At 43.9% G+C, this 144,179-nt stretch overlaps 1 protein-coding gene across 1 annotated transcript; it reads left to right on the forward strand.

Annotated features, from left to right (window-relative positions):
* Positions 1 to 52,917: 52,917 nt before the first annotated feature.
* SPARCL1 (SPARC like 1) lies at positions 52,918 to 115,044 on the forward strand. Its single transcript, XM_063425293.1, has 11 exons — positions 52,918 to 52,989; positions 53,950 to 54,011; positions 67,730 to 67,774; positions 70,409 to 71,428; positions 71,584 to 71,641; positions 86,031 to 86,149; positions 87,051 to 87,171; positions 105,351 to 105,487; positions 111,891 to 112,039; positions 112,767 to 112,915; positions 114,439 to 115,044. Exons 2-11 carry the CDS (start codon positions 53,961 to 53,963, stop codon positions 114,465 to 114,467), a joined length of 1,878 nt encoding a protein of 625 aa, XP_063281363.1. The 5' UTR covers positions 52,918 to 52,989; positions 53,950 to 53,960; the 3' UTR covers positions 114,468 to 115,044.
* The last annotated feature ends 29,135 nt before the right edge of the window (positions 115,045 to 144,179 follow it).

The raw sequence follows: 144,179 nt of genomic DNA on the forward strand, positions 1-144,179 counted from the left end.
AAAGTCTTTTGTTCATTCTCTATTTTTTCCAGCTAAAATGCAAAATATAGAAATAAAAAAACAATGTTAGCATTCTTCCTTAAATATCTAGCCTATTGTAAATGTAGAAGAAAAAATGATTTTACAGTGACAATGAGCAATGTGTTCTGCTGAGTCTCACCTTTCTCTCTAGAAGCCGATCTTCCCTCAGATTTAGCTTTATCGCCCTGGTCTCACTAGTTCTGAAGGCTATGTTAAATATGGATGAGTCTGTACTAAAAATGAAAGAAGGCACCATCAGCAGCAGAGAAATTATGAATGCAGCCGTATAAAGTTTTCACAGTGAAATATATTAAAGCAGGTACATTTGCATCTCACACACTACATACAAATACTAGTTTCAGTGGGAACCTGACCTAGTTGTTCCCGAGTTTCAGGCTATGTGATATCTAGTCCTGAGCAACTTTTGAAAACACGGACATTTAAAAATGAAGATACTGCTTGCAACAAGAGACCACTTTTAATTTACAGCACTTGGATCAGATAATAATGAAATTTAAAAACTTAAAGGAACACTATTGTGTCAGGAATACAAACATGTAATATTAACACTATAGTCCTAATGTGACATTTTTAGGTTACCTGCCCCAGTGGTGGATCCAGAGCCTGATCTTGGGAGGGGCACTTGTAGATTATTTAAAGAAATAATCCAGACACAATAACCACTTCAGCTCAGTGTAGTGGTTATGGTGTCAATAGTGCCGGGACCCCCTCCCAGAGTAAGTAGTCAAACCGTTTAAAAACAGTTTGACAACTTACCTGAGGTCTGCTGGGAAATGGGTCTGTAGTAGGGCATAGGAGCAGTGGTGTGTGTGAGTGGTGCAATGTGTAAGGGGTGCAGTGTGTGTGTGTGTGTGTGTGTGAGGGGGACAGTGTGTGAGCAGTGTGTGTGTGTGTGAAGGTTGTAGTGTGTGAGTGAGGGCGGCAGTGTATGTCAGGGATGCAGTGTATGGGTGGGACAGTATGTGTGTGTGTAACAGTTGCAGTGTGTGTGTGTGTATGGGGTGGCAGTGTATGGGGCAGTGTGTGTGTATGGGGCAGTGTATGTGTGTAGAGTGTGTGTGTGTATGGGGCAGTATGTGTGTATGGGGAGCAGTATGTGTGTATGGGGGAGCAGTATGTGTGTATGGGGGCAGTATGTGTGTATGGGGGGCATTATGTGTATGGGGAGCAGTATGTGTATGGGGGCAGTATGTGTATGGGGGCAGTATGTGTGTATGGGGGGTATGTGTATGGGGCAGTGTGTGTGTATGGGGCAGTGTGTGTATGGGGGGCAGTATGTGTATGGGGCAGTGTGTGTGTATGGGGGCAGTATGTGTGTATGGGGGCAGTATGTGTATGGGGCAGTATGTGTGTATGGGGGGCAGTGTGTGTGTATGGGGGGCAGTATGTGTGTGTATGGGGGCAGTATGTGTATGGGGGCAGTGTGTGTGTATGGGGGCAGTATGTGTATCGGGGCAGTGTGTGTGTATGGGGGGCAGTATGTGTGTATGGGGCAGTATGTGTGTATGGGGCAGTATGTGTGTATGGGGGCAGTATGTGTGTGTATGGGGGCAGTATGTGTGTATGGGGGCAGTATGTGTGTATGGGGGCAGTGTGTGTGTGTATGGGGGCAGTGTGTGTGTGTGTATGGGGGCAGTGTGTGTGTATGGGGCAGTATGTGTGTATGGGGGGCAGTATGTGTGTATGGGGGCAGTATATCCCCCTCCCTTCTTACCTTTACTGGGAGGAGGGGGCACACTTCTTAGTCCCAGGTGGTCCGGTGGGGAATCCATGGTGGTCCCAGTGGGATTCCCTGGTGGCCAAGTGGGGAGAGTAAACTCTAGCCCGCGTTCCAGGGCTAGAGTTCACTCTCGCGAGATTTGGAGCATTGCCGTGGTAACCGCGGCAACGCTCCGTGCTCGCAAGAGTAGGACCCGGAGGAGCTGCAGGCAAAGCTCCCGGGTCCTCTCTCCCTCCCCTGCCGGCTGTCAGCACAGTGCCTGCGGACTGGGGAGGGAGATCTCTGATCTCCCCTCCGGTCCACAGGCACATTGCAGGGCTAGTACCTGCATGTGCTGGCATTGGAGAGGGAGACCGATTGTTTTCTCGGATCCGCCCGGATCCGCCACTGACCTGCCCTGAAAAGGTGATTTTACTTACCTTTTCTCCCATGCAGCACCAGTCTCACTGCTGCTGGCCCCGCCTCCATGGTTGAGATTATCAATCTTAAAGATCTCAGCCAATCTAATGCTTTCCCATAGGAAAGCATTGGAAGGCTACTGGGCACACAAGAAAATACTGTGCTGCACCAATCAGCATCTTTATGGTCAACACTCATTTTCTCTGAAAAGGCTGCAGTGATAGGCTATAGACACCAGGATTCTGGTAACTATAGTGTCCCTTTAACTGAGCAATACAACCTCATTATTGATTCTAATAGGTACTCAACTGCAGCCTGACAGCATGCATCAATATTACTAACCTATAACCACGCTCTTTATCCTCTATGTTCATTTTTCGAGTAAATACATTTTTCTTGTTCATCGGCACCTGAATTTGAGGCATCTTTATAAAATAGCAGTTACCAGGCTTACAGACACAGGTCAATGTAAATGTCGAGGAGCAGTTACTCACTTCTATTGTGATGTCATCAGTGCTTTAATTGACCTACGCTGGTTTTAGTTGGCTACTATGCAAATATTAGGGATTGCAATGATGCACTGTTTCTATATTGTACAGAGTGGTAGAGATATTGCTTCATCTTTAGTAATGTATACTGATTAATTGTTTCCAAAGCCCATATTGAATCCCTGCCAGTGGACCCCTGAGTGTCAGGCTCAAAAATTTATTTTTTTTGCAATTTTTTAAAATGTTTTTACATTATGTATTATTTTATATCCCATTATTTATTTACAATTTTTAATAAAATAAATAATTTTAACACTAATACTTTTATTACTACTGTGTGGAAATTGAGTCCAGGCAAGTTAATTGGGGGAAAAACACTCCTGACTGCATATTACTGAAGTGACTTAAAAAACTGTAGAATTTTTGGATGATATTTCGAATGTTTGTTTGTTCAATTTTTTTTATTACCTGTATTATAGCTTAATTTACACAGATGGGAAGCACATGAAAAATGCTGCCCTGACAATAATATTGTTTTTCCTATATGGGGCAGCAGCATATTTTTTGTGTATTTATGGTATAAAATATGCTTTTCTTTTTTTAGAAAATAAGCAATTTTGTTGAAAAAAAAAAAAACACTGTCAGGCTTCCCATCTGTTTTAAGTTCAGTGGTCATTTTAAGCTCATGTTCTGCTATCCCAATATTGTTTCCTGATGCTCCACATCTGTCGACACCAGGAAACTGTTCATGAGTGCATCATTAGACATGCTCGCTTGTACGTTGGGGACACGGACCAAGCTGGAGTAGGCATAGGAGGGGCTAACCTGCACTGTTTAAAGCACTATTTAAAGCACTTTGTGTTCCCACTTACCGCCCTCTTGTCTATAGGAGTAGGCATAGAGGCTGTCTACATCAGCTTGGCATGCTTGATGCCAGGCAGGGCCGGTGCAAGGATTTTTGCCGCCCTAGGCAAAATAAAAATTTGCCGCCCCCCTATATGCGCTGCCCACCGCGTGACATCACAATGCCCCACCCATAAGATCTGCAATATGAACTGTGATGGACCGTCTGGCACCCCGACCGGGTACCTCCATCAATCGCTGCTTCCTAGTACTTGCGAGCACCATAAGCACTGCACTGGAACACCATAACCTCCGTAAACCCCACAAACTGCCGCAGCTTGGTTGGGGTCTTGCTGTCCTCCACCCACCCTGGACCCAAGACCAGGATCCAGCTTCCAGTGGGTAGACTTCTCCAAAGAGTGAAGCAGGCTGCTCTTATAAGAGCAAGTGTTGTGATCCAACTAAATATAGTGATTATATCAAGTCCCAGAGTGTGAATATAGCTCTCCAATCCCCCCAAACATAAGCCTAGACTTCATGAAGGGTAAAACGAATCTCAGTTTAATAGTAGCCACACTGGCCTTTTATGACAGTCCCCATGCAAGGGGCATTAATTTTGACCGACCGCCCGCAAGGTCTCATGCCCCAAAAAGTTCCAGAGAATCAGGGCTTGCGGTCGGTCTAGTTCGGTAGTTTAAAAACAAACAAACTACCGAACAGAGTCAATAGTCTTACACTGGAGCTTCATCCCCTTGTTCGTGGGAACGTATCCACCAAACAGCGCTTTTCCAAGTGTTGTGGAACCGACCGCAGGTGATGCTGGAAGTCCAGCGGTGTTCAGGAGTTTCTGTGTCCGTTTTCAGTTCCATGAGATTCATGCCCAAACACTGCTGCCTGCTTTCATGAGAACAAGATGGCCGCCACCTCCTGGTCGTCTATAGGAATTGGGACCACCCAGAGGAACACTTAGAACACTGCGGTGGAAATTACTACAAAGTAGCAATTGGGCTTAACAAGCTCCAGAGTGGTCTCCGGTTCATGTGGCTGTTCAGTTCCAGAACCAAATATAAAATCCCACGAACCAAGTCTGTTCACATAGTTTTATAAATGGCCCATAGTCTTTTGGTAAGAGGCTGGCCAGCAGGCTTCTCCGAAAACACATGAGGAAGCTCAGTTCGTCACATTTCTTCACCCTCAAGGGAAGACTAACCAGGTACCTGACCTTCTGTCAGTCGGTACCTGAGTTAGTCGAGTAGCCCACACATAAACAAACACTTGACCTGATGGCCTCTGGTGCCCAGCTCTGTCCTGTATGTCCCAGGTTGCTGAGTGGGTGTCCGTCACCCCCGATATACCTTGTGCTCCAAGGCATGGAGTTATGGGTATTTGGTGGGCAGAGGCGGCTCTAGACTTTATGAGGTCTTAGGCGAAATGCAAACATGAGGCCCCACTAACAAAAAAAGTGTCACATATACACATTGATGCACTGTCTACCTGTGTATGTGCCTGAGAGTGTGTCTGACAGAGAGTATCCTTGTGTGTGTGAATGTATGTCTCTGAACATGTTTGCGTTTTTGTCTGAGACCCTATGTGTATGGGGTAGCTGCTTGAAGTGTGTTGTGTGTATGGGGGGGGTGATGGTGAGAGGGAGAGGCGGGTGATGGTGATAGGAGGGGTGGGGGTGAGAGGGAGAGGAGGGGTGATGATGAGAGGGAGGGTGATGGTGAGAGGGAGAGGGGGGTGAGAGGGAGAGGGGGGTGAGAGGGAGAGGGGGTTGATGGTGAGAGGGAGGGGGGTGATAGGGAGAGGGGGGTGATGGTGAGATGGAGAGGGGGGGATGGTGAGAGGGAGCGGGGGGTGATGGTGAGAGGGAGAGGGGGGGTTGATGAGAGGGAGCGGGGGGTTGATGAGAGGGAGCGGGGGGTAATGGTAATGTGAGAGTGAGAGGGGGGTAATGTGAGAGTGAGAGGGGGGTGAGGCTGAGGGTGGTGACGGAGGGTTATGCTGAGGGTGGTGGGAGGGTTAAGCTGAGGGTGGTGACGGAGGGTTATGCTGAGGGTGGTGACGGAGGGTTATGCTGAGGGTGGTGGGAGGGTTATGCTGAGGGTGGTGGGGGGGGGTGATGCTGAGGGTGGTGGGGGGGTGATGCTGAGGGTGGTGGGGGGTGATGCTGAGGATGGTGGGGGGGTGACGCTGAGGGTGGGGGGGGGGGTGATGCTGAGGGTGGTGAGGCTGAGGGTGGTGGGGGGAGGTGAGGCTGAGGGGTGTGATGCTGAGGGTGGTGATGCTGAGGGTGGTGATGGATGATGCTGAGGGGGGTGATGCTGAGTGTGGTGAGGGGGTGATGCTGAAGGTGGTGGGGGTGAGGCTGAGGTTGGTGGGGGTGTGATGGGGGTGATGGTGAGGGTGGTGGGGGAGGTGAGGCTGAGGGGTGTGATGCTGAGGGTGGTGATGCTGAGGGTGGTGGGGGTGATGCTGAGGGTGGTGGGAGGGTGATGCTGAGGGTGGTGGGTGGTGGGGGTGATGCTGAGGGTGGTGATGCTGAGGGTGGTGAGGGGGGTGATGCTGAGGGTGGTGGGGGGTGATGGTGAGAGGGTGAGGTTGGTGGGGGGTGGTGAGGCTGAGGGTGGTGGGGGGTGATGGTAAGGGTGGTGGGGGTGAGGCTGAGGGTGGTGGGGGGGTAAGGCTGAGGGTGGTGATGCTGAGGGTGGAGGGAGGTGATGGTGAGGGTGGTGGGAGGTGATGGGGTGGTGAGGCTGAGGGTGGTGAGGGTGGTGGGGGGATGATGAGGCTGGGGGTGAGGCTGAGTGTGGTGGGGGTGATGGTGAGCCTACCTTGATTTCCCTGGTGGTCCAGTGGGCTCCCTAGTGGTCCGGTGGCCACTGCTCACGGTCTGCAGCTCCTCAGAGCTGCAGACCGGGTAATCTCGCGAGATTTCAGAGCGTTGCCGTGGTAACCCGCGGCAACGCTCTGACTGGCCAATTCTCGCGAGTCACATGGTCTGCAGCTCTGCACACTGCGGAGCTGCAGACCAGTGTCTGCGATGGTGGCCGGGCAGCCAGGAGGGGCCTCACACCCGGCGGCATACCGGGCAAGCCGCCGGGCCCCCTCCTGGTGTCAGGTCCTCGGTCACTGACCGAGGACCTGACACACTCTGCCCACAGGCGGTTTAGGCGTCCGCGAGGCCCCAGCCAGCGCGAGGCCTTAGGCGGCCGCCTAAACCGCCTAGAGAGCCGCCTCTGTTGGTGGGCAGAGGCCAGCGGCGCTCTGCCCCGTAGCCAGCGTTACAGCTGGGTTGTACAGTGGGTCGTCCGGTCCCTAAGAAGCCAGCTGCGCTCTACCCTGATGCCAGCTATGCTGCTGGGATGGCATGTGAGTATTCCGGCCCTGGACAAAGGAAAAGGGGAGGGCAGAGGCCAGCTGCTCTCTGCCTGGATTCCAGCGCTTCTGCTGGGGAGACCTGGGGACAGTCCATCGCTGTAATAAGGGGACTGGTAGGGCAGAGGCATGCTGCGCTCTGCCCTGATGCCAGCTCTTCCACTAGGATGGGGTCAGTGAGTATTGCCGTCTCCTCCACTAGCCCCAGGACCCAGTTGGGCTGCTGCTGAGAGAAGGAATCGTCCACCTCCTCCCGGTATTCCTCTTGTAGTGGGGAAGAGGGGGCATCTGTCTCTACTTCTGGTACCTTCGGCTGCCGCTGGGGAGCGGGACCGATTTTCCCCTCTCCTTGTAAAGAAGAACACAATTATGTATACTATAGTTCTTTTTAACCTAAAACGAATTTGGTTTTATTTCTTTTAGAACTGATCAGATATATCTGGATTTGTCTGTGATCTGACATGCATATGTCTTTAAAAAGAATCATATACAAGTATATACTTCTATATAAAGAATTATGCTTGTAAATATCTCTATAAAGTGACTTATACTACTGTTTGCCTCTACATATTTTCACATATAAACATATGCCTCTGTATCAGGGTGACCAGATGTCCCACTTTTACCGGGATAGTCATGGTTTTTACTTCTGTGTCCAAGCCTCCCGAGAAGGTTTCTTGCGACGCATAAATGTCCCCGTTTTGAAAACTATAGGACCCTCTGTTTGTAAGATGAATCCATGATGCATCCCCTACTACTGATGCTGAGCAGCAGGCAATGTGCTACTCTGCATTATGTTGCTACGCGGATTGTGCCGATTGCCAGCCAATTAAAGAGCACGCTGCTGCAGTGATGTTACGCTGCAACGTCACCTCTCCCTTAAATCCCCCGCCTGCGGTGCCGAGCCGAGAAAGAACTGAATGCAAAACAAGAGTAAGGAGCAGAAAGAAGCAAGCAAAAGGAGCAGAAAGCAAAAGCTGGAGCGGAAAGGTAAAGCAGCAAAAAGATAAAGGAGCAGAAAGCTAAAGAATCAAACACACAAGGAAGCAAGAAGATAAGAGAACAAAAAGTTGAGAGAGCAAAAAGGTAAGGCAATAAAAAGATAAGGGAGCAGAAATGGAAGCGAGCATAAAGACAAGGGAGCATTTTTAAAGGAACACTCTGTTCACCATAAGAACGTCATATAAAGGAAGTTGTTATGGTGCCATTAGGCTATCGGGTGAATCTTAAGTTGTTATCGTGTGCATCTTAAGTGGTTTAAATGTTTTTGAACACCCAACACTGCTAGATTTTCAGGCCCTTGTGAGCTTCAGGAAGTGCAGAGTGCCGCCAGGTAGGGGTGCCGCTGATTGGCTAGAGCGGTCAGTTAGCACTCTAAGCCAATCAGCAGCTTCTCATTCATAAAAAAAGTTACATTTGTTTAGGAATTAGGAGCTACCAATTGACTTAGAGCATCAGCTGACATGGGCGTCCGCAGGAAATTTTCCAGGGGGTGATGGGGGGCATAATTGTAATGACATTCATACTCTACCCCTTTTTGACAGTGTCATGAAAGGGAGGGGCATGGTCATTGTGACGGACCGCTGGCACTCCGACCGAGTACCTGTGTCAATCGATGCTCCTAGCGCTTGCCGAGGACTCCGAGCACTCCAACCGACACCATCAGCACTGCAAACCCCACTTCCAGCGATGCAGCTGCACCGGGGTCTTGCCGCCTCTCACCCACCCTGGATCCAAGGCCAGGATCCAGCTTCCAGTGGGTGAACCTCTCCTAAATCCAGAGAGCAGGAACCAGGAACAAAACAAGCTCTTGCAAGAGCTGACTCTGGGGAGTATGTGATTATAGCAATCCCCAGACTGTAGTTATCCTTTCCCCCAAGCATGAGTGAAGGCTTCAAGAAAGGTGCAAGTAGGTCTGGTTTATTGAGGGCTACCTGCCTGGTATTTATGCAAGTGTCCACCAGGTGGACACTCCCCTAGGGGACCTGATGGAACAATGGGACACATATTGGATATCAGCCATCCACAGACAATACAAACAAAACACTCCCACAGTGACATCACAACCCCTCCTCTCTATCCTGGAGATAATTGGGAAGTAATCAAATTATCTCCCAGGACAGAGGCAAGACTCCATTAACCACATAGTTGCAAAAAGACCTAAAATTATACAAAGTTACAATTACTACATAAAACATAGACATGCAACATATCCCAAGATAGCTTAGATCTGAGTGCACATTATTAGAAGGGGCCTTACATTATATATGCATTAGTGTTGTCGCGAACCCGAAATTTTCGGTTCGCGAACGGCGAACGCGAACTTCCGCAAATGTTCGCGAACCGGCGAACCGCGCGAACCGCCATTGACTTCAATGGGCAGGCGAATTTTAAAACCAACAGGGACTCTTTCTGGCCACAAAGTGATGGAAAAGTTGTTTCAAGGGGACTAACACCTGGACTGTGGCATGCCGGAGGGGGATCCATGGCAAAACTCCCATGGAAAATTGCACAGTTGATGCAGAGTCTGCTTTTAATCCATAAAGGGCAGAAATCACCTAACATTGACACCTGTCCTCAAAGCCCTGCCCTGATACACACTGACACAGAGCAGAATAGAGACTGTTCCCCGTCCTCAGAGACCATGATACACACTGACACAGAGCAGAATAGAGACTGTTACCCCTACATAGGGTCACTTGGCAGATATGGCGGGGTCGTGGGAGGGGGAGGATGACTTTCACCTCTTCCCCTGTTAGATTCCCGTTGTGCTGTGACATCACCCTTATACGCTGTGTAAAGCATACTATTTAATTTGATCAGCATGGCCACTTGAGTTTTTATAGTTTTCACGCTGCTTGTAGTTTATATATGGTTCACAAAAATCAAACAAACGATAAAGTAAACGTGTAAGGATTCAGAATATTCTTTCAAACCCTTACACATTGTGTGTACGTATTTTTTGTCTTAAGTTTGTGGCTTTAAAGAGGTTTACATTGTTTCTATGATGTGCATAACATGTTCTTGTAAATGTTTGTTACATTTTTCCTGGAATTGTAATTTTTCAATCTGAATAAAGTCAAATCCCTGATACACACTGACACAGAGCAGAATAGGGACTGTTCCCCCTACATAGGGTCACTTGGCAGATATGGATTGACACCTATCCTAATCATCCCTGATACACACTGACACAGAGCAGAATAGAGACTGTTCCCCATACATAGGTTCACTTGTGTCAGGGTACCTGAGGTCTCTACCTCCGAAAGAGGTAGAGACTTAGCCGTTCATCCATCTGGACGGTCTGATTTCCCCCTTCCTCGCGGTTTATCCGGTCATGCAAAGCCGGCCGCGAGGGAGTGACTCCCTTTTATAGCATGACGTCCGGAAGTCGACGTCAGGACGCCAACCCGGAACGACCTGTCACTCAATTGCTTCAGGACCAATCAGGACGCCTCGGAGGCGTGTTTACTTATCTGAACAGGGCATTTAACAGTGCTTCTTTCATTAGCTCATTGCCCTGTCGTGGTTCTAGCTTGTTCTAGTCACTCAGTGCTCGTGTATTCTAGTTATCCCTTTTGGTTTTGACCCGGCTTGTTTGCTCTACTCTGCTTATCTTTGTTACCCTTGATTCGGCTTGTCTCTCGCTTACCTGTCTTCTGTTACCCTCGACCTCGGCTTGTCTTTGACCATTCTCTACTGTACTACTTACGTTAGTCCGGCCATTCTAAGGTCCGGTATACGTATCTGGCTACTGTTTGTACTCTGCGTGTTGGATCCCTGTCCCGATCCTGACATTACGACAGGGCCAATGGATCCTGCAAGTACAAACAGTCAGCTTGCTTCTCCTGATCCTAGGTTTGAAGCCATGGATCACAGAATGGATCAGATGGCGCTAGCGCTACAGGCATTATTATCTCGTGCCAATAACCCACCAGAGGAGATACGTACTACTCCTATCTCTCCTGTAAGTTCAGGCCTAGAGGTAGCCACAGTAGGTGCTTCTTCTCGCATTACCCCACCAGTACGTTATGGTGGGGCTCCTGAGAAGTGTCGTGGTTTTTTAAACCAAATTAGCATCCACTTTGAATTGCAACCTCGCTCATATCCTACAGATAGGGCAAAGGTAGGATTTATTATCACCTCACTCATTGAGAAGGCTCTGAGATGGGCCAACCCACTATGGGAGAACGATAACCCGTTAGTATATAACTATAACGCATTTGTAGCTGCTTTTAGAAGAACGTTTGACCCTCCAGGTAGAAAGGTTAATGCAGCCAGATCACTGTTGCGCCTGAGACAGGAGAACCGAACACTTGTGGATTATGCACTAGAGTTCAGGTCTCTGGCGTCAGAGGTCAAGTGGAATGAGCAGTCGTATATGGATGTATTTTTGAATGGGCTATCAGATGTAATCCTTGACGAGGTTGTTACTAGAGAACTTCCTGAAAATCTAGAGGATTTAATTTTTTTCATTTCTCGTATAGATGAACGTTTAAGAGAGAGACAGAACACTCGAGAGAGGAACCGGAGACCTTCCTTTAGGTTAACCCCCGCATTTCCCAGCCCTGACTCCACGGTCTCTCTGCTTCCTGAACCTATGCAGATAGGCTATACCCGCCTCTCTGAGGAGGAGAGACAGCACAGGAGAAGGGAGGGGTTATGTATGTATTGTGGAGCCAGAGGTAATTTACTCTCGAACTGTTCTAACCGCCCGGGAAACGCTCGCACCTAAGTTTCTCTAGAGGACAGGCCTTGGGTGTTTCTATTTTGTCCTCTACTCCTAATTATAAAGATCACAGGCTTCTGCTACCAGTTTCCTTAACTTGGGAGAAGGAAGTAGTAAAGGCTATGGCGTTGATAGACTCCGGAGCTGCTGAGAATTTTATCGACCAAGCCTTTGCCACTAAACACAATTTCCCATCCCAGTTAAGGGAGACACCCTTGGCCGTTGAGGCCATAGATGGTAGACCACTACTGGACCCTGTTATCTTTCATGAGACCATACCCATTAACTTAAATGTTGGTATCCTACATGTGGAGAATTTATCTCTTATGCTCATTTCGTCCCCTTCTGTTCCCATAGTTCTGGGGTATCCATGGTCGAAGAGACATAACCCTATTATCGATTGGGAATTAGGGGAGATACTCTCGTGGGGCCAGAACTGCCAGGAGAGGTGTTTACGCAAGGTTTCTCCATTGGCTAATATTACACACATGGTAGTCCTACTCTGTCCACAGAAAAGCAGATACCGTTCCTGTACCAAGACTTAAAGGCAGTATTCGACAAGAAGAATGCCAATTCTTTACCTCCACACAGGTCATTTGATTGTAAAATTAAGCTTCTACCAGGGACTATGCCCCCGAGGGGTAATTGTGTATCCTTTATCTGTTCAGGAGAACTCTGTTCTAGAGGAATATATTCGTGAGAATTTAGAGAAGGGATTCATTAGGAGGTCTTCTTCCCCTGCCGGGGCTGGGTTCTTTTTCGTTAAGAAAAAGGATGGCACGCTGAGACCTTGTATTGATTACCGAGGCTTGAATAAAATAACTATCAGAAATGCGTATCCTATCCCATTGATTACCGAGTTGTTTGATCGTCTTAAGGGCTCCAAAATCTTCACCAAGTTAGATCTCAGAGGGGCATATAATTTGGTGAGAATCCAGCATGGACACGAGTGGATGACGGCCTTCAATACCCGGTATGGCCACTATGAATACACGGTTATGCCGTTTGGACTTTGCAATGCTCCTGCAGTATTTCAAGATTTGATTAATGAGGTACTTAGGGAGTTTCAACATGATTGTGTTATTGTCTACCTGGATGATATACTAATACACTCTAAAGAGCCTGAGGTTCATCACAAACAAGTCAGAAGGGTATTGCACAAACTCCTACAGCATGGGTTGTATTGCAAATTGGAGAAGTGTAGCTTCGACCAATCTCAGGTAAACTTTCTTGGTTACGTTATTTCTGGTGAGGGGTTTAAGATGGATCCTGTTAAACTCCAATCTATCTTGGATTGGCCATTGCCCAAGGGACTCAAGGCCATTCAGAGGTTTATCGGATTCTCGAATTACTACAGGCGCTTCATTAAGGGGTACTCGTCTATTATTGCTCCTATTACCAACATGACTAAACAGGGTGCTGATACTAAGTCCTGGTCTACGGAGGCTCTTGTTGCTTTCAAGACTCTCAAAGAACGTTTTGCTTCTGCGCCCATTCTAGTCCACCCTGATACGACTCTGCCGTTCCTACTCGAGGTCGATGCTTCTGAGACGGGAGTTGGGGCTGTTCTGTCTCAAAGGTTAGGGGTGGACAAACCGTTACACCCTTGTGGGTTCTTCTCTAAGAAATTATCTGGGCCTGAAAGCAGATATGACATAGGCGACAGGGAACTGTTAGCGGTCATTAAGGCTTTAAAGGAGTGGAGACATTTCCTAGAAGGGACATTACACCCTGTTACTATTTTAACGGATCATAAGAACTTGTCCTATATTGGGGAGGCTAAGCGCTTATCCGCCAGGCAGGCTCGTTGGTCCTTGTTCCTCACTCACTTTAATTATGTACTTACTTATAGACCTGGTTCTAAGAACTCTAAAGCCGATGCTTTGTCTCGTCAATATGAACCGTTCACTATAACTGAGCCAGTCCTTTCCTCCATAGTTCCTAAGGGCAATATCATCGCTAACACGAATCTCAGGATTCACTCTCCCTTGCTTGCCGAGATCATGAAATTTCAGCATCTTGCGCCCAAACAGACTCCTGGGGATCGACACTTCGTTCCTGCCACTCTCCAACTAGAAGTATTACGCTGTTACCACAACAGCAAGGTGGCTGGACATCCTGGCATTCCCAAGACGTATGCTCTGATCTCTAAAGATTTCTGGTGGCCTGAGTTACGTAAAGATATTAAAGAATTCATCGGGGCATGTGAGGTTTGTACCAAGACCAAGCAACCTCATTCACTTCCATGCGGATTTCTGCACCCTTTAGAGGTTCCTGAAAAGCCATGGTCCTGTTTGGCTATGGACTTCATTGTTGATTTGCCTGTCTCTAAAAAGCAGACTGTTATCCTCACTGTGGTGGACAGATTTACTAAGATGGCTCAGTTCATTCCCTTACCTAAACTCCCATCTTCGCCCGAATTAGCGGAGATATTCCTAGGGAGATTTTCCGTTTACATGGGATACCTTCTCAAATTGTATCTGACAGAGGTTCCCAATTTGTTTCTCGTTTTTGGAGATCCTTCTGCTCTCAACTAGGCATCAAATTGAATTTCTCTTCTGCCTACCATCCTCAGTCCAATGGAGCTGCTGAACGCACCAACCAAAAGGTTGAACAATATTTACGTTGTTTCGTTTCTGAACACCAGGACGATTGGGTCGGTTTGATTCCTTGGGCGGAGTTTGCTCACAACAATCTCGTCTGTGATTCTACGCATTCTAGCCCCTTCTTCATGAATTATGGCTTTCATCCTTCCATTCTTCCTTCGGAGCCCTCTTCCCAAGGGGTACCGTCGGTGGATGTCCATAATGCCAATTTAAGGAAGTTATGGGACCAGACTCGACAAATTCTTCTGCACAATTCTATGCTGGTTAAAAAACACGCTGACAAACGTAGAAGGGCAGCACCGGTGTTTGTTCCAGGCGATAGAGTATGGTTAAGTACTAGAAACATTCGGTTAAAAGTGCCTTCCATGAAGTTCGCTCCTCGCTATATTGGACCTTACAGGGTACTGACTCGAATTAACCCAGTTGCGTATCGTCTAGCTTTGCCTAATGCCTTACGCATTCCTAACTCATTTCATGTTTCCTTGCTAAAACCACTAGTATGTAACAGATTCTCCTCCACGATCGCCCCTCCTCGCTCTGTTCAGGTGGAGGGTCAGGAGGAGTATGAAGTCAATTCCATCGTCGATTCTCGAATCTCCCGGGGGAGAGTACAATATCTGGTCGATTGGAAAGGATATGGTCCTGAGGAGAGAAGTTGGGTACCTCAGGAGGAGGTTCATGCTCCCCGTCTTCACAGGGCATTTCACTCTCGCTTCCCTTCTCGTCCTGGTGCCTTCCGCCCGGTGGGCGTATCTGAGAGGGGGGGTACTGTCAGGGTACCTGAGGTCTCTACCTCCGAAAGAGGTAGAGACTTAGCCGTTCATCCATCCGGACGGTCTGATTTCCCCCTTCCTCGCGGTTTATCCGGTCATGCAAAGCCGGCCGCGAGGGAGTGACTCCCTTTTATAGCATGACGTCCGGAAGTCGACGTCAGGACGCCAACCCGGAACGACCTGTCACTCAATTGCTTCAGGACCAATCAGGACGCCTCGGAGGCGTGTTTACTTATCTGAACAGGGCATTTAACAGTGCTTCTTTCATTAGCTCATTGCCCTGTCGTGGTTCTAGCTTGTTCTAGTCACTCAGTGCTCGTGTATTCTAGTTATCCCTTTTGGTTTTGACCCGGCTTGTTTGCTCTACTCTGCTTATCTCTGTTACCCTTGATTCGGCTTGTCTCTCGCTTACCTGTCTTCTGTTACCCTCGACCTCGCCTTGTCTTTGACCATTCTCTACTGTACTACTTACGTTAGTCCGGCCATTCTAAGGTCCGGTATACGTATCTGGCTACTGTTTGTACTCTGCGTGTTGGATCCCTGTCCCGATCCTGACAACTTGGCAGATATGGATTGACACCTGTCCTCAAAACCCCTGATACACACTGACACAGAGCAGAATAGAGACTGTTCCCTGTCCACAGAGACCATGATACACACTGACACAGAGCAGAATAGAGACTGTTCACCATCCACAGAGACCATGATACACACTGACACAGAGCAGAATAGGGACTGTTCCCCCTACATAGGGTCACTTGGCAGATATGGATTGACACCTGTCCTCAAAACCCCTGATACACACTGACACAGAGCAGAATAGGGACTGTTCCCCCTACATAGGGTCACTTGGCAGATATGGATTGACACCTGTCCTCAAAACCCCTGATACACACTGACACAGAGCAGAATAGGGACTGTTCCCCCTACATAGGGTCACTTGGCAGATATGGATTGACACCTGTCCTCAAAACCCCTGATACACACTGACACAGAGCAGAATAGGGACTGTTCCCCCTACATAGGGTCACTTGGCAGATATGGATTGACACCTGTCCTCAAAACCCCTGATACACACTGACACAGAGCAGAATAGGGACTGTTCCCCCTACATAGGGTCACTTGGCAGATATGGATTGACACCTGTCCTCAAAACCCCTGATACACACTGACACAGAGCAGAATAGGGACTGTTCCCCCTACATAGGGTCACTTGGCAGATATGGATTGACACCTGTCCTCAAAACCCCTGATACACACTGACACAGAGCAGAATAGAGACTGTTCCCTGTCCACAGAGACCATGATACACACTGACACAGAGCAGAATAGAGACTGTTCCCTGTCCACAGAGACCATGATACACACTGACACAGAGTGTCCGCGTGAAATAGGGCCGTGAGTAATGACGTCACGGGTAGCCTGCCCATAGTATCGCATAGGGTGGAAGAGCTGATAGGACATCTGAAACGTATTGGGATGGAGATGTTTAATTGTTCTCCAAAATGCTTGACACCACCCCATAGTGAATCTCTGCAAACTTTAATACCATCAGAGGAGGAAGAATGTGGCAGCCCACTGGGATTATTCGAAAAATATCAAATTGATGATTTTCCAGACCCTGGGGTTGACATTAGTCCAGATTTACATCTAGTGACCCATGAGGATGTTCCAGGCACTACTTGTGAAATAAAGACAGATAATAAAGTGAATGATCCTTCTCCTTGGGACTTGCACCCTGTCGTTGAAGGTGGAGTAGGCAATGGCAAGAGCATGCTGTGGGTAGTCAGTGCAAACACTCTCTTCCCGGTGAATAATGAGGACACTAACTATGATGACGTTATTTGCGTTGAAAGTAATGATGCCAGAGATCTTTTGAAACCATATGGAAGGAACAAATTGGTTAAAAGAAAGGCAAGAGACCACCTGCATATAGACAAGAATACGCATAAGAGAAAGAAGAGAACAGGTGAAAAAGAGAAGCTGCAGACTGCCTATCTGCAAATAGTTGAGTTATGTCCTGAAGATGTCCGTGTTACCACAGTGCAGACTCTGTTTGATACACTACTGAGGAGAGTCAGAGAAACCCCAGATCTTCACGTATTGGATGAGTCGGTGCGTGGAGTTGCAGAGAACGTAGAACAAGAAATATTTAAACTTTTCCTGTGTACTGACAGCAGATATAAGAATAAATACCGGATCCTCCTTTTCAATTTGAAGGACCCTAAAAATCAGATCCTGTTCCGTCGTGTGGTCCTTGGTGAAATCACCCCACAGTGTTTGGTTCTAATGAGTGCAACGTAAATGGCTGCACAGGAGCTGGCCAACTGGAGAATTCAAAAGAGAAAACATGCACTGGAACTAATCGAGAAAGAGGAAAGACAGCCATACCAGATTCAGATGACAAAGCTGACACACAAGGGGTTAATTGAAATGGATACCGTGCCCGATCAGAACTTGACCCTAGAGGATCTGTCTGATTCTGTGTGGCAGCCTCAGGATTCTCAGCAGGATTGCATCTCAGAGAAAAGGGACACAACATCCCAACACAAGAGCCACCTTTTAGATCAGGACTGCCTTATATGCAAAGGGCTGATAAACCCCCCAGGTGATGCTGACTTAAGCCAATGGGTAATTACCAAGAAACCAGAGAAAATATGGAAACACCATATAACTAATGGCAATCAACATTCTTCATGCATTGAAAAGAAGAACAAGAAATTGTATGATCCAGATACTAGACTCACAGATCCAGCAGACTCAAGTGTGTGGAAGGGATTCCTTCACATGTTCTCTATAAAGCAGTTTAAAGTTACAGCCACGCCAGAGTCTGGTTATAGCAGTCATCTTTGCCAGGATTTACCAAAAGTGTTAACATCCGAAGGATGCATTTTGCAAGAGTCTGTTTGGGAATATGTGGATCGTATCTGGCCAGAGTGCACCAAGGACATGTGTGTGATCCGACTGAATCAAAGAACGTCAAGTGATGCAGTTTCATATGCTCGGCTGTATTCTTATCTTAATCGGAAGCTGAGATATGCAATCATCAGAAGTCATGGCATGGAGGTGTTCCTAGTGCCATGCAGACAACCATCCTATTCTGCTTCTGATCTTGCTTCTTCCAAGCCATCCTTCCTGGACAGCTTATCCCAAAAAATCTTCCAAGAAACATAAAGAAGGTTTGGATATCCCAGATGATATTTTCTCTGACATATTAGCAGATGTTGAACGAGAGGAGAGACAAATGGCCGAGCAAGGGCTCCCTCCTCCAGGTTTCCCAAATTTTGAGCAGTGGAATCAGAATTCTGAGGATACAGGAGAGGAAGTTGGCATGCCTGAGATCATGAATATGCTCCAAAATTTGAGCAATGGCCTTCAGTTCCCAGGAGAATTCTCTGTAATTATAGGAGAGAGTCAGGGTGCTAATATTATGCCACCTCTCCATGTGCCAAATACTGTTCCAGCAGGTCTCCCATATCCATTTTTTTCCATTGTATCCAGAAGCAGCCTACCCTGGCTGGCATGGTATGTTGCCCCCTACTCATGCAGTAAATCCATTGTCCATTGACCCAGCCAATCTCTTCTCTTATGCGCTTTCACAAATAATACCACCTAACTTCTTATCTGATCAACATTTTACTGCAGGACCTCAACCTTTTGCATAAATGTTGTAGTTTTGTTATATTTACGTTTTTTGTTTTTTTTTAACTGTTATGTTTTAGCGAAATATTGAAAAAAATACATGTAATGTGCTGAACATCAAAGCTGAAATTTTAATTTGTCTCAGTAAGTTGAAAGCCATACTTTCTATGGGAGTTTCAAATGTTCAATAATTGTTTTCTGAAGAAAGCATAACTGTCTGTTTTTAGCAAGCAACAACCCCATATTAAGCTGTTTATTCACTGAACATCTATTTGTACTGAATTGAAAACTGAATGACAAAATGGAGGCAGAAAACGAATGATTTGAATATATTCTTCAAATACCAGAATTTTTTAATTTGTTTTTTAGTTCACTACTATTCTGTGTTTAGTAATGTATAAGTGTGCCAGATGTGACAAGTTTACATACCGTATATACTCGAGTATAAGCCGACCCGAATATAAGCCGAGGCCCCTAATTTTACCCCAAAAAACTGGGAAAACGTATTGACTCGAGTATAAGACTAGGGTGGGAAATGCAGCAGCTACTGGTACATTTCTAAATAAAATTAGATCCTAAAAAAATTATATTAACTGAATATTTATTTACAGTGTGTGTATATAATTAATGCAGTGTGTATATGAATGCAGTGTGTGTGTATGCAGTGTGTGTATGAGTGCAGTGTGTATATAATGAATGGAGTGCAGTGTGTGTGTATGAGTGCAGTGTGTGTATAATGAATGCAGTGCAGTGTGTATGTATGAGTGCAGTGTGTGTGTATGAGTGCAGTGTGTGTGTGTGAGTGCAGTGTGTGTGTGTGTATGAATGCAGTGTGTGTATGAATGCAGTGTGTATATAATGAATGCAGTGCAGTGTGTGTATGAGTGCAGTGTGTATGCAGTGTGTGTATGAATGCAGTGCAGTGTGTGTATGAGTGCAGTGTGTATGCAGTGTGTGTATGAGTGCAGTGTGTGTGTGTATGAATGCAGTGTGTGTATAATGAATGCAGTGCAGTGTGTATATGAGTGCAGTGTGTATGAATGCAGTGTGTTTATAATGAATGCAGTGCAGTGTGTGTATGAATGCAGTGTGTGTATGTGCAGTGTGTGTGTGTGTGAGTGCAGAGCATTGGTGGGGGGTGGGCATTTTATTAATTATTATTTAATTATTATTTTAATATTTTTTTTAATGTTATTTTTTTTAGGTAACTATTTTTTTTTATTTTATTATTATTTGTATTATTATTTTTATGTTATTATTTTAATTATTTTTTCCTTATTATTATTTGTTTTATTATTAATATTTTTATTTTTTCGTCCCCCCTCCCTGCTTGTTAGCTGGCCAGGGAGGGGGGCTCTCACTCCCTGGTGGTCCAGTGGATGGGCTGTAGGAGGGGGCTGTCAGGAAGCTGTAACTTACCTTCACAGCAGCTCCTGTCAGCTCCCTTCTCTCTTCTCCGGTGCGTGCAGCTCCCAGGTCAGCTCCCTCTGCAACTCTCGCGGCCGCGCGGAGCGTTGCCACGGTAATCCGTGGCAACGCTCTGACCCCGCGGCTCTCGCGAGAGTTGCAGAGGAAGCTGACCTGGGAGCTGCACGCACCGGAGAAGAGAGAAGGGAGCTGACAGGAGCTGCTGTGAAGGTAAGTTACAGCTTCCTGACAGCCCCCGGTCCATGTCTGTATTATGGCAATGAAAATTGCCATAATACAGACAACTGACTCGAGTATAAGACGAGTGGGGGTTTTTCAGCACAAAAAATGTGCTGAAAAACTTGTCTTATACTCGAGTATATACGGTAGGTTAATTATAGCCACTGTTATATCTGGGCTACAAATACATGCATTTTGGCAAACACCTCAAAGCCCATGTAAGCTTTGTGTTGTTGAATTTCAGTGATTTCTTTTCTGTTGCATGTGTACAGTTGTACTGTAAAATGGGTAAAGCATGGGATATGTTTTTACATTTGTATACTAAAAATTTTAATATACGTTGAAAAAAAAAAAAAAGGACGCATGAGCCTACAGGCATTGCGCATGAGCGTCCAGTAACGTGGCAAAAAAATTCCAAGCTCCCCAGAGGCTGTCCTAGCACCCCGGTCATACAAATATTCATTAACAGCTTTTTCTTGTTGGAGCAGGCGGTCGAACATTAGGAGTGTTGAATTCCAACGTGTAGGGCTGTCGCAAATCAAGCGCCTCACTGGCATGTTGTTTCGCCGCTGGATATCGGCAAAGTGAGCCATGGCCGTGTAGGAACGCCTGAAATGGCCACACACCTTCCTGGCCTGCTTCAGGACGTCCTGTAAGCCTGTGTACTTATGCACAAAGCGTTGTACGATCAGATTACACACATGTGCCATGCACGGCACATGTGTCAACTTGGCCAACTTCAATGCCGCTATCAATTTTTTTCCGTTGTCACACACCACTTTGCCGATATCCAGTTGCTGCGGAGTCAGCCACTTTTCCACCTGTGCGTTCAGGGCGGACAGGAGTGCTTGTCCGGTGTGACTCTCTGCTTTTAAGCAAGTCAAACCCAAGACGGCGTGACACTGCCGTATCCGGGATGTGGAATAGTACCTGGGGAGCTGGGGGGGTGCCGTTGATGTGGAGCAAGATGCAGCAGCACAAGAGGACTCAGCCGAGGAGGTTATGGAAGAGGATGGAGAGGAGGTGGCAGCAGGACTGCCTGCAATTCGTGACGGTGTCACCAACTCCTCTGCAATGCCACGCATTCCTTGCTTGTCAGCCGTCAGCAGGTTTACCCAATGCGCAGTGTAGGTGATATACCTGCCCTGACCATGCTTTGCAGACCAGGTATCAGTGGTCAGATGGACCCTTGCCCCAACACTGTGTGCCAGACATGCCATGACTTCCTTTTGCACAATCGAGTACAAGTTGGGGATTGCCTTTTGTGAAAATAAATTCCGGCCGGGTACCTTCCACTGCGGTGTCCCAATAGCTACAAATTTTTTGAACGCCTCAGACTCAACCAGATTGTATGGTAAAAGCTGGCGGGCTAATAGTTCGGACAAGCCAGCTGTCAGACGCTGGGCAAGGGGGTGACTTGGTGACATTGGCTTCTTACGCTCAAACATGTCCTTGACAGACACATGACTGTGGGCAGATGAGCGGGAACTGCTCAAGGCGGGAGACGGAGTGGCGGATGGTTGAGAGGGGGCAAGAAGGACAGCAGTGGTTGACGTGGCTGAAGATGCTAGACCAGGAGGAGGATGGCGACTTAGAGTAGGCGTGCTGCTTGTACTCATGTGTTGATCCCATAGGCGTTTGTGATGTGAGATCATGTGCCTACGCAAAGCAGTTGTACCTAGGTGGGTGTTGGACCTCCCACGACTCAGTTTCCTTTGGCACAGGTTGCAAATGGCATCGCTGTTGTCCGAGGCAGACACACAAAAAAAAATGCCACACTGCTGAGCTCTGCAATGACGGAATTCTGGTGGTGGACACAGCATGCGTTGATTGGCGTGCTGTCGGGCTGACCCCGGGTGCCAATGCATGCTGTCTGACTGTGCCACTAGCTCCTTGCGACGACCCCCCCCTGCTTCCAACTCGTCTCCTCCTCCTCTCTGTCTCCCCATCTGAACTTTCGCCCTGTTCTTCTTCTTGCCGAGCGGGCACCCACGTGACATCCATGGACGCATCGTCATCATCAACCGCTTCGCTTGTATCTGACAACTCACAAAAGGAAGCAGCAGCGGGTACAACATCATCATCATCACACCGTACCTCCATGTGTTTAATGCTGCCTGCCTGAGACATATCCCTGTTATCTACATCCTCTAGCAATAATGGTTGCGCATCACCGCTTGAAGACAAGTAACTGCTATTCAATCTATAACAGTGAAAAATAAATTTTGGTTTTAAAAGCACGCTATAGAGACACCAGATATGATTGGCAATGTGCACTGGAACAGTTCTGCAGAGCACACGCTGAAGGAAGGACTGACACACCCGCTTGAAGACAAGTAACTGCTATTCAATCTATAACAGTGAAAAATAAATTTTTGTTTTAAAAGCACGCTATAGAGACACCAGATATGATTGGCAATGTGCACTGGAACAGTTCTGCAGAGCACACGCTGAAGGAAGGACTGACACACCCGCTTGAAGATAAGTAACTGCTATTCAATCTATAACAGTGAAAAAAAAATTTTGGTTTTAAAAGCACGCTATAGAGACACCAGATATGATTGGCAATGTGCACTGGAACAGTTCTGCAGAGCACACGCTGAAGGAAGGACTGACACACCCGCTTGAAGACAAGTAACTGCTATTCAATCTATAACAGTGAAAAATAAATTTTGGTTTTAAAAGCACGCTATAGAGACACCAGATATGATTGGCAATGTGCACTGGAACAGTTCTGCAGAGCACACGCTGAAGGAAGGACTGACACACCCGCTTGAAGACAAGTAACTGCTATTCAATCTATAACAGTGAAAAATAAATTTTGGTTTTAAAAGCACGCTAAAGAGACACCAAATATGATTGGCAACTGTCAAAGCACGCTGGAACAGGTCTACAGAGCACACGCTGAAGTAGGCCTGACACCCAGACGCTTGCAGACAACTAACTGCTCTTCTATTACAGTGAAAAAAAAATATTTCTTTTAAATCTAAAGCTTAAGCTATTGTAAAAACAGATATGAGTGGTGGCACTGGGCAAGAGGGCACAGTATCCACTGTGAACCTCACACAGAAGCTGGCAGGCAGGCAACTGCTCTTCTATCACAGTGAAAAAAAATGATTTCTTTAAAATCTAAAGCTTAAGCTATTGTTAAAACAGATATGAGTGTTGGCACTGGGCAAGTAGGCACAGTATTCAATGTGAACCTCACACAGAAGCTGGCAGGCAGGCAACTGCTCTTCTATTACAATGAAAACAAATTATTTATTTAAAATCTAAAGCTTAACCAATTGTTAAAACAGATATGAGTGGTGGCACTGACTGTGCAAATGGGCAAGGCATCCAACCTTACACAGAAGCTGGCAGGCAGGCAACTGCTCTTCTATTACAGTGAAAACAAATTATTTATTTTAAATCTAAAGCTTAACCAATTGTTAAAACAGATATGAGTGGTGGCACTGGGCAAGTAGGCACAGTATCCAATGTGAACCTCACACAGAAGCTGGCAGGCAGGCAACTGCTCTTCTATTACAGTGGAAACAAAATTTTGGTTGTAAAAGCACGCTATAGAGACACCAGATATGAGTGGCAACTGTCAAAGTACGCTGGCAGGGTTGTGCAGGGCACACGCTGAAGGAAGGCCTGACAGAGCCGCTTGAAGGACACTGACTGGCTGCTATTAGCTTACACTGGAAACCTTTTTTCTTTGTAAAAGCACGCTAAAGAGACACCAGATATGATTGGCAACTGTCAAAGCACGCTGGCACAGGTCTGCAGAGCACACGCTGAAGTAGGCCTGACACCCAGACGCTTGCAGAAAACTAACTGATCTTCTATTACAGTGAAAAAAAATGATTTCTTTAAAATCTAAAGCTTAAGCTATTGTTAAAACAGATATGAGTGGTGGCACTGGCTGTGCAAATGGGCAAGGCATCCAACCTGACAGAGAAGCTGGCAGGCAGGCAACTGCTCTTCTATTACAGTGAAAAAAAATGATTTCTTTAAAATCTAATGCTTAAGCTATTGGTAAAACAGATATGAGTGGTGGCACTGACTGTGCAAATGGGCAAGGCATCCAACCTGACACAGAAGCTGGCAGGCAGGCAACTGCTCTTCTATTACAGTGAAAAAAATGATTTCTTTAAAATCTAAAGCTTAAGCTATTGTTAAAACAGATATGAGTGGTGGCACTGACTGTGCAAATGGGCAAGGCATCCAACCTGACACAGAAGCTGGCACGCTGGCAACTATTCTTCCGTTACAGTGAAAAAAAATGATTTCTTTAAAATCTAATGCTTAAGCTATTGTTAAAACAGATATGAGTGGTGGCACTGACTGTCACTGACTGTGTCAGGACTTTCGTCAGGATCCTGACGAAAGTCCTGACACAGGACTGAAACGTTGAAGTTTTTATGGCAGTTGCCGAATAAAATTTACTTATTTTCTACATTGAAAGAAGTCCTTGGAGTGCTTTTCCTACCTTTGATCTTTATATATATATATATATATATATATATATATATACACTGCGTGCAGAATTATTAGGCAAATGAGTATTTTGACCACATCATCCTCTTTATGCATGTTGTCTTACTCCAAGCTGTATAGGCTCGAAAGCCTACTACCAATTAAGCATATTAGGTGATGTGCATCTCTGTAATGAGAAGGGGTGTGGTCTAATGACATCAACACCCTATATCAGGTGTGTATAATTATTAGGCAACCTCCTTTCCTTTGGCAAAATGGGTCAAAAGAAGGACTTGACAGGCTCAGAAAAGTTAAAAATAGTGAGATATCTTGCAGAGGGATGCAGCACTCTTAAAATTGCAAAGCTTCTGAAGCGTGATCATCGAACAATCAAGCGTTTCATTCAAAATAGTCAACAGGGTCGCAAGAAGCGTGTGGAGAAACCAAGGCGCAAAATAACTGCCCATGAACTGAGAAAAGTCAAGCGTGCAGCTGCCAAGATGCCACTTGCCACCAGTTTGGCCATATTTCAGAGCTGCAACATCACTGGAGTGCCCGAAAGCACAAGGTGTGCAATACTCAGAGACATGGCCAAGGTAAGAAAGGCTGAAAGACGACCACCACTGAACAAGACACACAAGCTGAAACGTCAAGACTGGGCCAAGAAATATCTCAAGACTGATTTTTCTAAGGTTTTATGGACTGATGAAATGAGAGTGAGTCTTGATGGGCCAGATGGATGGATTGGTAAAGGGCAGAGAGCTCCAGTCCGACTCAGACGCCAGCAAGGTGGAGGTGGAGTACTGGTTTGGGCTGGTATCATCAAAGATGAGCTTGTGGGGCCTTTTCGGGTTGAGGATGGAGTCAAGCTCAACTCCCAGTTTCTGGAAGACACCTTCTTCAAGCAGTGGTACAGGAAGAAGTCTGCATCCTTCAAGAAAAACATGATTTTCATGCAGTACAATGCTCCATCACATGCGTCCAAGTACTCCACAGCGTGGCTGGCAAGAAAGGGTATAAAAGAAGTAAATCTAATGACATGGCCTCCTTGTTCACCTGATCTGAACCCCATTGAGAACCTGTGGTCCATCATCAAATGTGAGATTTACAAGGAGGGAAAACAGTACACCTCTCTGAACAGTGTCTGGGAGGCTGTGGTTGCTGCTGCACGCAATGTTGATGGTGAACAGATCAAAACACTGACAGAATCCATGGATGGCAGGCTTTTGAGTGTCCTTGCAAAGAAAGGTGGCTATATTGGTCACTGATTTGTTTTTGTTATGTTTTTGAATGTCAGAAATGTATATTTGTGAATGTTGAGATGTTATATTGGTTTCACTGGTAAAAATAAATAATTGAAATGGGTATATATTTGTTTTTTGTTACGTTGCCTAATAATTATGCACAGTAAGAGTCACCTGCACACACAGATATCCCCCTAAAATAGCTATAACTAAAAACAAACTAAAAACTACTTCCAAAAATATTCAGCTTTGATATTAATTAGTTTTTTGGGTTCATTGAGAACATGGTTGTTGTTCAATAATAAAATTAATCCTCAAAAATACAACTTGCCTAATAATTCTGCACTCCCTGTATATATATATATATATATATATAGTTGCAGGGGAACACTGAAGAAGCCACAGAGAGGCACAGAGAGTCCGGACACAGGTCTTTTCAGGAAGTAAAGATCTTTATTACAGATCGGGTCTCAGCTGAACTCCTGTTCAAAAGGTCTGAGCCCTGAGCACATGGAGTAGAGGCTTTTTATAAGCTATGCATCCCCCATCTGTACCCTTACACCAATCAGCAAATCAGCAAACAGGATACACAGGAGATTTTGGGCCTAGCTGAAATCTCTTCACAATATGAGATTCGGTGTCTGTGTGTGTCAGTCACACACACAGACACAGACTGACACACACACACACACACACACACAGACTGACATACACACTCTCACATACTGACCAATACACACACACACACACTGACCCATGCACACACAGACTGAACCCCCCCCCTCCATCCCACGCACACACAGAGACTGAACCACACACGCTGACTTACACTTACCAGCAGCTGCCTGGATGCTTCGGTGCAGAGCTGAGCTTCCTCTCCCTGCCTGTCCCCTGCGCTGCTCTCTGTGACCCAGGAGGAAGTTCCTCCCAGCACAGTAGTGCCCCCTCTGGTCACACGTGGGAATTCCACCCACCTCTGTGCACTGCTGCTGCAGCTTGTGAAGGGAAACTCAGTGCTCCAGGCTTCAATTTCAATTGGGGGGACACAACGGGGCACTGCATGAGGTAGAAGGAGCCATGAGCCCCTCTTCCTCCTCCGACCCCAGTGATGCCCCTGAGCATCGTTGTTCTTATGGGGCATCACAGCGTACACATATGAATGTTTTATTGCATTAAAAGCTAACGGTATTATGATATTCACTGTTAAAATATCATGCAGAATTTGGAAAACATTTCCTAAGTTCTTGTACTTTTTAGATTTTACTCATATGAAATTGTGTTGCATATATGAATATTTGTTGTGAAATGAAAGCCCTGAACAAAATGATATATAATAATTGTGGGTGCATTTAATATATAAACTTGGACAATTGCCTCTGTCCTTATGGGGTTAATTGAACTTAACTAACACACAGGAGGCTCCTAGATCTAGCAAGCTATTAACATGGCATGAAATAAGAATTTCTAAATTAAACAGACTGTGCAATAAAGGAAGTTTAAATATTAGATCTCTCTTTACAGGAGAGATGAAGGGAAACTGTCACATGCAGGGAGGTGTGATTAGGGCTGCATACACAAACTACGGTAATCTAAATCCTAAATAGCAGAGCTTTGAGCAGGTAAATTGCATACAAACGGGTACATACAGTAAAATGTCTTCATTAAGCTAACGTTAGTTCTTGTAGTGTTCCTGTAAGATGCAGGGTGCTGCAAAACAGGAAGCTCAAGCCTCTGTTTAGTTTAAAGATTAGTATCTGTTTCTTCTTTGATTTGGTTCCTACAATTAAATGTGTAGTAGTAGTAATTGTTATAATATTATTATTATTATTATGAGATGAGTGACCAAGTATGTTAACCAATTCTCACTCAGTTAAAGGAAAGTGGAGGGCTCTGAAACATATTAAATTATGGCCGTCCTTCCGAGATAAAACATCAGCAATTAATTCCTAAGATTGTATAAATGTATTTTTATATTTACTAATGTTTCCTTGTTTTCATAGGACTCAATACATATTCAGCGCACTGCAGAGCAGAAGATGCGTGGATCTTATAAACATCACCCCAAAAATATGTCCAAACCGTAATCCAAAAATATCATGGCAGAGTCTGTCTAGAACACATTTAAATATAGGTCATTAGGCCACCCTCAGACTGAGATTGAAATAGAATTCCTTCTCATACTACAAGCTACAAGGCTGTTTATTCTTTTTCTTGTTTTATTTAGACACCGTTTTGGCTTTAGAAAGTAATGTGGTGTTTTTGTGGTGACCACACAATAAATGTTAGTAGCTGAAGCATGATTTGGCTTGGAGAATATAACTGTGATATTTCGTATATGTGCTGGATAAAAGCAGTTTAAACATTTGTTTTATATTTGTTAACCCCTTCACTTGCAGATTCAAAAATTAACATTTTTATTTTTTTTGTACTCTGCAAAACAAAATGTTATCCATAACACTACTCACCCTAGGAATGATTAGCTGCCTGTGGGGGAATGAACATCTCTGCCAGAAGCCAGTCATCACACTGCAGTGATTATAGTGCCAGGAAAGCCCTGACACTCACACATTGTAACTAGACAGACTGCCTCCCAACCTCCAGTACTTCGAGAGAGAGAGAGAGAGAGAGAGAGAGAGAGAGAGAGAGAGATATGCTTCTAAGCATCTGAGCGTCCTGCCATCCAGCAGGTGGGGCAAATCTCCTAATCCCCATGTTATGGGGCCTATAAAATAACATGGTGGGGACATAGTCCCACCCTTAACCCCAGCTAGTTTTTAAATAATTTATTATATTTAGTTAAATAAAGAAAAGTGAGTGGGGTGCATGGGTGGGAGCTATGACATTTATACCAGTGGGGAACCACTGGCATCTGAGCTTCCTGCCATGCAGCAGGTGGGGGCATATCTCCTAATCCCCATGTTATGGGGCCTATAAAATAACATGGTGGGGACATAGTCCCACCCTTAACACCAGCTAGTTTTTAAATAATTTATTATATTTAGTTTAAGAAAGAAAAGTGAGTGGAGGGCATGGGTGGGAGCTATGACAGTTATACCAGTGGGGAACCAAATTCAGACCACACCCATGGGTGGGCAGTGGAGGTTATTATAATATAGTTAACGGTGACCAAATGTCCTTACCCCAGGCCCCACACATTTGCGGTGGGTAGGTGATCTAATTATTTGGAGTCACAGTGGGGAAATTTTGGGGGAATAAGATACTGATTATCTTTAGGGGTAGGGAGCGCAAAAAACCCCAACAAAAAACATTGCACCAGGGCCCTCTGTACATAAGGTCCGTTACATCGCCAGAACTTTCTGATTGGTTAACTTGGGAGCAAACTAGTCAGAAACATTTTGATAGGAAAGTCGCATTTTCTCAAGACTTGTTGTAGACATATATTTTTAAAAAGCCTTCATAAATGCTCTTCTTGCTTTGAAGCCTCATTCCATATGGATCCCCTGCAAGGAAAAGATTAATTATTGCATCAGGTTTATTTATGGTTTTCATATATATATTTTTTTCTATTTAAAGTTGCTAGGTGGGGGGCTCAGAGGGTATGCATGGGGGCACTGAGGAGGACAATGATCCCCCCGCCCCCCTTAATTTTCAGGCCTCATCCCACATTTGAGATGGAATTGCACATGTTTTGATACTTTTGTAAAAGTCACAGATAGCGGCTATCCTGGATGGGTTATTGGAAAAGCATTGCATGCATTAACGGCTGAAGCCGTAATACTATTAGACTGCAGTAAAACCTGATGATGCGATTATAGTTTTAAATGTTTTACTTATCTTGGTTCACTTAAAATAAAAAACACAGCCTTGCAGCATTTACTTGGCTAGACAATAATTAGCCGGATGGAAGCAATGAACCTGTATAGCGCAATCATTAATACAGTCGTGTAAATGTCTATGCTCGTGGATATTGTATACACTGGCGTACATACCGCGGTCGCAGGGGTCGAGGCTGCGACAGGGCCCATCACCGGCTGCCCTGCGGACCCCTGCAACCGGGTACCCACCATTTTCTTTTGTGGCCCTGGCCCGTGTGGCAAACCGCCGGGGCCACCGTCCAAGGGGTCCACCGGGTGGCCCATGCTGTCAGGGGCCACCCGATAGATATGGATTGTCAGGGGGCCCGGTCAGCACTGGGCGCTTTAACAGCGTGACCGGGCCCCCTGTGATGAGATCAGACAGAGCTGGCAGGAAGTGACCGCACGTCATTCTTCCCAGTTAACACTGAGAGCCGCGCGGGAGGAAGGCCAGGGAGTCAGAGTGGGAACTCTGACTCCCATCCACCTGAGCCACCACTGGACCCCAGTCACCCTCCTGCACCTAAAAGGTAAGAAACAGGAGAGTGACTTAAATATTGTGTGTGTGTGTGTGTGTATGCGTCTGTCTGTGTGCCTGTCTGTCTGTATGTATGTGTGTCTGTCTGTCTCTGCATGAGTGTATGTCTGTGTGTGTGTCTGCCTGTATGTATGTGTGCCTGTTTGTATGTATGTGTGTTTGTCTCTTTGTCTCTATGTGTGCCTGTCTGTGTATGTATGTGTGTGTCTGTCTGTATGTCTGTGTGTGTGTGTGTGTGTGTGTGCCTGTATGTATGTGTCCCTGTTTGTATGTATGTCTTTGTATGTATGTGTGTTTGTTTGTCTGTGTGTGTGCCTGTCTGTATGTGTGCCTGTCTGTGTATGTGTGTGTGTCTGTCTGTATGTCTGTGTGTGTCTGCCTGTATGTCTGTGTGTGCTTATCTGTTTGTATGTATGTATGTATGTGTGTCTTGTGTGTGTGTGTGTGTTTGTATGTGTCTGTATGTGTGCCTGTCTGTATGTATGTATGCCTGTCTGTCTGTATGTGTCTGCCTGTGTGTATGTGTGCCTGTCTGTTTGTATATATGTGTCTTTGTATGTATGTGTGTCTTGTGTGTGTCTGTCTGTATGTGTCTGTCTGTGTGCCTGTATGTGTGTGAGTGTTAGTCTGTATGTATGTGTCTGTGTGTGTCTGTCTGTCTGTATGTATATATGTGTGCCTGTTTGTATGTATGTGTATGTGTCTGTGTGTGTCGGTGTGTATGTATGTGTGTGTGTCTGTCGGGGGAGGGGGGGGGGGGAATAGGGAGGGGAGGGGCCCCATGGATTGTGTGTACGCCACTGATTGTATGGTCTGTTAACCATGTCTTATGTACCTTATGAAGTATTGACTCTGTATGACAAATGTCTTGCCTGTATATAATCTGTTTATTCTGGCTAATAACTTTTTTTTTTTTTTTTTATAAAAAGCATTGCATTCAGATGAAGCTAGTTTGATTAAAGAACAGATAAAGACTCAGTCAGGCAGAGGTATACCACTACAATAAAAGACATTTGCAAAAAGGGGTATGCTGCAGCAACAACAAGAGTAATGAAATTGGATTATTTTTATTCACCAGCAGATTTTAGAATACCTTTGATGCAGGTGAACAAGAGGATGACCTGTCCCCAACTTGCATTACTATGGCACAAAGTTTCTGTCACATCCCTAAATGGTTAAAGGACTGCCATTACATGCTCTATTGCTGTACAATCTTCACGCCTCAGCTGGGAGACCAAAGTATTGGTCAGAAGATAATCGATGGATTGCTCTCTGCTGTTATTTCTAAATATTTCTAAAATGGAGTTCCACCATGTGATGACATCCAAATGTAGCTGTTGTGTGGGAAGCCCTGTCTTTTTTTTTGCTTGTGCCTCAAGAGCAGGACTGCCTTTACACTACAATGGAAATCGGTAAGTATCAGACTCACAAAAGAAAATTGATAGTAGACAAAAATCATACACCATAGGTGTCTTCACTCTTCATAGGCTTCCAGATTACAGCACCATATAAGAAGAGAAAATAAAAGAAAGAGACACATAGAGTAGATCTTTATATATAAAATCCCTTGATTTAATATTATGCACTCACAAGATAAAAACGAAATTACAGCTCCACTTGGAATCTCCATCAGTCAGGGTATCCAGTAGATAGACTCTTTGTGAACCAGCAGATCATAAATATGTATAAATAAACACAAATGAAATAAAGAGCACAGAAAAAAGGTTCATGTCCGCCCTACGCTTTTCATCCATGTTCTGGACTTCTTCAGGGCAAATTAATTAAAATCTGTGTTGCTCCGATCAATGTTTGGAGCAACAGAATCAATATCGACCTCAAAATATCTACCAAGATACTAGCCACTTGATTGCGCCCCTTTTCTCTACGATCTCAATTCCCCCCTTTAGCATAATCAGTGTTCCAAGATAGTAGGAAATGGCACCTACCCCACTTCAGATGGCTCTGCAGGATCAATATCCTGAAGATGAATGTACTTGCCCGTAGATACTCACAGCATATTTATGGTTCTATAGACACCCAAGAGTAGCCGATACGCTCCTCACCCACTCGAAGCCGGAGGGTGGATTCATAAACAGAGTTATATCACAATGCCTTTCTACTAGGGAAGATACAGAAATAAAAAAGATTAGGGGTAATGAGTTCACACAGTTACCAAATCGATTAGTACATCCAAATGTCTTGTGTACACATTCACCTTATTTTTCATCTTGTTAGCCGAGCACTATTTGTTATGCCCCGTCTGCCTGACCACCCCAAGTGTATTTATGCTGGTGCTAGGCCCCATTCTTTGTCCTAGAAGACCAGCTACTCCAATCATGGGCATATTTGTCCTCGCAATCTTGTAGCTTACATCCCATTTTTTCATATGAGCTAGTTATGTCTAGCCTATTACTGACAACCTCCAGTGAGGGAATTGTTTTGCTTTTCCAATGGAACGCTAGACTAACTTTTGCTACTGTGAGTATGTTAAGTATCACCTTGCGATGAGGATGGTCTGTTAACTCAGAGATCATGTGTAGGAGGTAGTATTCTGGTTGTAGTGGAAGGCTAAATTGTGCGGTTGTGGAGATGAGCCTTCTCACTTGCTCCCAGAACCTGCCTTAGTTGGGACAGTCCCAAAACATATGTAGCATGGTACCCGTCCCTCTTTCACAACTCCAACAGAGCCCAGATGCTCCGCTATAGATGCGAGACAGCCTATGCGGCACCAGATACCATCTAATTTTTATTTTGCAATATGACTCCAAGAGCAAGAGACTCCTTGAGGCCTGTTTAGTGTTCGCCATGGCTTCGTGCCATTGTGACAAGGGAATTGTGCATCCCAGTTCCCTTCCCCAGTGACTCATGTATGACATTTTTTTCCTCGGGCAGGTCCAATTAAGAGGGCATTGTAGCATAGGGATATTGTATATGATGATTCCTCAGCACCTTTGTCTCCGTTATAAATTCCCTTCGACGATTCATAGTCAGTGCAGATAAATCCGCATATAGCTGGATGTCAGCATAGGGGCCTGGTCTGGAAATCTCACCACAGCATCTCTCGGTGTACCTGGGCAAGCCTCGGGGGCCTTGGTAAGCAGTGAGCCCTGTCCATGAGCCATTCTCCCTCTGTGACGTCTGGCAGTAGGGATTTACACAGTCCCATAAGATACCCAGATAGGGCGTCCGCAGCCATTGTTTCTCCTCGAGCGGTCTTCAATGTCTGCCAATTTGCATTTGAGCTGTTGGGGCTCCTCAGCAAGGTGGTGTACTGTGTCTGCCAAATCATTATGCTCTGTTAACATTTCTTCCGTGCGGGCCTCCAGGTGGTTCAGCCATTCTCCCCGAGATCTGCAATCTCCCACTTTATTTCACATGTCACCCATTTGAGATCTGACTGTAGTGTTACTCTAAACTCTTGCAGCATGGCATATAGCCGTTTTTCAGTTACCGGCGCATCAGTATATTGGCCCACGTCTTGGTCCAGGTCAGGCTGGGTTTTAGATGCCTGTGATAGCGGCAGTCCTTTGTCGCCATCTTTGCTAGGCCTCATACAGTTTTCTTAGTGAAACGTTGCAGACTGTGATGGGTGCAGTGTGTGTGTGAGGGTTGCAGACTGTGAGGGGTGCTGTGTGGTGCAGAGCTTGATGATGATGAGGTGCTAAAGTGGGTTTAAGACCAATCGGTCATATTTTGTAAGTCTTTTAGACTTATTGTTTGTTCAGAGTATGTAATAAAAAGGATTTTATGCTCTACATTTTTCCCTTAATACTCCCATTCTTATACATGGAATTGGACAATCTTGGGTTGTGTGGAAAAAATAATATGCACAGAAAAATAAAAAGCTAAACTACTGTGTTTGCTATTTAAAATCACAATACAAGGGGAGTGATTTAAAGCCATAGTGCATGCCTTTATATTTTATATTGTGTTTTTGCATTTCTGGTTCTATATGAAGTTTGAAGTGTACACAAGTCTTGTATTTGGCTTGTCACACCCCCAGCACGTGACATTGGTAGCCAAGAACTCTTTTCCTGACTTCCTTATGTCAATTTTGTGCATATTTTCTGTATGACGCCAGGGCAAACAGATGTATAAATCCTATTACTTGCAGGCAGAGCGAAACTACTACAGTAGTGGAAAATCAGCGCCAGGAGCTTCGCCCGGTGCAAGATGTCTGGTAAGTAAAACTTTTTTTTACTGATTTTAAGGGGTAGGAAGAATATAATAGTAATGTCCTATAGGACACAATATTTTTTAAAATTGTTGGAGTAACAGCTTAAAGATAAAACTGAAATGGAAGCAGAGATTCCAACTTCATAGTAACAGATTGATATTCTGGCCTTGCAGCTGATGATGTTTACTCATGGCTTCCTCCAGGTCCTGTCTCTTCCTCTAACCTTTGTGTTTTGAATTGGAGGTGATATTATCATTTTCTGCTTGGTCTCTGTGTCTAGAGCCATAAATTATTATAAGCGCCACGAACACCATGACCACTTCAGGACCTGGTATGAAATGCTGCACAAACAGTAATTTTGAATGTTGCTGCTGAGGTGTAACTCCACCTCTGGTTGCTTTCATTAGCCAGGCCAGAACAAGAGTTCCTGGTTTATTAATGTTGATTCTAAGATATTGAAGAAGTTTGTTTTTATACTAAGACAGGTACTCATTCATAGTAAGAGAGTGCTCAGCTGACGCTATCACTCAATGAATGAACAGCAGAAATGCCATCTGGCTTCTGCAGCTCATTATCCTCTAGCATTGTCGAGCAGGGAGTGAGTTGCTTCACCAATACAGGCAGTGAGAGTGATATGTCAGCACCCGCTGCCAGGTGACTGTCACATGCAGAAGGAGAAGCAGGAAGGAGTCCCTGGTTCCCCAACTACTAGACACCAGAGGCTGTAACATCAGCCTTTGCTCCTATCCCCCAAACCCATAAAGGTAAGAGGGAGATTTGATGACTGTCTACCTGTAACTGTGTGTGACTGTGTGGCTGAGACTGTGTGTGTTTGTGCGATAGAGACTCTGTGACTGTGACTGTTTGTGAGTGTATGTGGCTGTGTGTGTGAGTGTATGTGACAAAGTGTATGTGTATGACTGTTTGGCTCTGAGTGTGTTTATGTGACTAGTTATGTTTATGTGGATATGACTGTGTGTATAATTGTGGACTTTTTTATGTTGTGATATTGTGTGACTGCATGTGTTTGTGTGCATGTGACTATGTGTACATCCATATTTTTATGTAAGGGAATGCATGATTGCATAATTGCATGTCTATATATGTATGCATGTCACATATGTCACGCATGTGTGAGAAGTAACAAAAAGAATGACACGGTTAAGAAACAGACAAGAAGTAATGTGAGTTAAGATACACACAAGAGTGTGAAACACAAACAAAGATATACACAGAAAAGGATGAGTGGATGATGAAAGACATTTAGTTGCCCCAGATGACTAGTAACCATAGGTGCAGCTCTATAATCTCACCCATCTAACATAGAGAAGAGGTGTGTTGTGGTCTCATTCATTAAAATCGTATTAAAGCGTGGGTTCTTTTGCAAACTGAATTACAATATTGATAAAATTATGTGAGTGATAAATAAATACATTTGAATTTTTCTGTGCACTGAATTTAAACATATTATTTTAGCAGATGTTAGGTAACTCCAAATAAAAATGGCTATTTTGTAAATGGTCTTTAGTTAATATTGAAATTAGAGTTTGCTAATCCAGCTTAAAGGACCACTATAGTGCCAGGAAAACATACTCGTTTTCCTGGCACTATAGTGCCTTGAGGGTGCCCCCACCCTCAGGGTCCCACTCCCGCCGGGCTCTGATGTGAGGAAGGGGTTAAACTTACCTCTTTCTCCAGCGCCGGGCGGGGAACTCTCCTCCTCCTCTCCGCCTCCGATCCTCCCTTTCGGCTGAATGCGCATGCGCGGCGAGAGCTGCGCGCGCATTCAGCCGGTCTCATAGGAAAGCATTTACAATGCTTTCCTATGGACGCTTGTGTGCTCTGACTGTGATTTTCACAGTGAGAATCACGCAAGCGCCTCTAGCGGCTGTCATTGAGACAGCCACTAGAGGATTTGGAGGCTGGATTAACCCTCTTATAAACATAGCAGTTTCTCTGAAACTGCTATGTTTATAATAAAAAGGGTTAATCCTAGAGGGACCTGGCACCCAGACCACTTCATTAAGCTGAAGTGGTCTGGGTGCCTAGAGTGGTCCTTTAATTTGGATAGACTTTGGAACTCCGTAGAGAAAAATTAAACATTTTCATATCAATACTGCTCACAACAGATCAAAGTGCTTGGCACATACATACCCGTGTCCCTCCCTTGGCACATACATACCCGTGTCCCTCCCTTGGCACATACATACCCGTGTCCCTCCCTTGGCACGTACATACCCGTGTCCATACATACAACGGTTCCTCCATTATGGAGCACCTTACCACTATGCACACACTTTTTTCACTTTATTAATTTTAATTTTTTTTTCATTTCTTTTTTTGCCTTTAGTACTTAGACAGCGATTGAGAACTTGAGGGAATTACCCTAGACGGAGTATAAGCATAGAACACCCATGAAGGTGTTTACAGGAGATTTAGGGTGTAGAGACTAGGGACACCTTTACCAGATACCTCTAGTATTTATAGAGAGGTGGAGTCATTTGTATATATCCCTATCACCTATCTCCTTACCCTTCACTTTATATATTTTTCCTGTGCTTATTTCTCACTGTTTAGCATATCTCTCACTATTCCTTTGTGTTTTGACTTTTGCCTCTGGATGATTACATTAGGCTCTGTTGTAGCCAGTGTTATATACATTTCCATGAGGGCTTATAAACACAAAGGTGGAGATTGCTACTTTTTCTGTTCTCATATCGTTACATTTGTATCCTGTGGAGTTAAAGTGGCATGCTTAATTACCAATCATTAGCTATTGAGCATATCACTTGGTATTTAGACAGCTATTTGAGAATTTAAGGGATCCCCCCCCCCCCCCCCCCCTTCCCCCTAAACTGAATTAAAGCATAGAATATCCATGAAGGTGTTCACATGAGACTGGAGGTCTAGAGACTAGGGATACCCTTGCCACAGACCTCTGGTAACCCTAGAGAGGTGGATTTAATTGGTTATTATCATAAATTAATTTATTACTTATCTCTCTGTAAATACCCTTCATTTTATATATTTTTTCCTGTGTGCTTTGTTCTCACCAATTAGCATATCTCTCACTATTCCTTTTACGTTTTAGTTTTTGCTTCTGGAAGCTCACACTAGGCTCTGTCGTAACCAGTGCTGTATATACTTCCATGAGGACTTAAACACATAAAGGGGGAGATTGCTACCTCTTCAGTTAGTTCTCGTACTGCCAATCCATACCCGTTTGGAACTAGTGTGGTATGCTTTATTATTAACGATCTATTATTGAGCATCTCACTCAGGGCTGTTCCCTCCCCCCTCTCCTCCCCCATATCAGGCTACACTGTTTAATTTGTCCTAGTACTTTTTAGAGTTACTAATAAAGTTCTTTTGTTATTTATTATTTTCTCCTTTAAGATCTTATTGGAGTGAATTGGAAATGTAACCTTGTGGTCACTTTCTATTCAAGTGACACCTTTGGTTCTCTACTATTTATTGTCCCAGCATTAAAGGGACACTCCAGGCACCCAGACCACTTCTGCTCATTGGAGTGGTCTGGGTACCAACTCCCACTACCCTTAACCCTGCAAGTGTAATTATTGCAGTTTTTCATAAACTGCAATAATTACATTGCAGGGTTAACTCCACGTCTAGTGGCTGTCTACTGTCTACTACTGTCTACTAGACAGCCACTAGAGGTCACTTCCTAGTTTCTAGCACAGGAAACCTGTGCTAGAGTGTCGCTGGACGTCCTCACGCTGTGTGAGGACCTCCAGCGTCGCTCAAAACCCCATAGGAAAGCATTGAAATGATTTTTCAATGCTTTCCTATGGGGAGACGTAATGCGCATGCGCGGCATTTCCGCGCATGTGCATTAGGTCTCCTCGGCCGGTGGGCGAGATCAGTCTCGCCCACCGGCCGACGCAATCACAAGGAGGAGCGAGACAGCGGCGAGGGACATCGCTGCTGCCTCAGGTAAGTCACTGAAGGGGTTTTCACCCCTTCAGTAACCGGGGATTGGTGGGTGGGAGGGAGAGGGACCCTCAAGTGCCAGAAAAACGGATCGTTTTTCTGGAACTGGAGTTTCCCTTTAAGCTTTGGCTCATGTGTGGGTTATTATGCGACACCAGCGATATTGGAACCTGTGGATTATTGGCGTATTATTCTTATGGGAAAAGGGTATGCAAGACGGTAATACCTTTCTTAACCATCACACTTTGGGATTCAATAATGACAGGAATTCATTTGAGCCAGCCATCTGGCTTACCTACATTTGTATTCATGTACAGTATATAGTCTTTACTGCCATCTAGTGGTCACATTTAGACTGGGAACTGAAGTCTCAGTTGTAAGAAACCTAATTTGAAGTAACTGTTTCAAATGATTGGAAAACTATCGTTTTCTTTCTTTCAGCATGTCCAAACCCGTAATGAAGACTAATGTACTTGCAATAGAAAGGGAGCTCTTAGTAGGCTGTCCATTTTTTAAAGCATGTTTCTTTGTGTAATCTTACTGTGTTTGAGGGATAGTAATCTCTTATTCATGCCAACAAAGTGTTTGTATTTAATAATAACAATAAAGTTATTTGTTTTTAACCACACAAATGTTTCTCTTTTCGGTGCAACTCTTTGAGATGTTCTGTATTAGTGGGTTCCCCTTCCAATGGTGGATTTTGGTTGCCAAATTCTCTGTCTGGGGTAGGCCACCTCCTAACAACATGAGACTATTTAGTTCACACAATACACATCCATTTATTTATTTATTTTAATAATTACCAAAAAAATGTACCATCATCCTAAGAAATTGAGGGAGGAAAGGGGTCATGTTCCCCAATCCACCATCAGCAGTAGTGTCATGGCCAATTAGAGTCTTAAAAAAATCTTCCTAAGCCATGAGGACTGCTGACACTTCCACCACTACTGATATCACCACCAGTGCTGCCACCATCAACATAAGTAACAGAATTCAGCCTCTGGATAGTGGGAATATCATGTCAGTAGCTTCTGATTCACCACCCAGGAGGCAATTGTTTTTTATCTCCCTTTTTATGCTGCAATTGTTGACTAATGTGGCAGAAGAATCTAGTTGCATCAGCAGACTCAGCTGGTTCCACCACTACAAAAACGTATGCTAACACATCCACTGATATGGTAGCTCCTTCTATCACAGCTAGTACAAGAGTTATACCTGCAGCAGCAGCAACCAGTCTAGTTTGAGTGTGCTTTCAGAGACACTCTTTACTGAAGATGTAGAGCAGAGTACTGAAGTAGTGACCTATTGTCTAGTCTTGGTGGTGGTGATAAGGAATCTGATGATGATATTTACATTTTCCCACTGCAGTTATAGCACTTTTACATATGACGTTGATCAGGGCCGGTGCGTCCATAAGGTGGCACAAGTGGCCGCCTTAGGGCCCCAGAGTAGGGGGGCACAAAAATCCTAATTGATTTTTTTAACTCACCTTACTCTCTTATGATATCAGGAGGAGGGGGCATGACTTACACTGGACCGCTGGGGAGTTTGGGAGAAGAGCAATGTAAGTCATGCCCCCTCCTCCTGACATCATCAGGAGTGTACCCTTCTAGAGCTACTGTCCCCTCTCTCAGCCCATGTGCCGCCCTCTCTCAACCCCTGCCCCCCTCACTCCAGCTCCTGTCCCCACTCCATCTCCTGTCCCCCTCCCACTCCAGCTCCTGTCCCATTCCTACTCCAGCTCCTTCCCCCCTAGCCGTGTCAAAATTACCAGAGAACACTATGAGGAAACTCAATAGCACTAGAGGGAACAACAAGTGAACTACAATAGGGCACTGAACCAAAGCAAAGGCGCTCTAATTATAGGCGAGTGTCTTTTGCTTTACTATCACGTCCCCAAAACATCAGGGGGCATTGAATATTTAAAATTATTGCAGTATTGCCGCTATGACGTCGGCGCGCATATACCACGTCATAAAAGGGGAAATGATCAGAGTGACCGGCGTCTTACATGCTGTGCCGACACCAGGAGGAGTAGGCAACTGGAGATCCCACACGCGGGCATGCGTTTTGCATTGCCTGGCTAAGTCACGCGGTGAGGCTACCTCCACAGTTGCAGTTGGTATAAGCTAATGAAAAACGTTAGTGGGCAATGGACAACCCACTCAACCCTTCAACTCGGAGAAGAATAAACCTCTACCACACATCCAGTCTGTAGCATGAGTGACCATTCTTCAGTGTGGAAAAAAAACAGTGCCAGTCCAGCCATAGGCATATCGCAAACTCAGCCAGGCAGGCCAAAAAACACAGCCAACACAAAGTCATATGCAATGAAAACTGTTATTTTTATAAAAAGCAGGAGTGATGTGAAATTCTAAATATGGATCCATTGGCAAGGAAACCAGTAGCTATAATATCCTTGAATACATTGTCAATTGTCAATGCATATATGTACTCTTTCTGGCTTGAAGGGCATTTTGTGTATAGCAGGTATAGCAGGTGATAATCGTTTTGTATAGTGAGGATTTTTTAAAATGTATTTTTGCAAAACCCCAAATGGGCTATTTCCTCTGTTAAAACATTTTTATTCTATGATGCAAACATGCATATTTGCAAAGAATTATTCTCCTTGAGGGGCTACAGTTATTGTACTACAGGATAATTACAATTATGAGTTTTGATACATTACAATGATTACCGACATTTATAAAGCGCCAACATATTCCGCAGCACTCACATGTCTGCAGAGCTTTTCAATCAGACCTGTTTTGGGCCACTTCTAATCTGAAAAAAAACGTTTCTTATCCATAGTAACAGTAATGAAGTCATTTTCTGATCTGTTGATCATGTCTGTAAGCCTTCTAGAAGGTATTTATGGTGTGTGTAAGCATTTAGATTTTTTTGATAGAAAAACAAATCTCTTTTCAGCATTCAGGCAGCACTTCAGTATTCCCGAGAAACCGTTTTTTTATACTCTCACAAAAACAGCTATGTAACTGATCTGCTCTGTTGCCTGCAACAGATTATTTTTGCCAGTTACTGAGGCAGGATAGGTTCCCACGGCTGTGGCAGTGAAGCTTTTAAAAGAAGCTACAAGAAAACACCACAGTCCCATCCTAAATGCTGTAGCCTCAAATGTTCATAAACAGAGTTACATAACAGAAGGATGTATTATTTTCTTGAAAATCTACAGTATCCCTTCTCTTTATATATTTCACACAGGGAATGCAATGTTGAAATAAAAGGAAAAATAAAACGTTTCTCACATACAAATATAAATAATTGAAAATGGTCAAATACTTTGCTGTAGATATTTGTGAAGACCCTAAATAGCAACAGAATATAAAATGAATGTCTGCATTCCAGCTCAAAGGAACATTTTAGTGTTAGGAATACAAAGATGAGTTTGTCCCTCCCTCTCTGGTTTTGCTGGATGGGTTGTCCCATTCTGTCACAGTGGCGGGATCGGGAGCTGGAGGATAGGAAATAGGTTCTCCTTTTAAATGGTTTGGAAATGGTTAAGATGGTTATTGGTAATTTCGTTAGGTTTCGAGCTTTTCGGTGGCTCAGAACCTGGTGGGGTAGGGGTATCTGGGTATACTTGAAAAACCCAGGACATACTTCAAAACGTGAGAAATCTCAATGTATCTTTCCTGGTAAAATATTTTATAAATAAATAAATAATACCCTACCATGGTTAACCCCTTAAGGACACATGACGTGTGTGACATGTCATGATTCCCTTTTATTCCAGAAGTTTAGTCCTTAAGGGGTTAATTAAAAATGTTGGCACTTTAATTTATGTTCATGTTGAAATACTGTTACATGTTATGTGTTTATATATGGGTCATTGCCTTTTATATCTAACTGTGGGGATACCGATGTGGTATGGCGGGGTGTGGGGAAATGACTTTTCAATGTTAATTTATTACCAATACTATTATTATTTCATAAAAGCTTTGTACAATTTTGACCCATATACCCTAGTGTCTGTGTTTTATTGGGTTAGGTATGTGAGTTTTTTTTTGTTAAGATTCCGCCTGCCCATATGGCGACTATGCACCTGTCATGAAATTCAAACTTAGTGAAACTATAGGAAGCACGTCTAGTGGCATCTGTTTTGCATTGCAGGGTTAAGGGAATAAGGGCACAGCACCAAGACCACTGTAATGAGATGAAGTGTTCTTGGTGCCTATAGTGGCCCTTTAATGTCCACATTCAGCAAGCACAGTTAAATTCTATATTTCTAAAACAAATGTGTTTAAATAGTTTTGACTGTCGTGACTCATATTGGAGTTGATGATTCAGTGACTTATAAGGATAGGAGGTAGAATCAGACTGACAAAGTATTGGCATGATACTCAAAATATTCTACACCTTACACAAATTAATGTACATTTTTAAATATTACCTATGTTGAGTCTATGTGGCTTTGCAAGACATTCTCAATTATATTGAATATTGTTCTGTTCTGCTCCCTGGTCTTAGGATTTTCTTAGGACCACACAACCAATGCACATCGGTTGTGTATTTATTCAATAAGCAAAAAATCTCAGCAAATTGCATGTATGCAGATATTAGATTGAAGTGTTGTAGTAATCCATATTTGCAGAAATATAATAAAGAGAGGTAATGTCCATTGTCACTTAGCAAATAAAGTTACTTAGAATTGAATATGCTCACTTAATGAGTGCCTATATGTATATTATGCATGCACTTTAATACATTCACAGTTTCAATATCAATAGGCATTTCATGTCAGATGTATTTTTAGAAGATTTATCTGAAATTCACATTGTAGTCACATCAGGGAACAGTTGTGACTGAAATAAAAACACATCAGTTATTGGGTATTTGTATTTCTCCGCATGCTGCTTTCCTATTAAAGTATGTGATACTCAAAGATTTGCGGTTGTAAATATATGTCACCTGTGGATCTGGAGAACTGCTGAGTGCTCAGCTGACATATTTAGTACTGAGTGTGTCTCCCTCTGCATGGAGACACTGAGCTTTCCCCATTATTTCAATGCATCGGTATGAGGAGATGATGATAGGCCAGGGCAGCATTTGTCTTTATCCCCTATGGGAAAGGATTGGATTGGCTGAGATCATAACTTCTGATGATGCCTGCTAAGGAGGCAGAGCAGGGGCAGAGGCAGCACCTGCAGACTGGAATAAAGGTCATATTTTACCATATTTAGGGAGGCACGGGTGGGCCAGGAGCGCTAGATAATGTTTTTAACACTATAGGGTCAGGAATACATGTTTGTGTTACTGATCCTATAGTGTCCCTTTAAATGTATGCATGTTTTTATTAGGGTATATATACTAAACAGTGTTATTTATTAAAAAATGTTTTATCTGGGCAGTGGAGTGTACCTTTAAATCGAGGGCTATATAGTGTTAGTATTCACTCTTTCTGTCCGTAGGACTGTGGAAGTAGCAAAAATATTCCCAGATTCAATAATAAAAGCGTTTTAATTGACCAGTAATACACAGGATATATATCTTGGGATTAGCAAAAAGCAATCCTAATCACATTACATTTTCCTCATCTCTTATACTTTTTTTTATTTTTATAATTCTTTATTTTTGCAGTGCAAGAATTAATGTACATGCTGGCAGGGGCGGACTGAGAACCCTCAGGGGGCCCCCGGGCAAAATAAATCAAGGGCCCCCTTACAGGCCCCACCCATACTCCGCAGCAAGCGCCACCCATGTCCCGCCTCCATGCACCGCCTCCAGCCACACCCTACACAATCTTTAGACACAAGGAACAAAAGTGCAATAATCCCTTCAAGGCCCCAGTAGAGACTACAATTGAGGGCTAATGGGCCATGGAGGGGGGGGAGCATTCTAGCAGAGGCTATCTCAGTGTCCTTTAGAGAGTGTGTTAGAAAGAATTTCCTCCAGGTCCCATTAGAGACTACAATGGAGTCTAATGGGGCCTGGAGGGGGGTCTCTCCAACACTCTGGTTCCTATTCACAATATAGCAACACAACATAGCTGATACCTAGGACAAGTTGGCTCCTCTTACCTTAATTACTGTTGCTGGCTGGCAGTCTGTGGGCTTGCTGGAAGGCTGTGGGCTTACTGGCTGCGGCTGGCAGGCTGTGGGCTTGCTGGCAGGCTGTGGGCTTGCTGGCTACTGCCGGCAGGCTGTGGGCTTGCTGGCTGCGGCTGGCAGGCTGTGGGCTTGCTGGAAGGCTGTGGGCTTACTGGCTGCGGCTGGCAGGCTGTGGGCTTGCTGGCAGGCTGTGGGCTTGCTGGCTGCGGCTGGCAGGCTGTGGGCTTGCTGGCAGGCTGTGGGCTTGCTGGCTGCGGCTGGCAGGCTGTGGGCTTGCTGGCTGCGGCTGGCAGGCTGTGGGCTTGCTGGCTGCGGCTGGCAGGCTGTGGCTTGCTGGCTGGCAGGCTGTGGCTTGCTGGCTGCGGTTGGCAGGCTGTGGGGTTGCTGGCTTTAAGCCTAACTGGTGGCCTGTAGACTGGCTGGCTGTCTACTGGCCAGCCTGTGCGCTGGCTGGCCTGTGGGTTGGCTGGCTTGCTGGCTACTGGGGCACTCGTAGATTATTTAAAGAAATAATCCATGCACAATAACCACTACTACTCTGTGTAGTCGTTATGGTGCCAGGAGGGCCGGGCCCCCCTCCCAGAGTAAGTAGTCAAACCGTTTAAGAACAGTTTGACAACTTACCTGGGGTCTGCTGGGATATGAGGCTGTAGTAGGGTATAGGAGCAGTGGTGCAATGTGTAAGGGGTGCAGTCTGTGTGAAAGGTTCAGTGTGTGTGAGGGGGTGTAGTGTGTGAATGTGTAGGGTGTGTGGGGCAATGTGTGTACGAGGGGGCTGTGTATGTGTGTGGCAATGTTAGTATGGGGGGCTGTGTGTGTATGGGTGGGCAGTGTATGTGTGTGTGTGTGAGGCAATGTGTGTAAATGTGTATGGTGTGTGTGGGGGCAGTGTGTGTGTATGGTGTGTGTGGGGGCAGTGTGTGTGTATGGGGGGCAGTGTGTGAATGTGTATGGTGTGGGGGCAGTGTGTTTATGGGGCTAAAGTTCACTCTCACCACTGCGACCACCAGGAATACCTGGTGGTCACAGTGTTGAGAGTGAACTCTAGCCGTAGCTCCAGGGCTAGAGTTTACTCTTGCAAGAGCCGTAACGTTGCCGTGGTAACCGCGGCAACGATCTGTGCTCGCGCAAGAAGGACCCAGAGGAGCTGCAGGCTGAGCTCCCGGGTCCTCTCTTCCACCCTCCCCTGCCGGCTGCCCGCACGGTGCCTGCGGACAGGGGAGGGGGCAATTGCCCTCCTCTTACTCCCCCCTCCCCCTCTTCTTACCCCCCTCCCCCTCTTCTTACCCCCTTCTTACTCCCACTCTCTTCTTACCCCCATTCTTACTCTCCCCTCTTCTTACTCCCCCCTCCCCCTCTCCTTACTCCCCCTTCTTACTCTCCCCATCTTCTTACTCCTCCCTCTTCTTACTCCCCCCTCTTCTTACCCCCTCCCCCCTCTTCTTACCCCCCTCCCCCCTCTTCTTACCCCCCTTATTTTTACTCCCCCCTCCCCTCTTCTTACCCCCTTTACTCCCCCCCTCTCTTCTTAATCTCCCCTCTTCTTACCCCCTCCCCCTCTTCTTACTCCCCCCTTCCTCTTTTACTCCCCCTCCCCCTCTTCTTACTCCCCCCTCCCTTCTTACCCCCTCTCTCTCTTCTTACCCCCTCCCTCTTCTTACCCCCCTCCCTCTTCTTACCCCCCTCTCTTCTTACCCCCTCCCTCTCTCTTTTTACCCCCCCTACTCCCCTCTCTCTTTTTACCCCCCTACTCCCCTCTCTCTTTTTACCCCCTCCCTCTCTCTTTTAACCCCCCCTCTCTCTTTTAACCCCCCCCTCTCTCTTTTAACCCCCCCCTCTCTCTTTTAACCCCCCCTCTCTCTTTTAACCCCCCCTCTCTCTTTTAACCTCCCCTCTCTCTTTTAACCTCCCCTCCCTCTCTCTTTTAACCCATCCTCTCTCTTTTAACCCCCCCTCCCTCTTTTAACCCCCCCTCCCTCTCTCTTTTAACCCCCTCCCTCTTTTAAACCCCCCTCCCTCTTTTAAACCCCCCTCCCTCTTTTAAACCCCCCTCCCTCTCTCTTTTAACCCATCTCTTTTAACAACCCCCCCTCTCTTTTAACCCCCCTCCCTTTTAACCCCCCCTCCCTCTCTCTTTTAACCCCCCTCCCTCTCTCTTTTTAACCCCCCTCCCTCTCTCTTTTTACCCCCCCTCCCTCTCTCTTTTTACCCCCCCTCCCTCTCTCTTTTAACCCCCCCTCCCTCTCTCTTTTAACCCCCCCTCCCTCTCTCTTTTAACCCCCCCCTCTCTCTTTTAACCCCCCCCTCCCTCTCTCTTTTAACCCCCCCTCCCCCTCTCTTTTAACCCCCCTCCCCCTCTCTCTTTTAACTCCCCCCCTCTCTCTTTTAACTCCCCCCCCCCCCCGTCCCTCCCTCCCTCTCTCTTTTTACCCCCTCCCCGTAGCGTGGCCGAGAGGCTCTGCATCCGCGGTGCCGGCCGGATTGATAGGAAGGTGCACACACACTGAGTGTGCACCTTCCTGTCAGTCCGGCCGGGTACAGGAAACAGAAACTCCTGTTCCGCGCGGAACAGGAGTTTCTGTTTCCTGTACCCGGCCGGACTGACAGGAAGGTGCACACTCAGTGTGTGTGCACCTTCCTATCACTCCGGCCGGCACCGCGGACGCAGAGCAGCTCGGCCACGCTACGGGGAGGGGGGTGAGAAGCTGCAGCCGCCTGAGCGCTCTTAAGAGAGCGCTCAGGCGGCTGCAGCATTTAAAGGGGCGGCCGGGCCCCCTGATGGCGGGCCCCCCTCCCGGCCGGGCCCTCGGACCATGTCCGAAATGCCCGACCGGTCAGTCCGCCCCTGCATGCTGGAGGAAACATAGAGTATAATTACAGAGATACATTATAGGTTATCTAGTTATGGCTTGTACTAACATTGCACTTTTTTTTTGTTAACATGTAAGGATAACATGAAAAGTTAACTGTTACAGTAAATTGTTTGTCAGGGTTCTCACACGTTTGTAACATTAAAAATGATAGGTAAGGTGAACCTCGTTCCCGTGGGCATCACCAAGCGACGTGTCGGAGCCTAGTCTGTGCTGCATACATATAATTTTAAAGGGCTATAGGGTGTTCAGCGGATTGTGTCAGGTTAATCTTTTTAGGCAGTATAGAGTTCAGCACAGGACTTCGTGAGTTGTTGTAGAGAGGGGCAGGGCCGGACTGGGGATACAAAGCAGCCCTGGAAAAAAAATCAATGCCAGCCCCATAAGTAACTACGCCATGTATTGTCACATGTAATACGTATGGCTATGTGTTGCCACCCGAGATGATTGAGTAATATATATATATATATATATATATATATATATATATTTTATGTGTGTATATTACTCAATCATCTGGGTTGGCAAGACATGCATACATATGCATATATGCCTTACATATTATTGGTATGTGTGTATATATATATATATATATATATATATCTATCTCTCTATCTCTCTAATATGGTGGGGATGGGGGACTGTGAGGTGGATAGGTGTCCTGTAAGCTGGGTGGGGGGACTGTGAGGTGGGTAGGGGAACTGTGAGTGGGTAGAGGGGCTATATGGTGGGTAGGGGGACTGTTAGGTGGGTAGGGGGACTGTGAGGTAGGTGGGGGGCTGTATAGTGGGGTAGGGGGGCTGTATAGTGGGTAGGGGGCTGTATAGTGGGTAGGGGGGCTGTAAAGTGGGTAGGGGGGATGTGAGGTGAGTAGGGGGCTGTATAGTGGGAGGGGGGCTGTATAGTGGGAGGGGGGCTGTATAGTGGGAGGGGGCTGTATAGTGGGTAGGGGGGTGGTGAGGTGAGAGGGGGGCTGTGAGGTGGGTAGGGAGCAGTATAGTGGGTAAGGGGGCTGTGAGGTGGGTAGGGGGGCTATGAGGTGGGTAGGGGGGCTGTAAAGTGGGTAGGGGGCTGTGAGGTGGGTAGGGGGGCTGTGATGTGGGTAGGGTGGCTGTGATGTGGGTAGGGAGGCAGTATAGTGGGTAGGGGGGCTGTGAGGTGGGAAGGGGGGCAGTATAGTGGGTAGTGGGGCTGTGAGGTGGGAATGGGGGCTGTGATGTGGGTAGGGAGGCAGTATAGTGGGTAGGGGGGCTGTGAGGTGGGAAGGGGGGCTGTGAGGTGGGAAGGGGGGCTATGAGGTGGGTAGGGGGGCTATGAGGTGGGTAGGGGGGCTGTATAGTGGGTAGGGGGGATGTGAGGTGAGTAGGGGGCTGTATAGTGGGAGGGGGCCTGTATAGTGGGTAGGGGGGTGGTGAGGTGAGAGGGGGACTGTGAGGTGGGTAGGGGGCAGTATAGTGGGTAGGGGGGCTGTGAGGTGGGTAGGGGGGCTATGAGGTGGGTAGGGGGGCTATGAGGTGGGTAGGGGGGCTATGAGGTGGGTAGGGGGGCTGTATAGTGGGTAGGGGGGATGTGAGGTGAGTAGGGTGCTGTATAGTGGGAGGGGGGCTGTATAGTGGGTAGGGGGGTGGTGAGGTGAGAGGGGGGCTGTGAGGTGGGTAGGGGGCAGTATAGTGGGTAGGGGGGCTGTGAGGTGGGTAGGGGGGCTATGAGGTGGGTAGGGGGGCTATGAGGTGGGTAGGGGGCTATGAGGTGGGTAGGGGGGCTGTGAGGTAGGTAGGGAGGCAGTATAGTGGGTAGGGGGGCTGTGAGGTGGGAAGGGGGGCAGTATAGTGGGTAGGGGGCTGTGAGGTGGGAAGGGGGGCTGTGATGTGGGTAGGGAGGCAGTATAGTGGGTAGGGGGCTGTGAGGTGGGAAGGGGGGCAGTATAGTGGGTAGGGGGGCTGTGATGTGGGTAGGGGGGCTGTGATGTGGATAGGGGCAGTATAGTGGGTAGGGGGTAGTATAGTGGATAGGGGGGCTGTATAGTGGGTAGGGGGCAGTGAGGTAGGTAGGGGGGCAGTGAGGTAGGTAAGGGGGCTGTGATGTGGGTAGGGGGGCAGTATAGTGGTAGGGGGGCTGTGAGGTGGGAAGGGGGCTGTATTGTGGGTAGGGGGCTTTATAGTGGGTAGGGGGGCAGTACAGTGGGTAGGGGGGCTGTGAGGTGGGAAGGGGGTCTGTATTGTGGGTAGGGGGGGCTGTATAGTGGGTAGGGGGCAGTACAGTGGGTAGGGGGGCTGTGAGGTGGGATGGGGGGCAGTATAGTGGGTAGGGGGGCTGTGGTATTGGTAGGGGGCTGTATAGTGGGTAGGGGGGCTGTATAGTGGGTAGGGGGCTGTATAGTTGGTGGGGGCTGTATAGTATGTGGGGGGGCTGTGATGTGGGTAGGGGGGCTGTCTGTGAGGTGGGGGGCTGTATGGTGGGTATGGGGCTGTAAAACGGTAAATACCTTCAGTTTCCTGTTGGTCCGGTGGGCAGTTTTTCAGCACCATGCGTGGGGGCGGAGCCTGTGAGTGGGAGGCGGAGCTTCCGTTTGGGGGCGGGGCATGCGGCCGAAATGATTGGAGACTGTGCAGGGAGACTGACAGGTCTCCCTGCAGCTGCTGCCAGCCACACCAGCCCCCAGCTCCTCCCTCCCCTCGGACTGACAGGCTGGCACAGTCCGAGGGGAGGATTTATCATAATAATCATTAGGGCTGTCAGCCCGGCCCCAGCTTAATGCGGCCCACCGGGAAATTTCCCGGTATCCCGGTGGGCCAGTCCGGCCCTGGAGAGGGGTACCCTGTGGGGAAAGGGAGAGTCTGGAGATTCCCATGTAAAAATAATTTCGGGCATAGGCTGTATTCAATCAGGTAGCGTCATGGGGCTACTGGCCCTAGAGCTGGAAACATCCCCTTTGTGTCTATAGGTTATATCCATCCTATTCCTCCCTTCTCATCTGCCCTCTGGTAAGTGTGGGAACTAGTGAGGTCGGTCTGGTGGTGTCTGGGGGGTGGTTTGCTCCCGTGTGCGGTGGGACCAAGGGGTAGATCCCGGTGTGTTTCTAATGGTGTGGTGGTTGTGTATATGAGGGTTTGTAATAAGGAGTGCCACCCACCTCTACCTGTGCCGTGGTGCCCCAGCTTTACTGGTCGATTCGTTGCGAATTGTGACCGTTGCTTGTGTGGGTGGTTGTGTGCTTCGAGCTTATCCATGCGTGTGTTTCCCCATAACCCCTGCTGGGCCTCTATGGTTTTGATGTTTTTGGTATGCTCAGTGGTAGGGAGAAATTCACTATTTAACTTGCGGGGACAACAAAATATATATACAGTAAGTTCATCCATGGCTCAGTCCCTTATCTGTGCGTGAGCTGGGTCAGTGGGCTTTAGCCGAGTTTTGCCCCCTGATCAAGTCTCTGATGAGGAGGTGCTCCTCTGTCGCGGTACAAAGGGTGTCGGGATTCCATGTTCCGTACATGGTATTTCCCGGAGTGCTGAGGTCAGGTGCTTCCATCCCAAGGGCCGCGTAGAGTGTATTCGCCTCCGTGGGTGGCTGGATTGTATGGGTAGCTCCGTTTTGGATGACGAGTAAGGTGCCATGCGTTCCCCAGCGGTATTGCACTCCTTTGGCCCATTTGTCTGCGCCACTGCAGTGTTGCCCTGGTTAGGTCCTGAAAGAAATTTATTTGGCTCATATTACCGCCATAATATGGCCTTTGTCATTTGCGGAGGTGCAGCGGACGATTACGTCTCTTGGCTCAGAGGTGGAGGACTTGGCCATGCTGGTGAGTCGAAATATGCCATCAAGTGTGCCTTTTTTGGCCACCGCTGGTGGGATCAAGGCCGCCAGTAGCCTCCGGACATAGTGTGGAAGTTCTTCAGCTCCTACCGCCGCTGGTATGCCTCGTATTTTAATGTTGTTCCGCCGTAGCTGGTCTTTGAGATTTGTCAGCCATTGTGCCAGTGCCTGGTGGTGAGTATTGAGCTGCTGTACTGGGGTCTTGAGATGGGACATCTCTGTGTGCACATCCATGATGCTTCCCTCCATGTATTTCCGTGCGTACACGTGCAAGGTCGGCAGCTATCATTTTGTTGAGGTCTGTGAGGAGTAATTTGAGGTCACCTTTAGTTGTCGGTGCCATGCTGTCCTCCTGCTGTAGGCTTAGGGATGGCCCATGGTGGGGTAATTGCCCGGTTTCCATGTCCCTGCTCTCTGTTTTCGAGAGTGGCGTCGCTGTGGCGCAGTCGGCCTCCGCTATTGGTGTCTTCGGGGCTACGGGTTTCTGGAGCATAGCTTCTATGTCTCTGTCAGGTTTTTGTGTTCGGTGTTTCATATTTGGGTTGTCCAGCAGCGAGAGTGACCAGAGCTGCTCCGGAGTGCCTGGGCTGTGCGCTCCGATGAGGGAGTCGAGGAACGAGTTTAGGCCTTGAGGCGCTGGGTGGCGGTAGGCCCCAGACTTGCACCTCTGTTTGTTTTTCCCCGGGGTGTACTGAAAGGGCATCTGACGATGCGGGACAGTGGCCTGTATTCAGTTTCCGTGGTTTCGTGGCTGGATGGCCTGTTGGGAAGGAGATATTTGGCAGATTTTGTTGGGCCTGTGAGGAGCTCAAAGAAATGGCGACTGTTCAGTTTCATGCGTTAGCTCCGCCCCCATCCCTTATACTTTAAACACGGAAATAGCCCTCTGTTTAGCTCAATGAGAACTCCAAATATGGTCACATTTCCTATTGGCTAAATTCTAGTGTAACTGATAGTTTAAGGTCACGAAAAGTTTAAGGGTCACGATACATGTTCAGTAGATCTTTCTAACAGATGGCTTGACCACAGTAATGAAACGTTGTGTGTCTTACTACAGACACTTCCTTAAAATAACCCTACTCTTACTTCTTACCTAATCTAAGCTAACACATTTAAATCTAGCTTCCTCTTCTAGAGCTGATCACACATCCCCTCCCCCCCCCCCGGCAACGGCTAACAGGTTACTTGCAAAATATCCCAAGAAACAGTCTTAATGTTGTAAAGAGAAACAGTTAGAAGAAAAATCAACATATCATTTTTCAAATATTCTTTGTCTTCTATAAGATGGCGGACAAACAGCAAAATGGCTGACAGCATGTCAGCAGCAGGTTACATATGTTCACAGAAAAGCATAAATTATTTTCGATAAATTACTAATACAGTACAAAAGTAGCAAAACAATTGTATATTAGGGTTTATAAAATATTTTTTTCCCCTTTATTAAATCCTTCTTAAGGCAAGTTGTCTTTTAAAAGTATATGTAAAGTATTAACTAAATTTTTATTTGTGAATAGTATTAAAGCTGTCTGTCACAAAGGCAGAGGGCTCTCTGTTTTGCAAACAATTGATGGTTGACAACCTTGCAGAATTTCAACTTCACTGAGTTCCAATTCACTTCCAGGCAGAGTCACAAAAATAAAAGAAAAAGGATTTAGTTGGTTTATTTAGGTTAACATGAATGTTTGATCTCTGGCTGTTCCCTAATAAGACCTCATTCTGCATTTCCCTTTCCCACCCAGTACTGCTGTCTGGTTTTATCTGGATGGTGATATATACATTAAGGTAATATTCATAAACATTTCATACACAAATATTGCTTACATAAATGCCTGTATTCATGTCTCTATAACAAATGTGAATGCATTAAATATTGTTAAATGTGGTGTAATAAATGTATTAATGCTTAATTATTTTAAAAAATAATAGTAAAATACATTTTTGATACATCTTATATAATTATGTTTTCAAATATTGATTTTATATTAAATATAATTTTGGAAAAGTGTATGCTCTATTATATAAATAAAGATAGAATACTATGTATTGTATCATTGTATCAACCAAAAAAATAGAAATATTAATATATATATTTCAGTAGATAGTCATGCACGTATTCAACCATTTCACTAGTGACATTTAATGACAGAATGTATTATAGTTTTAGGTTCCAGCAGAGCTTAGCCTTTCTGACATTTCTTTTTTATCATAATTCATATTTTTGCAAATAATTAGAGAGATGGGGTACCTGACGCAGTCTATCTGCTGTGGACGATAAAACCAGATGTATGTCGTTAAATGTATATCATATCTGAGCTTCCTCTTTCAAGTTTCAATCTCTGTAATAGTTGAAATGGAATTTTTACTTTGAAGTAAAAGGTCATTGGTGAGCAGGGACAAATGATATCCCGCCACTATCACCATAACAAGAGATCGGCTCAAGCCTAGTGCTGAAGGGGTCAGTTAAAAAACAAATTATTAGTATATGTCATGATAGCCAATATATGCACAATAAAAATTAATTTTAGCTTGTTTGCTTACATTAAGAACACATGATAATGTACTTTTAACACACTAATTCTTGAAAGTGCTATTTTGACTTTTGGTAGATTTAGTGCAAATAAATATTTAATTGATTCATTTGTACAACTTTTTTTTAATTAGTTCACTAATGAATGTTGTTTACTTAGTAATATGTAGCATAGAATAGATATTTGATCTTTCTATTATTATTTTCAATTACAGCTGCGAAAATCATGAATATAATTTTTCTAACTTGTTTTATTGGGATATATTTGGTGTCAGAAGTAAGTATTTTATGAACATATTTATATTTAAAGACATTCACTGTGTAATTATTTGAAAAAATAGTTTGAGTTGCAAAAAATGCATGAGAAGTATGAAAATGTCAAAATATCTTCCACGTTTCTTACAAACACGGCACAACCCTAACTGGAAAGGAAATCTTAATCTATTACGTTGAAATTTAAAGACATACAATACCTATTACCTGATACTAATAAAAGTGTTTACTGAGATGAACACTATGAGACATCAAAAATTTAATCATGATAGTTTCTATTTAATTGTATATTTCTTCTATTTAATGGTCAACGTTCCTGATTTTATAGAGGACTTTCTGATTATGCATTTAAAATATTGTGATTGTAACAGAACATTTTAAATGCTGACCATTGTTTGAGTTAAGTGTAAATGGCGTTGTTTAAATAATGCAGTATTATTACAAATCCTTTAAAAGCACTGCTATATAAAAGACCGCTAAGGCTAAGATTAAGTTTAGGAGGTTTAGAATTATGGCAATAGGGTCCTGGTGTAGTAATTAAAGGGGCACTGTAGGCGCTAGACTGATGCACATCAAAAAAAGTTGGTTTGGCCAAACAATTTTTATCAAAAATGTGATTTAGTTCAGGGCCTCTGATGCTTGTCCATGTGGTGGTTCAGTTTGTCTGAAACTCATCCATGAAAAAGATTGCGGGTAACATTCAGACAAGCCAAAAAAGGTGGGCAAAAGATGCCCTTTAATATGCTGCAGTGTAAAAATTGCTACAAAATTAACCAATTGCCTAGGCAATATCAGGCATTTCTGCAATGCCAATTCTGAGATGTAAACTTCTTATAACTATATTATTTTATCTCTATTGTAAAATAATTAAGTAAAAGAACTGAAGAGCTTGTGTTTTATAGAAGTGGTTTCACCTGCGTGGCTGAGTCTTGCACTTCTTGCTACATCTGCAGAGGCATTTGGGAGAAGCGGATAATAGGGTGCCATTTTTACCACTGAAGGGATTGAAAGGACAGTCACTAATTCTACAGACTCGATGTGTGGGAAAGATTTGTTCTTCTTATGATTGAAGGGGTGAGTGGGTTGTAATTTGCCCATTCCCACACACTGTTTACTGAAATAAAGAAGTGACAGTTATACACCATGGAAAAGGGAGTGCCCTATTAATTCTGTGGAGGTAGCAGGTGTAGCCACAATACTCAGCCAGGCAGGGAAAAACCACTACAATGAAAGGCACTTGAATAAAGGGGAGAAGCCAGATTTTAGAATACTGTTAATTATGAAACAACTTTGAAGGGAGAGGTAAGTGGCTCACCTTACAGATAATGATGACGCCTCAAGTATCAAAGAGAGACTTTGATACTTGGGGAGATTGAACTTTAGGAAGACTACTTGCTCCATCAGTTGCAGGGACATTAGTGAGTGTTATTCAGAATATTCCCTGCAACAGAAAACACTCACTCACGTTGGGCAATGGTCAGTGGATATGACAATAGTTGCTGTGCAACCAGCAACAGAACAGGCCATACACATAGCTCAGAGGGCCATCAGTAAGTAGGAGGCAAAGCACTCCTACAAAGGAGCCATCTCATAGAGCATTGACCACATTAGCAACTTGACATTTGGTTATTTTGTAGTGTTGTGGCATTATCATTCTTTTACTTTGTGAAGGTGTCTGGAGCGCAGCCTTGAATACAATTGGTAAAAAGGAGATCTACTCACAGGTGGAGAGCAAAGAGGTTTTGTTCAATTCAAATAGCTTACAAGGTATATTCTCCACCAAGGAATTTGATGTGAGAATCCTCTGGATAAAATCTTCAGGATGAAATAAGAAAGGTCCAAATATGGTAAAAATCACAAATTTTATTTAAAAAAAAAAAAACATACATAGTGTAACACACTAATATATTTTACCAAGGATTACAGGCTTTCTCACTTTGCAGTTTGCTGCATATAGGGCTGCATTGCTGCAGACCAATCAGAGTGCCCATAATGACACCTGTCCATCACCGAAAGCACCATCAATAGGGACCTGAGCATCAGAACTGGACCAATGGAAGACGGTTGCCTGGTTTGAATCATGTTTTCTTTTAGATCAGGTGGATGGCCAGTTGTGTGTGCATTGTTTACATGGGGAGATAACAGCAGGATGTACTATAGGAACAAGCCAGGACAGCAGAGGCAATATTATAGTCTGAACAATGTTCTGCTGGGAAACCTTGGGTCCTGGCATTCATGTAGATGTTACTTTGACAAGTACCACCTACATAGAGTTTGTTGCATACCCTGTACACCCCTTTATGTTCTGTGATGTTCCCTGTACACCCTTTTCTGTTCCCTGATGGCAGTGGCCTCGTTCAGGGTCGTTCAGACCCTGTCACTCTGCAAAAACTGTTCAGGAATGGTTTTAGGAACATGACAAAAAAAGTGTGTTGTCTTAGCCTTTAAATTCCTCAGATCTCAATCCAATTGAGCATCTGCAGGTAGTGCTAAAACAACAAATCTGATCCATGGACCTACCTTGCAGCTTACAAGGCTTAAATGATCTGTTGTTAGTGTCTTGGTGCCAGATATCACAGGATACATTCAGAGGTCTGGATGCATCAGGGCAGTTTTGGTAGCACGAGGGGGACCTACATGATAATAGGCAGAAGGTGTTAATGTTTTGGTTGATCAGTGTAAAGGACCACTAAAGTCACTCAGGCCACTTCATCTCAATGAAGTGGCCTGGATGTAATTTCCCTTTAATTTAAATCCTACAATGTTTTTTTTAGAAACTGTGATGTTAACATTGCATGATTAAATTCTCTCCTAGTGGCTTTTATACACATAGCCACTAGAGGCGCCTACACAACACTGACCTAGTATATCTCTGTCACATGATGAGAAACCCCCCCATAGGAAAACACTGATTCAATGTCTTCCCATAGGGATACTTAGATGCACATGTAGTGCTTACTGTACATGTGCATTAGGTCCACAATGCAGCATTGTATTGGACCATGACAGAGGAAACCATGCCTCCTCCATGACATAGTGTGAGATGGAGAGGTAAGCAGTGCCGAGGCTTGACAATTTTATTTATTTTTATCACAAGTGGCGAAGGACCTATAGTTTACTAGGGTTTATATTCCTAATGTCTTAGTGCTCCTTTAATAAACACTACATTGCACACCGCACACAGTGCACTCCACAGTGACTGCATACTTGCACACCGTGTACTGGTCTAAACACACTCAAACAATATTATATATATTTCTAAAAACAGTTAAACACTCTATATGCACTGAACAAAATTATAAACGCAACACTTTTGTTTTTGCCCCCATTTTTCATGAGCTGAACTCAAAGATCTCAAACTTTTTCTATGTACACAAAAGGCCTATTTCTCTCAAATACTGTTCACAAATCTGTCTGAACCTGTGTTGGTGAGCAGTTCTCATTTGCCGAGATAATCCATCCACCTCACAGGTGTGGCATATAAAGATGCTGTTTAGACAGCATGATTATTGTAAAGGTATGCCTTAGGCATTCAGTGTAAGTGGTATTTTGTCACTGGCAGTGGCTAGGCACAGCAGTAACCTAACCAGTCTCACACTAGGATCAATGACCAGGCTATTTCCCACTCAACGTTGGTGTAAGTGGTACTGGCAGTAGTAATGCAATTGGAACTTTAATATAATTTTTTAACACTCACACACAAAAAGATTTTGTTTCTACAAACAGTTAACAAAAAAGACTGTAAAACTCAAAGTTGGTGTAAGCAGCACTGGCAGTGGTTAGGTACAGCAATAACCTATCCACCAGGCTCACGATAAGACTAATTAAGCAATTAAACATATATCTATATTCAACATTTGTGTAAGTTGAACTTTGCCACTGACAGAGGCTAGGCGCAGTAGTAACCTAATCACCTAACCACCAATACTAAGATAAATGACAGGTGATCTTCCACTCCCACACAAGCACACAAAAGATAAAAGCAGGCATCACTGGGTACTGGTCTGTTTTCCTCAACAGCTGAAGTCAAACTGTCTTCAAAAATAATTCTGACTAGATGTCTAGGTTTTTTTTAACTGGTACTCCTTTTTTTCCCTCTGTTGGCCACTTCTCATTTAACCTGTCAATAAAATAATAAAATAGTGGCTGCACCCTAACCATCAAATATATTTTCCCCACGTCTTGCTTGAGTAGTAGATGCAACACACATCATTGCAGACCTCTTGTTCGTCATGGAAAACTAAGCTGCTTATCCAATTTCCCTAAAAATAAATCAGTTTCCTTACCATTCAGTCCCCCTTTTGTTGACACTAAGAACAGATTTCCAAATACATCCATCATTCGTCATGCTAGTCATTTGCTTGGTTGTATGTCCGCGTGGCACTTTCAATTTACGGAATCTGGATAAACAGCTGATCTGCCCAAAATTATATCAACTGCACATGTCTAGTTGGTACTATAGCTGTTTCATCTAATTTAATTGGTTTTACTAAATGATGACCCTTAGTTCTGTCCATCCATTCAGAGTTTTACCATTTTGCACTAAATAAGGATCTCTAGTCACCCACATACTGACTCTTACTGAAGGTTTGGCTAAGCCAGAGATTACACACTTACTTCAAGCCATACCAATTCAAACCAGTAAATTGAGCTGTAATGGGCTGAAAGTAGTCAGCTGACACTCTCATCCAAATAAGCCACCCATTGCTGCTCAGACGCACAGAGGGGATGGGCAGCTAGGGACACTCATTTAACATTAAAACATTACAAATGGTTTAACTCTGAATGTAGGCATTGAGCCAGGGGCCTCCAGACACTTTAACTACTTCAATGGGATTAAGCAGTTACAGTGCCTACAGTTTCCCTTTAGGGTTAGATGAGCTTATGGTTAGGAGGTGTGTAAAACTGTGGGGCTAAGTTTAGGATTAGAGGTGCCACGTCTTAAGGGAGACATAGGGTTAGGGTATATGTATAGAATACTGTTGACTGTAACACTCGTGATTCTCAGCCAATGGACAAACCCCTGATTTTTAGTCTCCTTAACAGTAAGTCAACTAACTACAACTTCAGGTACACTCATGTATCCGTTTGTCAAAAACAAAGGTATCATGGTGTTGATCATCATTGTGGGAACCCTAAAAACCATCTACCATTTACCAAAAAGTCTGATACTTCCTTGGAGAACATACTTTAGAACACAGTGGTCTATTCAATAAAAGTTATCTAAAATGTTTTACTCTGCTTGCGGACTAGCATTTCCTCCATTGAAGCTACTCCCTAAACAGAGTAAATCCTAATAGAATCCATCCCCAGTTCTTTTAAAATAAACTTCACTTTATAGTAAAATTATAGAGAACTCTAATCTTTAATAACCTATAGGGGGAATTAATGTCAATGAGTAGGTTCTACTAATAAAATATATTGTCCAAATAGTTTGCCCCGGTAGGTAAGGGACCCCAAGCCACTCGCCATCCCTTAACTAGAAACCTCAGGGCCCTGGTGCAAGAAACTGTTAAGTGCCCCTCTACCCACTATGGAGCAGAAATGGTCAATAGGAGGATCCTCAGCTGCCGTACAACCCCAATGATGCTTTGCCAGATTCGGATCTGCTATTTACTCATCCTTGCAGGCAGGGCCGGCCTTAGGGGTGTGCGAGCTGTGCAGCCGCACAGGACGCCATGGACCAGGGGGCACCATGTGGCCCACACAGCTCACACACTATCCTAGTGACAGCCTGTGAGGGAGTGCTCAGAGCTCTCCTCAATACAGGCTGTGCTGTGTAGCTTGGCTGCGCTCCACCCCCCCTGCCTCTTAACTCTGCCCTCACTGATAGTCCCCATTCGGGTCTATCAAGAAGGGCAAAGGGGGCGGAGTTAAGTGGTGATTGGAGGTGGAGCTACATGGCAAGCAGGGGCGGAGCTACACTGCAAGCAGGGCGTAGCTACAGGCAGGTGAACCCTCTGCCTGGTAAGTTAATGTAGGCAGGAAGCAGTTCCTGCTCCCCCACCTAGCCCAACTGTGCCCCTGCCCCCTCCACGTAGCACAACTGTGCCCTCCCACCTAACCTAACTGTGCCCCCCACCTAGCCTAACTGTGCCCCCACCTAGCCTAACTGTGCCCCCTGCTTCCCCACCTAGCCTAACTGTGCCCCCTGCCTCCCCACCTAGCCTAACTGTGTCCCCTGCTTCCCCACCTAGCCTAACTGTGCCCCCTGCCCCCCCACCTAGCCTAACTGTGCCCCTGCTCCCCCCACCTAGCCTAACCGTGCCACATGGGCAGAGCGGAGAGACCGAGAAAGGGCATACCTGCAGATCAGTGAAGAAATATAGGAGTGGCTAGAATTTGTCAGTGCTTTATAGGTGTGGATTAGTACCTTGAATTGATTCCTATAGGATACAGGAAGCCAATGTAAGGACTGACAGAGGGGAGAGGTGTGAGAGAAGCGACAGGAGAGGGAAATCAGTCTAGCTGCAGCATTTATTACAGACTGTAGCAGGGCAATACGACTTGTGAGAAGACCTGTTAGGAGTGAGTTACAATAATTGATGCAAGAGATTACTAGAGCATTGACAAGCTCCTTAGTAGCATCTTGTGTAAGAAACGGGAGGATGCGGGCTATGTTTTTAAGGTGGAGTCTACAGGACTCTACAGGACAGACTAGATGTGAGGCTCAAATGTGAGGCCAGAATCAAGTATAACGCCAAGACAGCGCACTTGCAAGGATGGACTGATGTGGGTACCACTCACTTGAAGGGAGAGCAAAGAGGGGAATCAGTATTAAGAAGAGGAAAGACAAGAAGTTCAGTTTTAGAGAGATTGAGCTTGAAAAAGCGTGAGGACATCCAATCAGAGATGGAAGAAAGGCAAGCAGTGACATGTTGCAGGAAGGCAGGGGAGAGGTCCGGGTAGGAGAGGTATATCTGAGTGTCATCAGCGTACAGGTGGTATTGGAATCCAAATGAGGTAATAAGTTTGCCAAGAGAGGCAGCATAAAAAAAAATTGGGGACTCCAACAGAGACAGGACGAAGGGAGGAGGTATTATTAGTAAAGGAGACACTGAATGAGCATTGGGAGGGATAGGAGGAAAACCAAGAGAGGACAGTGTCACAGAGACCAAGTGATTGAAGAGTTTGAAGAAGGAGAACATGATCAACTGTGTCAACGGCAGCAGAGAGGTCAAGACGAATTAGTATAGAGTAGTGCCCTTTGGATTTAGCTGCGATTAGGTCGTTAGTGACTTTAATAAGAGCAGTCTCAGTAGACTGGAGGGGGTGAAAGCCAGACTTAAGATGGTCAAGGAGAGAGTTGGAATTGAGGAGGCAAGTCAGACGGGTAAAGACCAGTCTTTTCAGAAGCTTTAAGGAAAAAGGGAGCAGGGACATGGGACGTTAGCTAGGAGGGGAGGACGGGTCAAGAGATTTTTTTTTTTAGATGGGTACTACAGTAGCATGTTTAAGGGCAGCAGGGACAACACCAGAAGGGAGAGAGCAGTTGAAGATGTGTGTTAAGGAAGGCACAAGACAAGAGGAGAGAGATCGGATAAGGTGAGACGGGACAGGATCAAGAGGGCAAGTGGTGGGTCGAGAGGAAAGGAGAAGCGCAGCGAGGAAAGGAGAAGCGCAGAAGTAACCTGGGAGAAAGGGTAGGAAAGGCATGACCCAGGTGTGGTTGAGAAAGAGAGGGGCAAGTTGGGGAGAATTATTTCCTTAGCTGTGTTCAATCTTGTCGGTAAAGTAGCATGCAAAGCTATTGGCTGTAAGTTTAGTTTAGGGGGTGGCCACAGCAGGGTAAAGAAGGGAGTTAAAGGTATTAAAAAGACACCTTGGGGGTGGAGCTTGCTATCACACGGCACCAGATGCCATTTCTACTAACTCCCGACAAAATAATCTAATCTGGGCGATATCGGAAAAACTGGCACCGATCCAGCACTACAAACCACACAGCCAGAACCAGCACGGCAAGCGGCAGATGCTGTTTTTTCAAGCCCACAAGCTGCCCAAGCAGAAATGCAAATCTGGGGCCTACGATCACGATCCGGGACCTAGAGGAATTTCTGCATCCGACTGAGAGAGAGGCGCTCCCTCCATCCCCCTCACCGACCGCAACCCCAGCTCACTTACCGGCAATGGGGTGTAGATCCCAAAAACCAGCAGAAGATGGCAGGGACATAGGCGCGCTGCTGCAACGCCTGGTGTAGTCACGACCCGCGCCCATGCCCGCGGGAGATGAGCAGGAAACAGACCACACTTCCCACCCAGTGCAGGGGAGATCAGAGACCCTTCCGACCATGAAGGCAGCCCAGCCACAGCAGCTTGAATCTCCAGACAACGCTGCACCTGTCACCATGGGAGATCTCAAACTCCGGCTAGCCGACATACACAAGCTCTTGGCAGCTGACACGGCCCACCACAAGACGGAGGTGCAAGCGGTCACGGACCGGGTGACAGCCAAAGAGCAAGACATGGTGGAGGTCAAAACACACCTGACAACACTGGATGAACAGGTACAAAATATACATCATCACCAGAAACTTATGGCACTCCAAATGGCGACCATAGAAGACCGACAAAGGCGCACACACATTAAAATTAGGGGAATCCCAACCGCAATCACAGCAGAGGAATTGCAATACTACATCAGACGCCTCCTGTCCAGTATACTCCCCCACACAGCTTCAAAGAAAATTGCTATGGTTGGAATCTACCCCCTCCTGACCTATACACACCTGAAATCCCCTGCAGCCCGAGACATCATTTTACCATGTATCACAGTCCAAGACAAGCTCCATATCATGGCGGTGCTTAAGGGCCGAACTCCACTACCCTTTGAGGACTCAGAACTAACCTTTTACCAGGACTTATCGAGGACCATTCTACTATGGCATAAATCGTACAGCCCAGCCACTACGCGCTGCAGGTATAGCCTACAGTTGGGGAGCGGGGGGCTCACTGCAGGGGCAACACAGGTCCTCACATCGATAGATGAAGCCTCCAACTACCTGAAAACCCTTGACTTGCCGAATCAGGCTCCGAAGAACCGCAGAGAGCATAGGGATCACATGACCTTCCCTCCAACTCCGGGAACGAGTGGACTGAGGTCTCAGGTTCCATGAACTCTTGACCGCTAGCATTAACTAAGATCTGACTAAGTCAGACTATTGTTCCACACCGTCTCCACCCCAACAAAGTAGATGTTCCCTGATATTATTTTAATGTTTGCATGCTTTCTATGATTTTTCTTTTCTTCTCTTACTAACTCACGGACACCCAGGTCCCTGGACCTAGAACTCACATGGGCACAAGGTCCCATGACCTCAACTGTCGTATGGAACGTACAACAAAGTAGACGCCCTGACAGGCACCTAGCTCCCACATACACACATCTCCCACCCCCCACCCTCCCTATGGTTATGGGTCCTCAACCTCAATGCAGAGGCAGAACATGACACTCCCAACGCCAGCATAGCCCACGGTCCTGCTACAGCGGACACGAACACAATGTCTATGCCCCTGGCTTAATATACACACAGCATGACTGACACGACCATAGACGATTTAAACACCAACAATGCCCCTCTGAGAGCACACAACCAGCCAGACATACAGCAGATACAGGACACAGTAGTGCCATTGTACCACCATACCTGCCCAGCATTCGCACTCTAACAAACTAGCTAATTCCAGACCACGAACTCTCACAGTGGACAAGAGCCAGGCGGCCCTACTGGACCAACCCCATTATGTAGATGTGATTAACCAAACTGTTTAATATTCCTGTTGTTATTGAAAAATGTGCTATATTCCTCTGTGCCATGCAGTTGGATCCCCGACTGTGTGCCTCCACCAATCACTGCTTCCTAGTACCTCCGAGTACTTCCAAGCACTCCAACAGACACCATTAGCACTGTAGACCCTTAGCTGCAGGAGCTTGGCTGGAGTCTCGCTGTCCTCCACCCACCCTGGACCCAAGTCAGGGATCCAGCTTACAGAGGGTAGATCTCTCCTACTCCAGAGAGTATAGAACAAGCATGTCAAACTCAAGGTTCAAGTTTATGTGGGCCGCACACACACACACACTCACTGACAGACACACACAGATACTCACTAACAGACACACACACACACACACACACACAGATACTCACTGACAGACAGACAGAGATACACACACACACACACACTGACACACACACACTCACTGACAGACACACACACACATACACACTGACAGACACACATACACACACTCACAAACAGACAGACAGACACACATACAGTCATCCCTTCCACTCCCTTTTACACCCCATAACTCCAGTACAGCCCCTATTCCCTTACTACAGTCCTTACCCCCACTACAGCCCCTCTCCCCCACTTGCTGCCCATAACCCCACACTACAGCCCCTGTTCCCACTTGCAGCCATCAACCTACTTCAGTCCCTAACCCCCTACTACAGCCCCAATTCCCCACTACATTTCCTAAGCCCCCACTTACAGCCCCTAACTCTCAACTACAGCCCCTGTCCCCCTACTACAGCCCCTAACTCCTCAATTAGAGCCCCTATTACCCCACTAAAACTCACTACCAGCCCCCCCACCCAAGATTAGGTTCTGGATCTGCCCATGCTCTGTATACCTGTGTCTGCATGTCTCTGTATGACTATGTCTGTCTGTGTATGAAAGTGTATGTATGTCTGTGTCTGTATGTCTCTATATGAATGTGTCCGTGTGTTTCTGAATGTCACTGTATGCCTGTGTCTGTATGTCTCTGTATGACCGTATCCATATGTCTCTGTATGCCTTGTTCTGTATATCTTTGTGTGACTATGTCTGTGTATATATGTCCCTGCATGCCTGTGTAAGTATGTCTCTGCATGCCTGTATGTATCTGTATGCCTTGTTCTGTATGTCTATGTATGCCTGCATCTTCATGTCTCTGTATGTCTGTGTTTGTATAACTGTCTTTATTTATCTATATGCCAGTGCCTGCATGTCTCTGTGTGTGTGTGTCTGTATGACTGTATTTCTGTGTACCTGTATGTGTTGATTGTATGACTGTGTGCCTGTATGGCTGTGTTTGTTTGATTGTGTGCCTGCATATTTCTGTGACTATGTGCCTGTATGTGTGTGTAGCTATATATCTATGTCTATATGGCTTGGGGGGGAAAAGTTACACAAAGGGGCCTGAGGGGAAGAGTGACACACAAAAAACAGGCTGAGGAGAGAGACCCACAGAAAAGGGCTGTGGGAAAGAAAGACACACAAAGGGGCTGGGGGGAAGGAGATACACATGGGGGTTCTAAGAGATATACAAGAGGGTGTAAGACACACTAAAGGGGGGTACAATACACTACATGGGGATTTCAAAAGGCTGGATATGAGACACCGCTAAAGATACATCTTATTCGTGTGTGAGGGGGGTGGCAAAATTCATCTTCGCCTGTGTAGCCAAAAATCCTTGCACCGGCCCTGGGGGTAGGTCATAAATGGTGGACATAAATTAACAAGCCTATTAGCAAAATTCTAACGAAATGAACAATTATCAAAACAAGGGTTAAGTATGGAAGGTACAAAGTTAACAATTAAGCCGTAATATTGTAGGGGAGAGAAGTAAAAAGAGAAACTAAGAAATAAAAGAATAAAATAAAATAAGTGGTGCAGGTATTCTTAAGTAGACAATCCAAAAAAAGCTATCTCTGCATAAGCTTGTAGATTGTCTTGGTAGCTGAGAGTCCTGGGAGCTAGTTAATTTTCTGTTTGGGACCCGGGCTGCAAGATAGGAGCTGGCTTAGATCAAACAGCAAATTAAGGGTGGAGAAGACACAGATATTGAGGTGAGAAATGGCAGTTAATTAGGAAAAGAAAATAAAGAACAGAGGAGAAAGTATTTCATATTTAAAGATGTTAGGCTAGGTCATAAATGGTGAACATGAATTAACATGACTATCAGCACAATACCACTAAACTAACAAAAATAGGGGTAGGTCATAAATAGTGGACATAAATTAACAAGCCTATTAGCAAAATTCTAACAAAATGAACATATATCAAAACAAGGGTTAAGTATGGAAGGTACAAAGTTAACAATTAAGCCGTAATATTGTAGGGGAGAGAAGTAAAAAGAGAAACTAAGAAATAGAAGAATAAAATAAAATAAGTGGTGCAGGTATTCTTAAGTAGACAATCCAAAAAAAAAGCTATCTCTGCATAAGGCTGTAGCTTGTCTTGCTAGCTGAGAGTCCTTGGAACTAGTTAATGTTCTGTTTGGGACCCAGGGACCAGTATGTGTTAGAATTACACATACTGACATGCGTGGACAGATTCACACACAGATCCAGACACACATGTACAGATACATACACTGACACACATACGCAGATGCATATACTGACACACACATTCACAGGTACAGACACTGACACACACATTCACGGATACATACACTAACACACATGCACAGATACATATACTGAAACACACAAGCACTGACATACATGAACAGATGCATAAACTGACACACACAAACACTGACACACATGTATTCATACGTTGTATGGTGGGATCTCATGGCACTTTACTATGCTGCAGTGCTGCTGCTGGCTCTTTACCTGGTGGTGCCAGACAAGCAAACTTGGTAAACCAAGCTGCCTGCTGTTCCCTGCTTGCAGAACTTCCCAACTGGCGGAACTTCACAGCCTGGTCGCAGTTGTAACTTTTGCAACCCTGGAAGTTCCACTACTGCCCTCACCCTAATAATAGTGAGAGAAGGCTCAATTACTGTAATACCTGTAAGAAAAAAATGCTATACTTACCATTAGATGTTTTTTCTTTTTAAATCTTTTCTTTTCTTCAGCTGTAAAATAGACCAAATAAAAAACACCCATACATATCTTCAAAAATAAAAAAGGACTGGATCACAAAAAAACCCCCAAAAAACAAAAAGACAAAAAAAAACATGATGACAAAGAGAAAAATCCACCTGGGCCCATCAAAGGCTCCAAACAGACTGATAAGCATGATAAGGGCTTTTCCACGCTTTGCAATTTCAGTCATATCACCCTGAGTGACTGAATTGCAAGCCAACCAATCAGAACACTCTGACAGGCAAGTGTCACTTATCTCAAGACTTGCTTGGGGAAATTGCCATTTGTTTTGAGATAAGTGAAAATTGCCTATCAAAGCCAACCAATCAGAGCGCTAAGTGTGATTTTGCTGCTAACGGCGGGAAAACTGTCATAAAACAGCTTTTTGCTGTCAATATTTTCAAGGCCTTTTATCGAGGATTATGTCCTTGATGAATGCAGTTGAATTGCTGAATCCAATATTATTCAAAACGAATAGCGGTTCACAATAAGCTTTTAACAGTAGTAATTGAATTGATTTAAACAAACAAAAAACTTATTGGGAGCCAATAAACTTGCTGATTTCTCACATCCATTTAATTCATCTGAATTGGCATTCCAAATGATCCTAATCTGGTAGAAAAATGTTTCAAATTATTTATCTACATAAATTCCCACAGACTTCATGGCTGTGATCATTTGGAATGTTGATCAAAATTAATTAAATCAAGGCCAGATTGTAAGCATTTGGAATGGTGATCACAATTAATAAATCAATTAAATAATTATGTTATTAGCTGTATTGTTTGGGGTTTATATTTGTAAATAACATTTCAATATAAAATTTCCTGTTATCTCATAAAAATATATGTTCTTTTTCCAGGTGGATTCACTCATGGCGAGACATAGACGGAGGCATGAACAAGCAGTATGTTTTATATATATATATATATATATATATATAATCACCAGCAAAATTATATTAGAATTTTATGTTTATATTATATTTAGAAATGTATTTAAATGTTCTACTTTTGGTACATTTTAAAAAGGAAAACAAAACATAAGTGAGATCCAACCAGATTTTTCCAAAATTTAAGTGAACAAGTAATTTTTTTTATATTTATATTAATTTGTCTTTAACTCTTATATTAGTCGCTTTGGTCTCCACTGCTTCACTCCCTCCACACACAGTAGCAGGAAAGACCATAGAGGCTAACTGGAGGTTTTCAAACACTGTCCAACCCTAGGTGTATGTGTATGGCTGAACGGTTCATGTATATATTAAAGGTAGGAATTATTTTTTCTAATTTCTTTTACATATACATTTTAAAAAATAAATGTTTTTCCTTTCAAAACTTAAAGTAACTTAAAGTAATAATATATTAAGCATATTTTTGATGTGGCAGTTGTCCTTTAAACAGTTTGAACATATTTAAAGTAAATTGATTTAATCATCACTGTTTTCCCATTCTACAGCCCTATCACTGTTGTCATGTTGCCAGTTTATGAGATTAGTACTTAATATATCAGCCAGATCCAATCCATGTGAACCCACTACCCACCACCTTTCTGACCTTTCTCTGTTTTTCAAGCACAACAATGTGTCCCTAAGCTGGGAAAACCAGCATTACCATGCTTTGGTGCTCACCCACTAAAGTTACTTGTCAGGCCATCAAACCCTCGTTATCTGCAGCCCTCCCTCATACCTATTGCATTTGCTATTTTTTTTTTTGTCGCTTGTTCTCCCTCCTTCCCTCCTCTCCTTCTATCTCTCCTCTCCCTCTCCCCTCTCCCTCCCTATCCATTTACCACATGCCTAAAGAGCTGGATAAAAGTCTTCCAGAGATGTCACAAGGATGAGTTCTAATCAGTGCCAGGAGATTAACCCAGTGCTGGATTTTACTTTTTTTAGCAGTTCCCCAATAGGGCTGGAGTTATCCTTTAATGTAAACTGACTTTGCACACTACGCAAAAGCTCTTGCTGTTTCTGTCTCTCTTACACCGTGGCATGTCCCCTTTCTGCTACACTTACCTTTTTCTCTTTCCCAGACTCTCTACCAGGAGCTTCTGCTTGATAGTAAAAAGGGAAGGAGAGGAATTGACAAGTGCTGGTGCTGGTGAAAGAGGATTCAGAATTTGTGATTAGTGACAGAGAGGTGTTGAGAATTGTAGAGCTTGATTCATGGACAAATAGACTTGGCTGAGAGATGAAAGCAAGAGATTAGCATTTTTTATGTGTATTTTTATAAATGTATCCTGTGCATTTTCTATTTGACTTTTTTTTTCTATGTGTGTCTGTAAAGTACTGTGTGTGAAGGGTGCTGTGTGTTTGTGTGTGAGAGGTGCAGTGTGTGGGTGAAGGGTGCAGTGAGTGTGTGTGAAGGGTGCGTGTGTGTGAAGGGTGTTGTGTGTGAGGGGTGCTGTATGTGTGTTGTGTGAAGTGTGCAGTGTGTGAGAGGTGATGTGCCTATGTCAGGGTTGCTGCGCGAGTGTGAAGGGGACAGTGCGTGTGTTGGGGCGCAGTGCATGTGTGAGGTTGTGGAGTGTGTAGTGTGTATGAGGCGGGCAGTCTGTATGTGTGTGTGAGGGGGCAGTCAATGTGTGTGTGAGGGATGTAGTGTGTGTTTGTGTGTGAAGGGTGCATAGTGTCAATGCTGTGTGTAGGTTTCTCCCCCTCCCTTCTTCTTACCTTTTACCAGGGAGGGGGGACATAATGCTGCAAGCCCTGGTGGTCCAGTGGTGGCATGTTCCTGTCCTCCTGCGAGCACAGCACTGTATCGGAGTGTTGCGATGGTAATGCATGGCAACGTTCTGACCAGCCTGCTCACGGGAGGAACACAGAGCCTCCCAGACCCTTCTCTCCCTCTGTTGGAACTAAGTGCTAGTGGGCTGGTGAGGGGAGATGAAAGGATCTCCCCTGCCGGCCTTGGTCCATGGCCATCAAGGCCCACTCTGCGTTTTCTGCAGAATCCACCACCGCAAACATGAAATCCCCAAATGCCCACTAGTGGGCGGTAGGGACCAGGTTGACTACCTACCCCTGGTCTATAAGGTACTGTAATCAGGTCCATCATATTCATCAGCATCATTCCTTATAGGTTCTTAATCAATTCCTGGAGAGGGGATAGTAGGTAGAGGGATTGGTCTGATAAAATTGAGCTGCATTAATATAGACTGGATATCACTACTGAGCAGATTAATGTTTTAGTTGTTTCTAGTGTTAATGTCAGACTGAATTTGGAGCAGTTCTTAGCAAGTAAATAACAAGTGAAAGTGTGGAAATAAGGGAAGAGCTATTAAGCTTTCTAGATTGTTATGGTAATTTATATTTCACTTACACATGGGCACATTCTATATAGCACTTTATTGCAGACCTCTTTCTATAAAATTAATTTTAATTATTTTAAACATACTAAAAGAAGATCCAGTACTGTGACTTCAAAGAAGAGTGGATCTCTAAACATTGCATTTCAGACAAATATATTGTTAGCCTAGTATTTGGAAACAAAAACACTTAAAACCTTCATTATATCTAAGTAATTGCACTCTTATGTTTTAGTTAATCGGTGACATTTCAAAACAAGAGCCTGGAAGTCAGGACAGTAGCCAAGAGAAAAATGAGGACATTGGAATTATTGACTTGCAAAATATTGGACCCGAAAAACGTTTGAGTGACACGGAAGATTTTCAGCTAGAAGATGCCATATCAAAATTAGGAATTTTTCCAATAAAATATTTTCAGAATATGGAGAAGAAAAAGGACCAGAATGAAAAACATACTTTGAGCATTGATGAAACACACAATGAAAGTAAACATGCTCATCATGATCTAAATGAAAATCATGACACAGTAGATGACAATGATGATTATGAAGATAGTGTAGATACAAAGATTGAGACAAAAGAGTTGAGTGCTTTGAGCAAAGACAGCCAACAGTCAACAAGTAATGAGGATCCAAGTGAAGACAATGTTTCATCTGGTGACCAGTCAGAAGAATATGATGCTAGTCTAATGAAACCTAACTTTCAAAGAGAGGAATTGGAAGATAATTACAAAAAGGAGTATATCAATATTCTGAGGCAATACTACAATGACAAAGATTTCAAGTATATTTTAAATAGCACTCAAGATGATAAGAATGATGAAAAAGATATAGAAACTGAAACTGAAGAAGAGTTCATAAACAAAGAGGAGCAAATTCTCAATCATATAATTTCTTTCACTCCCTCTAAAAATAACATTTCTGTTAATAAAGATAGTGGAAATTATAGTGACAATGCTCAAAGCTACTCTTCTGGCCATGGAAGGAATTATACTACGCTAGAAAAACATCAAATGGAGATTCCTCAGGTTGACATGGAGAACACCATTAATGAAAAAAAGGAAAGGACAGAGAAAGGCACAAACGATACTATGTATATTAATAGGATAAGGGAAAATGAACAAAATGGAAGCAGTAGAAATAAAAAATTGCTAGTCCCTGAACATGTCGATCACACACTTCTCAACCCAACTAGTATGGAGAACCATAGCATTCTTCTCCATGACAATGATATAGAAGATGACCAAGGTGACTATGTAAGTATACAAAATCAAAAGTCTGAATTATCTATAATTATAAACACATAAATCTGAATACCATAAATATAAAGCTGAACTTTATATATTTTTATTTATGTATTTATAAATTAAAATGAATAAACAGCTTCTGGATTTTTTTTTTTATATTTAAGGTATTTAATACCTTGTTGGACCAGGCTGAAGATAGTGTTCTTGAGAAACCCTTACCTGGTAAGAACTGATATATGTCATACTATCTCTCTATTCATCGTATCCATCCAACCATCCAATTCATGCAAGCCAGAATAGTAAGATAATGTAAAAAAAAAAAAAAAATACATGGAAATGTCACTTTAAATCTCACTCATTTACCTGCTGTCCATGGCAATGTTTTCTCTAACAGACAATTTCCACCAGATGGCAAAAATACTTTCCGAAATTCTTGTTAAATAAATATTTCTGGTCTTAAAAGAGAAAAACTGGTGAACAAAATCCCAAAATAGAAGCATGGACTGCAGGAGGTTAACATACAGGTCAAAAATCCCAAAAAATACATTTGTGAGTTGTACATTCTTCACGTACACTTGAAATGGAATTCTCCCAACTACTGAGCTATACATTTTCATAAGACATGTATGGAAATAAATCATAAATAGTCAGCTAACTTCAACAATCATACTTCTTCTGAGGCACCATCTCAAGACCCACATCACATGTAAAATAAAGTTCTGCACAACAAATTGCTTTGATGTATTAGCTGAATAACCAAACAATTGTTCTTGAGATTGTGGTTATTAATGTCTAAATATTATTTTCTATTTTTGTTTTTATAACTATTAATATAGATGTCATAGTCAAACATTTTCCATTGTGAAAATCAAATATACACTAATTATTTCTTAGTAAAAATAAACATGTACAGTGCCTTCCACTAATATTGTCCTTGGTAAATACTTTGTGTTACCTCCCTTTGCCAAGATAACAGCTCTGAGTCTTCTCCTATAATGCCTGATGAGGTTGTAGAATACATGGCAAGAGAATCAGAGAACTTTCCTCCATACAGAATCTATACAGAACCTTCAAGGTCAACACTGGTGTGCTCCAAAACCCACCTCTGGTGTTTATTGCCAAAAAAAGCTCTATTTTGGTTCCGTATGAACAAAGAATCTGATCCCATCTGAAGTTCCAGTAGTGTCTGTCAAACTTAAGATGCTTGAGCTTGTTTTTGGAAAAGAGAAGAGGCTTCCCTTCCAAATATCTTGTGGTGATGTAGATGACATTGAATTGTAGTTTTGGAGACTTTGTGACCCCAAGATGCAACCATCTTTTGCAATTCTCCTGCTGTGATCCTTAAATAGTTTCTGGCCACTCGAACAATCCTCTTCCAGATTGATTCAAAATATTTTCCAGATGCAACCATCTTTTGCAGTTCTCCTGCTGTGATCCTTAAATAGTTTTTGGCCACTCGAACAATCCTCTTCCAGATTGATTCATAATATTTCCAGTTTACTGAAATTTCCTAACTATTGCCCTTTTGGTGGAAAGAGGCATTTTCAATGATTTTGCTATTTTCTTTTAGCCACACCACAGCTATATTCCTTGGTCTTACCCATTGTGATGAATGTGATTACTGTGAAACAGGAAGTCATGGTTGAACAATTTCCTGTTCCTAGTCACCCAGGTGTACTAAAAATGTTAAATATCAATGGGAATATACTTCAAATATATTTCTTTTTGTCACATGAATTCATAGGGGTGCCAATAACTATGGTTTTTTTTGTTTTTGTTTTTTTTGCATTTTATTACATCAACAAACATATGCATACAGGGTGTCGCAAGGAATGTTGCACGTGGCGACAAATTTCACTTTAGTTACAAATTACAGAATGCATGTCATTGTTCTTAATATTTGGTTGATGTGTTTAACAATGTAACTTTGAAGGGGGAGGAGTGGGGGGAGGTAGAGGAGGGGAGGGCAAAGGGGTTCAGGAGAGGCAAAGTCATTCCACTGAGCAATAACAGGTGTGTTATTCAATTGTTATGATGCGGGTCGGTATAGAGAGTGATTTTCTCACACAAATACCTGTCTTAGGTACAATTTTTCAGCACTGTTCGTGGTTGTGCTCCATGCCCTGTTAGGATTACATACAGTGTTTGTCATTTTGATGGTCTCAGCTGTCGGGTCTCTCGCCTTATATGTTTTTGGGGCTATACCACAGTATGGAGGTCTGGGGGGTCTACTTATGTGGTTGCCATATACTTCTCCCAGAGTTCCCAGGCTGCCCTTATAAATGATTTTGATGGTGCGTTTATTCGGGTCGCGCCAATGCCTGCTTATTGTTTGGAGGGCCGCTACTATTATGTGGTAAATAAGGTATGTTTGGGTTTTATGCAGGTCGTTTGGCAATAATTGTAGTAGGTAAATTTCGGGGGATTGTTGGAGATTAACTCCCGTGCTCTTCCGTATGAGAGTTGTTATACTTGACCAGTATTCCTGTAGTACTGGGCATGACCACCAGATGTGTAGCATAGATCCTTTGGCGATTGAGCATCGCCAGCATGTGTCTGATACTTTCGGGTTACCTTTCCTAAGCCGTACCGGTACCATGTACCATCTGTATAAAATCTTTCGCGTGGTCTCCATATGGGAGGCGCACAATGAGAGGTTTTTATGTGCCCTAAACACTGTAGCCCATTGACTTTCGGTGAGTGGATAGCCTACGTCCCGGTCCCAAGCTTTTGTGAATGTGTGGGTTGGGGCTCCTGCAGTAGCGTCATAGCTGGCATAGGCCAGAGATATCAATTTCCTGCGTGGCTTTAGGTTCAGGCTTATTTTTTCCACCTCCGTCAGCTGTAGGCCATTTACAGAGTTATAAGAGCAAATCGTTTGCGTTTTAAACCATGACATAATTTGCATGTACGAGAAGAATGCTTTGTTAGGTACTCCATACTGTATTTGGAGGTCAGCAAATGATTTCAGTGCTGGGCCTTGGCATAAGTGTAAGAGGTGTGTGGCGCCGTGGGTGCCCCACGACTGGAAGTTGAACCCCGGGATGATTAGTGCTAGTGTGTCCAGGGGCATTGCTAGTGAGGTGCCCCCTTTTGTTATATATGCATCTGCGAATTGGTCCCAGATTTGTAGTGTGAGTTTTGTTGTGGGGAGGGTATCCTTGAATTTTGGGCGTAATTTTCTAGACATCCAGGCCAGGGTCGCTATGGTAAAGTCATTTGTGTAGAACGCTTCCAGGCGCACCCATTGTGGGGGTTGGGGTTTCCACCTACTGCCAGCATCTGGCCTAGAATGGACGCTTTATAATAGTTGGCAATATTCGGTAGACCCATGCCTCCCAGTGGGAATGATTTATAGAGGGTAGCTTTTGCAATCCTAGGTCTAGCATTATTCCATATGAACGTATTGATTACTTTCTGTAGGTCGCGGAGAAAGCTATTGGGGACTGCTAGGGGGATGGTCCTAAACAGGTATTGTATTCTCGGGAGGAGTAACATTTTCGCTGCTGCGATCCTGCCCACCCACGAGATGATTTTCCCCTTCCAGCTGTGTATGAGAGTTTTGAGTTCTGTTAGAAGTGGCGTGTAGTTTGCTTTGTGGATGCTTGCTAGAGTCTTTGTCAGGGCTATTCCTAGAAATTTGAGATGATCTGTGCGCCATTCATATGCAAACAATGCTTTAAGGTGAACCATCTCTGATTGTGGGATGTGAATTCCCATAGCCTGAGTCTTAGATATATTTAATTTGTAATATGAACAATTTCCATATTGGTGGATCAGCTGGTGTAATCTGGTTAAGGAGCTCTGGGGGTGTTGTAGCGTAAGGAGAATTTCATCTGCGAATAGTGTGAGTTTGTATTCTTTGTTTTTTACTTTGATGCCCTGTATCCTGGAATCGTTCCTAATTAATTGTGTGAGGGGTTCTAGAGCGAGTATATACAATATCGGGGGTAGGGGGCAGCCCTGATGGGAACCATTGGTTAAATGGAAGCTGTCTGAGGAAAAACCCCCGTTCACCACCTGCGCCGAGGCATAGGAGTATAGTGCGTGTATAAGCGCAGTAAATTGTAAGGGGAATCCAAATCTCCTGAGGACTGCGTGGAGGAAGGGCCAGTGGAGGCGATCAAAGGCTTTTTCAGCGTCTAGTGATACTAATACGCTTGGCTCACTTCCCCCCCGCAGCCCATCCAGCAAATCCAGCACCTTCCGTACTCCATCCGCCCCCTGGCGCCCGCTCACAAACCCCACCTGGTCTGCGTGGATGAGTGTTGGTATGATTGGAGCCAACCTGTTGGCGAATATTTTAGCTATTATTTTAGTGTCCGTATTGAGGAGTGAGATCGGGCGCAGGTTTTGGCTCTTGTTGGGCGGTTTCCCTGGTTTGGGAAGTGTCACTACATGTGCTATAAGCATTTCTTTTGGCATTGTCCCGGTTGAGATGATGTGGTTGTATACTGGGGTCATGTGGGGTGCTAGAATCTTAGAGAATGTTTTGTAGTAGTGATTCGTTAGGCCATCTGGACCCAGGGATTTCCCGGCAGGCAAGGATGCTATTGTTTGTAGTATTTCTTGTGTGGTTATGGGTGTTTGTATCATGTCTTTTTGTTGCTGTGTCAGTGATGGCAGGTTCGCAAGATTTAGGAACTTATCAATGTCCGAATCTGTGGGCTGGTGGGTTTTACTATCTTGTTGTAAATTATATAAATTGTGATAGAACTTGGCCATTTCGTCGTTTATGTCTTGGGGGTTGTAAATTTAATCTCCCATGGTGGAAAAGAGGAAGGGAATCTTGGATTGGGTTTGTTTTTTCCTTAGCAATGCAGCTAGAGCCTTCCCCGCTTTTTTACCTTGGGAGTATTGTCTCGTTTTTAGGCGTTGCATTGTATAGGACGTTTTGGCTAAATGGATGTCGTTCAGGCGTTGTGTAGCAGTCGTGATCGTCGTGATGTGGGATGCATCCGGGCTGATCGCGTGTGCTGCTGTAGCATCTCTAACTGTACGCAGCAGAGTCAGATATTTTTTGTTCGATGTACGTTTGATATATGAGGCCCTGCTTATTATGAGTCCTCTTATGGTCGGTTTGTGTGCTTGCCATAATGTAGTGGGTGAGAGGCCTGGGGTATTGTTAGTCTGAAAGTATTGTTCTAGGTGTTGTGTGACTTGTGTGAGGAAGGCAGGGTCATGCAGGAGGGAGTCATTGAGGCGCCAAGGCGCCCGCCCCCTATGTGAGAAGGTGCCTCTTATTGTGATTGTAAGTGGCGCGTGGTCAGACCACACTATGTCGCCTATTTCGCAGTGAGTGATTTTCGGTGTCAATGGTCCTGATACTAGTATGTGATCTATTCTAGAGAATGACTTGTGGACTTGTGAGTAATATGTAAACTCTTTTCCAACTGGATGTAGTGTGCGCCATGCGTCATGCATGTTGTGTTCTGTCATTAGCTTGAGTATGGCCTTGCTCTGTGAACCGGTCGTAGTGTATCGTGGGGAGAGGTTGGGGAGTGTTGTGTCCATGCGGGAGTCCAGCACATGGTTTAGGTCTCCACAGACGATTGTCGTTCCGGGTGTCGGGTCAGGGAGTTTGTTCAGGATTTTTTGTAGGAATTGTCTTTGGTTCGTGTTGGGGCTATATATACCAGCCAATACGTATTCAGCGTTGTTTATCATACAGTGCAATATTAAGTATCTCCCTTGTGTGTCTTTTTTTTATGTGCAGTAGTTCAAACATCACAGATTTGTGTATTAGGAGCGACACCCCCTTTGATTTGGAGGAGTGTGTGGCGTGGAATTGAGTCGGGTAGTCCTGATGTCCAAATTTGGGAACTCTGTTGGTCACAAAGTGTGTTTCCTGGATGCATAGGATATCTATTTTATCTTGTTTTGCCTCTGCTAAGAGGATGCGGCATTTATGTGGATGGTTCAGCCCACGTGTGTTGTGGGTCCTTAGTGTTATAGACATTTGTTGGAGTCGTGATGCTGGGCCAAGGTGCATTGTACCTCTTGTGTGGGGTTCCTTTCTAGTGGTTGCCGGGGGGCAAGTGGAGAGTGGACATATGAGTAATTCGATTCTGACTTCTCCTGAGGAGGGTTAAGGAGGGGGGGGGGGGTGTAACCAGGGTAAAAGAACTTGGGTGGGAGATTTTGGTGTGGGTTGCCCACACCTCAGGGATGGGAGTCAGTTGGTTCTCCCATGTGTGGCTGTTGAGCTCTATGATAAGTATAATGTGGTGTAAAGGCATTGCAGGTGGAATTCTCTATGTTTGCGCCTATGAGGAGTTGCTGTCACCTGGGTCTCTTAGGTCTCTTGTTTCCCATTGCATGATGTTTTGCCCGGTGATACGGCAAGCGACCTCTGCCCAGCTGTAGAATATTGCATATTCTATGTTTCTATTGATTATATATATGGATGTGTGGATTGACATAAGAAACAGATGGTATCAATAAGTCACAAGGGTTTCTTTGTCTGAGAGCTCTGGAATGTGGATTTCGGGGTCTTGTCCTTATATGGCAAGAGTATGCTCTGACGTCAGTATGGGCACTTTTATATAGTAACAGAGGGACACGAGGTCTCGCTCTCTTCGCTCTAGGCTCTGGTCTCTCTCTGGGCTCTCTCTGGCTCTCTCTCGATGTAAAGATGTAAGGGTGTAAAGAAGTCCAGCAATTACCATCTGCTGTTGAACATCCATTATCCTGTAACATCCTTTGTTGTTTTATTATGTATCAGTAACTAAGAATAAACCTGAAGAAACCGTAAGTCAGATTGCATATTATTACTTTTCAATAATATAGACATATATTATTGTGGCGAGCATTTGGCCCAAGACTATATATACAAAAGACGTATATATCAATCAACTGAAGACAAGAAGTAATTAAGAAGATTTAACTGTGACGATTCCAAACCAGTTTTTACACCAGCCCATGGCCGATATGCACGATTCAGTCCCATCGTGCATAGGGGCGATGCTAGCTTGCTTCGTCAGTCGCGTATCGGTTTGTCCCCAGCGGCAGAGAGTATTCCCAGGCCCGCACCCCGTGCATCTCCTACAATTGCGGGTTTCTCCTATTTCAGTGTGCCCTTCCCGCTCATTCAGTATTCATGACTGTTAGTGATGGCCTAACTGGCCCATCAACCTACGTCCTGCCCTGGGTGCACACCCAGCGTGCAGTTACCGCAGGATAGCGATTTTGTGTACCATGACCCGCAGGTTCGCATGCCATCTATCCGCTGTACAGGGGGAGTTTATCTGTGATGCGTCTATGTGTGTTTCTCGTGTGGCATGTTTACAGACGTTTAAAATATGTTACAGCTCATGTTTTGCTCTCATGAGCAGAGCATCAGATACATTGCTGTTCCGGCATGTTAGTACTAGTCCCTGTCCCTACATGGGACCCAATTATCTAAGTACAACTTTTAACATTTACATCTTAATATGGTGTGACACAGATATAACCCAAAGTGTATGTCATTTCTTGTAGGTTCAATGCACGGTGGCCAGTCCCTTTGGTCACCGTCTCTGAGGCAGTCTCTGCAGCTGGGCGATGTGGATTTGCTCGTGCTGCTCGGCCCAAGTGTTATGGTATCTGTTGCGTTTCTGTGCGTGTTTAATGTCTGTGGGATTGTATACATAAGAAGGTGTGTATGAAGGTAACAATCACGTGCACAATGAGTAGTAAGGGTATGATAGTGTGGTGTCGTGTGTGTATGATACTTGCGGCTTGTGTTTCCGGGTGCTAGGTGAGTTTCTTGCGGGCCTTGCTCCACTCCCGGGCTGTTTTCTTAATCGGGTTTGCAGTGGATTCAATTGGTTTGATAGGGATGTCCCATTCCTTTAGGAGCTTGATGCCCTCCTCCGGAGTAGAGATGGGCTTGAATGCTCCTCCATGCTGGACTAGCATTTTTGTCGGGTAGCCCCACTGGTACCTGGTTCCGTGTGACCGTAAAGCTTGTTGGAAACTATGTCGTCTTTTCAGCGTTGCCGCCGACAAATCACTGAAGAGTTTTACCGTGGGATAATCATTGTGCGGTTGATCTCGGATGCGGCTTGCTTTTAGGACCAGCTCCTTAATGTGAAAGTAGTGGGCTCGGAGCAGCACGTCTCGCGGCGTGGAGTCTGGTAGGTAAGTGGATTTGGGGATGTGATGTATCCGGTCAATCAGCATCATGTCTGCTGGGATATCTGGCGCATAGGCCTTCAGCAGGCCTCGTGCATAGGCTTGGAGGTCCGCCTGTTGAACCGACTCCGGTACCCCTCTGAGCCGAATGTTTCTTCGTGATCTGTCTTCGGCATCAGCCATCTGTACTTCCAGTCGTTCTATCTTTTCCTCCAGGTGCTGGACATGATCTGCCATATTATTGTGGGCAGAAGCAAAGTCCTCCATTTTGTCCTCCATTTGCGATGTACGGGATCCTATGTCCTGCATCTCCTTTCTCAGGGTGTCAGCCGTTAGTTGCCATGAGGCTATTAGTTTGCTGGATAGTGCATCCAGCGCTTGTTCCAGAAAGCTTTTAGTTATGTGGTCGGCCTGTGGTTGTTCCACCATAGAGAGGCTCGTGTCGGAGTCTCCGTCGCCATCTTGTGCGTCTTGTAGTGAGGCTGACTGTGGATTTTGGCCTTTGTGGCCGAAAAAGTTTAATTTGTCGGCTTTTAGAGCCGTTTTCTTGGTTCTATTATGAGACATCACCTCGGGAGCCGTAGATCCGTTTGTGTTTATGCTTTTTTATGTCTTTGAATGCTGTTTTGCTTGAGCTCGATGCCGGAGCAAATCCTTATGCGGCCATCTTGCTCGGCGGTCAGCCACGCCCCCTGCCACACAAATTTTAAACAAAGATTTTGTTTTTATAAACCAGTGTTTGCAATTGTTTGATATCCATAAGAGCAGAGTATTTTTGTGTATTTTGTGAATAAAAGATCAAAATGTTAAACAATAAAGTGGAAAATTTATTCATACTTAACGTAATTTTCTTTTCCTGGCTATTATTCATGGCAGCATATACACATGGGTTAGCTCCTCCAGGAAAACCACCAAGGTTTTAAAAGGAGGCTCCATCCCTAAGGTCCTCAGTCAGTTTACAAGCTCTACAGTACATAAATAGAGACATTAATGGGTGGGAAGTATATGCTGCCATGAATAATAGCCAGGAAAAGAAAATTACGGTAAGTATGAATAAATTTTCCACTTTCCTGGCTAATCATGGCAGCATATACACATGGGGAATACCCAAGCTTACAAAGGGAGGGACAGAATAGCCAATCAAATAATCAGAATAATTCAACATAGATCGAAGAATGAACTGAGTTAAGTACTTGAGTAGCAAATTGTGCATCATAGACTGTTTTAACGAACAGTATGAAATGCCAGACAAACGTGTCTAAAGAGGTTCAAATGCTAGCTTACAAAAAGTGTCAGCAGAAACCATTGCCATGGCAACCCATGATGCTGCAACAGCATGAGAGGAGAGTGCCCTGATACCCTCCAGCACAGGTAGAGAACGGACGTGACGTCCAAATTGTGCCTTATTAATTGCTTCAATGTCCAATATGTAATGCAGGACAAACTAGTTCAAAGAGGTCCAAATGCCAACTTTACAAAGTTTCAGCAGAGACCATTGCCATGGAAGCCCACGAGATGCTGTAACAGTACTAGTGGAGAATGCCCCAAATCCTTTGGTACAGGTAGAGAATGGCATTGAAAGGCTCTCACTTTAGGCAGGATCTCTGGTGCTACATGCAAGATAACCATATCCTGTTGAAATTCAGTGAATGGGGGTACACAGGATCAAGCCTGGAGTTCATCCATTTTCCTTGCTGGGGTACCAGCCACCAGCACTTTCTGTGCTACCACCATGAAGCTCCTTCTAGAGGTTCGAATAATGGTTCAGTCAGGGCCCTTGAGACCAGTGGTACGTCACATATTGGCTTCACCACACTCAGTGGAGGCATGATTTCAATCAATGCCTATTTGAAGCAAAGTGCAGCTAAGTGCACACATTCACCTTGCTGAGGTACCAGTCAACAGCAACAGCAACGTCTGGGCTAACATCATGGAAGCTCCTGCTAGAAGTTCAGTCAGAGTCTGTGAGACCAGTGGTACGTCACATATTGGTTTCAACACTCTCAGCGGAGGCTTGAGTTCAATTGTTGCTTACATGAAGCAAAGCACCAGGGGCATCAACGCTCAATCGGTACCCTTCAGTACAGGTAGAGAATGACAGATACGCATTCACCATAGGCAGGATCTTCAGGTGCCAAATGCAAGACGACCATATCCGTTGAAAAGTAGTGAAAGGGGGTTCACAGGATCAAGCCTGGAGTTCACCCATTTTCCTTGCTGGGGTACCAGCCACCAGCACTTTCTGTGCTACCACCATGGAATCTCCTAGAGGTTCGAATAATGGTTCAGTCAGGGCCTGTGAGACCAGTGGTACGTCACATATTCGCTTCACCACACTCAGTGGAGGCATGATTTCAATCAATGCCTATTTGAAGCAAAGTGCAGCTAAGTGCTCCTCTAGAGTGTTATAACACAGAACCTTCCAAGGCCTGAACGAGGAGTAATTCCAACAGACAAAAGCATGTCAAGCTTAGTAAAGCCTGTATAGGATTGTAAGAGGATCTCAATGACCGTCTCAGGGATGCCTATACTAATATGGACTCCCGCATCAACACCAGAACTTGAGGATCCTGGTGTGTCATGGATCCTTGTAATAGGTCTGGACGTACATGAATTTCCCTTGGAGGTTCCAGAATCATCTTATTCATCAAAGGAATTAGAGTCGACACGGTCTTCCACTGTCATCTTTTGCATTGCCTTTTTAGGAAAGTCAAAAACAGGAACATATGTACATCAGACTAAAATTCAAAATTTGAGTCAGTGTATCCTGAACCTGAGCATTCTGGTCCTAGCATGTAAAACATACTTCTGGACCTGGTAGGTCCAAGAAATGGCCATCAAATCTATGTAGGGTATCAGACAATCTGCGTCAACCCTGAGGATACGTCAGGACATGGTTGCCAATCCACCTTGTCCACATTTATTCGGCTCCAGCAAACAGCCATTGAATTCTGAGCCACTGGTTGTTCTTCTGTGCCCTGATCATTATGGGCTGGAATTCCATCAATATGTATCTGTGAGACCCATCTTGGTAGATCTAGGATACAGTTGCATTGATATTTGAGCAACTTTGGACCCATTCATTCTTTAGCAAGCCTCTGAAGTGAAGAAGAACCTTGAAAATTACTCCTAGTTCCATACAAATGAATGGTAATATTCTGCATCATGGTCCAAACACTGTGCTACCAATCTTATAAAAACTGGAATTTGAGCTAATAATCGACCAATGAGGTTCTGTTCACTGGAAATTCAGAGATCTAATCCCTCTTTCAGCTGCCAGGGTAAGGTGTAACCCCACTGATGGGGACATAGTAAGTGGCTGGCTCCAATAATCTTGTTAGACCAAGATAGGAAGGATCTGTAAGGAATCCAGAGATGCCATTGGGCCCACCTGACAAGTCTGCTAGTGGAAGCCAGGATTCCTAGTAGTTACATCTATTTTCTTGCTGTTATCAAGCAGAAATGAAGAAACTGGGAGAGAAAACCTTTACAATCTGTGGAACTGTTCCCAAGATAGGGAAAAGCAGAGCATAGAATTTTCCACTTGGGAATGTCAACCACTGAGCTGGTCTGAAACTGCTTTTCTTGATATTCATCAAGCAGCCAAACTTTAGGAGTTATGAAAGAACTATATACCTCTGTGTGCCTGCCTTCTGAGGGTCTAAGGCTATCAGAAGTAGATCCTCCAGATAATGGAACCAGGTGGAGTTCTGGACTCTCAATAACACTATAAGCACATATAAAGATTCTTGGGACCACATTGAGGCCAAATGGTAGGTTCTCTTCTGAGCTAATGCCGAAGATCTCTGCAGATTGGACTGAAAGTAAGCATCCTTGAGATATATAGAGGTAAGGATATTATCCTTCCAGATTGCTTGAGATATGGATCTGATTGACTCCATCCCAAGACTCTGACATTCAGCCTCTTTTTGGCCTTCATGTGCTTTTCCTCTTAGTACCAGAAGAGAGGCGAAACTTGTCCCTGGAACTGCTCTTGTTCTGGGACCTAAAAAAAATCACCTCTTCGTCCAGAAAGCTTCTTCCTTCAGTGCTTTAACCTTTTGATTCATTGGTCTTAATACTCCTGTTGGTATGAGACTCCTGTGCCCATTAAGAAAAAACTCCAGTCTATATCAATCTGGACCATGGATACCTCAAGCTTCCAGAGTATGACGATAATCTGGACCATGGATACCTCAAGCTTCCAGAGTATGACGAGCCCAGGTATGTGTGATCAGAAAAATGAGGCTCCTAGTACTGGAGGAGATATGTTCATTGCTGAAGAGCAAAATGACTGTGTTATAGCTCCATTAGAACCTTGAAAGGCAGGTTTACCAACTGCCATGAGTCACCTCTGGAGTATTCCCTGCAGGACCAGTAGCTCCATGTATCTCAGAAATACTGGTCACTGGAGGTTCTCCGGTCAGACTATGAGGAGCTGGGATCCTTGGAACTTCCATCCTAAGGTACCAATATCTTGCAGCCCTCATTCGCCTTTTCAATGGAATTATCCAAAGTTTTCCCAAACAGCACCACCACTTGGAGGATGAGTCATCATCCCAGAAATAGAACTATAATTCTTTCTTAGCTGCTATAGATAAAGCCATTTTATCCAGAGAATATCCTAGTTACATCTAGGGAAGTTTCTGTGAAGAAGTCAGTTGTAATCTGAAGACTTATGACCGCCTCTTCAATCTTGGCTTTTAATCTCTCTCTCCATAGTAGCCTTTAGATCTTTAATCACATATTTCATGTTTGTAGAAACAGCAGCGGAAGTCACAGCTGGCTGGCCTCCTGCAATGGTAGGCGTAAAATTTTGGACAGGTCTGCGTCCACCTATGATCCATAAGAGTGCAACTTAGGTGGTGTAGTTCTGGGGTTGGAAATAACTTCTTCCACAGGGTAAAGCCTGGCCTCTTTTCTTACCCCTAAGGCCTCTGGAACTTACTTTGTAAGCCCTGCCCGCATGTCATGTGGCTGCACAGTGATAGGTCATGCTGAAGCGACAACCTTCTGGAGGAAGTCAGTGCATAACCGATTCCTTCCACTGTTTTCTCCTCATAACCAGATCCTGGTAAAGAATCAGACACCTGACAAATAATAATAACTAAATATTACCTGTGGTAAAGTATTAAGAAAAAAATGTGCACTGTTAAATTCTATAAGAAACCAGCAAAACAGCTTTAAAACAGGCTGAAGACAGCACTTATCCATGTCTGGAGACCCTTCAAATACTTACCAAATAAGTGTGGTATGTTTACTGTAATTTTCCCTTTATTTTAGGCACTTTCTGGCAATTGCCCTTATCCAAGATGGCTGCCACAACTTGTATTCCCACAATGCAAGTCATCTGTATTAGGCCCAATAAGGCACAAACTGCACACATGTGGGCCTATTCCGAGTGTGTTTGCTGTTTAGAGACCAGGGAGAGGACTCTGTATGAAGCCTACAATGGCCCCTAAACACCCAGGGTACCGGGAATAAATCACTGGGACCAAGGGGAAGCAAAATAGATAACAAAAGTGCCTGCAAGGGAGTTGAAAAGGCAACCACGTGCAAAAAGTCAAAGTTTAAAGGCACCACAGTCTAAAGGCCTCAAGATATAAAAAGGTAACACAGTTTTCAAAATGTATCAAAGTTTTAAAATATATCAGTCTTCAAATGCACTGCAGTTTTCCAATGACTTGCGGTGTTACATGCAACAGTATTAAATGCAAATTTAAATGAAACAGTTTTAAATGCCAGACAGCTTAAATGCAACACAGCTTAACCCCTTAAGGACACATGACATGTGGGACATGTCATGATTCCCTTTTATTCCAGAAGTTTGGTCCTTAAGAGGTTAAATGCTTCCTAGCAAAAGCACAACCGCATAATGTACCACAATCTTAAAAATAAGATACAGCTGTATAATGCACTAGTTTAAAGATATCGAAGCTTAAATGCATCGCAGCATAAAAGCACAACTGAATAATGTACTACAGTAAAACAGGCAAATAAAGTAATGAAGATAAAAAAAAAAAAAAAATACATGTCCGTAAGTAAAGGAAGCAAATTGCTCACATCCTAAGGGCTGTAGGACAGGAAAAAGACTGAGGACCTTAGGGATGGAGCCTCCTTTTAAAACCTTGGTGGTTTTCCTGTCCTATCGGCTGTAGGGGAGGAGCTAACCCATGTGTATATGCTGCCATGATTAGCCAGGAAAGACAATATGTCACAGCCTTCTTTGTTCATATTTACCCAGCGTGCCAATATTTGTGGAGGGCACTGCATGTTTTCTTGCAGAGATTAATTTGGTACTGAATACTCAGAATGTTTGTTTATTGTAAAAATTATTTGAAATTCCTCAATAAAAAAATATTTGAAAAGAATGTAGATTTCTGAGACAAAATTGTGAAAATGAATCAATTATCACTAACATTCTGTTGTTTTCTTGGTGATTATAATCTTTCTCCACAAAAGGTCTTTATGTATAACTGCCAATATATCTGTTCAGACCCATGTAGGAATTTCCACTGTAAAAGGGGGAAAATGTGTGACATTGATGAAGAAGGAAATCCAAGTTGTGTTTGCCAGGAGCCAAGTGCCTGCCTTTTTGGGAATGTAAATGATAATGTGAGTAAGTTTAATATTTCCAGGGAAAGTATTACAAATAGCAGCATTAAAACAGTGTTAGTAAAGTAGTAGAAGGTAAAGAAGGATAACAATAAATGATGTATCTGATCTATATATAAACTAGTTATACTGTAATAATATTTTCAATTGTGATATTCCCATTTTCCATTATTTTTTGTGTCATTTCTTTTCAGGAGAGACCTAAAAGTTTCATATCTCAGTGCACTGTCTGACTCTAGGTGGTGTATTTTCTTTAAATTAACCCATACAACATTAGACAAAGCTTGTTTAGACAGGACCATTTTACTTCTTGTTCCTGTATTCCTAAATTATTTGGAATTAATGCCTGCATGTACAATTTACCCACTGAATTTTGCTGCAGAATTTTACAAAAAACAAAACAATAAAAAAAGAAAAACATAGTATATACATATATACATTGAACTGTATAAAATATACTCCGTATTGAACCTAAATACACATAAATACTACCATTTGGATAATGCTCCCAATTAACTTGCACACTTACTCTTTCTGAGCCAGTAACAAGTGAAATGGTCAGGGTCTCTGGTTCATCGTCCTCACCAGTTATACACGGTTATACAGAAAGTGCACCCTGTACCCAAATAAGCCAACAGTGTGATTTTAGAGATGTTTAATAGAAGTGTAATTCATAGGATGTATTACATAAGAAACAGATATTGTATCCTTCAATGTAATTTGTAAAATATTACAATTTGTTACAATGAGGAAATAAGAAATCGATAAACAAATCATATCTGGTTAGGATTGGCAGATTACTTATTTCAATTGTAAAAATTTAAAGAACAAAGAAAAATAACATCATATGTCCTATTCTTTATGTATTAAAAAAACTTTTGTTTTCTTTTGTAATGTACAGGTTTGTGGCACTGATAACAAGACATATGAAAGCCCATGTCATCTCTTTGGTACCAAGTGCAAGCTTGAAGGAACTAAAGAAGGCAACAGTCTACATCTGGATTACCAGGGATCATGCAAATGTGAGATAATAGTAACATTATTAATATGATTATCATTTTTACTAGGGAAGATAAATGTATCTTGTTGCTAGTTTCCACACAACTTTGGATATAGATGTTGTTGTTAACCAGCTTAATCTTTTCCTGAAGTTAGGATGTGCTATGCCCTCCTGGCCAGACAGGGTGACTACCTGAAAACCGAGGCAGTCCCTGCAGCCCATGTTACCAATCTGAGTGATTTAATTATGGAGTCATCATGATCACATGACTTGGATCAGCGGGATTGACTTGGATCGGTGGGATTGACAGATTGCCTGCAGGGGGACTGCCTGGGTTGTCAAGCAGATCCCCCAACATATTAATTGTATGAAATGCACAAAAACAGGTTGCGCCAATGGATAGATATAAAGATAAAATGAGTAAAGAAATATATATGGAATAAATAATAAACGAATAAAGTCCAATGATCACAATCCCAGCTGCTTTAAAATTCTTGAAAGGTATCAGTTCTTGGTTAAGGTGCTTGCCAACATATGTAAAGAGATCAGTGGCGTATCCGGGGGGGAGGGGGCAACGGGGCAATTGCCCCCCCCGAGATTCTTCCCTGCCGGCTAATGCAGGGCTGGCATTGCACAAGTGCCAGCCCTGCTATTTGCCTGCGGACCGGGGAGGGAGATCAGAGCTCTCCCTCCCCGGTCCGCAGGCAGTGTGCTGACAGCTGGCAGGGGAGGGAGGGAGAGGAGAGAGGACCCGGGAGCTCTGCCTGCAGCTCCTCCGGGTCCTCCTCTCGCGAGATGTAGAGCGTTGCCGCGGTTACCACGGCAACGCTCCAAATCTCGCGAGAGTGAACTCTAGCCCTGGAGCGCGGGCTAGAGTTCACCTCACCACCACCGGACCATCAGGGAACGAAATATGTCCCCCTCCTCCCAGTAAAGGTAAGAAGGGAGGTGGGGGGGGGGACATAAAGTACATTAATTTTAATTAAATAAAATAATTAAATATTAAAAGCCTCCCTACCCACCCATACAAACACTGCCCCCCATACACACACTACACACACTGCCCCCCCATACACACACTGCACACACTGAACCCCATACACACACAACACACACTGCCCCCCAAACACACACTACACACACAGCCCCCCATACACACACTACACACACTGAACCCCATACACACACAACACACACTGCCCCCCATACACACACTACACACACTGCCCCCATACACACACTACACACACTGAACCCCATACACACACAACACACACTGCCCCCCATACACACACTACACACACTGCCCCATACACACACTACACACACTGCCCCCATACACACACTACACACACTGCCCCCCATACACACACTACACACACTGCCCCCATACACACACTGTCCCCCATACACACACTACACACACTGCCCCCATACACACACTACACACACTGCCCACATACACACACTACACACACTGCCCCCCATACACACACTGCCCTCATACACACACTGCCCCCCCATACACACACTACACACACTGCCCCATACACACACTGCCCCCCATACACACACTACACACACTGCCGCCCATACACACACTACACACACTGCCCCCCACACACAGCCCCCATACACACACTGCCCCCATACACACACTACACACACTGCCTCCATACACACACTGCCCTCCATACACACACTACACACATTGCCGCCCATACACACACTACACACACTGCCCCCATTCACACACTACACACACTGCTCCCCATACACACACTGCACCCCATACACACACTACACACACTGCCGCCCATACACACACTACACACACTGCCCCCCATACACACACTGCCCCGTACACACACTACACACACTGCCCCCTATACACACACTACACACACTGCCCCCATACACACTACACACACTGCCCCCATACACACACTATACACACTGCCCCCATACACACACTATACACACTGCCCCACAAACACTTCCCCCATACACATACTGCCCCCATACACACACTACACACACTGCCGCCCATACACACACTGCCCCCATACACACACTATACACACTACCCCCTATACACACACTATACACAGTGCCCCACAAACAGTGCCCCATATACAAACTGCCCCCCCATACACACACTATACACACTGCCCCACAAACACTTCCCCCATACACATACTGCCCCCATACACACACTACACACACTGCCGCCCATACACACACTGCCCCCATACACACACTATACACACTACCCCCTATACACACACTATACACAGTGCCCCACAAACAGTGCCCCATATACAAACTGCCCCCCCATACACACACTATACACACTGCCCCACAAACACTGCCCTCATACACACACTACACACACTGCCCCACAAACACTGCCCCCATACACACACTACACACACTGCCCCACAAACACTGCCCCCCATACACACACTACACACACTGCCCCACAAACACTGCCCCATACACACACTGCCCCCCATACACACACTGCCCCCATACACACACTACACACACTGCCTCCATACACACACTGCCCTCCATACACACACTACACACACTGCCGCCCATACACACACTACACACACTGCCCCCATTCACACACTACACACACTGCTCCCCATACACACACTGCACCCCATACACACACTATGCTCCCCTCTGATGAGCTGCGGGCGAAACGTGCACGTCAGGGGCCGTTGATACAGCTGTATCTCCTACTCTCTTAGCACATCATGGCAACAGGGATACAATGGATCCAGAGTGGACTTCAACTCCCATCAGGCGAAACCCGGAGAGCTGCTCAAGGTTTACTGGGATACTGCAGCAGCCCATTTACCTCGTTATTACTAACGTTTGTGTTGATTTGGCTGCACCCAGTGTCTCCCGGGTATATGCTGAAGTCTCTCTGTAACTTATCAGGAGTGTGTCACTTAGGGCACATTATTGAGTGTGCTACCCGTTCATATATGTGTCAGGCATTTAGGGTTCCCTTATAATTGAGGGGTGTTTATTGAATTTTTTATTTGCTATTAGGGCTGCTCTTATTATCTAGGCATACCGCTTACAACCCTTATCCTGAACACGGTATGTTCATGTGACCTGCCTGATACCTCATACACCAGAGGTCTCAGCTGTTCTTATTCACTTATTACGTGCAATATTACTGCTCTTTTGCACATAGGTATCTAAGAGAGGACACTGAAAACTTCTGAACAGGACCTCTCTCTAGGGCTATTATGTATCAGGGTATTAACCCATGATTGCTAATTAACAATCTGTCACCTTATTTATGGCTTTAGGGATCCTTTGATTGAGGTTTTTGTTCCCATGGCATTATTTGCCAATTTTTGCTAATATTATATCTGCTATTAGTGTTTGTCCTCCCTTCTTCTCCTTTTTGTTATTTGCAACAGTGTGGAGTGGACTTCAACTCCCATCAGGCGAAACCCGGAGAGCTACTTAAGGTTTACTGGGATACTGCAGCAGCCCATTTACCTCGTTATTACTAACGTTTGTGTTGATTTGGCTGCACCCAGTGTCTCCCGGGTATTTGCTGAAGTCTCTCTGTAACTTATCAGGAGTTTGTCACTTAGGGCACATTATTGAGTGTGCTACCCGTCCATATATGTGTCAGGCATTTAGGGTTCCCTTATAATTGAGGGGTGTTTATTATATTTTTTATTTTCTATTAGGGCTGCTCTTATTATCTAGGCATACCGCTTACAACCCTTATCCTGAACACGGTATGTTCATGTGACCTGTCTGATACCTCATACTCTAGAGGTCTCAGCTGTTCTTATTCACTGATTACGTGCAAAATTACTGCTCTTTTGCACATAGGTATCTAAGAGAGGACACTGAAAACTTCTGAACAGGACCTCTCTCTAGGGCTATTATGTATTAGGGTATTAACCCATGATTGCTAATTAACAATCTGTCACCTTATTTATGGCTTTAGGGATCCTTTGATTGAGGTTTTTGTTCCCATGGCACTATTTGCCAATTTTAATATTATATCTGCTATTAGTGTTTGTCCTCCCCTTTTCTCCTTTTTGTTATTTGCAGCAGTGTTTTATTTCCAATAGGGTGGGGGTCTACAATATTGGGTTCCTATCCCTCACATGTTGGAACATCTGGCATATTATCCGTATAGACCCATATACTTAGCACCTATCTGGTGTGTGGGATACTGTATTCTATCGGAATTGTACAGATTTTATTTGTCCTTCACTTATTGGTGGTTTTTCACCTTATTTTTTACTATTTACTATTAAAAGTTATATTTTATATTGCAGGGCACTCATCCTATGTATGTTTTTTCTATAACTACCTTGGTAGTTTTTTGAGGGTTACCCCCTACTGTCAGAGTGCCCGTCCAAGTCTTCCCTGTCCTCCCCCTTCTTTTGTCTCCCATACACACACTACACACACTGCCGCCCATACACACACTACACACACTGCCCCCCATACACACACTGCCCCATACACACACTACACACACTGCCCCCTATACACACACTACACACACTGCCCCCATACACACTACACACACTGCCCCCATACACACACTATACACACTGCCCCCCATACACACACTATACACACTGCCCCAAAAACACTTCCCCCATACACATACTGCCCCCATACACACACTACACACACTGCCGCCCATACACACTACCCCCTATACACACACTATACACAGTGCCCCACAAACAGTGCCCCATATACAAACTGCCCCCCCATACACACACTACACACATTGCCCCCATACACACACTATACACACTGCCCCACAAACACTGCCCTCATACACACACTACACACACTGCCCCACAAACACTGCCCCCATACACACACTACACACACTGCCCCACAAACACTGCCCCCCATACACACACTACACACACTGCCCCACAAACACTGCCCCATACACACACTGCCCCCCATACACACACTGCCCCATACACAGACTGCCCCACTACACACACTACACACACTGCCCCACAAACACTGACCCTCATACACACACTGCCCCAAACACACACACACTGAAACTCTCACACACACTGCCACCCTCACATACACACTGCACCACTCACACACACACACACTGCAGCTCTCTCACACACACTGCCTCACACATACACTGCCCCCTAACACACACACACTGCAACCCTGACATACACTGCACTCGCAGACGCATTTCACCACTCACACACACACACTGCACCTTTCACACACACTTCACCCCTAACACATACCACTGCTCCTATGCCCTATATCCCAGCAGACCCCAGGTAAGTTGTCAAACTGTTCTTAAACGGTTTGACTACTTACTCTGGGATGGGATCCTGGCACTACTGGAGCCATAACTACTACACTGAGCTGTAGTGGTTATTGTGCCTGGATTATTTCTTTAAATAATCTACAAGTGCCCCTCCCGAGATCAGGCTCTGGATCCGCCACTGAAAGAGATACAAATGAAAGATAATAGTGCAGACTGTTTAAGCAGGAAGATAAAACTCTCAATAATGGTAATTGGGATTGCACTCACATTTCGCAGATCTTAAACTAGCTCTAAGTAAAAATTGCTTGCAGCGGTACAATCCCCACGGATGGATATAAAACTCTGAAGGCCAGTGTCTCAGCGTAAATAATGTTATATAAAAAGTAAAGAGATATACAATAGTGCTCACTGTAAGTACAATTTATATAAAAATAAATGAATGTATTTTAGTCAGATTTGATAGAGTGGTATTATGCTCAAATGTCTGCGCATGGGTGGTATAATCCCCACCAGGTATATGGTTTGGAGTAGTTGTCCAAAATTGGAGTTGGATGTGCCAGGAACAAATAAAATAGTTAAAAACTATTAAAAAGCATAAAAAGTGTAATAGATGGTCTAACACATATTAGTGAAAACCAAATATACTTTAATGCTAGAAGAAATAAAACAAATCTTTGTTGAGGACGGAGGTGGGGCTATATAGTTTTGTGGGACCGCAGCGGCCAGTGTTCATTAGAACGCCGTCCTGGTTGGGGATGGCTCCATAATGGTGCTGAATGGCAAGCTGACTTGCCTTAGGTAAGTTTTTTATTATTTTAACAGCGAGACCGCAGCGATCAGATGCGGCCACGCTGTATGGAGGCGCGAGGGATTTGACAGGCAGACTGTTTGCAATAATTTTTCGTAAACTGTGTTTTTAACTTTATATCCCTAACATAAAGACACCTTTAGATGCCATGTCATACCACCCCCAGGAGATAAGTGGTATGTTTTGAATTTACTTTGAGTCTTTGTATAAAGTCTGTAGTGTGGATATTTTCCAACTAGGATAGACAGATTGGATGATATGCACACCTACCTAGACCAAAAGCACTCAAAAAAGAAAACTACAGGAGCAGATGGTCTGTAACTGAAATATTACATAACATTTTGAGGCACATTACCCTTACCAATGTTTTTAATGCATTATTGGATGGAGGATAACTTGCCCCTCTGTCATTGATGGCATGTGTTACCATACTTCCTAAAGAGGGGAGATATCTCACAAACAGTGCTAACTACTGCACCATCTCAGTCCTAAGTATGGATATGAAACCATTTGCTAAAGCATTGGTAGTGAGATTATCTACATCTCTTCCAACCCTAATTCAAAAGAACCAGTCAGGGTTTATTGCAGGTTTGGGGATTATACAATAAGGATCCTTAACATCTCGTATCTTTCTAGGTGCTTGGGTATCCCAGTTCTATTCCTGTTTACAGACTCTGAAAGGGTGTTTAACCCCTTAAGGACCAAACTTCTGGAATAAAAGGGAATCATGACATGTCACACATGGCATGTGTCCTTAAGGGGTTAAGGGGGTAGACTTGGCTTACCTAAGGGAGACCTTTAGGGGATTTGGTATGGGTTTTTGATGTCTAGGGTAACTGCGAAATATTCTAAACCTGTGACCTGCTTAAGCATTAATGGAGTACTGACTGAGTATTTACAGGTATATAACAGTACTAGACACTGGTGTCCTCTAGATCAAATGTTGTTCACTCTCTCCTTAGAGCCATTCCATTTTTGCTTAGGGTGAGAGTGAATGCTGAGATAGAGGATTTGCACTCAAGGGAACCCAGCATAAAGTGTCAGCAGTTAAGCCATAGCATTTAAAAGTTTGTTTGAAGATGTAAACCACCTTGGCTGTGTTATTTTTACAGACATTTATAAAGCGCTAACATATTCCTCTACGCTGTACAATTGGGAAAACAAACTGTAGAATATAAACAGACCGATACAAAAGGTAACAAGGGTCCTGCCTGTTAGTCAAGATCTAGCCACTGAAGATCTCTTATAAAGAGAACGTTGCTAGATAGCCTGTGAGCTTACAAGCTAAAGGTTAAAATAGAGAGATGAGACAATAGGTAGCAGGGGGAATTTGCTGGTGATGGCAGAGAGAATAGACAGTATAAATGCAGTGACTGGTAACGTTCAGGAAATGAGGAGGGTATTGACTGTAATGGCAAACAGCTGAAAGAGAATGCTTTAAAGTTAAAAGGAACCAGGGTGGATAGTGCACAGTGGAAATTAAATGGCTTTATTTCAGTTGTTTTGTAGAATTTTGAATAATTTGAAGTAATTTACAGCTAAGAGGGGTCAGGATACTGGCGTGGAGTAGAGCAAAGCAAGCATTTCTTGTATACACCTGAAATGTTTGCCAACCAAATTCTGTCAGCTAAAATATTAATAATTACATGTAACTGCAAATACAAAATATTACAGTAGTAAACTATAAGTAAATATTGCGTTGTTATAGTAAATAAATAATGCAATAACAAAGATTAATTAAATCTGGTGGAGTAAATTTTAAATTTCAGTCCATAACTTACGCCATACTTCTATTTTGGAAAATTATAGTGGGTGATTTTGAGAAATGTTACCAGGTGGCTCATTTATCCCATGTTACCTATTGGAGTCTTCAGTCAGATTCTGAGCTGTGGGTGAACTTTGAGTGGGGCAGTATTAAAAGGATCAGTGAAGTATATCCCTTGGGTAGATCCTCATTAGCTGCAGAAAAAAGTTCTGCAACTTATAAAACGTGAAAGGTATATTTTTAAGAAGCGTTGATTTTTGGATGATTTTGCAAAGGTTTTAAAATCATTCTTTGTTTAGAAAATATCGCGTATAAACTATTTAGTTTTTTCAATATTCATATGATTTATTAATACTTATTCTGTCAAAAATATATTAGTCTCATTATGGCCTTGATTCTAAATTATGGGAAACATTTAGACTACAAATATCGACTTGTTTTGTCCGATAATTTTAACAACTTTTCACTATATTTAAAGCTAGATGGGTCAGCTGCTCAAGAAATATCCTCTGAAAAAATGTCTGTTAGCTATTAAAAAATAAACCAAACAATTAAAAGCTCATATAAAATGGCCCCCATATAAGTAGGAGCATATTTGTGTAGGGGCATGTATGTGAAACAGTTAGTATTCACTGGCTGCTCGCTGTCATAAAATGCTAACAACTGGGCTGCTACTTGCTTTTAACATACAGAGAGGACCTGACACAGCAATAGGCATCATGTTGGGGCTTCAAATTATTAAAATGGGAGGTGGACAGATGAGAGAGTTAGGGCTCTTATTAAAATGAATGGGAAGATTTCATGAACCTTGCTAAAATTGTATAAAGTGAGGGACCTATTGTTTCCCCATCCCCCACCCATAGGTTGTGGGTAGGTGCTATTAAATTAATACATGGTGGGAATTAATATCCCTCAAGTCCTACCAATGGGCAGCAGGTCGGAGTCCTTAGTAAATATACTAGGGGGTGGGTCTTAAAATTTCTCCCATGGCTTGGGGTCCACAAGGACCTAGTTCCTTTCCACCCCAATAAAACCATATCTACCCCCTTCATCCTAAGGGGAGCCATTAAGTATAAATACCCATAAAACAATTCATACCATTACATTTTGTTTCTTTCTTTCTAAAACTTATTTTCTTCCGCCCCCCCAAAAAAGAGTCCAAATAAAAATCCATAGAGTCACCATAATATTATTCAAATGGAAAAAAAGTCAGATCGCAAAAAAATATGCTGGAGAAATAAAAAACACTACTCCATAAAAATGAATCTGTCTTCACCACCTGAGGGCCTCGGTGCAGACTGAGGTTGCCCTTATAAGGGCTTTCCCATGCTATGCAATTTAACCAGAGCACTCTGATTGGTTGGCTTGTCAGCAATCGTGAGACTTGTGTGTGATAAATTGTAGATTATGCTAGCTTTAGTGTACCTATAATCTTAATTTTATTAATGACAGGAGGCGAGTATTTGCTTAAGTCTCTCTTTACTAGAACTCCACAGCAGCACAGAAAAAACAACCAATCAGAAAAAAGTTAGGTACTATAAAACTCCCCTCCCCATGCATCATTTCCTCTTTCAAGCTGCGACAAAACAGAATAAAAGGCAGAGAACATCATGGGGAAGAAACGAAGTCCTAGATACGATGAATATAACGATGTCCACCATCCGAGAGTAACCGTCAAACTAGATAGTGTTGATGGACTGTAAACTGAAACGAGAGAAAAACAGAATCGAACAGGTTGATTATCCAATGAAATGTACTCAGAATAAACATGTAGGTACCCAATGTAGCAACCAAAATTAACCTTAATATGTAGATATCCCAACCCTACTTATGAAAAGAAACACAGACATAATGAACAAGCGACAGGTATCAGAGACAACAAACAGAGTTGCATACGTACCTGATAATCTAAACTATAACATTAAACAAGGGAGGGACAAGAATGGGTGGGAAATACTCGCCTCCTGTCATTAATAAAATTAAGATTATAGGTACACTAAAGCTAGCATAATCTACAATTTTATAACATGACAGGAGGCTTCGTATTTGCTGTTTCAACGCTCAATTCACCAATCCAACGCTGTTTGTGTCGCTGGTATCTATTGCAGGAAATATCAGAGTAATCCTAATTGGACATTCCAAGTTCGATAATTGACAGTAGACGGATAAAAGAAAATGCCAGCCGACGAAGCATCTCAATTACGGAAAAAAGTACCATCTGCTGGTAAATCCATTGTATGTGGTTGCGACTTGTTTCCTAGCAGCCGGTCCATGAGCTGGCAAGCTGACCTATCAGTCATCTTCCTGTAGTTTTAATATCAAAGGTCAAGTTCGGACTTGGGGACGCGAGAAGAAACTGTCACCGTCTCAACTCATGATCCGTAAGGCGGTTCCTCCGATCGTGCCGGGGATATTCGGCGATGCGGTCTTGCAGGTAGATCTCCAATTTAAAGGAATGCGCCCAAGTCCACTACCAAAATCGTATTAGAAACCGAGGAGGAACTTTCGTTCCTTCCTGTCCTACCCGGTGATATGTCTCATCCGAGAATAATTTCATAATGCAGGCAAGAGCGTGGCCAAAGTAGCCGTATTCTAAGTGATTCTAAGATTCCAAATGGACTGAGTAAACCTTGGACGCAGTAGAGAAAGACTCCAAAGGACGTCCATTCAGGGTTCCGAACTGAACTTGTGTGGAAGGACGGTGGTCGACTATACTGGGAATAGCGAATCCTGGAAACCTGCAAAGGAAGGGAAAAGCCAACCGGAACGCAGATTTCCATCCAGCAATGCCCTCGTCAAAGAGTGAAAGATGTCTGTAGGAGTCGGGGTACACCAGGTACCTCCGTAAAGTCTCATAGATCCCCTCGACGGTAGTTGAAAAAAAGGGGGTAGCGCAAATCCAAAAACAGACGGCTCCCGTGAGGGATGAATAGAGTATAGACGAAGGGTCCTCCATCTCCGAACCATGTTCACCAGGTATGCGCTCCGATTTTATCCCAAGATCGTAAAGACCGGAGAAGTCAAGACAAACGAGGATTCCTGATTTACCATATGACCCATACGTACGGTTTTACCTTCAGACCGGGCAATAGTCCTTCCTTAATGTTGTTACCCGAGCAAGGCAGTGCCTGTTTGCTCCATGAAGGTCTCCGTATCTCCCGACATCTTGACATGGGGAAACTTTCTGCTCAGTTTGCTAGTAATGGTCTGGATATCTAAAACAGAAAGCAAACTCTGTATTATATGGTGCCGAATATGCCAAAAACCTGCACTCTCAAAATACCGGAGGACCATCCGTTAGTGTACCATCTCCAGGAGTGTGTGTAAATAAATGGGAGACTCCCCCCGTTATACCTCTGAGTATTTCTCGCGTGTTTTACAGCAGCCCGGATCCAGTAGATCCATCACGGGAGATAGAATAGAGGGATCTAGTCCAAACATGTAATACTTGCATGACCAGGCAGTCCTCTAGGACGAAGCCAGTAGCGTGGATGGCAGCTCTAATTGAATTCCGGAGGGACGCCCCTCTATGTAGTCATCAATGTCTTGCACAGGCACAAGCCTGTGTGATGAACAAATGGCCGGTACTGTCGAGCGTCGAGTGCATGAAAGAGCCGCGCTCTCTACTACTGTGATCGCATACCGTGAGAGCGTCCGGGTGCTAGCCTGAGCGGGCCGCACCCATTAGTAACCAACAGCAGAGTCTACATCCGAGACCGGTTCTCTCTATGAGAATGGGTCCACCAACTTGTACTTTGTATCCAGCCCAGTATCTGGTTGATGACGAGTGAGGGACTGCGCCCTCTAATAACAAATCAGTATCCGGTTCCGTATGAGAGGATTCGCCCACTGCTCCTGAAAATAAATATACTCGGATCGAGGTGATGGAGGGCCGCACCCTCCTGTGGTGCAAACTAGAGTCCCTAGAGATCAGGGTGACCAAAACCGTAGGGCGCACCAATCACAAATGTCAGCATAAGGCTGAGGGCAATCTGGGAAACAAGGAATGGAAAACTATCAACCGACTATCCGGATCCCATGCGCGCGCGGGGTCCTGGTAGGCTGTTGGTAGTCCGAGGAAAGCTGGAGACGTTCTCCGCAATCCACGAGTGCCCGGGAGGTCGGAGGAGACCAAGTCAGGCCTCACGACGACCCGAGCGAATAGGAAAAGGAAGTCTTGAAAAAAAACAAAACAAAACAAAAAAGCAACAATAAACGAAGATAAGAGAAAATACACCCATTCTATCTCGGATAGAATGTAAACAGCAGGCCGGAAGGTAAGAAAAGTAAATCCCACTGGACAGGGCCAGGAGCTAACCTAACGCAGGAAAAAACTACCGAACCTATAGGGACTCCGGGAGGCATATACAGAGTAGATGGTAAAGACAAGGGAAAAACACAGCTTTCTCCTGAAGGAGTCTGAATACCGGTCCCTGCCGGTGCGAAGTTCTCCTTGGAGACGTGCAGTCGCCGGTTTGGAGTAAACCGTGGATGTGTCCGGGGTCTTCATAAGAAACTTTGCCCTTCAGGCATGAGGTTTAGGGCCTTCACCCTTCCTGCCATATTCAGATGGCCGTATACTGGTGTCCTCTCGAACACTATGGCAATGGTGTTTGCCCGGACACCTGCCTATCTCCATGTCACTGGTGTGCACTGGGTTTTCCTCAGTGATATTACCCCAGGCCTGCGGCCAAAAGGGGTTCGGTACCAATAGCGTAGGCCCGTCCTTAGGGCATAGTCTCAGCAGGTCAAACGAATGGACACAGAAAGGTTAGCCAAGCAAATAGTCACAGGCATAGCTGGCCATCCAAGTAGGCACCGACATAGCAGGCTATCCAATGGGGCACAGACATAGCAGGCCATTTTATTGGGCACAGGTATTGCAGGCCAATCTTATGGGCCAGACCTAGCAGGCCAATCTTATGGGCACAGACATAGCAGGCCAATCTTATGGGCACAGACATAGCAGGCCAATCTTATGGGCACAGACACAGCAGGCCAATCTTATGGGCACAGACACAGCAGGCCAATCTTATGGGCACAGACATAGCAGGCCAATCTTATGGGCACAGACACAGCAGGCCAATCTTATGGGCACAGACACAGCAGGCCAATCTTATGGGCACAGACACAGCAGGCCAATCTTATGGGCACAGACACAGCAGGCCAATCTTATGGGCACAGACATAGCAGGCCGTTCTTATGGGCACAGACATAGCAGGCCAATCAATGGGGCACAGACATAGCAGGGCATACCCCGGTGTTGTATTCCGACAATAGCAGGGGGTCAATCTGTGTAGAGCCCCCTATATGTGTAATGAAAACCAGGGAACCTAGGGTGAAATTACTCCAATATGCAAACCCCCTAGGCAGAGGTAATGTGTCTACAGATATACAGGAAACTGTTAGACCTTAATGCTTGTGGCCAAAAATAAGGATATCCTGTTGCAGGAAAACTCAGAAGTACAGGGTGTATTGCCTACAGGCTGATCTCCAGCCCTTTAAGAAATATAGAAGTAAAAATATATAATATATATGTTTGATCACATAATTGCTATATGTCTCTATATGGATATGCACCCTGAGCAGGGTGGGAGGTGGTCCTCCCAGACTGCCAGCGAATTAGGTTGGGGTCTGAATACACCCTGCCTATAGATGGGGGAGGAGAAAGCCCCTCCACAGACCTCCGCCAAGAACGGTACTGGCGGGGAAGGAGCTGCGCGTGGGCACACCCCCCGCCCCCCCGCACACACGCGGTCCGCGGGCGGAGGCGGCCGCAGTGAAGCCTCTACGTGGAGGAAACGATCCGACCACCGGGTACTCGCGCTCACTCGCGAGTACCCCTGCGACCGGGTAAAACACACGGGACCCACGGGGGGGGGGGGGACGGCTGCAGCGAAGCAGCCACGTGGGAAAGAAGATCCGGCCGCCGGATTAACTCCGCGGTCCCAGATCTCGGGGGACAGAGGAGGCCAATGCTTTGGAGGTAGAAGCAGCGATGATCCGAAGTACAGACACCAAAGAAAAATCCCACAAGGCCTATAACCTACTGCATTTACAGGGAAAAAAAATCCCATAAGCACAAAACACACTGCATTATAAAAAATAAAATGCCACAAGGCCTATAACCTACTGCATTTACAGTAAAAAATCCCATAAGCACAAAACACACTGCATTATAAAAAATAAAATGCCACAAGGCCTATAACCTACTGCATTTACAGGAAAAAATCCCATAAGCACAAAACACACTGCATTATAAAAAGTAAAATGCCACAAAGCCTATAACCTACTGCATTTACAGGAAAAAATCCCATAAGCACAAAACACACTGCATTATAAAAAATAAAATGCCACAAGGCCTATAACCTACTGCATTTACAGGAAAAATCCTATAAGCACAAAACACACTGCATTATAAAAATAAAATGCCACAAGGCCTATAACCTACTGCATTTACAGGAAAAAATCCCATAAGCACAAAACACACTGCATTATAAAAAATAAAATGCCACAAGGCCTATAACCTACTGCATTTACAGGAAAAAAATCCCATAAGCACAAAACACACTGCATTATAAAAAGTAAAATGCCACAAAGCCTATAACCTACTGCATTTACAGGAAAAAATCCCATAAGCACAAAACACACTGCATTATAAAAAATAAAATGCCACAAGGCCTATAACCTACTGCATTTACAGGAAAAAATCTCATAAGCACAAAACACACTGCATTATAAAAAATAAAATGTCACAAGGATAAAACACTGTATATAAAAATAAAATGCCATAAGGATAAAACATACTGCATTATAAAAATAAAATGCCATAAGGATAAAACCTACTGTATATAAAAATAAAATGCCATAAGGATAAAACCTACTGTATATAAAAATAAAATGCCAGAAGGATAAAACATACTGCATTATAAAATAAGATGCCATAAGGATAAAACATACTGCATTATAAACATAGAATGCCATAAGGATAAAAATATTGCATTTACATGAATACAATCCCACATGGATAGAACATACTGCATAATAAGAATAGAATCCCCTAAGGATTACAACAATACTGCATTTATAAGGCTAAAAGACTGAATATAAGCAATAAAAACCCAAAGCCACCCACTATAAGCAGGAGGCAGTGGTACTCTGACCTGTACTGACTGCAGAGCAGCAAAGAAAGAGGAAATGATGCATGGGGAGGGGAGTTTTATAGTACCTAACTTTTTTCTGATTGGTTGTTTTTTCTGTGCTGCTGTGGAGTTCTAGTAAAGAGAGACTTAAGCAAATATGAAGCCTCCTGTCATGTTATAAAATTATTTTTATTGCATTTTTTTTCTGCATCTTACTTTTTTTTGGAATCCGATTTTTCTTTTTCATATCATAACAGACCACTAGATGGCACATGATGACAGGGCATAAGTTGCCAGTCCTTTAATATTTGTAGGTTATGATATATGATATGAAAACTTTGAAATATTTTAGTTAGAAAATGGTTTCCAATCTTGGTCTTTGAATGACTGCATTGGCAAGTGACGAAACTAACATAAACTAAATTCCACCTCAAATAGCATACATTCAAAGAATACAAAAAAGATATTTCATGGAAATCAACTAGCACATATCTTTGAAGTGTTACACCCAGCAATATTCACTAACTAATAGAACTCAAACATTTCAATAACTCCTTAATAACCAGCACAAAATCCTTCCAACAACGACCTTGATTACATTTTTTTTTTTTTTTTTTAATTCTTTATTTTTGGCAGTGCAGTAGTAAGTACATCTTTCAGTAATGACAAGGATAAGATACATTAACAACAGGTAATAGACAGTATTGGTGTGTACATAGTTTAAAGCATACTGCACTGGTATTTTAAGGATAAAGTAGTGAAATAACAATATTCAAGAACAAAGTGGTAACATATCTCAGTTTGTACATCAGTTGGTCATAATCTTTCTGTGATCATGGTTACTGAGACTATGACGGCGGTCGGCGCCGCATTAGCTGAGGCAGAGATAAACCTAACATATTAATGAAAAGGTAATATAAATAAAAACAATACTGGGCATAATGGCAGCGCAGTAGTAAATATATCATTCGATAATGACAGGGCTAAGATACATCAACAGCAGGTTATATACAGTATTGGTGTGTACATAGTTTAAAGTATACTGCGCTCGTATTTTGAGGGTAGAAAAGTGAAAAACAATGTTCATGAACAAGGTAGTAACATGACTCAGTTTGTATATCAGTTGGGCTTAATCTTTCTGTGATCGTGGTTACTGAGACTACGGCGGTAGTCGGCGCCGCAGTAGCAGGGTCAGTGATAAACCAAACTTATTAATAAAAAGGTAATATAAATAAAAACAATACTGGGCATAATGGCAGCGCAGCAGTAAATACATCATTTGGTAATGACAAGGATAATATACATCAGCATCAGGTGATAGACAGTATTGGTGTGTACCTTGTTTAAAGCCTACTGCACTGGTATTTTAACCCCTTAAGGACCAAACCTCTGGAATAAAAGGGAATCATGACATGTCACACACGTCATGTGTCCTTAAGGGGTTAAAGGTGAAGTAGAGAAAAGCGATATTCATGAACAAAGTAATAACATAAATAATTAATAAAAAAGTAATATATATAAAAACATTAATGGGCATTTAAATGTATCCAACATTCCGGGTAAGGATGTATTATTAAGAACATACTTGGTGTTCGACCGTGAGATCCTATGTGAGTGTGCAGACAGAGTAGGGTAAACATGTGTGTCGGCGGACTGGCCGGTGATGATCTCATAGTTTCCCTCGGGGTGAACTCCTTTACGGTAGCCGGGTTGATTCTGGACAGTCCCGGCCGCTCTGCAGGTGCAGCTTGTAGTAAACCCGTGGACGTTAGGAGTGAAGCCAGTTCTTGATAGCTCTGTGCTTTATGTGTGGTCCCTTGGTAAGTTAACGATACCGCTCTCGGGTTCCCCCAACGGTAGGGTAGCTCTCTGGAGCGGAGGTGGTGCAATAACGGTTGTAATGATTTCCGCCAGGTAAGGGTGTTCTTGGTGATGTCCTGAAAAAACGTTAGGCTGCTGCCCTCAAACGAGAAGGGAGTTTTGCCCCGCAGTGCGGCCAGGAGTGCTGCTTTGTCTTACATGCCCTGAAATCGCAAGATGAGGTCTGCAGTGGCAGTTGCTGGAGCTCGGGTCGGCTTCGGCAGTCTGAACAGCCCGTCAAGCCTCTGGGACTTCGTCTGTTTTGGAGGGAGCAGGGCGCCCAGAAGGCGCCTGATGTAGTGGGGTAGCTCGGTGAAGCTGACTGAGTCGGGTATGCCTCGGACTTTTAGATTGTGGCGTCTCCTCTGATCCTCCATGACATCCAGGTGGTCTGCTGTGCCATGTTGCTGTTTTGCCAGTTCAGCTACTTGTTGTTCCACCTTTGTTAATCTGGAGTCCTGGGTGCTCGTACAGGCCTCCAACTGGGTGATTTTTGTCTTTGGCCCTTCTATGGCCGCTTTGTAGCAGGCCATGTCAGCAGAAAGGTCCTTGCGCAGCTCAGCCAGCATTTCCTTAATTTGCTGTGACCGGGTCTCCGGGTGTCTTGGGCCCTGTAGTACGGCTTGGCGTTGGCCCGAAGGACGCAGCCTCCATGAGGTCTGTGTCAAAGTCGCCCGATGAGTACGAAGCAATATCTTCCTCCAGCGCCATCTTGGACCTTGCGGCCTGCTGCGTGTTCCGCAGCATTTCGCCGATATCTCGGCCGGGAGGGCTTCTGTCAGCCTTTGGTTTTTTAGACTTTCTGCCCATATTACTCCTTGCTTTTGCGGTCGGGTTTGCAGATATTTTGCAGGTATTTTTCCCCCGATTAAGGTCAGTGAAGGTAAGTTGGAGTCGGAGCTCACAAAGATGCGTCCGCTCCGTTGCTCTGCTGGCTCCGCCCCCGATTACATTTTATCTGCAAAGCCAAGTCGAACATTATAAATGAGCCAGTTGCTTAAGAAATATCCTTAAAGTGAGGCACATTTATTGGCCTTTTTTAAAGACTCCCATGGCGAATGGGGGCATCAATATGAACTGATAAAATAATTACTAGAAGCTGATAAACTGCCTATAATAAATATTGGCAGGAATGTAATCAAGATCAGTTTCCTTCAAATATTAGGGATGCCATAGGTATTTCTATTTTTTTGCACAGGCTATGCTTTTAAATAATTCAGAGTTTTTATTGGATCCAGTTATGCTATTTTCTACATACTATTTGCTGATAGTTATAGATATAATGTAATTCTTTCAACAGATATTCCTCACTGCACTGACTACGAATTAGCGGTTTTTCCATTCAGAATGAGAGACTGGTTGAAAAATGTACTTCTACAATTGTATCAGAGAGATTTAGAGAATTCTGGATTTCTCTCGGAAAAGCAACGGGACAAGGTAACACTGGTATATAATAAGAACAGAGTTTGTCTGATAAGAGATGCGTGTTTAAATGTTTTTTGTCTACAAATGTATTAGTAAACCAGATTTTGTCATCTGGCTTAGGTTCACCACCCACATTTCCAATTTTGGTGATACTCATGTATCCTGCTCATATAAGGGTCACTATCATCAGCAGACTGAAAGTGTGTCATATATTTATTACAGCAGTGTGAGTGCTGGTGTGACAATTAATTGCATGATTTTGCTATTACATGACGAAAAGTCATGATTTTATTAAAGACACGGAGGCGAGTATTGCATATCCCTTTCTTTACTGTTGACAAATAGCAGCAAAGGAAACATACAGAATGAAAAAAGAATGAACATGTGATAACCTAGGCCCCTCCCCCTCAGGTCCCAGTATAACAGGCAGCACTTCCCTTCCATTTCCCTCTTTCTGCAGATGCGACCAAAGAACAATGTCCATAACTAGAGTAATGCGAGAATAAAGTCCCAAGGTAATAACAGAAAAAACCGAGGAGGAATAACATCACAAACTGGGAAGTGTGGCCGTAGAATCCATAGGACCGATGGAGGACAGCGGGAGGAGACCAATAAACCGGACCCTTGTTAGACGTCTTGCCAGATTAAGCTGTGGAGACATAAAGGACAGGAGCCAATAGGTTAAAGTCGATACTTGTAACTAGTACAAGGTTACACCAGTGGGAACAAAGACCCTTGTATATACAATCCCACAAAACAATCACTGTTAACATATCCAGTAATATTGAAAACAACAAGTATAAGGACGGCCCCACTTACCGTCCCAAACTATAACATGTGGTGTATCGTGGTATGAGTAATATGGGTGGGGAGATATATACTTACCAGCGTGAGAGTAACAAAAAAAGGGTGGGGCAATACTCGCCTCCGTGTCTTTAATAAAATCATGACTTTTCGTCATGTAATAGCAAAATCATGCAATTTTATAACAAGACACGGAGGCTCATATTGCAAGTTTAAAGCTGATCCATTATTACAGCGAATGTGTGTGGGGCCGGCCGAAAGTAGAATTCTCGGAAGGTAGATTCCCTAGACCAGTCAGCTGTTCTCATAATGTCTTCTAGGCGGGCGCCCGCAGACATCATAGAAGAGGCCGAAGCCCCTCGTACTGAGTGGGCGCCGAACACTGTAGTGTCAATGCCCGCTTGGGCCAGCAGCCATTTCACCCAGCGTGATAAGGTAGTGCTGGAAACTGGGTGAAAAGGGGGGCGGAAAGATAAGAACAACTGACGGGAGGCAGTAGATCGGTGTGGTTCGGTGCGAGATTCGTATTCACGAAGGCAGGTCACTGGGCATAGCGAAGGAGAGGCAGGGAAACTAGGGTAGGATACCGCCTTGATGGAAGTCTTAGTGCGTCTGCTGATGTTAAAAGTTACCCCGTCCGGGGTGTATGACTTGGCATCGACATCCAGTGCACTGACATCCGAGACTCTCTTGCATGAGATGAGACAGAGCAGGCACACCAATTTGGCCGACAGCTGTTTGAGGGAGAGTCCTGCGTTAGCGGGCCAGGATGAGAGGAAAGCCAATACAACTGAAACATCCCAGGTCGTGGAGTAGCGGGGCCTGGGTGGCCTTGAAAATCTAGAGCCCTTGACGAGTCGGCACACTAGAGGGTGTTGTCCCGCGGGGCGGCCCTCGAAGCCTTGGTGAATCGCCGAGATAGCGGAGCGGTAAAGGTTAATGGTCCTGTAAGCCTTACCGGCTTCGAAGAGAGACGTCAGGAACTGCAGGATCGTTGTTACAGGGGCCGAAACGGGATCCTCGTTCCGAGCCATGCACCAGCTAGCCCAAGCTCGCCAAGCTGACCCATATGCCCGTCTAGTGCCGGGAGCCCATGCTGCAGCCAATAAGAGTCTAGTTGCGTCCGAAACTCCTTGGATTTCCCAGGGTCCCCGGAGATTCGCCACGCCAGAAGTGGGAGAGAGCCCTCCAGCCGGAGGGGATGATAGCGACCCGTCGGGTCTTGTAGCAGGTCGTGGCGACCCGGCAGGAGTCGAGGATAGTCCAACGTCATCTCGAGCATTTGGGGGAACCAAGACTGCGTCTCCCAGAATGGGGTGACCATGACTAGCTCCGCCCGGTGTTTGCGGGTCTGCAGGAGTGAGCGAGGGATCATGGAAAATGGGGGAAAGGCATAGAGGAGGCCTCCCTTCCACTCTTGTAGGAAGGCATCCACTGCCTCCGCCATTGGGTCCGGCCTCCAGCTGAAGAAGCGTGGGAGTTGAGTATTGAGCCGGGAGGCGAAAAGGTCTATGGTAAATGGTCCCCAAAGAGATGATATGTTGGAGAACACCTTCCTGGCTAATCTCCAGTCGCTGGTGTCTGAAAGATAACGTGAACCCCAGTCCGCTTGGACGTTGTGCAGGCCAGGTAAGTACTCTGCGTAGACCATCAGGTTCCGTTCCAGGCAGAATTCCCAAAAATCTTTCGCCAACCTGGCCAGGACCGCCGACTGTGTACCACCCAGGTGGTTGACATATCTCACCGCCGAAACATTGTCCATGCGGAGCCGAATACATGATAGGGCACGGTCCTTGGCGAAGCTGCGGATGGCGAAGGAGCCTGCCAGGAGCTCCAGGGCATTGATATGTAGTCGGGCTTCGGACTCCGACCACCGGCCCCCAGTTGAGATGCCCTCGCAGTGGGCTCCCCAACCGTGTAGACTCGCATCCGAGTCGATCGTGAATTCCGGCGTTAAGCCGAAGATGGCTTTGCCATTCCACGCAGACAGGTTGAGAATCCACCATCGCAACTCGTCTTTCGTCTCGTTGTCCAGGGAGACTAGGTCTGCGTAGGATGCCCCGGCTCTTAGGTGAGCGATTTTTAGGCGCTGTAGCGCTCGGTAGTGGAGTGGGCCTGGGAACACGGCCTGGATTGAAGAGGCCAGTAGGCCTATGAGGCGTGCCAATTGGCGTAAGGTGAGCTGGGGTCGGATAAGGGCCCTGCGCAATTCTTTGCGGATGGAACGAATCTTGGATATCGGGAGACTCAGCGTCGCTGCCCCCGAATCCACTTGGAAACCTAGGAATTCCAAGCGGGTGGCGGGGGTCAGGCATGACTTCTCCCAGTTGATTATGAAACCTAAGCGTGACAGGAGGTTTATGGCTAGTCGTAGGTGTGAGAGGAGGGTGGAGCGCTCCTGAGCCATGAGTAGAATATCGTCTAGGTAGACGATTAGCCGAACTCCTCGACTGCGTAGCCAGGCCATAACGGGCCGTAGAAGTTTTGTGAAACACCACGGGGCTGAGGATAGGCCAAAGGGCAGACAGGTGAATCGCCAAATTTCGTGTCGCCAGTAAAAGCGTAGGAGGTCCCGAGAGGCCTCCGCTATTGGCACTGTCAGGTACGCGTCTTTTAGGTCTAGTTTCGCTAGCCAGTCTCCGTGGAGGAGGAGATCCCTTAGCAGGTGAATACCCTCCATCTTGAAATGGCGGTACCTGACTACGGCATTGAGGGGGCGCAAATTTATGACTGGCCTCGATTGGCCGCCTTTCTTTTCCACTAGGAAGATATTGCTTATTACGCCCGCAGGGCTGGGGGGTGCTAGTTCGATAGCCCCTTTGAACTGGAGGGATGAAAGTTCTTCGTCGATCCGACCGCGATCCTGGATGGAAAAGCGGATCGGTCGAGGAGGGGGAATGTGTGTAGGGCGGCAGGTGAGTTCTATATGGAAGCCCTGAATAGTGGCCAGTACCCAGGGATCTGAAGTGATTTGTGACCAGGCTGGGAAAAAATGTTGGAGTCTGCCCCCTATGTAACCCGGAGAAGAAATGTGTGGTAGAAGGCAACTCACCGTATGGTCGTCTGGAGTTTGGGTTACTCCGAAGGCCTCTGGATCGCCATTGACGTCCACGGGATGGAAAAAACATGGGGCGGGAGGTCTCCTGGTATTGGTGATACTGTTGAAAGGAGCCTCTTCCCGTGCCACGGGATTGGGGATAGTTGCGGCCGGACAGACGGCTCCTGCTTCTGCCGGCCCTGGTAGAGACCCGCCCCTGGAATACTCGCCTCATGGAGGCCTGGGCCTTGTCTAGAGCCGTGAATGCCCCCACAAAACGCCCCAAGTCTTTGATGAAGGAGTCTCCGAAGAGGAGTCCTTGGGCGTCTTTGCCCGCCTCCGTAAGGGCGAGGTTGGCTAGTTTTGGCTCAATTTTGAACAATATGGCTTTACGCCTTTCAATAGACAGGGAGGTATTTACGCTCCCAGCAATACAAATTGCTCTCTGGACCCAACCTCTAAGGTCTTCAGGGTCGACCATGCGGTTCTCCGCTCTGGCGTCTTCCGCCAAGTCAAATAATTTGGCCAAAGGCCCGAATATGTCCAGGTGTTTGTCCTGGCAGGACTTCAAAGCGGACTCTAGTCCTTTACGGGGGTTCCAGCCCAGTTTAGTGAGGAACTGGGTCATTTTCGGATCAACCTCTGGGGTGTCACACACCTTGTTGGGCACCAGAGGCCTAGGACACTCCGCCCTCAATTTGTTGCGGGCCGCCTTGCTTAAGGGTTTTCTGACCCAATTTTCCAGATATGTGGCAACGTGGTCGGCTGGGAGCCACTCCGCCGACCTTGGATGATGAAGGTCATCCGGGTCGAAGAGTGGGACCCCCGAAGGATCCACGAGGGATGGCCCCGCAGCCGCAGGGTTCCTGGTCCCCGTCTCGCCTCCGGGCATCTCTGCCTGAGCAGAGGAAAGGAGGTCGAGAGCGCCATCGGCGGAATCCGCATCAGAGTCGGAATCTGACTCGTTCATAGCCTCCTCATTTGACCCGATTTCTGAGTCGGTGCCGCTCTCAATCTGTGCTCTAGCACATTTCCAAAGCCGCGCCCGTTCTGCCTGGCGCGGAAAGGCTCTTTTGCGTGGATGGGACACGCTTTCTGGGGCGACCGAAGGTACGCCAGTCATGGTGTTTCTGGAGGCAGAGGAGTGTTTAGATTTACGGGCAGCCTTTTTGAAGTCCCCTTTAGATACCTCTCCCTGGGGTGTCGAGGTGCCCGAGAGTTGCTCGTCTGAAGGACGGGGCAAGAGGGCTTGTGAAATGGTGTGGGAGAGGGTGGAGGACATAGACCCCATAGCAGCCATAATGGCGTCTGTCACTGAGCGCTGTAGCGCCAGAAACTGTGGTCCACCGGGTTGGGTAGTCCCATCCGCCATAGAAGGCGAAATATCTGAGGTGACAGGGACCTCAGTTCTGATTACTGGGGAATCCGACTCCCCAGAGTGAGCGGACCCAGTAGATAGTCTGGGTTTAGGCATGATCAAGGACGTATGGGTTAGTCACCCAAACAAACTAAGCAAAGGAAAAAAACGCTCTCACCAGGGCCCAGACCAGCGACACACTGAGAGGTCGGGACAGAATGACAGAAAATGGCCGCCGGGAATCTCGTGGGATTCGCGGCACCCGCAAGCTACGCGGAAGAATAATGAAACAAGAAGAAGTGCGCAGAGAGGCGCTCGAGCAGAAGAAACAGACAAGGTTACATAAGCAGGGGAGGTCTGGGCCCTGAGGCTAGTGTATAACGACACAATTACTAACCTTAGAAATAAAAGACTAAATAAATACAAATTAAATAAAATCCATTAAATTATCAATGAATAGTATATAAGAGAAAATAAGGCATGTACTTATCTTTGTGTCAGAGCAGCAAAGAAAGAGGGAAATGGAAGGGAAGTGCTGCCTGTTATACTGGGACCTGAGGGGGAGGGGCCTAGGTTATCACATGTTCATTCTTTTTTCATTCTGTATGTTTCCTTTGCTGCTATTTGTCAACAGTAAAGAAAGGGATATGCAATATGAGCCTCCGTGTCTTGTTATAAAATTGCTCTGGATTCAAGATGTTTTGGTGAAGCAGGGAGATTGTTTATTAAACTGATATGTAACAATAGGATTTGTTGGTAACCCCGGTTGTTAGGAGTTTTAAAAACCAATATACCCTTGCAACATCTCCATCCATTGCCTGGATTTTATCTATGGGATTCAAAGGCTTGATTGTTTCTTCCTTCATCTACTAACTAAAATGCTCCATTCCTTTTTATCAATTTTGTAGCTCAGCTCTGCACTTTTTCTAGTGCCATGATATCTTTCCTTAGAACAGGTGCCCAAAATTGCACAGCATATTCAAGGTGTGGTAATACCAGCGATTTATAGTGAGGCAAAATTATATTTTCATCTCAAGAATTTATGCCCCTGTTTATACATTTATACATATTCTCTTCTTAAGATATGTAAGCTTTGATATGCATATCTTTCCATAGAGATCAGCTTAAATTACATAGCTTATTATAACAGTACGCATTATAATCCATGTATTATCATAACCAAGTTTGGTATTGTTTTCTTTCTTTGTTAAATGCAGGTAAAGAAAATCTATGAAAATGAGAAACGCCTTCTGGAAGGGGATCATAGCATTGGCTTGTTGTTAAGAGATTTTGAGAAAAACTATCACATGTATGTGTATCCAGTACATTGGCAGTTTCATCAGCTTGATCGACATACAGTGGACAGGTAGGTATAATATATACCTTAACTCAAACAATTACAAAATGAATCAACCCATAACATTCTTAAGAATACTGCCAAGTATCTATCCAAAAGTGAAAAAAAATAGGATGTTTCTCTGGCTATACTTTATTAGAACCTAACGATACTAAACAGTGCATAGAGCAAATCCGTATAGAATAGCCCTATCTATAGCCCTACGTACAGCTCTTTTGGATATTACCACATGGAGGCGCTCTTTTTAATCCCCCTTTTATATTGTGATCTACTATAGGTAGAATTACAATGTGAAACCCTAACCATTGACTTTCACCAACTATACTGCATTTTTATACAGGTAGTCATCACTTTACTGTTATAAAGGGGCATTTCAAACACCTTTGAAATATATATGCTAAAGACGGCTTGTTTTATTTGTAAGTAAGCGTCCTTTATTATACAGAGGTGTGTGCGAGCTATCTGCAACTATTACAATGTTTTAGTTCATTAGTAAATAAAGAAGTACATTGATGGTGCAAAGAAAATCAAATAAAAGATCTAGATGGTGTTTATATCATATAAATCAGCTTACCAGATCTTGAAAGTAATCACACTTTTCTGATGTGTTGGGGTGGACTGTGTTGATGTGTGCTCATATAATATGATTATGATAATATTTAGGGTAAGAAGTACTCTACCACTCTCCGAGACATCCCTAATACCATGTCTGTTATTTTCTGTTTGTGCATTACAGGCTGCTTACACGCTCAGAGCTTGCTCCTCTTCGTACCCCCTTGCTTCCAATGGAGCATTGCGTGACCGCCTTCTTCCAACAGTGTAACACCAACAGTGATAAACACATCTCTCTCAAGGAGTGGTGTCATTGTTTTGGAATTAAAGAAGGTATGACATATCTATTGATAAACATACATGCAGAAATGTGGAGGAACCTTTTGGACAAGACATAGTTTATCTTTACAGATATTAATTAAAAGCTTACAGGGTATTCAGTAAACAGTGGACTTTGTCTGAATGGACAAAATTTGTTGGAAATGAAAAAAAAAAAAATCATATTTACTAAGGCCAATTCTGGTTGGAATCAGTCATCTGACCAGATCTGCAGCAATTGCCTAGGTGCATTCTCTGTCTGGAATAAAATTAGTGCTTTCTCTCCCGAAACCTATACAAAGTATAGAATTCTGAATATTCAAAAAACACAGGTTTTAAAAAATAACATACATTAAAAAAAACTGTGGGTGTCAAATAGACCCATGAGATGTGCCCTGTAAAATAATGGGAGGTCATAGTCCCCCCAACCCTCCAATGAGCATTGGATCAGGGACTTTTAATAATTAATGTAGTGATCTATCCTGACTCCCTGCTTACACCTGTGGCCAGTGGGTCGGTGGCTATTTAATAAAGTAAATGTCACTCTAACATCCCCCTGTACCCCCAAGCTTGGTCAGTGGGTGTGTTACTATTAAATTCATACAGTGGAGACACATTATCAGGCCTCACCGATGGGTGGTGGGTAGGGACTATTCCCACAATAGGGTTGGGTCTGTGGTGGAGGACACTAGGCCTTCCAACTGTTATTTAGAGCCCCCTCTGCCACTTATGGGTGGGGGAAACTAGGTCTCCCTCATAATATTATTATTAGCACTCCCACGCACCACTGATGGGAACATTTGGACATTAGGTCCATCCAGTTATATTATAATAGCCCCTACCAGCCACCTATGGGTGGTGAATTGGGGTAATCTGTTCAGCCCCCATTATTTATTTGTAAGTCCTCCACCAAATGACTATGAGGTGCAGGGAATTGGAAATTTCTAGTGACTGGGCCACATTGGCTGTCCAATATCTAGCTTTTAATATAAACCTTATAGTAATAGTCTTATTGGTCCATTAGGGTTTTTTTTTTAATTGGTCAGACACCACATAAGTAACTCTCCCACTGTCAGTGGGCAAATACTTTTTTTTAAATCCAGGCCAGATTTGAAGCAACTAGTCTGAAGCACTTGTAGCATATGGGCGCAGGTCTGAAGCAGTCAAGGCTGGATTTCCAGCTGTCCATTAGCATTTGGTCTGGCTGAAATCCAGACCAAATTCAGACCTATTCAGTGCCTGAATTGCTAAATACTGTGAACGATGTCCTGATTGCCCCATTCGGAAAAAGCCATACAGACTTCAGTGAATAACCCTGTTGGAAATCAGAAAAATGTAATTCAAGGGACACTGTAGCACAGTAGCTGCTTCATCTCCTTGAAGTGACTATAGTGACTATACAAGCGTCCCCAGCAGATGATCCCCTCTCTGCTATTGAGGAAACATAATTCTAAGCATATATGGGCAGATGTGATTGGCTAAGAGTGTTTAAAACTATTGAGGGAACCCTAACATTATGTTATGCTTTTGTTTTTCAGAAGAGATAAATGAAGATCTTTTGTTCTGAAACACAAGTGAAATGTGATAAAGAAGATCCTTACATCTAACACCCATGCTACTTCTAGAAATTCAAATACAAATGTAATGTTTAATGTAATCCTTTGTACAAATACAATACATTAAAGGAACACTCCAGACTCCTAAAGCACTTTAGCTTGCTGAAGTGTTTTATGTTTAAAGAATGTGCCATTATGTTTTAATTAGGAGTATATCACCTAAACAGTATTTTTTTTTTTATATATTAGGGCAATGGAGTGTCCACTTTAGGACCTGTTTTCTAAAACTGATGAATGAATGATAGGTTATGTTTGAGTTTCACATTAATTACATCACTGGTTGTCGAACCCATCCTCAAGAGTCTTCGACAGTATAAGTTGTATCAGTATGCCCTGAAAAACTATTTTGTATTCCCAATAGCTTGGACTCCTGGTGACTCAAGATGTATTACTGTGTGCATAATATAACATTTAATAGACTAACTGTTATAACCTTTTGTGAGTCTTCATGTCTACCATAGTTAAAATGTTTTAATAACACACTGCCTTTTCACAACCATTTAACGCACCTCCTATTATATTAAAATATAGTGATGTGGGGCGGGGCCTGACTGCTGAGCAGGGAGGACGTGAACCTCACAAGCTCCTGCAATAAGCTGCACTCTATCGCAAATATTCCGCTCAAAAAGCCACTAATCGGGCCACAACGGTCACCAACCGTGAAGGGACTACAAGCGGAACAGAATGTTACCCCTCACACGATGCTACGACCTACTTTCGCCGAACAAGCAATTGAGGCCTACCCACATGGCGAGCGCGGGAGGGACGGCCGCCCTCCCACCACCGCGGCTAGCCACCTCGACGACTAAGGGCCCCTGTTCCCCCCCCATGGACCGGCGGGGGTTATCCCGGTCCAGACTCCACAGGGCTACGGAACCCCACAAGCTATCGGGTTTGCAAGCAGCACTTACCCAGAGGCCAAGATGGCGGACGCCGACCGAGCCTCACTGCCCCCACCCGCCCAACCTCTCTCAGCGCGGATACCTAACGTGAACCATCAGGAGGACCGCATAGCAGCGGCATTTGACCTCTTCTGGACACGGTGGGAGGCTATGCTGGCACAAAATCATGCAGCCGCAGCGGTCCCTCGACGGTCCGCCACTACTCACACAAAGGCACCTCCGTTGAAACGCAAGGCAACACCACCGATTGACACAAAGCAGCAGAAGGTCGTGAGAGCTCTACCCAGACTTAAAGGCAGCGGACCGAACACCCGTTACTGCAAGCCTGACTCCAGACAAGCTCGGAGAGCCACCAAACTCTGCCTGCCGCCCCACAAACTAAACTGGCGCACTCGAGGCACCCGCACACGGCCTACACCAGGCGAAGGCCAAAAAGCCTGTCAGCACTCCACCCCATTGCAGCGATGCACAGCTGCAACCAGCACTCTGAAGAGCTACACCTGTACAACAAAGGGACACACTGAACCTCACACTCGCCAATCAGACAGAAGGCAGCAGACCATCAGACCCCTCCGCTACCCCCACCACGGGAAGGACCCGGCCCATGGAAGTGCCCGGGTCCGGGGTTTCAAGATGCCGGCCTTCATCCCGGCCCGGGGCTGGAGGGTGGAAGTGCCTCGCCCCCGGCGACCAGCCGCCTTTGCAACCACCCCTACCACCAGAGCAGCAAGCCGAGAACAGGATATAGAGCGAGAAGGCAGCCCACGAGAAGCCCGCTATCAGCTCACCTGCACGGACGCTCCTTCTGAGCACAAGTGGTTCCAGCCGAGAGCCGGAGTCGGGTGAACCCCAGAGACTGTAAGCTTCAGCCACTGAGGACACAATAATGACCCCCAAAGAGACTTTCCTATGATACCGACCTACCACTTGCCTGATAGCCCAGTTTAAGCTAGCAACTCTGCCCAAACGTTCTATTTTAAGTTAATCTAGGCCTTTTGCTGTTACAGTTGCATGACCTTACCTACGAAATTTTCATGTTTTTATTTAAGCATGGGTCTCAGCAATCTGTCTAGCCTCAACATATGTCTAACTCTCTTTGCTAATCGTTGTATTGTGTTTTGTTCTTTAACTCACTCTTATAGTCCGGTTGGTAAACAAAATTGTGAGCATTACTGCAATATAGCATCCTGGACGTACGTTATCTAACTTGTGACAAACCTATTATCAACCAAAATGATATTATAACTGTTTTATACCTTTACCAGTTACATGCCTCCTAGAGGACTTATCTTGTTTAATGCTTGCTGGTGCTATTTTTTCAATATTTTTCAATACTTCTCACCTGAATTTTCAGCATGTACTCTCAAACTATTCATATATAGCTCGATGTTGGCGCCAGTGGGAAATTCTTAAATAGTAACTGTGCTCAGGGCCGGTGCAAGGATTTTTGCCGCCCTAGGCAAAAAAAATTTTGCCGCCCCCCCATATGTCCTGCCCACCATGTGACATCACAATGCCCCGCCCATATGCTCTGCCATATGGGCCAACGCCAGTCTTCACAAAGGGTCTTTTATCTGAAAAGACAGTGTGTTTGCATTAAAAAGCCTACAGGCACAGGCTATAGACACCAGAACCACTACATTATGCTGTAGTGCTTCTGGTGACTATAGTATCCATTTAATGTGAGGTAAATTAGAAATTAGTGCCACTAATAATATATTGGATTGCCTACTTACCACCAGATGAGGACAAGAGGCTGATGATGGGCTCAGTCTGGCTCCACAGGTCTGGTGTAGAAGAGGCTCTCTGGAGACTGTTTTTAACAGTGCTCACAACAATTAACGAACAGGAAGCAGCTCCATTTTTTAGGGCCCCTTACACAGCTCAAGGTCTGGGCCCCCAGGGGGCATACGCCTACAATGCCCACCCATAAATCCACCTACATGGCCCATCCATGAGTTGGGGATGTTTTATGTGTGCAATTTGTGTAAGGGATGTAGTGTGTTTATAGGGGATGTAGTGTGTGTTTGCGTGTAAGGAATGCATTGTATGTTTCTGTGTGTGTGTGTAAGGGGTGCAAGGTTTGTTTCTGTGTATGTAATTTAATGCAGTGTGTGTCTGTAAGGGGGGCATTAATTATGTAAGAGAACGTAAGGGATGCATTGTGTGTTTCGGGTGTGTCTGTGTGTGAGTAGGAATGCATTGTATGTTTCTGTGTGTGTGTGGGGGGGGGGGATGCATTGTGTATGTGTGTAGTGTAAAAGAGAGGGTTTGTGGGGTAGGATAGGGACTGAGAGGGGAACAGCTCTTCATTTTTTTTTTTTTTTTTAATTCATAGTGCTCTCCCCTCCGGTCAATTATTGATTTCCCCCTCCCTTCTGTCCCTCTGTGTTCTCCCCTTCTGTCACTTAGTGCTCTCCCTTGGCCCCCTGTCCCCCTGCAGTCCCCCCTTGGTGGTCTTCTCACTCCCCCCTCCCCCCTTAGTGGTCCTCCCTCTCCCAAACCCCTTAGTAGACCTTCCCCTACTCCCCCCACCCCCTTAGTGGTAATCTCCCCCCCTTAGTGGTCCTTACCCTCCTCCCCTCTCCTTAGTAGTCCTCCCTCCTTACCCCCCTTTGATGGTCCTTCCCCCCTTAGTGGTCCTCCCTCTCCCAAACCCCTAGTGGACCTCCCCTCCTCCTCCCTCAGTGGTCCTTACCTCCCCACCCCCGTTCCCCCTGTGTTCCTTCATCCCCCTCCCCCAGTGGTCCTGACTCACGCCTCCCCAAGTGGTCCTTACCCTCCCCTCCCCTAGTGGTCCTTACTTCCCCCTCCCCTCCCCTAGTGGTCCTTACACTCCCCTCCCCTAGTGGTCCTTGCTCCCCCCTCCCCTCCTGGTCCTTACCTTCCCATCCCCTAGTGGTCCTTACTCCTCCCTCCCCTCCCCTAGTGGTCCTTACCCTCCCCTCCCCTAGTGGTCCTTACCCTCCCCTCATGGTCCTTACCCTCCCCTCCCCTCGTGGTCCTTACCCCCCCCCTCGTGGTCCTTATCCCCCCCTCCCCTAGTGGTTCTTATCCCCCCCTCCCTCCCATAGTGGTCCTTATCCCCCCCCTCCCTCCCATAGTGGTCCTTACACCCCCCCCCATCCCTCCCATAGTGGTCCTTATCCCCCCTCCCTCCCCTGGTGGTCCTTATCCCCCCTCCCTCCCCTGGTGGTCCTTATCCCCCCCCTCCCCTGGTGGTCCTTATCCCCCCCCCTCCCCTGGTGGTCCTTATCCCCCCCCTCCCTCCCATGGTGGTCCTCCCCCCCCCCTCCCTCCCATGGTGGTCCTTACCCCCCCTCCCTCCCATGGTGGTCCTTACCCCCTCCCTCCCATGGTGGTCCTTACCCCCTCCCTCCCTCCCATGGTGGTCCTTCCCCCCCCCTCCCTCCCATGGTGGTCCTTACCCCCTCCCTCCCATGGTGGTCCTTACCCCCTCCCTCCCATGGTGGTCCTTACCCCCTCCCTCCCATGGTGGTCCTTACCCCCCCTCCTCCCTCCCTCCCATGGTGGTCCTTACCCTCCCCTCTGCCCATGTAGCGTGGCCGGGCGGCGCGGAACGCGGGACAGGAACCTCTGTTTCCTGTATCCGGCCGCCGGCGGAATGACAGGAAGTGCTCACTCGAGCAGTGAGCACTTCCTGTCATTCCGCCGGCGGCCGGGTACAGGAAACAGAGGTTCCTGTCCCGCGTTCCGCGCCGCCCGGCCACGCTACATGGACAGACCGGCAGGAGGGAGCGCTCTGCGCTTCCCTCCTGCCGGTCACTCAAACCCGGCCGCCCTCACACAGCAGTGCTGCGCCGCCTGGGGCTTGTTAAAGCGCTCAGGTGGCGCAGCATGAGGAGCCACACCGGGCACAGGGATCCGGCGCCCCCTGGTAAGTTGCGCCCTAGGCGGCTGCCTAGGTCGCCTTACAGGTGGCGCCGGCCCTGACTGTGCTATACTTAGTTCCATGTTTTTTCTCATCAGAGTGCAAATATATAGCACACATGGCTGAATACGCATATCTTAATCAATCACTAATCTTAGCATGCCTAGCCTGCTCTGACACTTAAGCGTTTTCATCACTATTTGGTTCTTTTAATTTACTCGCATTACTGTCAGGCAGCTTATCTACTACATATACTGTTACTCCGTAGCACTCTTTAACTTACACTGAGAATTCGCTTGAAATTACTGTATTATATAATATAAAATGTGCATTGTTAATACCTGCCTAACAAATGTTTATGTATGTTGAATTGAAAGGCGAGCACTAGCTGTTGTGGCAATGCAAGCCTAATTGTTCTTTTCGCAAGCACAAAAAATAAAGAATTAAAAAAATTAAAAATTAAAATATAGTTATGTATTATTATAAAGTTGAAAAAAATAAATCTTACTTGAGCTTAAATGATAATTAAATAGTTCTTCCATTTATAATTGGAAATGCTATATATTTGAAATATTGCTTCTAAATCGCTGTTACACACAATCTGATTGGACAGTTCTTAGGGCTAGAAATTATGTAAATTAATTAGGTCTAGACTATAATGATACTCTACTCACTGTATGAGTGAACAATTTACAAATGTATATTTTCTCCAATTTTGGCCATCATTCTTGTCTGTCATTCTTTAATTGTTAATATACGAATATTTCATAATCAAAAAAATTACTAAAAATAAATTGTCTAATTGCATTACTCAGAATTTGTATTTCATAGAAGGTCAACAGTTTTATATTTTTTATTTTATTTATTGTATTATCATAATATTTACTTTGTGGTTTAAACTACCGGCAAAGTTCTAAAACTGGGCAAAGAAAGGGACAGTGTCTGTGTTTAGGGCTTGGTTGAGAATTATCTTGTGTGCCTATTGGCCAAAATGGAGAAGCCATCTGAAGAATAGCATGGCAGGTAGTTAAAAGGTATAATATGGGGAAAATACATTATGGAAAGATTACAAATTTTTTAAAATGCTGATTTCATGTTTGAAATACCCTGGATGTATATTTTTTTTAAAGAATGCACACTTTTATAACGGGTTATTAAGTGATCCAAAAATAAGACATAGTTGCATTAAGGTTTGAAGATTGCAAAGAACACATTGTAATATATCTCACAACTTTTAAAAAATAATAATTAAAAAAGGAGAAATGTATTCATATTGGTCAATAATCAAGGGATGTAGTGATGGTTAAACAACAGACTAGGCAACAGGTACAATGTCAATCAAAGGTTGCAAAGGCCAGTAAGGTATCGGCATGCATACAAAATGGGTACTCATTCACGTGATGGAACCATAACTTTGCTCCTTTATAAAACCATTATAAGAACCCACTGCGAATATATCTTGAGCACGAGTTTTAAAGAAAAATATTAAGGTAAGATCTACAACTATGAAGTATATCTGTATTGATTTACGGTAATTACTGGTCCCATTGTTCTTAGTATACCCAAATTACTTTGTTGTGTTAACAAGACCTTAAATCACCTTTTCTCGACCATACCATAGCTTACATGGTTGTCTCTTTAACACCAGTTATTGAGCAGACAGATTAAAAATAATGATGTATTCATTTTTCTCATTTCATAAGCTAAACCAATTATATTATAATAACAGTCACAAGACAGACAGCTTAAGTGCTAATTATTCCTCTATCCTACTTCTAGACAAGTAATTCTACGCACTTTCCTTATTATTGCATATACCATTCATTTTATAGTACACATAAATACCACCTTCATGGTAACAGTTATTTAATACAATGTTCTTAATTCCTGTTCAGTTTGAAGGTATTCAAATGGATCTAATAATGTTACATTTAAAAATGTTAATTATATAATATCATGGAAAATAGAACATGATTTTTAGATTCAGATTTAACCAATTTATCTATTTTAGTGATTCTAAAATGTGAATGTTTATGGAAGGTCTAAAACGTGTTAATCCTCTAAATCCTATTAATAAACTATCTGTGACATCATCATAATTTGGTATCTGTATCATTATCAGGTAAGATTATTTGCCTCTCTATCTACGTCTCTCTCTATAAAGGGATTACGTATCAAGGAAACAAGAAACCTTTACAAAATTTCAATTTCTTACTTAAAAACTCCAGTGTTGTCTAATAAAGACCAATTATCAGAAAAAAAACTATACACAATACAAAATAAATTATTCAAGTGCAAAAATACTGGCCCAATCTTTCTGAAAGGCAGTAAAATGTAAAAGTCTAGCAAGAAGGTAGAAGACTTTATTTGACCCCCATTGTGAACTTCCCTATCATTGATTGGATGCAACCTTCCAAGTATTCAGCACACTTTGTTCCCCCAAGATATTTCTTTAGTGAATGCTTTACAAAGACTTCTCAGTGAACTGCATAACACCTGTCTGTGCTTGGACAGCCACATAATGTCTGTGCTGGGGAAGAAGGGGATAGCTTGCAGTAACTGCAGAGGGTATATCAGGGGCGTATTAGCCGCGAGGCAAACAAGGCATTTGCCTTGGGCGGCATTTTCCAGGGGGGCGGCAAAAAACGCCGCCCCCAAATGCCCAAGGCAAATGTCTTGTTAGCCTTGCGGCTAACAGACATGCTGGGCTGGTTGCTGGGCGGCCGGCGAGGGAGCTCTTCCCCTGAGCTCTCTGCTCAGCTCCCTCACGCGCCGCCCGCAGAGTGAGACTGGGAGCCGGAATATGATGTCATATTCCGGCTCCGCCTCCCAGCCTCACTCTGCGGGCGGCGCGCGAGGGAGCTGAGCAGAGAGCTCAGGGGAAGAGCTCCCTCGCCGTCCGCCCAGCCTGCCCGCCAGTGCCGCCCTGCAGCCACTGGACCACCAGGGAATGGGAGAACCCCCCCACCCCCAGCATTCCCAAAGGTAAGGGGGGGGGAGTACATAAAAAAAAATGTGTTAATGTGAGTGTGTGTGTCTCTGACTGTGTGTGTCTGATAGTGTGTGTGTGTGTGTGTGTCTGTTAGTGTGTGTGTGTGTGTGTGTCTGTTAGTGTTTGTCTGTTAGTGTGTTTGTGTGTGTCTGTTAGTGTGTGTGTGTGTGTGTCTGTTAGTGTGTGTGTCTGACTGTGTGTGTCTGACTGTGTGTGTCTGACTGTGTGTCCGACAGTGTGTCTGTTAGTGTGTGTGTCTCACTGTGTGTGTCTGTTAGTGTGTGTGTGTCCGACTGTGTGTGTCTGTTAGTGTGTGTGTGTCCAACTGTGTGTGTTTGTTAGTGTGTGTGTCTCACTGTGTGTGTCTGTTAGTGTGTGTGTGTTTGTTAGTGTGTGTCCGACTGTGTGTGTTTGTTAGTGTGTGTGTCTGTTAGTGTGTGTGTCCGACTGTGTGTGTTTGTTAGTGTGTGTGTCTGTTAGTGTGTGTGTCCGACTGTGTGTGTTTGTTAGTGTGTATGTCTCACTGTGTGTGTCTGTTAGTGTGTGTGTGTCCGACTGTGTGTGTTTGTTAGTGTGTGTGTCCGACTGTGTGTGTTTGTTAGTGTGTGTGTGTCCGACTGTGTGTGTTTGTTAGTGTGTGTGTCCGACTGTGTGTGTTTGTTAGTGTGTGTGTCTCACTGTGTGTGTCTGTTAGTGTGTGTGTGTCCCCGACTGTGTGTGTTTGTTAGTGTGTGTGTCCGACTGTGTGTGTTTGTTAGTGTGTGTGTCTGTTAGTGTGTGTGTCCGACTGTGTGTGTTTGTTAGTGTGTGTCTGTTAGTGTGTGTGTCCGACTGTGTGTGTTTGTTAGTGTGTGTGTCTCACTGTGTGTGTCTGTTAGTGTGTGTGTGTCCGACTGTGTGTGTTTGTTAGTGTGTGTGTCCGACTGTGTGTGTTTGTTAGTGTGTGTTTGTTAGTGTGTGTGTGTCCGACTGTGTGTGTTTGTTAGTGTGTGTCCGACTGTGTGTGTTTGTTAGTGTGTGTGTCTCACTGTGTGTGTCTGTTAGTGTGTGTGTGTGTCCGACTGTGTGTGTTTGTTAGTGTGTGTGTCCGACTGTGTGTGTTTGTTAGTGTGTGTGTGTGTCCGACTGTGTGTGTCTGTTAGCTAGTGTATGCGTATCTGTCAGTGAATGTGTGTGTATTTAGAAGGCGGGGCAGGGGGGAAGGGTTGGGTGGGGGTGGCGCGCGTGGGGGGGGGTGTCTGAGTTTTGTCCTGCCTAAGGCAGCACAAAACCAAGATACACCACTGGGGTATATCAGTAACTATAGCAAGCCAAGTTTACATATTACTCAAAATAAAACATGCCAAATACATTTATTGAGTGTTCCTTTCAATTAAAAATATTTTTTTAATTGACTTTGAAGTCTCAACATTTTTCACTCTAAAGAATACTACTGATAAGTATGTGTGAAAATGTTGACATTTTACTAAAGTGAAAAATCAAAATGAATTTAAAATTTAAGGTCAAAATAACCAAACCTGAAAAATTATTCAAATCAGCTGTACTTCAGCTCACTTCGGCTACTCCGTCCTTAAATTTGAAATGTAATTTGAATACACATTTAAATTTCACTTAAGTAAATAGAGAGTTTTAAACCCCACCCTGATTCTCTCCATAGTGCCTTCTCTTCAAGTATCTCAAACACCTCTAAAACACCCTCTTTGTAACTTTAGTGGTCCTTTAATAAATGGTGATTACAATGGTGTCATTTCATTTCCTTGGCTGACGTCACTCTTCAAAGATAAATGCTAAGCATACAGCCACCAGGCACCATCTCCACTACAAAGATTAATTTGTCCATTTGTTTTCTTCTGAAGTTGCCATAACAATTCTTATTGCAATCCTGCCGAAAATAGATATTAGACATATAAAGGTAAATATCTGTGCTAATGACACAAATTGCTCTATTGCGTCTCATTCGAATAAATATAGATACATTTTAATGCACTTATGGTGAACAGTGCTTACAATACGTCATATAAACCTTTAATCTTCTTTACTGAGGGAATGACCACACTTTTCAGTAATTCCTTTGAGAAATTATGCATGTCTTTTGTTTATGTCCATTATACTTTTAAACACCTGGGTCACATATTCAGCAATAATATATAAGTATGAGATTATACACACCACTTTAATGATAGCCGAGATACTTAATTTAATGATAACCTAGCAACATGTGAGTCATTTAAGTTGTTTTATCGCTGGTCCACTGAAATCCATGTCATCATTTAAAAGGAGCAGATATTTTACTAGAACACAATACTCTGGTACTATTATTCATCATCGCTGCACTGCGTAAAGAGGTAAGCATCAAATCTTCTCTATTATTCAAAGGACATGTTTAAAGAGTATTTGGTCCATTGCAGGCATTCCTATTATTACTTTTTAATATTTTAACATATTCATCATGTATCAACATTGGGATGAAATAACCTTTTTTTTTCAGATTTTCTTTCAATAAAAATAAAATAAACTATAGTATGTTTAAAAAAAAAAAGATATTCAAACAGAATTTGGAGCATACTGTCCAATAACGTTTTCTGTGTTTCAAATCAGGAACATCTTTATCAATGTGGTTTGGTAATTTATATTATGGAAGAGTAGAAAGATAGATTTCAGCACTTGGTCAATGTCAATAAAGCATTATATCTTGAATTATGCAAAATCAGACTGTTTACTGCCCCCTGATCTGATTAGAGCCCATAATAATGGTATTTCTGAAGACCAACAACCGGTGGCAGCCCTGGATTTCCTGGGTTTTTCATCAATGGAAATTAATTTTGCCTACTTGTATGTAAAGCTTTATCCAAATTTTCCATTCTAAAAATGATGTGTTTAACACAGGAAAATATAATGGCCTGACCTCAATGTAAGCTGAATCTTACTCTTTTATAGAAACATAGCAACTTAGAATGTGACGGCAGATAAGAACCATTTGGCCCATCTAGTCTGCCCAGTTATCTAAATACTTTTATTAGTCCCTGGCCTTATCTTATCCTTACGATAGCCTTATGCCTATCCCACACATGTTTAAACTCATTCACTGTGTTAACCTCTATCACTTCAGCTGGAAGGCTATTCATTGCATCCACTTCCCTCTCAGTAAAGTAATACTTTCTGATATTATTTTTTAATTAAATTTTTTTTTCTTCAATCTTTCTATTATTGAGGCATATTGTAAATGGGATACAGAATAGAATGAAGGGGATGCACATTTTTCATACAGATTGGGGTCATGCTAACAGAATGTAGCCTCCCCCATGAGCGTCTGCCTCCTTTTATATTTTTGTAATGTTCTATATTATGGCATTTGCGTCACAAAATACAGAATAAAAAGTTATTACAAGGTAAGACAGGATAAAATTATCAGCATTGTTTGGAATACATTCTCAAGAAAGACTGCCACATTTTTAGAATACATTAACAGGTTAATACTGGCTAGGTTTGGTTATTACGTGAGAGTAATTAAAGATTACGTAAACTGTGCTTTTCACGTGAAAAATATAGTAGAGTAAACATGCTAAGCAAGATGTAGGCTGAGTACAATCTGAAATAGTATGTCTAATGTGCTTGCAATATTAAACATAGAAGCTTGCTCGTGTGTAAATGTAGGATTGCAAGAATATTACAAACAAGAATGAACAGTCGTAATTCAACTATGTTAGCTTAATTTGACAGGCTAATGGCGACCTCAGGACACACATGCTGCGCTATGTTTGGGGTACCTGCAGTTATGGGGTCCCCCAAGGAGAGCAAAACTAACTTATTTACATCTATCTTAAGAAAGGATGTAGGTGCTTATGTGTGGAGAGGTGTCGGATGCTCCACAGCATGTGCAGGATCTAGAGATCACTAAAAGTCAGTGTCCGCTTGCGTGGAGTGGATGTTGCTCAGTAGTAGCGGTGCTATTCTCCCAGGGTGTCAGTCCGGGTGTTGTGCTCGCTCACATGCATCGGAGGAGCGGTGTTCTTTCCCAGTTCCGCCATGCTTTTAAGCCGCAACATCAGGGAGGTCGGAACCGGTGCATCATGCCATGTGTCAGGCGCCATTGCTGTTTCAGCCTTCTTCATGTGGCTGGGTTCAGGCACCTTGCTTGCAGGGTAGGGCGGCAGGTCCCGTGAGTTTGTCACAGGTCACAGGTCGGCTTTCCTCGCCTTGGCGCTTGGTCGCCTCCTTGGATCTGTGAGCGCTGCTAGTCCAATTCTCTCTGGCCCTCAGGCACTCACATGTGGCCTCCGCCATTTTAGCCTTAGGCCTCCGGCCCTCGATGCGGCCTGGTATGTCGCAGCCTCCGAGTGCGGCTGTGGGGTGAGGACCGGGATCATCCCCCCGGTCCAGAGGGGGGGGAATCGGGACCAGACCCGCCTGTAGTCTGCTTGCGTCGGGCTCCTTCGGGCGGGATAGTGTCGCGGCGGCCGTCCGCTTCACTCACCGCCAGGCGAGGTCCCACCTGATGCAGCGGGCACTATCCTCCGAGGGACTAGAGCTCTGGGAGCAAGCCTCTCCTCAGCTCAGGCAGCCCGGTTACCTCGAGGGTGCAGGTATTCCTAGGTAAGTTTTCATAATCCCGATTTACAGGTTTTTATTTGCCTCTTTTTGCAGGAGCTGAGCTGTCCTGCGACCGCTCAGCTCGGCGGTCCGGCCTCGCCCCCCCTTTCTGATATTATTTTTAAACCTTTACCCTTCTAATTTAAGACTATGTCATCTTGTTGTGGTAGTTTTTCTTCTTTTTAATATAGTCTCCTGCTTTACTGTGTTGATTCCCTTTATGTATTTAAATGTTTCTATCATTTTACTGCAGGGTCTTTTGAAAATGAGATTTATTGCCATACTTGTCCACGTTATTGGAACGTCGCTTGCAATCCCTGTAAGTTTCCAACAATTAATTCGGCTGTGAAAATTAAATTATGGTCTGAGTAAAATCTCTAATAATGCTTTCTGTTTATTTCTTAGCTTGTGGCTCAGCGCCTCCTCTCTGCAAGCAATAGCAATGAGGTTTGTCTACTGTGCAAACTTTTTACCACTAACTAGAATCTGACTTAAAGCACAAAGGAAATATATTTTTTATTGAATTTTCATATTTATTTTTCAATTTCCTTCTGATTATGAATTGTTGCCTTTTAGATAAGTCCATAGTATTTTAACATTGTACAATTCAGCATTATTTAAAGATACTGTCCATGAACCATAACTACTACAACTTGCTGTACTGGTTATGGTGCCAAGAGTGCTCTGCTCTGGTACCACGCCTATTGTAAGTAGTCAATCTGTTTTTGAAAAGCTTGACTTTTTATCTTCACTACTAACATGGAATGCGGGAGGTTCCCAAGCAGGAACTTTGTTAGCTCTCCTAAGCAAAGCCTTGCTTAGCTTGTTGGCTGAGTGTGATTCGCTGACATTTTCAGCCAAGCACTGCAGAAGATAACTTATTGGCGTCAGTTGATCTGCATGGCTTATCCAGGTTTAGGAGTAGAACCAGAGAGTGACACGCATTTTTTTTTTAAATTGCTGCAGTAGTTATGATGCTTGGGAGTTCCTTGAGAAGCTAATGTTAGAGCTAGAAGTTGGTGTGCATGATGGAAGACAGGCATTCATAAAGTGCAAACAAAAAAATATTTCTACTTTTTTTGTATTTATCACTAGTAGTACATTTTAAAACTGTAAAAATAGATTATAGCACGTTGATTGACCACACATTGAAAAACATTATAAATTAACAATAGTGTGTTCTTAAAACATCCCATTTTGTGTAAATGATTTTTTTTTTGCATGCATTTTTGTTCGCTACTTATCACAGTTAGACAATTATTTTACAATTTGATTTTAAACGGTTAAGGCACAAATGAAGAAAAAAGTTTGTTAAAAGTTAGTAATTGCGTTTTTTATACACCGTCCGTATTTACAATATTTTTTTTAATTGAGGCTGATTAGTATATGTACGGGTAGCGTAGAATTGGATTATAGCATTAGAATTAGTACAAAGCATCCCCTGCAAGTACTCCATATCGCTCTGTGAATAATGAAATTGCTAATTGGTTAAAAGTGGGCTTAACTGACATATTTGACATTTGGCGGTTTGAGATACTGCCACTTAATAAAACAATATAATTTAATTTAAGTGCTTTAAAAACATGCTTTACAGTTATTTGGGATAGATTTCCATACAGTCATTCAAACTGGAGTAAAAGCTGGCCTCCCAACCGTCCCAATTACAATGATATAGGGCCAATTTTAGGGTCCTGTGCCCCCATCCCGACTTTATTCCCTGGTGTCCTACTTTCAATGACACCAGGTAACTGTCCCCAAAAAAGCTAAGCCACAAAAGCTAACCATTTGACCTAAAATTTGAAATTCCTGTTAAATTCCAGACATTTTACTCTTAACTCACTGAATTACCCTGCTGATATTCTCTCTGAATATTTTGCATTGGAAACCTGGCTGTAAGGAAAACAATTGCTGCATCTACTACAACAACATAAAGACTGGTATTGGAAACAAAATATAAATGCATTAATCACCAGTATTTTGCTTATTATAATATTAAGTGTGCCAAAAATGTCCAGTAGAAAACTGATAACACGATAGGTCCTCATCAACAAATGGCTCCTGCAAAATTTTGCAATTGTCTTATTTAACTTAAATTTCCCCATTTATAATCCTCTAAAGCACTGTGGAATAAGTTGGTGCTATATAAATGCAAATAATATCAATAATAATACAGGTTTATTTACTAAATATAGAATTGTCTGGATTTCAAAGTGAATTCAAAATGAATTTGAAATTTAAGGCAATTACAGCTAAACTAGAAACACTGATTTGGAGAATTGTTTCTGTCCAGGTATTTTGTACTTTTAATTTAAAATTCTCTTTGAAATCACTGGAAATTCCTGACCATTCTCACTTTAATGAATAGCTCTAATATGGTCATTGACATTTTCTAGCTGGTCTAGAACTTCTCTTTGGGAACTATGAGTTACACCTACATAGAATCAATAAACAAAAAGTTCAGTTGATAGCTTAATCAAGACAATTTATTCACGCAAACGGTCACTAGTCGCTCCATCCCAGGAACCAAACAGCATATATAAACTAGGAATGTGCTTCTCCAAACTCTTCCCCATATACTTCAAAACTGAAAAACTTACATTCACTAATATTGTAATATATTTTTAAACTTTATTTTTATTTCAGGTGCTAGTAGGATTGGTTAATCCCAATATACCCCAGGTAAGAAGGTCATTTAGTAAATATTCCTCATATTTAGGATACTATGTTTTATAGATTCTGTTTTTTTTTTGTTTTTTGTTTTTTTTAACCCCTTAAGGACACATGACATGTGTGACATGTCATGATTTCCTTTTATTCCAGAAGTTTGATCCTTAAGGGGTTAAACAAATAGTCTTTGGGACATGGCCTTCCTTTAGAACGCTTAGAAAATTGTAAACCTCATCAGGGAACTGTGATATTGATATCCTCTCTATAAACATTTAGAAATTGTGGTTGAGTGTGTTTCGTCTGAGGATAAAAAGTTTTTATGCTGAAAAGCAAGTAAAACACTTGGATTTACTCCAAATGGATAGTTTGGGGAAGTTGGATCACTTATATAGCAAGATGACTTGATTTTTCTCTTTTGAGTAAATGTGTGATTTTTTTATTATTGCAAATAATAATAGGGCGGTGCTATGAATATGTTGGTTCCTGGGCTTCTTCAGAATCAAATGCGTCACCAATTACCAGTTCTGCCCCAGATACCACTCAATGGGCAGCTTCAACAATTGCTGACTAAACTGGGAATGCAATCAGTTATAATAGACCCTGGTTTGCAGAAGAGTCTTCAAATTCAACAACAACCAAACCAAGTAGGTACAAGTATTCCCATGTAAAAGGGGATAGTAATATCAATTATGTAAACTTTATAAATAATGCATTGCAATGATAGATTCTTACCAAATCCATTTATAATTGTGTTGCCAATAATACTAAAGTATCAAAATGTTTGCTATTGTTAGTAATTTTGTTGCCTTTAGATTGTCAGCTTGTTTGGTCAGGGGCCTAAATGATTAAATATTTGTCTTGTTTACCTATTGAACAGTGATGCAGAATATGCTGGCACTAAATAAATACTTGTAGTTGTAATTTGCAATGATGACATCATACTTATGTTGTCATTTATTTCACCATTAGCTTGATTTTAATATTAACATTAAGATGGAACAAATCCAAAATTTGGCATTACCATGTTTATAATTTCTCTCTGGTTTGGTAGATGATGCCCTATGTTGTTTCATATGGAATTCCCCAACAGCAAGAGCAGGTAAGACTTTCCCTAATTAACACCTTTGTTTGAAAACACATCAAATATAGCATTTGAACTACAGTAAATTAAGATTATCTATATGCAGGATATTACCTATCCAAGACAAAGAGTAGATCATCACTTATCCCTCTATTATGGGTAGAGTCTTGTCAGATGAATATGCAATTTCAGCAGGATGCATTATGGGAATCCAATCACCTTTATGGTAAAGCAGGGATGATTGAGGTATTGTTTATCCAATTCTACGCTCATTTTCTTTGCCCTATATGTGGTACTCCAGAGTATCGGGGGGACAGCTCCACATGTATTACTCATTTTAGTACTTATACAGTCACATAAGCTGTACTCACTCGACTTAACGTGAGCATTGTAGGCAATATGTGAGCATCTAGTTGTAGATTAAATTAACACTATAGCATTAGGAATACAAAATTGAATTCCTAACGCTATAGTGTTCCTCTGCAATAAACTATAGGTATCCAAGAAGTCTTCAGGATGAAAAAAAAAACAGTAAAAGAATTATAACCTTTATTGATAACTAAGGGTACTGAGAATGACTTACAACACAAATCTGTAACTACATACAATAAGTACCCAAGGGAAAATGTCCCTGACAAATGTGTCCAAATTGGTAGCAAGCTACCAAATATAAGAAATATGCAGGGTATGTATATGTGTGTGTGTATTTATTTGTGTATCTGGGTATGTATATGTGTATGTCTTGGTGTGTATATGTATTATGTGTATGTGCATTTGTGTGTGAATGTGTGCATCTGTGTGGGTCAGTGTGTGTGTATGTGTCACTGTGTATCTATGTGTGTTTCAGTGTGTATCTGTGTGTGTATGTGTTTCTGTGTGTTTCAATGTTTCTGTGTGGGGCAGTGTATGTGCATATACATCCTAGCAATCAAACGCCAACTCCACATACAAACACATACATACAAACAATACAATCAAGAACACCTCTGCATTCAAATAGCAACAGTAATAACAAACACACAAAACATGATTACATTCACACACAAACTATGTTCACAAATGCAGCTCTGCAAGGATGGACACATGGTAGATCTCAGCTGGCAAAGCATTGTGGAAGTTGTGCAAAAGATGGGGATCTACCTTTTGACCATGCTTGCGCTGGAGGGGGCCCAACATTTTTTTTTGTATCAGGGGCCTCTCTACGTTATTTCCACCACTAGTAGAGGTTGCCTGCAAGTCAGAGCTAAGGGATCCCTGACTCTTGCATCACAATCTGTCATGTCAGAAAGACATCATTTAAAGAGTCTATTATAGGACTAAATTTTGAATTGATAAACATAGTAAAGAGTTTTCACCTCAAGGTTCTTTGATAAAGATAGAGATGTTTGACTCTAGTGTGGTGTCTTTTCTTTTTGGTAGATCCAGTACTTCCCGCAGTACCCAGGACAGCAGCCACCCCAAGCAATGCCAAAGCAACCGGGAAATCAGTCTCCAGTGGAACAAGTAAATATTTTAGAAAAATAAAATAGTATTTCTTTCCATTTCTTTGATTGGTTTCTATTACAACTTCAGTCTATAATTTCTAAGTATATTCAAACGTAACAAATTTGTCTGACTGTCTGTCTGTCTCTTTTACCCGGAATATAAACAGAACAATAGAACACACAATTCCAAACACATAAATGGCAAAAAGAAGAACTTGTTTTGAAGTGATAAGAAGGAACTCTCACTACTTTGGAATTTATTCCATTGAATAACACATTAAAAATCACCAATACCGTGTGTTACTCTAGTTTTATGAGATGGTCTGCAGGGCCAATTTTAGGATCACACCTGGGTGCGGAATTGTTTTTATGCCCCACATGGGTGTGGTCATCTTACTAATCCCTCCCCTTTGCAAATTTTCAGACATGCATGTTTCTGACACCGATGACAGACACACACTCTCAATGACAGACACACAATCTCACTGATTTAAAGCACACTGACAGACACATACGGTCTTTTTTTTTTTTTTTTTTAGAAATAGTACCATTATCTTTCATGAAACAAGCAAACAAAGTACCATTATGTACATGTTTGCTTGTTTCCTGAAACATAATATCACATTAATAAATTTGGAAGGCTCTTGTAAAGAAATAATACCTCACATTTAACAATATTTGAAGGTTAATATATCTTGCTTTTTTTCCCACTTCCGTTTGCACATCACTATCACATGTATATTTTACATGAATAAAGAAGGATGTAGGAAAATTAAAAATAAAATAAAATCTATGTTAAAAGCATAAAAAATATCTAATTATTTTACTCTCATCCATTTGCAATTTATTGTCCTTGCAATAAAAGACACTGATTTGAAGCACACTCATTGACATACATACACTGTCACTGACAGACACACACACACACACTCATTAACAGACACACACTTACTGACAAACACACATACTGGCAGACACACACACACACACACACACTCACTGACACACACACACACACATACACACACACACTGACAGACATACACACACTAACTGACATTCACACACACACTCACTGACAGAAACACACTGAAAGACACAAACACACTCCTTGACAGACTCACATACACACTCATTGACAGACACACACACTCCCTGACAGACACACACACTGACAGACACACATACACATACACACACACTGACACACTGACAAACACTCACTGACAAACACACACACTGGCATACACACACTCACTGACAGACACACACATTGATAGACACACACACACACTTACCAACAGAAACACACACACAGTCACACACACTTACAGACATATACATACACACACACTCACTGACAGATTGACACACACTGACAGGCATAAACACACACTGACTGACAGACACACTCATTGACAGACACACTGTCATGATTCGGGGAACCCAACACGCTAACACACACACAGACACACACACAGAAAGTGTGCAGTACCGGACCTTAGAGTGGCCGGGCTAAGCACACACAGAATAGTCAGGTGGTAAGCCGAGTAAGGGGAACCAGAAAACAGAATAACGATAAACAAGCCGAGGTCAAAGGGTAGGAGAAAGTCACAAAGTCAGTATAACAAGCCAGAGAGTACGTAACCAGAAAGCACATGTTCAGTATCAATACATAAAGCAAAGACCACAACAGGACACTGAGAGGCAGGAAAGGTAAGTATAAATATCCTAGCCTTAATTCTGATTGGATAACTTCCAATCAGAATTAACAAACACACGTGGGGGGTATCTATACCCCCCACTGTGATTTTTGTACTGTCGCTTTAACGCCGGGTCACGTGAGTGACCCCGGCATACTGATATGGGTGCCGGCTCCCAGCGTGCAGCGTTAGACATGCTGCCGCTGGGGGGAGGAGGAGGAGAGGACGCGAGCGGCGTGTCAAGAGGAGAGGACGCCGCTCGCCGAACGGTAAGAAGAGGGGGGACCGCGGGCAGCGACGGACCGAGGGTGAGTGCTGCGAGCGGATTGCAGCCTCCCTTCACCGCTGCGCGCGGAGCCCTGACAAACACATTGACAGACACACACATTCACTGACAAATACAAATACTCACTGACAGAAACATACTTACTGACAGACACAAGCACAATCATTCACAGGCACACTCATTGACAGGCACACACACACACACAAACACTCACTGATAGACAAACACATATACACACACTCACTGACAGACACACACACACACACACACAAACACTCACTGACAGACACACACACACACTCACTGACATACACTCACTGACAGACAGACACACACACGCACACACTCACTGACATACACTCACTGACAGACAGACACACACACACACACTGACTGACACATTTTTTGTGGCCCTTCCAACCTCCCTACCTCTCCCTGGGATCCAGTGCAGTTTATAACTCCTCTCACTCACTATTTAGTATGTTGGGGCTAGAATTACATCATTTTCCAGCTCCCGGGAACCCCAGAGGGCGCACGAGGGAGGAGTGGCAACTGCAAATTCATATATAGGCAGAATAGGCAGGTAAGCAGGGGCCTACTCTGCCTTACAAAATAAGTGCCACACCAGGGGCATGCTGTCTGCCAGGTGTAAAGTCTGAATAAAGGTACATCTATTTCTACTTTTAATTTATTTTTCACACCTTATAAATACACATTTGTTAAATATAGGGATATGTTAATATAATAGTAATACACTGGGAATTGAGAATTCCCTTTTAATTATGTTGAACCACTGAGTACATTCGTTTCTGATCCATTCTTCATGAGTATTATATATGACATCAATAACATTTTAAAGGACAACTTTCCTGTGACATTTTCTAATTGTCCCATTTATTGCTTTAAATATTGTAAAGCGCTCAGAATAATTTTGTGCTATATATATGCCAAACAAAATAATAATAATAACAAAACTAAAAAAGCTACAATTTCTGGGGAAATTGTGTGAAGGGTTCTTGCATCCACCAGTAGTCTACAACTGGAGTGGGCGGAGTAACTGTTATCATTTATATAGCCCATTTAATTGCAACGTTGTTGCCCAAAGTGCTTCACAGTTACATTAAAACATACAGTTATACAAACCTTAGCAGGTGCAAATGGCCCGGTCTATGACATCACTTGCTGCAGCAGCCTTGCACAGGTCAGAGTATTTTTGCGGTTGCCATCTTCAAACGGTCGTATTTTAAAAACTATAAATCCTACAGTGAAGAGCTTTATATTGTGAGAATCACAAGACCCAGACCTACATTTTGATGTATAGTATGTCTCTGAGATATTAACAATGAAGGCACAGTCGCAGTTTAGAAATTGCCCTTCAAATGTGAGCTTTGCAGAGTGGAGTTTCAATGAATGTCAATGGACTGCGTGAGTAGCAAACAAATGCTCATATTGCGAAAACAATCAGGACTATGGCTTAGCCGTGGACATTTTTAGTGGCAGCAGGGATAGCTGAACGTTTTGATATAAGATTTGTGTAGGTGGGCCTGAAAATGAGGGAGTGGTGGCAGTTTAGAAATCATGTCCTGATTTTTCAGCTTATGCCAGCTCCCACTCTAGCTTTGCCATTCATTCCTATGGGACAAATTTCGCCACAAGAACGACGATATTCCGAGAACCATTCGGCGAAACGTTCCACAAAGTAATAGCAATCCGATCGGGAACAATCTGCACGTTTTGGTAAATTTTTGTCTATGTAGTGTAAAAACTGTGGGAGGAGTTAGGGTGGCAAATTTGGCTATAATAATAATAATAATAACTAGAAAAGCTACAATTTCTGGGGAAATTGTGAAGTGTTCTTGCCTCCACCAGTAGTCTACAACTGGAGTGGGCGGAGTAACTGTTATTATTTATTTATATAGCACATTTAATTGCAACGTTGTTGCCCAAAGTGCTTCACAGTTACATTAAAACATACAGTTATAGAAACCATTAGCAGGTGCAAAAGGCCCTGTCTATGACATCACTTGCTGCTGCAGCCTTGCACAGGTCAGAGTATGTTTGCGGTTCCCATCTTCAAACGGTCGTATTTTAAAAACTATAAATCCTACAGTGAAGAGCTTTATATTGTGAGAATCACAAGACCCAGACCTACATTTTGATGTATAGTATGTCTCTGAGATATTAACAATGAAGGCACAGTCGCAGTTTAGAAATTGCCCTTCAAATGTGAGCTTTGCAGAGTGGAGTTTCAATGAATGTCAATGGACTGCGTGAGTTGCAAACAAATGGTCATATTGTGAAAACTATAAGGAATACGACTTAGCTGTGGATATTTTTAGTGGCAGCAGGGATAGCTGAACGTTTTGATATAAGATTTGTGTAGGTGGGCCTGAAAATGAGGAAGTGGTGGCAGTTTAGAAATCATGTCCTGATTTTTCAGCTTTTGCCAGCTCCCACTCTAGCTTTGCCATTCATTCCTATGGGACAAATTTTGCCACAAGAACGACGATATTCCGTGAACCATTCGGCGAAATGTTCTACAAAGTAATAGCAATCCGATCGGGAACAATCTGCACGTTTTGGTAAATTTTCGGCTATGTAGTGTAAAAACTGTGGGAGGAGTTAGGGTGGCAAATTTGGCTATAATAAGAATAATAATAATAACTAGAAAAGCTACAATTTCTGGGGAAATTGTGTGAAGTGTTCTTGCCTCCATCAGTAGTCTACAACTAGAGTGGGCGGAGTAACTGTTAGTATTTATTTATATAGCACATTTAATTGCAATGTTGTTGCCCAAAGTGCTTCACAGTTACATTAAAACATACAGTTATAAAAAAATAGCAGGTGTAAAAGGCTTTGTCTATGACATCACTTGCTGCTGCAGCCTTGCACAGGTCAGAGTATTTTGGCGGTTGCCATCTTCAAACGGTCGTATTTTAAAAACTATAAATCCTACAGTGAAGAGCTTTATATTGTGAGAATCACATGACCCAGACCTACATTTTGATGTATAGTATGTCTCTGAGATATTAATAATGAAGGCACAGTCGCAGTTTAGAAATTGCCCTTCAAATGTGAGCTTTGCAGAGTGGAGTTTCAATGAATGTCAATGGAAGGCGTGAGTTGCAAACAAATGGTCATATTGTGAAAACTATCAGGACTATGGCTTAGCCGTGGACATTTCTAGTGGCAGCAGGGATAGCTGAACGTTTTGATATAAGATTTGTGTAGGTGGGCCTGAAAATGAGGGAGTGGTGGCAGTTTAGAAATCATGTCCTGATTTTTCAGCTTTTGCCAGCTCCCACTCTAGCTTTGCCATTCATTCCTATGGGACAAATTTCGCCAGAAGAACGACGATATTCCGTGAACCATTCGGCGAAACGTTCCACAAAGTAATAGCAATCCGATCGGTAACAATCTGCACGTTTTGGTATATTTTTGTCTATGTAGTGTAAAAACTGTGGGAGGAGTTAGGGTGGCAAATTTGGCTATAATAAGAATAATAAGAATAATAATAATAATATATATGTGAGATAACATTAAGTGGTCTTGCTATGCAAGAACACTTAATAATAATATATATGTGAGATAACATTAAGTGGTCTTGCTATGCAAGAACACTTAATAACTAGAAAAGCTACAATTTCTGGGGAAATTGTGTGAAGTGTTCTTGCCTCCACCAGTAGTCTACAACTGGAGTGGGCGGAGTAACTGTTATAATTTATATAGCACATTTAATTGCAACGTTGTTGCACAGTTACATTAAACCATACATTTATAAAAACTCTAGCAGGTGTACAAAAGGCTTTGTCTATGACATCACTTGCTGCTGCAGCCTTGCACAGGTCAGAGTATTTTTGCGGTTGCCATCTTCAAACGGTCATATTTTAAAAACTATAAATCCTACAGTGAATAGCTTTATATTGTGAGAATCACAAGACCCAGACCGACATTTTGATGTATAGTATGTCTCTGAGATATTAACAATGAAGGTGGGCCTGAAAATGTGGGAGTGGTGGCAGTTTAGAAATCATGTCCTGATTTTTCAGCTTTTGCCAGCTCCCACTCTAGCTTTGCCATTCATTCCTATGGGACAAATTTCGCCACAAGAACGACGATATTCCGTGAACCATTCGGCGAAACGTTCCACAAAGTAATAGCAATCCGATCGGTAACAATCTGCACGTTTTGGTATATTTTTGTCTATGTAGTGTAAAAACTGTGGGAGGAGTTAGGGTGGCAAATTTGGCTATAATAAGAATAATAATAATAACTAGAAAAGCTACAATTTCTGGGGAAATTGTGTGAAGTGTTCTTGCCTCCATCAGTAGTCTACAACTAGAGTGGGCGGAGTAACTGTTAGTATTTATTTATATAGCACATTTAATTGCAATGTTGTTGCCCAAAGTGCTTCACAGTTACATTAAAACATACAGTTATAAAAAATTAGCAGGTGTAAAAGGCTTTGTCTATGACATCACTTGCTGCTGCAGCCTTGCACAGGTCAGAGTATTTTGGCGGTTGCCATCTTCAAACGGTCGTATTTTAAAAACTATAAATCCTACAGTGAAGAGCTTTATATTGTGAGAATCACAAGACCCAGACCTACATTTTGATGTATAGTATGTCTCTGAGATATTAACAATGAAGGCACAGTCGCAGTTTAGAAATTGCCCTTCAAATGTGAGCTTTGCAGAGTGGAGTTTCAATGAATGTCAATGGAAGGCGTGAGTTGCAAACAAATGGTCATATTGTGAAAACTATCAGGACTATGGCTTAGCCGTGGACATTTCTAGTGGCAGCAGGGATAGCTGAACGTTTTGATATAAGATTTGTGTAGGTGGGCCTGAAAATGAGGGAGTGGTGGCAGTTTAGAAATCATGTCCTGATTTTTCAGCTTTTGCCAGCTCCCACTCTAGCTTTGCCATTCATTCCTATGGGACAAATTTCGCCACAAGAACGACGATATTCCGTGAACCATTCGGCGAAACGTTCCACAAAGTAATAGCAATCCGATCGGGAACAATCTGCACGTTTTGGTATATTTTTGTCTATGTAGTGTAAAAACTGTGGGAGGAGTTAGGGTGGCAAATTTGGCTATAATAAGAATAATAATAATAACTAGAAAAGCTACAATTTCTGGGGAAATTGTGTGAAGTGTTCTTGCCTCCACCAGTAGTCTACAACTGGAGTGGGCGGAGTAACTGTTATAATTTATATAGCACATTTAATTGCAACGTTGTTGCACAGTTACATTAAACCATACATTTATAAAAACTCTAGCAGGTGTACAAAAGGCTTTGTCTATGACATCACTTGCTGCTGCAGCCTTGCACAGGTCAGAGTATTTTTGCGGTTGCCATCTTCAAACGGTCATATTTTAAAAACTATAAATCCTACAGTGAATAGCTTTATATTGTGAGAATCACAAGACCCAGACCGACATTTTGATGTATAGTATGTCTCTGAGATATTAACAATGAAGGCACAGTCGCAGTTTAGAAATTGCCCTTCAAATGTGAGCTTTGCAGAGTGGAGTTTCAATGAATGTCAATGGACTGCGTGAGTAGCAAACAAATGCTCATATTGCGAAAACAATCAGCACTATGGCTTTGCCGTGGACATTTTTAGTGGCAGCAGGGATAGCTGAACGTTTTGATATAAGATTTGTGTAGGTGGGCCTGAAAATGTGGGAGTGGTGGCAGTTTAGAAATCATGTCCTGATTTTTCAGCTTTTGCCAGCTCCCACTCTAGCTTTGCCATTCATTCCTATGGGACAAATTTCGCCACAAGAATGACGATATTCCGTGAACCATTCGGCGAAACGTTCCACAAAGTAATAGCAATCCGATCGGTAACAATCTGCACGTTTTGGTATATTTTTGTCTATGTAGTGTAAAAACTGTGGGAGGAGTTAGGGTGGCAAATTTGGCTATAATAAGAATAATAATAATAACTAGAAAAGCTACAATTTCTGGGGAAATTGTGTGAAGTGTTCTTGCCTCCATCAGTAGTCTACAACTAGAGTGGGCGGAGTAACTGTTAGTATTTATTTATATAGCACATTTAATTGCAATGTTGTTGCCCAAAGTGCTTCACAGTTACATTAAAACATACAGTTATAAAAAATTAGCAGGTGTAAAAGGCTTTGTCTATGACATCACTTGCTGCTGCAGCCTTGCACAGGTCAGAGTATTTTGGCGGTTGCCATCTTCAAACGGTCGTATTTTAAAAACTATAAATCCTACAGTGAAGAGCTTTATATTGTGAGAATCACAAGACCCAGACCTACATTTTGATGTATAGTATGTCTCTGAGATATTAACAATGAAGGCACAGTCGCAGTTTAGAAATTGCCCTTCAAATGTGAGCTTTGCAGAGTGGAGTTTCAATGAATGTCAATGGAAGGCGTGAGTTGCAAACAAATGGTCATATTGTGAAAACTATCAGGACTATGGCTTAGCCGTGGACATTTCTAGTGGCAGCAGGGATAGCTGAACGTTTTGATATAAGATTTGTGTAGGTGGGCCTGAAAATGAGGGAGTGGTGGCAGTTTAGAAATCATGTCCTGATTTTTCAGCTTTTGCCAGCTCCCACTCTAGCTTTGCCATTCATTCCTATGGGACAAATTTCACCACAAGAACGACGATATTCCGTGAACCATTCGGCGAAACGTTCCACAAAGTAATAGCAATCCGATCGGGAACAATCTGCACGTTTTGGTATATTTTTGTCTATGTAGTGTAAAAACTGTGGGAGGAGTTAGGGTGGCAAATTTGGCTATAATAAGAATAATAATAATAACTAGAAAAGCTACAATTTCTGGGGAAATTGTGTGAAGTGTTCTTGCCTCCATCAGTAGTCTACAACTAGAGTGGGCGGAGTAACTGTTAGTATTTATTTATATAGCACATTTAATTGCAATGTTGTTGCCCAAAGTGCTTCACAGTTACATTAAAACATACAGTTATAAAAAATTAGCAGGTGTAAAAGGCTTTGTCTATGACATCACTTGCTGCTGCAGCCTTGCACAGGTCAGAGTATTTTGGCGGTTGCCATCTTCAAACGGTCGTATTTTAAAAACTATAATTCCTACAGTGAAGAGCTTTATATTGTGAGAATCACAAGACCCAGACCTACATTTTGATGTATAGTATGTCTCTGAGATATTAACAATGAAGGCACAGTCGCAGTTTAGAAATTGCCCTTCAAATGTGAGCTTTGCAGAGTGGAGTTTCAATGAATGTCAATGGAAGGCGTGAGTTGCAAACAAATGGTCATATTGTGAAAACTATCAGGACTATGGCTTAGCCGTGGACATTTCTAGTGGCAGCAGGGATAGCTGAACGTTTTGATATAAGATTTGTGTATGTGGGCCTGAAAATGAGGGAGTGGTGGCAGTTTAGAAATCATGTCCTGATTTTTCAGCTTTTGCCAGCTCCCACTCTAGCTTTGCCATTCATTCCTATGGGACAAATTTCGCCACAAGAACGACGATATTCGGTGAACCATTCGGCGAAACGTTCCACAAAGTAATAGCAATCCGATCGGGAACAATCTGCACGTTTTGGTATATTTTTGTCTATGTAGTGTAAAAACTGTGGGAGGAGTTAGGGTGGCAAATTTGGCTATAATAAGAATAATAAGAATAATAATAATAATATATATGTGAGATAACATTAAGTGGTCTTGCTATGCAAGAACACTTAACTAGAAAAGCTACAATTTCTGGGGAAATTGTGTGAAGTGTTCTTGCCTCCACCAGTAGTCTACAACTGGAGTGGGCGGAGTAACTGTTATAATTTATATAGCACATTTAATTGCAACGTTGTTGCACAGTTACATTAAACCATACATTTATAAAAACTCTAGCAGGTGTACAAAAGGCTTTGTCTATGACATCACTTGCTGCTGCAGCCTTGCACAGGTCAGAGTATTTTTGCGGTTGCCATCTTCAAACGGTCATATTTTAAAAACTATAAATCCTACAGTGAATAGCTTTATATTGTGAGAATCACAAGACCCAGACCGACATTTTGATGTATAGTATGTCTCTGAGATATTAACAATGAAGGCACAGTCGCAGTTTAGAAATTGCCCTTCAAATGTGAGCTTTGCAGAGTGGAGTTTCAATGAATGTCAATGGACTGCGTGAGTAGCAAACAAATGCTCATATTGCGAAAACAATCAGCACTATGGCTTTGCCGTGGACATTTTTAGTGGCAGCAGGGATAGCTGAACGTTTTGATATAAGATTTGTGTAGGTGGGCCTGAAAATGTGGGAGTGGTGGCAGTTTAGAAATCATGTCCTGATTTTTCAGCTTTTGCCAGCTCCCACTCTAGCTTTGCCATTCATTCCTATGGGACAAATTTCGCCACAAGAACGACGATATTCCGTGAACCATTCGCGAAACGTTCCACAAAGTAATAGCAATCCGATCGGTAACAATCTGCACGTTTTGGTATATTTTTGTCTATGTAGTGTAAAAACTGTGGGAGGAGTTAGGGTGGCAAATTTGGCTATAATAAGAATAATAATAATAACTAGAAAAGCTACAATTTCTGGGGAAATTGTGTGAAGTGTTCTTGCCTCCATCAGTAGTCTACAACTAGAGTGGGCGGAGTAACTGTTAGTATTTATTTATATAGCACATTTAATTGCAATGTTGTTGCCCAAAGTGCTTCACAGTTACATTAAAACATACAGTTATAAAAAATTAGCAGGTGTAAAAGGCTTTGTCTATGACATCACTTGCTGCTGCAGCCTTGCACAGGTCAGAGTATTTTGGCGGTTGCCATCTTCAAACGGTCGTATTTTAAAAACTATGAATCCTACAGTGAAGAGCTTTATATTGTGAGAATCACAAGACCCAGACCTACATTTTGATGTATAGTATGTCTCTGAGATATTAACAATGAAGGCACAGTCGCAGTTTAGAAATTGCCCTTCAAATGTGAGCTTTGCAGAGTGGAGTTTCAATGAATGTCAATGGAAGGCGTGAGTTGCAAACAAATGGTCATATTGTGAAAACTATCAGGACTATGGCTTAGCCGTGGACATTTCTAGTGGCAGCAGGGATAGCTGAACGTTTTGATATAAGATTTGTGTAGGTGGGCCTGAAAATGAGGGAGTGGTGGCAGTTTAGAAATCATGTCCTGATTTTTCAGCTTTTGCCAGCTCCCACTCTAGCTTTGCCATTCATTCCTATGGGACAAATTTCGCCACAAGAACGACGATATTCCGTGAACCATTCGGCGAAACGTTCCACAAAGTAATAGCAATCCGATCGGGAACAATCTGCACGTTTTGGTATATTTTTGTCTATGTAGTGTAAAAACTGTGGGAGGAGTTAGGGTGGCAAATTTGGCTATAATAAGAATAATAATAATAACTAGAAAAGCTACAATTTCTGGGGAAATTGTGTGAAGTGTTCTTGCCTCCACCAGTAGTCTACAACTGGAGTGGGCGGAGTAACTGTTATAATTTATATAGCACATTTAATTGCAACGTTGTTGCACAGTTACATTAAACCATACATTTATAAAAACTCTAGCAGGTGTACAAAAGGCTTTGTCTATGACATCACTTGCTGCTGCAGCCTTGCACAGGTCAGAGTATTTTTGCGGTTGCCATCTTCAAACGGTCATATTTTAAAAACTATAAATCCTACAGTGAATAGCTTTATATTGTGAGAATCACAAGACCCAGACCGACATTTTGATGTATAGTATGTCTCTGAGATATTAACAATGAAGGCACAGTCGCAGTTTAGAAATTGCCCTTCAAATGTGAGCTTTGCAGAGTGGAGTTTCAATGAATGTCAATGGACTGCGTGAGTAGCAAACAAATGCTCATATTGCGAAAACAATCAGCACTATGGCTTTGCCGTGGACATTTTTAGTGGCAGCAGGGATAGCTGAACGTTTTGATATAAGATTTGTGTAGGTGGGCCTGAAAATGTGGGAGTGGTGGCAGTTTAGAAATCATGTCCTGATTTTTCAGCTTTTGCCAGCTCCCACTCTAGCTTTGCCATTCATTCCTATGGGACAAATTTCGCCACAAGAA

Source organism: Pelobates fuscus, chromosome 6, assembly GCF_036172605.1.
Source record: "Pelobates fuscus isolate aPelFus1 chromosome 6, aPelFus1.pri, whole genome shotgun sequence".
Classification (NCBI taxonomy): Eukaryota; Metazoa; Chordata; class Amphibia; order Anura; family Pelobatidae; genus Pelobates; species Pelobates fuscus.

What these genes read in the sequence shown, in the direction of transcription:
- SPARCL1 (XM_063425293.1), top strand. Translation starts at nt 53,961, where the DNA reads ATGAATATAATTTTTCTAACTTGTTTTATTGGGATATATTTGGTGTCA. An exon ending in GACGGAGGCATGAACAAGCA is followed by an intron (nt 67,775 to 70,408) that starts GTATGTTTTATA and finishes CTTATGTTTTAG; the next exon opens with TTAATCGGTGACATTTCAAA. An exon ending in CGGAAAAGCAACGGGACAAG is followed by an intron (nt 105,488 to 111,890) that starts GTAACACTGGTA and finishes TGTTAAATGCAG; the next exon opens with GTAAAGAAAATCTATGAAAA.